At 37.7% G+C, this 144,179-nt stretch overlaps 2 protein-coding genes across 4 annotated transcripts; both read left to right on the plus strand.

The window, feature by feature from the left end:
- Positions 1-9,127: 9,127 nt before the first annotated feature.
- On the plus strand, positions 9,128-84,106 carry LOC110677691 (polyhomeotic-proximal chromatin protein). 3 transcript variants are annotated; one of them, XM_021848758.1, is made up of 6 exons: positions 9,128-9,784; positions 81,333-82,095; positions 82,213-82,524; positions 82,606-83,020; positions 83,084-83,576; positions 83,637-84,106. In XM_021848758.1, exons 1-6 carry the CDS (start codon positions 9,747-9,749, stop codon positions 83,812-83,814), a joined length of 2,199 nt encoding a protein of 732 aa, XP_021704450.1. In that variant the 5' UTR covers positions 9,128-9,746; the 3' UTR covers positions 83,815-84,106. The 3 variants fall into 3 exon arrangements, with proteins under 3 accessions (XP_021704450.1, XP_021704448.1, XP_021704451.1); XM_021848756.1 differs by lacking the exon at positions 9,128-9,784 and adding an exon at positions 46,525-46,994; XM_021848759.1 differs by lacking the exon at positions 9,128-9,784 and adding an exon at positions 46,531-46,994 and having other exon boundaries at positions 81,333-82,080.
- LOC23687653 (polyhomeotic-proximal chromatin protein) lies at positions 83,924-118,272 on the plus strand. Its single transcript, XM_021848755.1, has 4 exons — positions 83,924-84,264; positions 84,403-85,146; positions 109,980-110,765; positions 116,921-118,272. Exons 1-4 carry the CDS (start codon positions 84,168-84,170, stop codon positions 117,613-117,615), a joined length of 2,322 nt encoding a protein of 773 aa, XP_021704447.1. The 5' UTR covers positions 83,924-84,167; the 3' UTR covers positions 117,616-118,272.
- Positions 118,273-144,179: the final 25,907 nt, after the last annotated feature.

The raw sequence follows: 144,179 nt of genomic DNA on the forward strand, positions 1-144,179 counted from the left end.
GGGTTTTACCTTACTTAATGGAACTCATCCAGCTCATTCGATTCGTTTAAATATCATGAAAAAAAAAACTAACCTGTCCTTTTTTGTAGGATTTCAGAATAATTTTAAACATACATATTTGAGGAACTTTCATAAAGACTTTCCAATGAATTTATGCAATTTTAGTCGAAATCCATAAATGATTTCTATTAAATTGAACAGTTCAAGAACGAATTTCTTGGATTTCAGGAAAATTACTTTGAATAATTTCTTTGGGTATTGTGTTAGAAATTCTACAAACATGAACCATTATCAGAAATATGTCATGTTTTGTTTTATACGGCAAATCTTTACAATTATAATGAGTTTAAGCTAAATAGGTCCATGAATTTCTCAACACTTCAAGTTTCGATTAGGATAAATCAAGATATACCCACCCGTCTAATATAAGATTTGCCAAAAATCCAACTTTCTGATTATTTTTGGAAATTCAATTTTCATATTGATCAGTATTTCTTTAGGAAAAATATCCATTATGTGAGAAACTATGTTTACTCTGTTAGGGACTTCCTGAAACCTTATTATTTGAAAAAGGGCTGATTATGAAAATACCAGTCAGAGCTGAGTTTCTGCACCATCTACCGAAAATCTAGACATTACATATAAGTAGGGAGACTTACGGCTTCGGCACCATTCGACTATTATCGGCCACCAAATTTCAAACGCCGAATACACAGCATTTTTCTATCAAAACACATCAATGAAAACATTCAGATGATTCTATGTTCTGTCCGCTTCCTGCTGACGAGATTGACGAGGCTGAACATGCAATACCGCCAGAGATGTCATCAATTCAAATGAACACGCCTCAAAATACGACTGATTTGGAGCTGCCGAAGAGATTCACCAGCAGCTCTTATGGGAAAGTTGCCGAAGAGAATGAGGTTGCCGACAATAGTCACCAGGCCCGGATTTAGGAGGGTGCCGAGGGGCCAAATGCCTCGGGCCCCCCGATTGAGGGCCCCCCCGAGACTTGAAAAAAAAGTGAAAGATGAATTATTCTTTACATTAATGATCTTTAATTTAAAATGCCTCGGAGATATCGTTTTATGGTTAGCATTAAATTTCATACGATTTTCATCTGTATTTTTCAGTTTGATTGAAAATCCTTCTATTCGGCAATAAAAACCATCCAGGTTGGCGTTAGCGTAGATACGGTATACTTCGTAGATTGAATACTAGCAACATAAATGTTTTGTTTGATAATCTCATCGAGACTGCTTTCAGAAACGAGGCTGAAAAAAAAAACCTTGATCCAATGAAAACCCAACAAACATTTTTGCTGAATAACAGTTGAACAAATCACTCTATAGCATACTTCAATTGAATAAACTGTTGTTCAGCTACTTATGTTAGTTGGGAACATTCAAAAACTTTGAAAATCTTCTCGGGTTAATATAAAGCAAGTAACAGCCTTTTGGATTAAATTACAGTGCTCTATGTTCTGAAATGATCCTGTAAAATCGAAGATACTCGGTAATTCATACATTTCCTTGATTTTACTGTCAGAGTACTAAAACTACCAACTTATCAAACACATCGAAATTCTACCAGAAATTTGATGTTTCCATATTTTACTGTTACTCTTTTCCATTTGTGTCTGATTTTTAAATTTTGCATTATTATTTTCATGGTTTTGTTATATTTAAACAAAACCGTAAAGTTTAAAATTGCCCTTAGTTTTGACTGAAATCTACAGAATTTAAACACAAGTATATTTGAACCGATCCCTGAATTACTAGCCCCAGTGGATAAAATATCAAGGTTATTTTGCTATGGTCTTTGCAAAATTTCTGCTCGAGAGCTATTCTCAGAAACTATAGCACCATCTGCAGGTTGTCTAAGCGAGAAGAGTTTTTCCAAACTGTTGTCAATATCTCGAACAGTAATTATGAAGTAAGGAACTAAATCATGAGCCTTGGAGAAAGCTTATGTAGCTAGTTCTGGAAGCTGTTATTACACCGCGAGTGATGCTCATGTGTTTTTCTGAAAGCAATTGCTCTTTGTACTCAAAGACTTGTTTAATTTCTGATTGAAACAAAGCTTGATAATTGTTTGTTTTTTTTTAGCGTTCCGCAAAACAAATTGAGTATTTCAAAGATTATAGTTTAAACGAGTCACGATATGATCTTTTTTTTTCTAACAAAAAAGGTGAGAATCAGAAATTACCTCACGATATAATACCAAAGCTAACCGTTTCGCTTATTTCTTCAATAACAAATGACATTCAAGTACATTAAATTAAATTGAAAAAAATATTAGTTCATTTTTATTATTGTTATCCAAATCTCGATAATCATATTGTCTTGATTGGAAAAGGAATATTTTTAATTTGATTGAGAATGATTCAGTTGAAATTCAATCTTAACATCTATTGTGTAAGACGTTTCCAAAAGCATTTTTACAAGTCTGTCGGTGTGAATCGATATAGAATTGAGCAACGCATAAATGTAAACAGATGATCACTGAATTTCTCTTTTGATGTCCGAGAAAATAACAAAAGAAGCGCGGCGTCGGCTTAGACTGCCGAGAATACGTAAGTTCCCCTACCTTGTGATTGTATTAAATGGGCAAATTGAAGTGATTCTCATCGATAAGAAGTGTTGTTTTGAATTTCGCAAATTTCACTATAAATCATGTTTCATTATTTTGAAAGAAATATATATTTTTTTGAGACATAAATTATGAATTAGGACAGAAATGTGGTTTCACAACCAAATGAGATTTGTTCGAAATTTGTGACATTTATTGCATCAAGAATGTTCAAAACAATTTTGATTTAATGTATTTAGTGCATAAGAAAACAATATTTTTTGTCCAAACTATTTGGGAGCTAAATGATACTTTGCCTGCTGTAAAATTATTAATGGGGCAAAACATGATTCGACAACACCAAAAGTTGGCATATCTGGCTGTAGAAATTATCATGGTTCGATACAGTAGCTAGAATGAGAGTATCCTTGAAAATTCCTCTTTTTAAATTCTTGTAATTCAATGGAAATGCATTTCATCTGCATTATGATTTTTATGATTTCAGTATTAATATTTAATCATAAATTTATTATTTGACGAAATACATAAATTTAATGCAAATTTTATCATCATATTAATACTTGAAATTTTCCATTTCTATTTCCAGGTATGTCCAAATCTGGCTATTGATGATTGTTTTGAAAAGTATTAAAATTCCATGGATAGTTGCAGGTCAAGAATATTAGGTATGTTCTCAACTTATTTCCGGTATAGCCCTTACTCCGTGTTTTTACGTGGATTTCGGGGGTGGCCCATTAGTCATAAAGACAAGACGTTTCGCATAAGGACGTTTGACATAATGGTCGTTTCGCGTAAAGCAGTTTCATATAAGAACAGGTAGCATTTTCAAGAAGGCGCATAATTCTCTTTATGCCAAACGTCCATTATGCGAATCGTTTACCTATAAAATTATGCGAAACGTCCCATCCCCTGTTGCACTTGGTCATTCCACCCAGTTCGCTGAGCTCAACACCTTCTTCTTTTCGACTGGACTCGATATGAACAGGGTTGTTGTCCGGCATTCTTACGACATATCCTCAGCGTATCCTTCCATCTTTAGCTATCTTCAGGATACTGTATTCGCCGTAGAGTTGGACGTGCTTGTGATTCTTCATGCGCCTTCAGCAATAACTCAAGGTTTTTGTTTGGGAATGCAACTTCGTATTGCTACCAGACCTTTCTTCAAAACTCATGAATTGTTTCAAAAAGGTTACAGGGAAGTTTATAGGGATTCCTTCCGCCTCATATGACACCTTCGGAAATTCTTCTGCATATTTTTTAAGAAATTTTTCTTTCGAACTCGGTCAGAAGATAAACCCAGAATTCCGCTCAGCAATTATATACTTTTAGGAATAACTTTAGTATTTTTTGTCTTTGATTACTCAGTAAATTCAAAATATTTTTTTGGAAATTGTTTGAGATTTATCAATCACTTCATGAACTCTTTCAAGGATTTCTCAAGAAGTTCCAATTTCCCGAGAAATTGCGAAAGGAGTTTTTGAAAGTCATTTATTTTCAATAGTTTGGATATAATCATAGACATTTCAACAGAAGTACCATTTGAGCTTTAAGAAGTTTGCAGAGTACCTCCAACAAATAAAATTTGAGTAGCAATTCCTGCAGTATATTTTTTCGAGCATTCAAAAAAAAAAAAAAAAACAATTACGATTCATGCAGAAAGTTCTCTAGGCAGTTTTTTTGGAATTTTGTCAGATACTTGAACAACCATTGATGCAGCTCTTGTGAAAGTTCTTCGATAATTCTTGATGAGATTTTGGAATCTTTCAAGAGTCTCCTCCGAAAAATAATTTAAGAATCGATTCGTCCAAGAATTAATGCTGTAGTTTCCCTAGAAAAAAATCAATGATTTTTCTAAGGATTTCTCCAAATATTCAAACAGCAATCATTCAGCAGATGCATTAGAAATAGTTCAGCGATATTTCAAGACTTGATTTTATAACTCGTTCAGGGTTTTTCTAAAATTTATTTATGAATGCCCCTTTACAACACCAAAACTTCCTCGGTAGAATTCATAAGATTTTTCACAATATTGCTTATTGGTTTTCAAAAGATTATGTAAGCGAAAGATTATTCTTAGAAAAAAAAATCTGGATAGACCATTGGAGGAGTTTCTGCTACAATTTCCGAAGTATTTATAGTAGGAATGCCATAAGAAACTCCTGAATGATTTTTCAGAGCATTATTGGGAACATTAATTTAGAAATCTGAATATGAAACACTGGGAGAACTCTTTGAGTTCCAGATAATCTCAAAACTCTTTTGGGAATTTATTTTCACTATTTTGGAGAAGTTTCTAAAAAAATCTGTGAAGACATTCTTATATGATAAATATATGTAGAAATATTGACGGTCTGAAAAAAAACTAAGTTTTTCTTAAAGATATCTCTGAAAGAAATTTTGATAAATTTCTTTATGAGTTTCATTAAGAATCTCTAGAGAATTTTCTCAGGGAAGAGCTCGGTAAAAGATTTTTTTGTATAATCGATGGAAAATTGTTGGGACAGCCGCAGCAAAATTACCAAGAGTAATTTTGAGGAAATATATTGAGTAAATCCCAAGAAAAATGTTGAAAGAAATTTAAAAGAGATCCTTGAATCGATTCCTGGATTACATTGACAATATCCATGAATATTTTTTCAGAGGAATTTCGTATGTAATTCCTGAATGAAATTGAGAGGAATTATATGAAGCAATCTTTTTGAAAGTTGGATTAGCAATACATTGAACTATTAAAAAGAATATTAGGTGGAATTTTGAAAATCGTTGGAATAATTTACGGAGGAATGTCCTAATAAATGTTGGAATGGAACTCATGCTGGTATGAAGAGCATTTTTTTTTGATAAGTTACCTTGAGAAGTTTCTAGAAAAACTTCTTGAAGACTACAAATTATAGGAAATCAAAATCAAATCCTGGCAAAATCTCTAGTTGAATCCGTAGGCTATTTCCAGTGGAATTTCTGTCTGATTCTTTGGAGAAATACTTGCGAGATACCTGGAGAAGTTTGGGAGTCATTCCTATGAGAAATAAATGTGAAATCTATTTTTAGGAATAGGAATTAGATATTTTTTTTCAATCCTTAAGTCCCGTGGTTTGACTGCCGTTCAATGATATTTTTACCAATCGAATCTTCAGGCATTTTGCATTCCAGAATTTTTGACGTAGGACTACGTCTTATTTCTCTATACAGGAGTGAAATTGGAATTTCAAAACCAAGAGCGTTACGCTGGCATGAAATATTTTAAACGTTTATAGCTGGCTTGACGAAATTCCTTGATTGACACCTCAATCGAAAGACAAGGCATCAAAGGTTCATGTCGTTTACTTATTGAATCCCATATACCTATCCAAATAGTTTAATAACTGTTTTAGAAGAGAACGTTGATTTCAAGCAAACCTATAAATAGGGGTCCTAGGGAAAAGTTGACGTCATTTGCTTTTCCCTCTCAGCTTGGATCGCATCTCAGTAGGCAACATATCGGCTTGCTCTGACCGGGCGTGCTTCTCAGGCACAGACATCGATAGCGAAGGACCCCCGTTTGTCATGCTTCGCTCAAACCAAACTGACCGTCGACCGACCGAGAGAATATGCCGTCAAGAAGAAGAGAATGAGATGGCTGTGGCCGCCATCGCAGCCCTAAACGAACGGAACGGGTTCTCCCTGCAGGTGATCGAGGAATACATCGGCGGAAACCACAACTGCGATGTCGGCAAGATTGGCAAGAGTGGAATGAAATCCAAGTAGGAGGAGGAGAAAAAGAAGGCAGTTCCTAAGCAAAACCCCACCAAGTTTCAAATACCGCCACGATGAAGAAGAAGCCGCAAACCTTATCGAGCGAGGAGCATTTCAACATGTGCATAATGACGGCATAATGTGTCCGAACCTGCTCAGCTCCTCGCTACCTGTGTCACAGACCGGATTGTGAAATTGCTCAAGATTTCCAAATTGACTCGCCCTTCCAGAATTGGCCCTGAAGGAATCGGTGCGCTAACGCAAGATTTGTACGACATGGCTTAAGAAAATCAGCCAAACCCGTTGAAGCGTTGAAGTGTTGAAGCGCCCATAGTCATCGTCACCGCAAATCTCATCGGTTGAGGAGGATTTCAACCAGTGTGTGCCGTCAAAATGTGTCCGTGTTACTTGAATTCAACAATTGAATCGGCCCTAAAGAGTTATTTGTGTAATATTTCTTAATGTGTTTTTCACATACTTGCTATAATCTCTTAATTCATCTCGTAGCATAATATAATATCTGATTTAAGGACATAGGAGGTACACGTCTTCGTTGAATTCCGTTTCATTCTATTTTCGCTTTCGAGCTGGTAAGAACTCCGACGAACCTGCTCAGCTCATCGCTGCCTGTGCCACAGAGCTCTTGATCATCAAGCTGTTGCAATTCCATTGACCGGATTGGGAAACCGCTCAAGATTTCTAAACTGACTCGCGCTTCCAGAATTGGCCCTGAAGGAATCGGTTCGCTAATGCAAAATTTGTACGAGATGGCTTAAGAAAATCAGCCAAACCGCTTGTTCAAGCGCCCATCGTCATTTGGATCTTCTTCATCATCTTATAAGACTACAAGCCAGAAACGATTTTTTATAAGCATAAACCCAGTCGAATATCATTAGATAGTTTTTACACACCAATTTGTCGACTTTCTGTAGATAGGACATACAACGCCTTGCTTCCACTTCTCCGGTAGCTGTTACGTCTCCCAGATTCTGACTATCAGTCGACCTTTTCGGGCCCATGATGAATTCGGTTCGGATACCATCATTGACAGCGGTCTTGTTGTGCTTACGCTGTTGAATGGTATATCTAAATTCATCCATCGTGGGAGCTGATTGGTGTCCACTGTCCTCTGTGCTGACGTAGCCACCTCCTTTGTTGTCTTGATCCCCTGCGCAGGTGTTCTCTGTGCCATTCAGGTGTTCATCGTAGTGCTACTTCTATCTTTCGATCACATCGCGTCCGTCCGTCAAGATGCTTCCATCCTTACCCCTTCACATTTCAGCTCGCGACACGAAGCTTTTTCGGGATGTTCAGCTTCTGGTAGAATATCCGCTATTTTTGCGAACGTTCAGCAACTCCATCTTTTGAAATTCCACATTATCCAGGCGACGCTTTTCAAGCCGGAACAGACGAATTTGTTGTTTCCTCCTTAGTCTCCACCGTTTCACGTTTTGCAGCGTATCATGCTATCGCATTACAGCCCTCGTTGCATTCTTCTCCTCTAAAACCTCCTGACATTCCTGCGAACCAATAGTTCCTTGACCTTCGTTCCACGTATCCAAAAATGCTTCCGGCAGCTTTGTAATGACTGCTGTCCTCCAGCAGTCATCAAGAGGGTCCCCATCAAACTCGCCCTCAAACGGGAACGCTGCCTCAAGATGCTGCGCGTACGCATTGGCGACATCTGATGGTTCCAATCGTGCTAGAATGTACCATGGCGGGCTTCTGTACCGTGCATCGTTGACGACGGATAATTTTGGATGAAGTTTAGCAAACAAACATTCTTATTCCCAAAAGAGAATTTGTTTAAATTTTCATGTCACTTTTTGTGCCCAGTTTCATCGTTTCAATCCCACTGTGCCCACCGAAGTCTTCGTCGGCTTTTAGCGCAGCCCAAAGAAGAATCCCGCCAACTGTGCTCGTGCAGTGACAGTACAAAAGAAAAACCCATTCCCGATCTCGACAATCCGCACACATTCATTGAAATTTTCGATTGAAATCCGCGAATCGGACAGGCGACCATCGAATGGATGTTATCGATGAGCGGAGTCTGTCCTCTTTCGGTCATTCGTTTTATTATGCCCTTTTTTCGCTCGGAAACGAACGACGATCCACAGAAGTCGATTTTTCACCGTGTGGTAAGGGGGAGGGAGCGATAGGGGAAAACGCGACAAAGGTTGGCAACATGAAACATGCTTCTTCGGTTTCGGTCTGTTGGGCTGTCGGCGAAGTGGGCTGCGGATCCAAGAAGGCGGTAGCGTTGGAGGTGGAGGCGGTCGGTTGGTTGCCACCACGAGTGGGAAGAAGCAGAAGAGGAAGCAGTCGATGGGTCGATCGGAAAGGAAAGAGGGAAAGGAATGCTATTGAAATTTGTAGATGGTTTTTATGACCGTTTGGTTTTAGCTTTTTTTCTGAGGGATGTCTGTGTTTGTGAGACTGCGCCAGATGTGAAAACGGAGCATTCGTAAGTTTGTCCCTGTCTGGTTCGAGGGGCTTAAATGGGTTGCTGAGGTAAATAGGAGGGAGATTCCGTTTGAGGGAAAGAGATGTTTCTGGCTGGATGCCAATGGCGGTTGTTCGGGGTTTCCGAGGTAGGTAAAAATTGTGTCCAGTTTTGTTAAGGGGTAACGTTTGTCAGTGGTGGTGATTTTGAAGGCGCATGCTTGCTGTTAAGGTGGTAGTTTTACATTATATGCTGCTTATATAAAGCATGTCTATGACAACTTGAGACTGGGGTTGCCAGATGGTATTGGTGAAGTAGAGTGAGCTTGTATGCGATTATGATACGGACTAGGGTGGAAGGAGCGCGCAAGGCATCAAAGGTCCAAGGTAGCCCAAATGAGACAACGAGAACTTGAAATTTTAGTTCGTTTCAACAATTCCTGTCGGTTCGCACGAAATCCGCGCTCGGCTCGGCTACGCAAAGTGCTGTTGTGAAAATTTTGTGATTAAAATGGGTATTCTAATCTGCTAAGCGACTCCATCACGCCCCAGCATAGGATTATTGGGATAGTGGATACAAGTGCCTAGTCGATGGGAAGAGTGTTGTGAAGGGATTCACCGATTTGATGGAATATTGATCCAACATCCTTGGAGCAAGAATGCGAAGAGTGCAATTCTAGTGGAACTGTGAAAAAGCAATGGGAAATCGGTTTACCCCAAACCATCGGCAGTGTTCCTAGAAAGGATTGATCGCCCGCATCGACTACGACATAGTTGAATCTAAGAAGGAAGAGTTCTTGTGAGACTTGCACAGTTCGAAGGATAATCGATTACTTTGTGCCATACCGAGCTATACCGTATTTTACGGATTCCGGGTACGGATTGATTTGTTTTCTTCTGAATTAATCCGGTTGTGTTTTTGTGTGTCTTTATGTGTTACCTAATTTGCCATATGAGTTTATTGTTTACCATCTTTGAAAATGGAAAGACAGAGAGGTGCTAGGTTTTACACGAAAAGGTTTGTTTAGTTTTTCTGTTACTTTCCTTTAATTCAAATTTGTTTATTTCTCCATTATCACCAGTTTCGTTTCGTTCTGGGCTAGGGCCATGTGTCAACTGGACAGTGTTGCCAATCGTAGCATTAGATGAATTAGAATTTAGTTAATTGGGAATCACCTCTGGACATCGATTAGTGAATTTGGCAACACTGGTCGGTTCGTTCTCGCTCCGAAATGTGAGTGTATATGTGCATGCTGCTCTTATCATCCAAGTGATTCAATCATTTCTTTACTGCTTCATTCGTCTTTCGGCTGTTTTAACGATGGTGTCGTATTTTGAACAAGACTAGTCAAACCGGCCGCTATAAGAGCACCATGAATAATGGCTAGCGGCGTATGACATTCTGGTTAGAGCAGTAGCTATGCATGTGTCATCTCTTTCACTAACCAAACTGCACCATCGCTCAACATCTAAAAGACTCTTGAGAGCATTCACTGTGTATTACTCTGCATTCTTGCCTCGTACCCTGAACCCACTTTCCAAACTCATCGCGCCTTCCCATCACGATCGGGTTTATAAATAAGATGCCTCAACTACAGCTGCCCACTGCACGGTACCGATGCACACTGCATGAGCAACGCAAACCGGTTTTTTGCCATAAATTACAATACTTCAAGTCCGAAAAGAGGCACAGAAATTAGCACACCAAACACCGCACGACGGACCGAGCCCGAGTCAGTGGGTTGTCAGCGATGCCAAACTACGGTACGCTTCGCATGCAATATTCCAAATTGCACTCTGTTTACACTCCCTGCTGGCAACCGCGCGTTGAAACCGTCTAATTCCAATGCCGTCACTGCCAACTTCTCCATCTCCACCGCCACCTTTACTGCCCATCAGGCCGTTTGACAGAATAACAACAAAAACCGCCTCGTTCTCTCACCAACACCATGAACTGCCTGCCACGCTCTCTCACCTACACCAGGAGCCTGTATTCGCCTGCTTGGTTAGCTCACTCACTACAGTAGGTAGGCAGCCACTACTGGAAGAGTCGATGGTTTTGGGACTTTTCGTTTTGGCTGTTTTCTTCAGTTTGTTTTCGAGTTTGTCCCGTCGCCTCTCCGTTCCTACCGGTCTAGATCGTCTCTTGATGCGAAAGGTATAATGTTTGGAAACGGTACCGACGAGCATTTCCAATGCTGAGTTGGAGAACATTCACGCTGCTGTTGAACTGAACCGTCGAGACTTAGGTCCCGGGAATAGGATGAAGTGAACCATCATTGAAGGAGCGGAAGGTGGCAGCGAGGGATTAGGGAATTCGAAGGGTGGCTGTAAAGTTTTGTAGCTGTTGAGAAACGGCAAAAGTTTGCTGAATAATGGGTAAAATGTGATATTTTCTCTTTAGACTTAGGGAAGTTATGGATTGGGTTGGAGTTTGGCTTTTTCAAAATGAAACACGTTTAGTCTATAAGCAATGTCTCCATTGTGATCAAAACTGCTGAACAAGTGGCAACCGAATTAACTTAATTTTTAAACCTATCAATTATCGTTTCCCATTAAGTAATTATCACTTATATTTTACATTTTGTTTCACGCGTGAATAAAACGTCGGTTGGAATCTACATCTGAGTCAATATTGTATCACACCGACAAAACCATCGAGAAAAATTTGCCGACGGCAGTACGAATTTTAAACTCAGTCTTCAAATCTGAACTCGAATGGTAATGCAGCGTATGGTATTCGTTTGGACCTTCCTTAGCCGATTGGTTAGAGTCCGCGGCTACAAAGCAAAGTCATGCTGAAGGTGTCTGGGTTCGATTCCCGGTTGGTCCAGGATCTTTTCGCAATGAAAATTTCCTTTACTTCCCTGGTATCATCGTACCTGCCTTACGATGTATACGAATGAGAAAATTGCAACTTTGGCAAAGAAAGCACTCAGTTAATAACTGTGGAAGTGCTCATAAGAACGCTAAGCTAAGAAGCAGGCTCAGTCCCAGTGAGGACGTAATGTCAAGAAGAAGAAAAAGAAGTAGTATGGTATTCGAAACTAAGGATTCTCATCAAATTCTTCAAAAATATCTAGTAACAATAATGTTCCGTTAGCTTTTGTTGTATTTTTGCCAGTATAATACATAATTTGGACAGATATTGTTGTGGCTTATTTATGAAGTAAGTGGTATTCCAAAATGTGTAGATGTTTCTTTTTCTTTACTTAATACAATCATTGATTGAGAGATTGTTATCAACTTCCCAACTCGAAAATATTTTGAACTGTGTTTAAGAACCTTATTGTGTTATCGGTTTTGTAGCATTTTTGATTGCAATAGGCCTTTTCATGTGACAGCTTCTTGTATGCTTTTGTTTACGTATGCCGAAGAACTATGCATACACGGGACTGTCATTTCAATAGAGCGCTGCATATGACGAGCCTAACCTCACTTATTTGACAGCTGTTGGTCCTGTTGTTTACGTTTCGGACTTAGTCGTTTTTTCCATCATTTTTTCATCTTTGCATTTCTATCACCAGCATGCTGATGGTGACGATTTTCCACGGTAGGAAGATAGAATAATACGATCCGTGGGTATCTGCAGTGGATTTGACCTCTCCTCGCAGCAAACTTTCACGAAATTAAGAATGATTCGAAAAATGTACTAAGTCCAAACTGTAAACAACAGGACCAGTACCTGTCAAAATTGATGCGTGACGTCACAGTGCAGTGGAGTATAGAAGAACCTCGTGTAACTTTTCAAAAGGACCTATGTAACAAAAGGAGACTTTCTCCTTTCTCGCTTTTGTGAGGTTTTCTACCATAGATCGAAAGACAATGTCTTTGGCTAGCGTTTCATACAAAAAATGCGACAGAAAAGCGTAATGTGGCTCGGTTATGGATTGAACAGAAAATAAACAATGAGAGCCCTTTCAATAGGTAGGTCCTTTTGAAAAGTTACTGTCAATCAGTTTCCAAATCAGCTGATTTGAAACGTCTTGTGAAAAAGGTCTATTATCTACCTCCGTCCATTGCATCATACATATATTGTTTTCGTTTCTAGGTACAGTCAACTTTCGTTCGTTGCACTAAACTGGTAGTCCACTAAGTGAAAGACTTTCACTAAACGGGCTGAGTTTTCAGCTGTCAAAATCTCAAATACAATAGAAATTCAGGGCTACCAACATTGATAAATCGAGATATATGTCAAAAAGTGACGTTTGTCTTCGTTTTAATTGGGCTGTAGCCCACCTAACGGGAGCCTACCTGAAGATAGTGTAACGAACGATTCGACTGTACTGGGTCGGTAATCAACACGTAAACAAATAAAAGTCTAGCAAATTGTAGTTCGGTGTAATCTGAATCGGGTCGTGGTTGAAACTATGATTCAGAACGGATTGTGCCAGTTCCAACCTTGGTTCAAAAACGAATTCAACAATATAAATAAGCAAATGTCGTTCGATAGGCATTATTGACAGGTCTGTATATGACTTTGTTTACATTGGTGGTAGATCGGTGCATACACGGGGCTGTCATTTCCATAGAAAAGCTGTCAAAGTGCTTCGAGATCAGCTGATTTGAATCGTCTCTTGAAAAAGCCTATAATTAGAACGCATATGTCGAAGGGATGTCAAAGTGTGAACGTGCATTTCTAGAAATGTGTTAATGCTCTATGTAACAAAAGTTATAAACGCCGCTCCGTTGTATGAAGAGACAAAGTGACTTGGCCGATTTGTTCACCTTCGCTTAAGCTTTACCCATATTATTATATATTCGGGTACTAAGCGGGGGTGACAAAATTGGCCATTAACCATGAATCAAAACAAAATACTGATTGGGTCGATTGTTCTACTGCTACAAAAAGTCGTAGGTAATTGAATAAAACGATTTATCATTTTGTCATAAAATTCGTGTGAAATAATATAAACTGCCTAATTTTTTAACGTCTGCTGATTGTATGCAAATTTTAAGCGATGTACACGGCGAAAAAATGTTGAAAAGATGATTTATTTTAATACAGTTTTTAAAAACATGTTTTGATTTTTCTAATTTAATTTTCTCAAAACCGTATGAAAGTTACTTACGTCATTTAAAAGAGTAATCGAGAGTAATCGGAAATTCCTGAAATATATCATGAAAAAATGCTGCGTAAAATCATGAAAACAACTTCAGTTGCTCGATTAATTAAAGAAACATATCTGCAAAAAAAACTTGTAGAAAATCCTGAAGCTTCCATAATTTCCTACGCGTCACGGATTCTTCAGGAATTGCTTCAAAAAATCTCAATAAAAAGCTTAGAAAATCTTCCCTTGATTCATCCATTAGATCTTGAGATGAATGAATGATCTTGACTCATCTAGGGATCTTGCCAGTTGATTCGCTTTGAACAAATTTTCTGAAGGTGAATACCTTATGCGAGTTCCAAATTAACTTGATATCATCCTTGGAATCTTCTATATGGAGTATTTTCTTGAAATTTTTCCAGCATTGAGTCTAGGAAGAACTTTCAAGCAGATCCTTCCAAAGATTTCTCGAATATTTACTCTTATTCTTCAAATGCTGATAAAGGCAAATGATTTAGCAATTGTTTTAGTAATTCCTCTTCCATGTTCTTGAATAAATTTATCTAGAGATTTCGCTTCAGATTATTCATAAAATACTGCAGAACATTATCCTAGGCTATGTTTGATCGTATGTTATGAGGCTCTGGACTAAACTTTTAGAGGAAATTGTGGACAAACTCATGGATGAATTATTGAAAAAAAAAAAAAAAACTGGGGAAATCTCAGGAACAGTTTTTGGAGGTTTCCTTAGAAAAATTCTTGAAGGAATTCAGAGCCAAAATCTTTGAGCAATTCCTCGGAAGATAGGAATTTTTGGTTAAATTCTTTCAAAATTCTAGCGATTGTACCATGGGAAATATATGGTAGAATCAAGAGATAAATTCCTGGAGGACTACCTAGAGACTTTGTTTGAAGTATTCTTGGAGTCATATCTTGAAGGTAAACGGAACGAAAATCATGAAGGAACTATTAGGAAGATCCGTGAGAGAACAACAGGAAGAATTCCTGAAATTATGTTCAGCAAATAACGGCTATTATTTGTGATGAAATTTTGAAAATACACAATGACTGGCGTAATGTCACGAGGAATCCCTAACAAAATTTTAAGAAGTATTCTCAGAGAAAAGTTTGGTCGGATGTTTTGAAGAGAGTTTTTGAAAAAATCTCTTCAGGTATTTCCCAATTTTTGATTTTCTCTTATTTTTGATTGGCTGGGAAAATATTCAATGCATTTGGCGTAAATCTCAAATAAAAATAAGGCGAAACATTTATTTGATTTTTTTGAAGAATTTCACAACGTTATTCCTCGACAACTTCAGAAGCAATTTCTTCTAAACCTTCGGAGTTCATTAAGCAATTTGGTCTAAAATGTCAGATCATATTTTTCTCCATAGCTCCATAGTTGTGAAAAAAAATCTAAGGCATATCAAAATAATTATCTACAAATTTACAGATTACAGCATTAAAAAAAACTTGGGATTTGGTCAAGTTCTTTTTTTTAATTTGTGTTTTTTTTTGGAGGGGGCCAATTCTTATTTTCTTATTTAAAGAAGTAATGTCGATCGCAATAATCACAATTTTCACAGATTATTTATCCTTCTTTATCTACTCCAGTAAAAAATCCTTCAAATGTTCTTCCAAAGAACTCACAATGAATATCCTTTGTGATTTTTCAACGAACTTTCCAGGTATTCAACAATGTATTTTCAAGAAATTCCTCTGAGAATTCTCACGGGGATTTCTTCATGTATTTCCGTACTGCTTTACCAGTTTTCACTGAGTTCCTCAAGGGATTCCTACGGAAAACTATTTCCGGAATTAGTAGTTTTTGTTCAATATATTTTTCTTAAATTTTCTTTAGGCTTTCTGTGCTTACCTTAAAAACTATCAAAGGATCTCCACCGAGAATGCTTTAGAAATTCTTTTAAACATTTCTCCAGGAAAATTTTCTATTACTGAGGATTTATCCAATAAATTCTGGGATTGTCACCACAATTATCTTCAAGATTATCAAGCAAGGATTCTTTCCACAAATTCATCGAAGAGTTTACCAACAGTTTTTCCAACTTCAGCTTTGAGATTCTTGTAAAGTTTATCTTCAAATTTCTTCAACACATATTTCAGAAAATCTTCAAGGATTCCTTGAAAAATTCTCAGATTTCCTGCAAAAACAACATGATTTTTTTTTCAGGAGTTACTCTAAGGGTTCTTCTACAAGGATATTATCAGCAATTATGCAGGATTAAATTGGAAAAAATCTTAGAGATTTCTCAGAGAAGTACCCGCAAATCTATCTTCATTTTCATCGCAGATAATTCTCTATATGATTATTTAGTTTTCTCTAAAAACAATTTGATGATGCTTCCCGCAATCCTTTAAAACTCTTTCGGAAATAATATTTTAACATTTCATAAAATAACTACTTGAAATTATATTAAGAACTATATTAAGAAATTAGACTTTCCTATAAAGTTTCTAGCGGAATATGTTTAAAAGTTCATTCAAAAACACCTTCGTGGAAGTTACTCGAACTATTTGTTAAGGGATTTCTTCAGAGAATTATATTGTTATTTTCTTCGGGATGTGGTCCAGGATTCTACCGAAAAAAATACTATTGTTTTTCAAAGATTTTTTTTCTTCAAACAGCTAGTAATTCTCTAGCGGATTTTAAATTTCTTATTTCTTTTTCAACAAATTTATTAAAAAAAATGCAATTCATACTAGAACTTCTTAATTCTCCAGAGATTCTATCAGGTATTCTTTAAGGTTCTAGATATTACCATGTACAGGGTGATTACTAATTCCTGTCAGTAAAGTAAATGTTCGTAGATAAAAGATGTATGTATGAATTTTAATTTCCGGTGTACATCCTGTTTTGCACATCTATAAATTTTGTTTTGACAAAGTAAAGATTAAATCTTTTTTCATTTACCTTAGTTTTTAGTCATATGTGTTGTTTTAAAGGCATTGCACCTGGCACCCACGTTTTCCACAGATATGTATTTTTGACTAAACTTCGCTGAAAAAATTGCCTGATTGAAACAGCATGTTACCACAATCTTTTAGACTTACTAGGGAATAGAATGAGACTGATTATGGAAAATTTTAGCGAAAAAAGTATGTATTTTTTGGTTAAAATATATGCTTTTGAATAACGTGCGTGTTAACTGTAATGCTTCTGAAACAATACTTGTGGCTGGAAATTGAGGTAAAAAAATTAATTTGTTATCTATGTATGTTAAAGATGTTGTAGATGTCCTAAACTGGATATGCACTGGTAATTAAAATTCATTTAACCATTTTTTTCTATGATTACTTATTTTACTGACAGGATATAGTAATCACCCTGTGAATATTTCCTAATATTTATACAGGTATTCTTTAATAAATAACATTTAGTAATCTATTCTCTATCCATTACTAGTTCAAGAACTACTCCAGAAGTACCTTAATATATTTTTAGAGAAGTCTTTACAAATTACGAATCACTCCATATCCTTATATAATTTATATCAGATTTCTAGAGTAACACATACAGAAAAAGTTTTGAAAGATATTTTAAAGAAATTTTCGGATAATTTCAACTAAAATTTGAAAAAAAATTGCTTGATTGAATTTACAAGAATTTAAAGTCGAATTACTGAAATTAATTCAAATGAAAGTATTTGTATTGAACAGCTTAGAAAATATTTTGCATGAGTCTGAAGTTAAATGATATGGCGAACAGATTGGAGTGGAATCCATTTTTTTCCTACTTGCAGAAATTGCAAACAAACTTTTTGGAGGGAATATTTCTGATTATTGTTGTAGAACTATAAAAGTTTAACAAGAAAATATAGGCGGTATTTATAAGGGCATTACAAAAATATCTCATGTTAAAACTCGTAATGTAATATTTTACTGAATTTAAATCTTGAAGAAAAATATGAATTACTTTAAAAATTGGTTGAGGAATTCCAGATAGAACTTCACCAGGGCCTGATGGACTTTCGAGTATACAATTTATCAAAACTTCTAGAATTTACCTTTTATCTTTAGACTATTCAAAGTGTTGATTTTTGGAATATGAAGAGATTTTCAAACGTCATGCGAAAGAAAGGAAAACAACAAAGCAGGGAGAAACAACAGATACACAACGACACAGTAAAGAATAAGTGATTATATATAATCTTTTCGCTAGAGGTGAATGGTTTCCCAAATTTACCAAGAAGTTCCATCAGAATTTTCGTCAAGAATTATCCTTGAAATCTAGCGGAATTCCTTCCTAGACTTCAATGTACATTTTCTGTCTTCTTCTGTGTGTATTTTAATAAATCCCTTTGCCCTTCTCAGTTGCTCAATGTTTTTCCACAAATTTTGCTATTCTTATTTGGGAAGCAAAAGTATTACTGGAGTTTTTCAATTAAATTCATCTGAAGATTGATCTGACCGAAAAGTGTTTTACATTCTGAAAATAATTTTCGTAGATAATTCTTGTATAATCTGGGTATTTGAAGCAGAATTCCAAAATAGCATAGATACATTTCTGACGCAATTTACGATCTAGGGAAAGTGTACCAGTTATGGCCATAGTGGTTCCTTATTTGGCCATATGTGAAATTATGATAAATTTCACATTTTGAATCTTTTTGAATGTTCTAACATCAAGATATATCTTGAATCTTACTACTACAACAAACAAAAATTTTCAAATTTTGAAGACATTTAAGTAATTACGTATGCCGAAATAGGGAACCACTATGTCCATAACTGGTACACTTACCCTATTATGAAAATATTTCTGAACGTCTTTTTATGAACTTGGCAAATGAGTTTGTTATTTTTTTTTTTGGAAAACTTTTTGAAAAAATTTCGATTTCGTTGGTCTTTTTCACCACAGGTTAAATTAATCAGATTGAAATTTCTTGAACATATTTTTTATGAATTAGGCCTTAAATTTTAACAAAAAGTTCCCTCTCCTGTTCCTAAGCCAATGAATACATGAGGTCCTCAATTACTTCTTTCAATAAGTTTATTCTTTTGATATTTGCTGTCATAGTATCATTACAATTTAATCTATCTTTTGTTCATTTGCTATTCTTTAGAGCAATATGTTCATAAGTGTGGGACAAAATTTAGATTCTCGCTCCAGTCCACTTTTTGGATTGCATTTCGGTTCCATAACAACTGTGCAAAATTTCAGCTCGATCGGTGAAACTATATTTTAGCGCCAGCCGTTCAAAGTTTGTATGGGATTTACTATGGGAAAACTTACTTTTGCAAAGAAAAATCACCAGAGGGCGCCCATTGACTTCTATAAAAATTCTGAACACAGACCTTGATAGGTATTTTTACGATGAAGAATATTGCCGAAGACTGCTAAACAATCCGACACTTGTGAAAAAAATTATTTAATGAAAACCTATTGGCAAGGCGACGTTGATTAGCACGTAAAGGAATAACAATAATAACAAAATCGGGCAAAATTTACAAAAGTCTGTGCTTAATAACTTTTTTCACAAGTGTCGGATTGCTTTGCGGCCTTGGACAATGTTATTCATCGTAAAAATACCTATCTTGATTTTTATAGAGGTCAATGGGCGACCTCTGGCGATTTTTCTTTGCAAAAGTAAATTTTCCCATAGTAAATTCCATACAAACTTTGAACGGCTGGCGCTAAAATATAGTTTGACCAATCGAGCTGAAATTTTGCACAATTGTTATAGGACCAAAATGCAATCCAAAAAGTGGACTGGAGCGAGAATCTAAATTTTTCATATAACCGTTTCCCAGGCTAATGTTCATAGTTGTTGTTGGAGTTATGGCTTCTTTCGATCACGTGAGAGAATTTATTCTCTCTCATTACATTGATTTTTGATACTTCTCATATTATAAATTTTGAATTATTTGCTTGTTTCAGCAAAGGCTAATCTGAAACCCTCTTATCTCATGAATATTGTAAAAATGCGGCATTAAATTATCTATTATGAAAGCAGGTTTTTGAACTCATTCGGCTTAATGATCCATTCAGCCTAACATGTTTTGGCTTAACAAACTTAACATTCTTCGGCCTAATGATCCAACTCCTTGTGAAACATGCCTTACTAGGGCGGTTCAAAATTTAAAAATGTTTGAGAATCCAATCTTCAATATGTTCCTTACCATCCTTACCATAAAAATAGTGTTCGGTGAAATTTTCAGCTTTCTAGGTGGTGATTTAAAAGTGGCCCAAAGACAATCTAGGTTTATATGGAAATTTCTATGGAGAAATTTTTAAATATCTTCCAAACACGCTAGTACTGTAATGCAAGTACAAACTTGTTATCCCATAGTAAAAACTCATTCTTGAAACCATAATAAAGAAATTTGCTTAAGAGAAAAATTCAATCTGACGGATAGCAGAAGAGATATTCATGAGTTTGTTTGTTATTATTCAGCTCAATATGGGATTATACCTCTGCAAACATGTACAAAAATCCCAAACAAAATTAACTTAAAAGGGATTTGTTTCTTCAGCAACATCCTTCATAATGGTTTGAAGAATGAGTTTTCAATATAGGATGATTAGTTTCTACTTACATTACAGTACTAGCGTTAGTTAGTTAGTTATCTTTATTAGGGAGAACAGTACTAGCGTGTTTGGAGGAACATATCTCAAAATTTACCCATAATAATTTCCATATAAACCTACATTGTCTTTGGGCCACCTTTAAATCACCACCTAGAAAACTGATTATTTCACAGAACATTATTTTTGTAGTAAGGAGCATATGGGATATTGGATTTTCAAACATTTTGAAAATTTGAATCGCGCTAATGTCTTACTTGATTTAGCGCTGTTGAATTTTGTACAACACAATTTAACAAACCTCGGTCCTCATACGCAGCATCAGCGCGGTGCTTTTGTCAGTGGTCACCCGCTTGACGACTGGAAAGTTAAAAAAGGTTTGTTATTCTTTGCCAATCATTTGCAGTTTCTTTGACGCAGTAGCGTCACCGAGCCCCGAAATCATGGTAAATGTTTCTCATCGCAGTAGAAATTCAGTTTTTAACAAACTAAATTTTAGACAGGAAGGGAAAATCAGTTTTGGAGTTAAGCTGAATTGGTAATTTGTAGGGGCTCCTGTAGCAGAACATCGTGTCATCTTACATCCAGGGCCCTCTATAACTTGAGCCTGAGGAAGCCAGGAATTGATTTGGAAACATTTCTATTATGAGCTAAATTGTAAAGCAAGCTGGTCTCCAAGCCTTTTGAATGAATGCTCGTACTCCAAAGATTACGACTCGACTATTCCATATGTTTTCAGATTAATCATGGAAGAGCTTCAGGAATTATAGAGCTTTGTTCAGGAATACATTTAGAGACTTTTCCAGAGAGCCCTTCAGAGAATATTGTAAAGATTCCTTTAGTGATTCTCTCAGGAATGCAGTTTGAAAATCTATAAATGCTTTCTTAAGCTATGACTAAAGACATTTTTTCGCAATTTGCTACAGAAAATCGTTTACCTTTCCAACAATGAGATTACTTCGCTAATTATCCCACAAATTATTATATGACTTCTTAGGTAGCTTCTTTCAGCTTTACCGATTTCTTCAAGAACTATCATATCAGAGTAATAACTAGGGACTTATTCCATATTTCCTAAAAAAAATCGTGTTCAATTTCGTTTGAGAAACCAATCAGAAATTTCTTGAAAAGCCCTTTTTTCAGTATTACTTTGTGTCACTTCAAAATCACTCGTTCAGGAATTACTTCACAGATTATCACAGATTTTTTTTTTAATAAATTTTACCAATGATTATTCCACAAACTCTAATAGGAATCCTTCCAGACTCTTTTTTAAAAATTCAACAAGGGATTTCTCATACATCTCCCTAAAAATTTTGTGTTCTTCCGAACATTTCTTGAATAATTTTTGAAGTAAGTTCGCAGTGGAATCTTCAATTTTATAGTTCATTTAGGGTTTAACACCACAAAATGTTACAGTAATGCTTCCTGTTATTCCTTCAAGATTTCCACTCGAGATTTTATTAAGAAAATTCTATAGGAAATTATGGGTTTTGTTGGGTAAATTTTCCAAAAACAGAGTAGAGTAATAGTTATTCGGGACACTTATCTAAGACTTTCTCAAGAGTCTAGAAGATATCCAGAGACCTTTTAAAGACTTCTCTCTTGTAGGAATTTATCATTTATTTTACTAGAATCAGTGATATTTCTTTGATTTAGTTAAGGAATATCCATCGGTTTTTTTTAGGGATTCTTTCTAATTATTTCCAAACAATTTTTTTAGCATCTCCTTGGACACATTCTTAAGAAAATCCTGGGTGAATTCTTTGAGAACTTTTTTGGAACAATTTTGGAAGAACTTGTTGAAGAATTCCTAAAGAGAAGTTGGGAAAAATCTGTCAAGGTTGTATTTAAATAAATTTCTAGTTACAATATTAAATAAACTCTAAATTAAAATAAGAGGAAATCCAAAAAACTCTCCGAAGCAATCTCTAGTTTTTTTTTCTGAATTCTATGGAAAAATCGCTCGATGAGTGCCAAGAAAGATCACTTCTTTAAGATAAGAATCTTTGAAGAAATCCCTGGAGTAATTTTTGAGGGTATCTTTGGAACAAAATCCTGGATGAACTCTCCAAAGTATCTGTAACATAAATCTAGGTAGAATTCTTTGTGAAATTTGTGCAGGAAATGCTCAATGACCTCCTGAAGAAATCTTTGAATTAATAACTGAAGGAAACTTTAAATAAACACCTGAATTTCAGTCTCAGGAAATCATTTAAAGCATATAGTGATATTTGGCGCAATGTCACAAGAAATCCACACAGTAATTTTTAAAAAGACCCGCTGAGAGATAGCTGGTACGAATATCTGGGAAACCTCAATTGAAATGTGGTTCCTTATCAGTTTCTTTCTGATCACGTTTTTTAGGCATGATGTCTCTTAGCTCATACTAGTTCTGTTGACTAGTCACATGTCAATTGTATAATAGCCTAGCGCCCTTATATTAAAGGGACCCAGAATTTGACTCCGCACCGGGCCCCATAAGCCCTATCTACGCCACTGCTTTGACCCAATGCCATCCCAATGGAATGGGAATAGATTATTTATTATATTTAGAAGAACACATAAAATCAAATTACGGAAGTTGTTTGAAAATTTATCAGGAATTGAGAATATCTCTCACTTTTTGCTCTCTGCGACAATCATGATCCGCAACACATAATGAAAGTCTGTTTATCATCTTCTGCTACAGCTCTGATAAGATCGGATCGGAGGATAGCAGTGCATGATAAAATCCATCTAAACAAGTTCCAGAACTCGGAGCAGTATTGCTACAGGTTGTTCGGGAATTGTTTATCATGTCAGTAAAATAAAAAAAACCTATCCCCAATGGTAAATAAGCGAGAAAACGGGTTTTATTAACACTCTCGAGAGGATAACAGTGCATATCCCCTAGATCTAATCAGATCTGTAGCAGAAGATGATAAACAGCCTCTCATGATGTGCTGCGGATCATGATTGTTACAAAGAGCGGTAAGTGAGAGATACTATCAATTTACTTAAAAATCAATCCCTGAGTATTATCGATTGCTGCATCTTCTGCTTCATATTTTTTTTCTTAAGGTATAGATAAAATCTGAAATAACTTCTCTAAAGATTTATATGGTATTCTTCCAGGTATTAGTTTAAAAAATCTCAGAATTGAAAAGCTAATGCTGACCTTATTTCATTAAAAACATAATTACTAATTCCCCTCAATTGTGTCCACTAATACTCTAACTGAGTAGTAGGTATTTACACTTTTCTTACTCTACTAGTTCTATGTTGTTAGCAATTTCCCAACTCCCTTCCACATCCCATCCATCATCGAAACCTGGCAATTCTTCCCAGCAGTCAACCTCCTCCAACCTGAACAATCGAAACAGCTGTGACGCCGTGTGTAGAGAAAGCATCATCAGTCGAAATCGATCCTGTAAAGGACAACGAACCTGCACATTTTTCACTCGTCTACCTCTTCTCAACAAAGCTTATGTCCGTTGCGTCTCCTCACTTCCCCATCTTAGGGACCACCAAGTTCCAAATACCTAACTGCATACAAAAGAACGAAGCAAAGAGCCATCAATCCCAATTATTGTATTTTCATACAATCATGATCATCATCGTCATCATCGGAGCGGACGACAAGAGTTTTTTTTCCTCGTTTAGTCGGAGTGAGAGCTGAAAGTTGGGACGGAACGACCGAAAAAAAGGAAATTCTGTGCCAAAACGAATCCCACTGCATGTGATCTTTTCACGGCTAATACGAAATTCTCCGCTCCCGATGGTGTCGGCCCAGCAGCAGCAGCCATGGAAAGGACTTTCATCTAGAGAGAAAAACTTCGAAAAATATCCCTCGAAACAGGGGAGGGAAAGGAAGCCCAAAAACGCATCATTATTTGCCCAAACATTGTGCTGGAGAGGCTCCGGTTTTGCTCCGACGTCGACGTGTGCATATATGTTTGCTTTTTCGGTTTTGTTATCGGATGGGGGAGAGGTGTAGAATGCTTTACACGAATTTAGTAAATTCTGCACAACTTATTTTTCTACACTGTACGAATTTGAATTTTTCTGTTGGAATGTAGCATCAAAGTCCCAGAAAAATATGTTTTCGGGATGTTCAAATGTTCTTATATATAGATGTTAGAAAATATATGAATAAAGTATGGATAAACAATGTTTCCTTCTGTCCCAATGTGTCCAAGAAGTTCCAATGAATAATGAGATCTTAATATATAACGTTCCAAAAGTATGAAAATAAATCTGGATATTGTAGGTTTTCCAAATTGTTTTGGAGCTTAAAACCTTCATTCTACCAGACCAACAAGACTTTAAAGGTTTTTTTTTGCACGAATACAATGTCTTTCAATACCATTATCACATATTACAGCCAACCCTCCATAACTCGATATAGAAAGGACTATTGAGTTAGGAAGGTATCGAGTTACAGAACACAAGACCAGTGAAAAGTGATTCAAGGGATTAAACTTGATAGCGATATGCGAAATATCGAGTAAGGGAGAGTTAACTGTATAGCTCATATGAGGCGAAATATGATATTATAGGTTCTCTTAAATTGAATCAAAGCATGTCCAAGTAGATCCATTAGGTCTAAAGGCTAGTCGTCAAGTGTCTATAGTCAAAATAGTGTCAAATTGACCTGCATTCGGCCGCAGCCGTTATTGCCCTCTAATCCCTAAATGAACCTGCATTTCTCAGCAGCCGTTATTTCTTGTTATAATACTGAGAGCACCAGTACTTACACATTGAAGATGCTACTGATCTCGAGTAGCGTCTGTTCTGTTGTTCTGTATTCGCAGTAGCAACTGCGGGCGGGTAATCAGGCTTATTCTCAGCCTGGACCAGAGGCTACCTCGAACTGCTGCTCGGAAGATTTGTCCACGAGAAAGCCAAAAATACCACGAGACGCATTTTGCGCCATAGTCCCCCGACTAGAGGCTTGTAACAAAAATATAATAAAATTTTATCAGAATATGATATGCATATCATATTATGATATAATTTTGTTAGGCTCCGTTATCCAGAGAACATAATAAAACAGAAATATAACATAATGTGTTTTATTTCCTTTAAAGATATTTTTTGTTCATTTTTAACAACTTTATAACAAAATAAATAGAAAGTTATGCATTTCAATAATATACAATATTATCGTATATCGAACAGTATTATAATTTTGATACTTTGTATCTAACATTATAACTTGGTTTGATATGTTTTTGATAGAATTAAAACACATTTTGTTATGTTTATGTTACTATTCATACACTTTTTGTTATAATTTTAGTTATTTTAACAACATCCTGCATCAAGTTTGTAACAATCTATGTTCGAAAAAACCTTATATTATAATAACATATGCTGATATAATTTTGTTATGTACCCTCAGTCGGGCCCACACGGAATCCGTACCACCTCTGCTCGAGTATTGCGTTCGCATCGTATGACGAAAGCGCGATCAAAGTCCTGTTCAGGCTTGAACAGTTGCCGAGTCACCGCCGCCGTCGCCCGGTAGCAGCAGACGAAGCTGCATAACTTCATTTTTCTTTTTATGCTCGCTCTTTCTCTCGCCTGCTGCTCGCTTTTCCGCCCCCTCCACCTTCGGCTGATTTGGGAAAATGCTCCGTATAGGTACGGTGTTCGAGCCGAAGCGTGACTTGTAGCTAGTCAAACACCGAAACCCGAAGAAAGGTGGCGTTGAACACGGTACGGTGTGATGTGCGGAGCGAACTGCCACTCATCTTCGATTACGTATCAACCGTTTCAGCCAGCAGCGAGGGGGGAATCGCGTCGGGATTGCTTCTCGGTTGTCGGTCACCGTGAGCGAACGGTGCGCGGTGATTAATCACCTGACTGTATTGGTTCGGTTGATACCGCGCGCCGCATCGGATGCGGGGATTCTTGGTTGTCTTGGTCGCGCTCTCTCTGTCGTCGGTAACTATGGAGATGCGTCCATCCAGTTGGTTGAGTGGGGCGGTGGTAGAAGGCATTGTATCGCAGCAGCCCGGGTACGAAGTACAGGGCTGGTACCATTTTTTTAAGAGACTCGATCACTATTTGAATGCAAGTTTCTTAGAAGTCTCTTTTTTTCGATGGAAGGTGTCCAAAGTCTCTTTTTGGAACAAAATGATCAGTTAAAACACTATTTTTTTTCTTCTTGCAATGAAGCATGATGTAAAATTCTTAAGGTTTGGAAAATCTCCACTTTTATCGACTTTTATCAAAAATTTCCTAGATTCATAAAAAAGGCATCAGGAATGCTTCTAGTGATTTCTTTAGAGATTCCTGCTGGAATACTTTTAGGGACTTTCACTTCTAAAATACCTCAAGAGATTTTCTACAAATTCTCCCAAAATTTCGTCCACGAATTCCACTTCAGATTTTTCAAGGGATTTTTGAAGGAATTTCTCTAAAATTTGCTTCTGAAAATCTACAATGCAACTAACTCCAGTAATTTGCACAGTGGATACTCTGAAAATCTAAAGATTTTTCCATCAATTTCTCCAGTAGTTCCTCTAGCTAATTTTCCAAAGATTCCCTCAGGAGTTCGTTCAAGAAAATTCTCAAAAGATTTTTCCTGAGATTTTTCTTTAAATAAATTTGTTAATCATTTCTCTCTTATGACCAAGGCTGTTAAATGTCATGAATACCACGTGACTTTGACAATTGAATATTGTCAATTTCATTGTTCCCCGTGGAAAAAGTTATCGGAAAATGTTATTCCCCGTGACCTTTCTAAATAACTTATCGGTTGGCAATATTTGCTAAAACAATATTTCGCATGGGAAGGTGCTATCAGCATTTGAATTTTTGCAAAATTTTGACATTTAACAGCACTATCCAAGACTATGACTCAGAACTGGCAGCAGATCTCTTTTCAGAGACTTGGATAGTATTTAAATTCAACTTTCAAAAAAGTTATTTTATTTTTTGACGGAAGATCTCTATAGTCTGTTTTCAAATAAAAATGGTAATTTTTTCCTTGAGGTAAATTCTGCTCCAAAATATAAAAAGCTCTATAGAAATCTTCAGAGAAACTTACGCCAGTGGCGCAACCAAGGGGTGTTTTTGGGGGTCACCCAACCCCCCCCCCTTACCCCCCCTTAGAGCAGATAAATGTATAAGGATTGCTCAATATATTTTTAAAGATCAACACTGCACATTCTGCAAACACAGGAACAGTAAGTTGTATTAACATATTTATTTTTATAAGTTGTGGGTTTCGAATTCTTAGACCAACCAAGGTTTTATAAAAATGATTTTTTTTTCAACAGCTGATTAATGCAGCATCTGAAGTTTCAACGTTTCAATTAGCTCAGCATTTAGTCTAATTAGGGATTTTTCAATTTATAAACGGAGACGTCATCCTCACTGCAAATGCTTTAATAAATACCAGTAATGATTATTCACCTCCGACTGCATATTAATGCATTAAAAGATCATTCTCATCGTTGGAAAACTTACATGCGTTTTTAAGGACCGTTCGCCAGAGTGATTGAAAACTACCACGCTTATATGCACCCAAATGAAGACGTATGTGAAGAAAAAGCTCTAGATGAACTTTCGAACAAATCACGAAGGAACGAATTAAATTTTTATCAAAATATTTAAATCACATTTAAACTAGTTTTTCGTGTTTGGAAAGTTAAGTCTATACTCAACTCAAAAAGAGAGGAATATTCTTTGGAGTCCTATGCTTTTTTCCATCTACCACAAGCGCATTTTGGAAAAGTTTTGGGAAATTTCACCATGCGCAGCAGACTCCTACTATATTACGGTGTAGGTTCATATAAAAATGGTAAAATATACATAGATTTGTCAAATGTTAGCCTAAAAATAGGTTTACATTATTCAATTCTAAATTGCTTATCACCAAAAATCACATCACTAAAAAGTTTACAAGTTTACAAATACAAGTTTTTTTCAGGAGATGTATATTAAGAACTCTTTCAGCAATTCATCTATAAAATTGACCTGGAATTCATTTCAAATTCTCTCGATATATTTCCTCTTCTTCTCTAGGAATACCTTCAGAATTTCATACCAAAATTACTTCTGCAGTTTTTCCAAATATTTCTCGAGTATTTTTTTTCAAGTAGAACCTCCATGGACTCATTGTGCACAGCAGCAATTGATAAAGTACTTCTTACGATCATTCCTACATAAACTTCTTCTGATTTTCCGCCCGATGTTGTTCTTGGATTTCCTTCAGATCATTTACTGGATATTATCCAAGCATTCGATTGATTACTTTTTAGCAACTCATCTAGAGAATCCTACAATACATTCTAGAAGCTCACGATTTCTTAAGGATACCCTTTCCTGATATTCATCGCAGACTACTGTATGCTTTACTTAGATGTGTCTTCTTGATTTGCTAAATTTTGCTAGAACAATTTCTCAAAATATCCTCGACAATTCCTTGAAAAATTCCTTAATAAATTCTTCAAAAGCTAATTCCTTGAGAAATTTCTAAAGAAAAATTGGAGTGCTCGCTGAAAGAATATTACAGCCAAATCTCCATAACTTGATATTGAAAGGACCAAGACCATGTATCGAGTTATTGAACACAAAACCGGTGCAAATGCGATCCAAGGGACCTTAAAGGTAGCCATGAAATCCAACTTTTACAATGGTATTTTACTGCCGTTCTACGCATATTTGTACCGCGATCCATAAAGTTTACATATAATATGGGAAAGTAGGCATAGAACTAGAGATGGGCAAAACGGTTCATCTCTGTGAACGGATCCGACTCGAAACTCTCATATTAGTGAACCGGATCTTTTGAACGGTTCAGTCCCTATTGCGCGACATGCTTCGTACCTTTCGTATCTTTCGGTCTTTTATTATTTGTGCATTATCTCCTAGAAACTCACGATATTACTCGGCCGATTTCCCCTACCCGAACCAAAAGTTTGAATCAAAATGCGCTTTGCCATTCAAACGAGGACTTTTTTCTCTCTTTGTTTCATAAGCCTGTATGCAAGTGAGCGGAGCAAGTTAGTTGGTTAACTATGTACATATGCAGAGAGTACGAAGCTGCAGCAATTGTGTTTGCATGTATGCCGTGGCGCGCAAAGCAAGCGTGTCAAGCGTTATAGTAAAGCCGAGAGAGGAACGAAGCAATAGAATAGGGGGAAAAAATCGTTTTTTTTTTCGGGTCATTTTTTGTGTGATCCATGCTGGAGAATATGGTTCCTTTGGCAATTGCTAAAGCTTTTAGAATTCTCTATGAAAAATGTGGCAAAAATCATACGCTAGAGTGATAATCCAAAAAACCAGAAACACGCAAAAAGGAGGAAAGACTTCAAGTAACAGAAAACACCATTTATTCAAAGGTGCACCGAGAGTTTGTTATTTTTTAACAGATATCTGGATTTGACTTTTTGTTGAAAAAACTTTGATTTTTTTAATATGTTCATAAATACAGTTCGTGCTTATTGCATGAATGTCTCTACTATTCAACATTATTGGCACATTATTATGGATTACGGAAATGGAATAAAGTCGGTGAAAGTTTGGCAGGTTTTCTTTAATTGTTGTTGCCAATTGAATTGTAATCATGTTGAGAATCCTATGGCAGAGGTTGGTACGATGTTTAGTCCAAAATGGAATAGTAAGTACAAATAGCTTTCTTTCATGGTACAATAATTTTAAAGCATGTGCTCAAACTTTAATAACATTTGAATGCTGCAAATAAAGCGAAGATAAAAAAATACATGACTTAGAACTTTCCAAGTTTAGTTCGTCACAGTCCTTAGTGCCACTTTAAATTACATTACGGGAAAAACGCTGTAGAAAATTACCTAGTTGACCGATCCTTCTCAATGTCTCAGACAATAATAAAAAGGCTATTAGTAAGCTTTTGGAATTTTTATTTGATTCAGCATCAACACCATAACCGTATGCTCAAACCTTACGCTTAGCTCCACTTGTTAGGTTCTATGCAACAGCTGACTCCAGCTTCTTTTATACGGGAATCCACTGTTTCTTCATGTTGCCTGTTGCGTAAAGCCTGTTTTATACAGGGTGGGTGTACGGCTGTCAACTACAAACAAAGCTCGCCTAACAATCATCTCTCGGGCGGGCCGTCCCAAACAGCATCATCTCTCACACGGGGCGACCCAAACAGCACAGGTCGAATGCGGGCCATGCCAGACAGCAAATGCTGATGCATTTCAACATTCAAACAGCGGGATGCCTAGCAGCGTTGTGAGCCAAACGAATACACCCACAAAACATGTACGGTAGGCGAACCTCGTTGCGTATACCCCCCCTGGTTTTATACCCCAGTATTTTTCGATGGGTTTTAGTTCCGGTGGGGTGAGTTCAAGTCCATGGGTACGAAAGAGACCCCATTCGTATGGTACAACAATTAGAATAATGCGACAGAAGATCATTAAGCCGACGTAGAACCAGACACTTCTGTAGACACTCTTTGAGGTCGATCTCCCCGTTTACAGTTTCAGTAGTCACGTTAGGCGCATTCAGTTTGTCACATGAGCAGATCTCTGTCAAATCATGTGTTTATTGGTGTACTTTGGAAGTTTTTGCTTCTTTACTTCAGTTACTGACCGAAAACATTGAAATATAATAGAACATCAATATTGATCCGTTGACCGTTGACTGCACGATTCTGAGTTGTTTTCCGATGTTCCTATGAGAGATTTGAGGATATCTCAGGTTCTTGCACACAATCAATTTGTGACGTTGCTTTTCGGATGACGCCATATTTCAAATTTTCTAAAAACTGACAGTGATAAAATGACAGTGCAAACAATACACTCTAAACGATTTCGAACCAAACTTTGAAGTGTAAATACTCAGTGGATAATTTTCTTACAGCTTCTTTTCGTGATGAAATTTCTTGTGGGACACGTTTAATGGAAAAATTCATGTAAATATTCTTGGTGGAATCTCAGGAGTAATTTCTAGGGTTATATCTTCAGAAAATATCCAGATACTTGAAAAAAAAATGGTGGAATACCTTATCAAATCCGTAAAAGAATCATGAAAATGAACTGTTAAATAAGCTTTGTAGTAATATTTGAAGAAATTCCTGAAAAAAAAAACGATATAAAAACTGCAGTTTCTTAGCAGCAAAACTTGTGGTAGAGTCATGAATAATACCTGTCGTAGTTAAAAAAATCTTCAAAAGATCCTTAGAAAAATGTCTGGCTGGATTATCTGTAAAAAGCGCAAGGAAATTCTTATCTCCTGGTTCCTGTTTGCATATTTTCTCTTTTCTTGGTTTCTGGTTTCTTGGTACGGTCTGAGTTTAATCAAAGACGAAATAAAGACCTCCATGTTCCTTGCAGTTGCCTAAAACTTTAGGGCACGTAAGGTGATGGAGAAACATCTAGAATTGCCATGAAAAGTGTACTGCAATCTGTCATACTTGGGTACTATTTGCAGTTTCAAAGGGCCAAATGGTCGGTGTTTAGACAGACTGAACCAAGTGTTGTTTTAATGGTTTCAGGAAAATGTACCTGTACGTCGCATACGAAATGTTAAAATATTGGCATCATTCGCTGTAATAATGTACCGTAAATTCGGGTGAAATTGATCAGTAGGGTGAAATTGATCACTGTGTCACTCGATTTTATTTAATTCTAATGGAGCACAAATATCAATGTAACCCACAGTGAATGAACGTTGTTTGTCGTAAGTATGTCCAAATTGTGTGTTGTGAAGTTTTTTGCGTTCAAAAATGTTCATTTCTATGAAAATAATGTAACATTTCAAAATCTTGTACGGTGCAGTATTGACAAACATCAATAAACTTCTAGTTCTAGACAAGGATTTGGACATGGTATAATCCTGAAAGCTTGTTAGGATACCCGAGCAAAGTTGGGCAACAAAACGATAACAAGTTGTGTTATCCGATAACAAGCAATTGATAACATACTTTGTTATCATTTTGGTTGAATAAGCAGGCAACATAACAAACGTGATAACAAAACTTTATACTAAAGATATCATATAAATATCTCTTTGTGTTATCATTTGAAACACATTGATAACAAGTTTTGTTATCCAGCCAATTTACCTCATTGATAACTCATTATGTTATCAATTAGTTATAAATATCGAATTATGATAACAAACATTTGACGTCATTCACCCTCGGTGGCATTCTCGATCTGACAGCTTAAAATTCGTTGATAACTAGAGTCTTCGTATTGATAACAAAAAATAACAAAATGAAATCATGATGTAAATCTTGTTATCACTATGTTATGCGGTTGTTATTCGACTTTGCTCGGGTACTTAAGATACATCCCTAAACTAGATTTCATAACCAAAACTCGTACCAATTCATTGATTTGGTTAAAATAATTGAATTTCTGTTAGATATCAGGAAATTTCTTAGGAAATTGCATACATTTAGGTGTTTTCTGCGTTATTCTTGAAATTTAAACATGCATTATTTCTATATATATTGTATTGTTAAGAATTTGGCAAGCATATTCGGATTCAGGGAGTTCAAATTCATTATGTACAGTTATTTTGAAAACTAACAATAATCGCATTGATAAGTGATCAATTTCACCCCGAAATGAGATCTCCCGATTTTTTATTTTAGACATATTTTTTAGCACTAAAATTACATTTGTTAGAAAATGTCGGTACTTGAGTCAATGAGGCTCACCTTCATACTTGTTTTTCTGCATTCAGTTGTTTGGCGTTGTCAACATTATAGAAATCAGACAAGAAAAACCGTGAAAAGTGATCAATTTCACCCGAAATTACGGTAACTTATCTATTTGATGATACATCTGTTTCAAAACAGCATCAGAAAAATCAGAATTGATGGAGTCCTTAAAGTTTCTTTAGAACGCCAAAATATCATCTAGTCCGGTCTGTCTGAACACCGACCAAATGCAGTACTAGAAGTGGTACCCATTCTGAACCCGACTGCTACCCATAACTGCAGAACAGTCACATTCGTCATTTTTGACAGAATGGAGTTAATACCATGGAGAGTCATCAAATGATAAATACTTTCGATCTACTTACTAAAATCTGTGAGATTGTTCTAGAAAATTAGGTATTTTACCAGCTATGAAATTTCTATCAGAATTATTTTCTGACAATTCACCTGGTATGCGATATGAGTTGTACAAAATATCAGCCTCAAATAAGCATTTTTGAGTTCCTGTAGAAATTTTAGTTTCCTCCCATGGACCGATGCACGAGTTCACTATTTGACGTTTGAGCGGTGCCGTGTTATTTACGTGACCATGGGAACGAGTGAATTCGGCACCGCTCAAACGTCAAATTAATGAACTCGTGCATTGGTTCATACTGCCATAAAATGCACACTTAGTATGGACCTATGCAAGGGTTCACTATCTGACGTTTTAGCGGTGCCGTGTTATTTATGGGACTATGGACCAACGCACGAGTTCATGAATTTGACGTTTGAGCGGTGTCAAATTCACTCGTTGCCATGGTCACGTAAATAACACGGCACCGCTCAAACGTCAAATAGTGAACTCGTGCATCGGTCCATGGCAACCAGTGAATTCGGCACCGCTCAAACGTCAAATTAGTGAACACGTGCATTGGTCCATTCCATTTACTCAATGCCTACTTTTGTCGAATGTTACAAATATGCAGTTATGGGCAGTATATCTCTGGTTTGATTCCTGCTGGTCACATTGTCATGCATCAGGTCCATGACATTTCTTTATTTTTGAGATACTCAGTCGTTACCAGCCCTGGAGCTACGGTTGGTTGTAAAATAGGGGCCCAGCTCGTAAGTTGAGAAGATGCGATGCATCGTGACGGCGGGGTGCGGTGAACGACGGCGGCGGTGGATTACCAATGTAAATGAATGAAATTTATGCACCGAAGGCAAATGCGCGGCTGCTACCTCAACAGTCTGCGGTGATGGAGATGGGATGTTAGTGAGACTGTATGCGGGAGGGTACATAACCTATACGCACCCACTGCATCGTACGGCGAATCCAGCTTTCCCAACGGGGGTGGCGTTTCCCGACTGGGAATTACCACGTCCAACACTCACACTCTGTGGGTTCGGGTGACATATTATACGAGTGCACAGAGAGATATTGATAAATACTGTTCAGGGAGCGAAAGGCAATGTCGTTGGGCGCCATGTTGCTTTATTTTGTCTGACAGATGGTCTGGTTTGGAGGGTGTCTCATTTGCGGTGATGTGTCCCATGCGTCCCATGCAGTGGTTGGATGTTTACGTCTGAAAGGTTTGCGTGACACACTTCCAGAGCGAGAGAGAGAGTATATGGGCCAATGGTGTAAATCAGTTCATAAGTTGCGTGTGGGGCCCAAATAGCCGTAGCGGTAAACGTGTAGCTCTACAGGGATACCAAGCTGAAGGTCGCGGGTTCAAATTCCGCTGGTCGAGGATCTTTTTGTAAAGGAAATTTTCTCGACTTCTCAGGCCATAAAGTATCTTTGTACCTGCCACGCAATGTACACATGCGAAAATGGTCAATGGGCAAAGAAAGCTCTCAGTAATAACTAACTGTGGAAGTGCTCATAAGAACACTAAGCTGAGAAGCAGGCTCTTTCCGAGTTAGGTTAGTTACGCCAGAAAGAAGAAGACTTATTGTGCCTTGTATTATAAATCAATGCTGTTCCTATCTAGAACGGTTTGGTCTGTATTTAGGAACTTCTTTAGGGATAATGAATAGATTGAAATAGATTACAAAAAAGGATTTCTTCTGAGACTATTCAAAAGTTTCTTGAAAGATTTTTGAAGAAATACTTGATGGTGAGCATTTTAAGAGAAAACTAATGAAAATCCCTTTTGAAAAACTTCGGGGATCTGGCCAAAATTTGATCAATGATCTCCACTATAGGTCATCAAGGGTAATTTCCAAGGCATTCGACAATGAACCTGCTATAAATTTCTCAAATAAAGTTCTTTGATATGACAGGTACGAAGATATTATATACCCTGGGAAATCGAGAAAATTCCAAAACTCGAAAAGATCCTCGAGCGGTGGGATTCGAATCCACGATACTCAGCTCTGTCTTGCTGAAAAACTGTGCGTTTACCGCTACGGCATCATTACAGCGTATAAATGATGATACCACTCTCCCTAACTGTGATATGTACATTACACTTTTATCATATCTACATCTCGTCGTAAATCCTCGGGCTGGCGCTCACCCAAAGCGTCCGCCCCCGCCGCTTTGGTCGCCATTTATGCTTTCTTTCTGTTCGTGCAATCTCGTGGTAGCAATACTTACCAACCAACAATCATAATAATCTGCTCTTCACTCATACAAAGATGATAAGTCCTACACCATGCAACGGACCAACAAACAAGCAGTCGTCCTCGAGTTTATCGTCGGGCGCTTGGAGGAAGGAAACATGCTCGTCGGCTACCGTCCGACCGACCGACCGATCGAAAGCCGGTTCTGCGAAACCGGTTGCAGTTTCTGAAGCGAACCGCCGCACACAAGACACGACTTCGGCATTATTGTAGCGAAGATGCTTGGGGCGGGGGTGGAAGATCCGCGATTTACGCTCGGGATGGCTTTTCTTATGTTTATTCAATGTGCGATTATTATTTTTTTTTATTGTGCTGTCATTCGGTGGTCGTATTTTTTCCATAGGTTTTATCCTTCTTCCCACTTTTTCGCCGTTCGTAGAAATGGCGGGGAAGGTTAGGGTTGTTCGTATTTTAGTTCGTTGTAGTGGCGTGGTTTGCCGAGATAAATGTTGAGAATGCTGCAAAAGGAGGGAGTGATAATAGCTACAATAGCTGAAATGAAGAATTAGACAAATATGAGATAGCACAGACATAAGCTGATTCTCTTTTCTCATTTTATTTTAGTTGGGTTTTCGATCTCCGACTACCTATGAATGATTAATAGTGATGAGGAATGGTTTGAAAGCATATAATTTTGATGGGGCAGGAAGTTCTATTTTAAACATCAATCAATTTCGCATTTGATTAGATAATTTAGGAATAATTATTTAATTTATTATTTTTTTCTTTATCATCGTTTTCACTATTATCTATTTCTTGTTTTACATCATTGTACCGTGATAGTTTTTTTTTAATAAAAAAATATTTTGCTCATTACAGGTAATTACCACTACGACAGTCGAGAGAATCAGTATGTAACTTGGTAAGCAACTTCATCTGCATTTCTCGTGTGGCCTCACAAACGGTAGCAAAAAAGTCAAGCCCAACATTCTCCATGAAATATTACTTTCCACGCTTTCTTTTTCTTCTTAATTCTACCCAACTGGGACATAACAATTGTGAATTCAAAGTATTGTTAAAACTTTAGGTTCCTGACCTATTTTTACAATCAAATTTTCATGATCTTTTGGTTCTTTTTTTTTCATAATTTTTATCCGATTTCAATGATATCTTGACACAACATTATTCAAGTTTCGTGGTCTGTACTAAGAACCTCAGTCGGACGGTCGGTTTCTGATTAGTACGGATGTTTTATAAGGTCTGTCCGATGGTCATTCGATACATTTCCATAATTAGTTTACACAGTTTGTAACTGATTCATAAGCCATTAGAATAATCCAACTCTTTCAACTCATTAAAAACCATTCTGGCCATGTCCGGATTTCCTGGAACCTATTCCTAGGGCATCAGTTGGAGACCAAAATTTGATCAGATTTACAACAGGAGTGTTATACAATACATATTGAGTAATTGTATACAACCTAGGGCCATTTACAAGTACTTCTAGAATGTTCTGGAGCCGATTCTGGGACTCTCAAAATGGATATCAATCCGAAGATTGCTATCTATATCATGCGACACAGCAATGTTGAAGTTTTTCCACTTGGAGTATGATATGATGCTAATTCTTATAACCCTTTGCATCACATAATACTATCAGTGAAAAAAATGAAGATTGATATGTTATAATTGGATTGATGTCCTTTTACAGGGCCCCGGAATTGGCTCCAGGTTATCCCGAAGTACTTATAATTGACCCTTTGTTGCAAGAAATAAATCAATTTGAATCATATAGTTTTTGCGCAGTTTTGGATTGCCGAAGTGAACATTTTTGTTGCCGACAATAGTAATTGCATTGCCGATAAAAGAACAAGTGCCTCGTGACTTTGGTGAGGAAAAATAGAAGATTAAGAGAACAAAATAGTGTTTTATGTATAATAATTGATAAACGAAGAGTGCTCAAGTGTAGTTCAGGTGTCTCCTGCTAATTGTTGTGCTCTATTGTTGCGTAAAATTGCATTCTTAAAAGTTCAGCTGCTTAGGCTGCCGACAATACGTAAGTTCCCCTATACTCCTGTAAAAAATCTTGAAGATTGATGTATCGTATGATATGGTTTGCAATCATCGGGTTGATGTCCTTTTACAGGGTTCTGGAATCGGCTCTAGGATAACCCGGAAGTACATGTAGATAGCTCTATGTATCATACAATTGCTTAATATGCATTGTATAACACTTGTGAAATTTTCATAATTTAATAGTTTTGGGAACTTGAAATCAGAAGACACAGTGTGTTTGTTTGACAAATTGAGACATGAATTTGCGAAGAAATACGTGTTCCAGTGAGACTCGAACTCACGACTCCGTGTACGCTAGACCGGCGCTTTAACCAACTAAGCTACAGAACACCTTATGATTCTGCGGAATAGAAAGCCAAACTGAATCCGAGTACTAACTATGAACACATCTCTTTTCGCAAATCCATGTCTATTTCGGACTTAGATGCCAAACCCCCAACACACTCACGTTTGTATCTCCCGATCGCAAGTGAGAGCGAATTGTTTATGAATTTCACCCATAATTTATTCATCTTTACCACGCGTAATGAGTTAATTAATTTGATAATCATGTGGATTGGATTACCAAAAAGCTCAATATATGTGTTACTATAATTTAAATTCCTCTGTCAAAATCAATCATACGTACAGTCATACATTTTTAAGAACTGGTATCTATTATAGAATGAAGTATCATTTTATATCTGAGCGTTCGACTCAAGTTTACAATAATTCACATTGCCTTCAACTGAGTCTCCATTGAAATCAAACTCAATAGTAGAATTGGGTATTTTGTATCTTTTAGTTCCGCCCTTTCACAATACTAAAATCTACTTTTGATTCTCTTTATTGAAGATACTGCTCAGAGGGTTCCAATGCGTAAAACAGTACAGATAGTTCTTCATAAATATCTAGTTAAAACATTGACATTTTTCGACACACATTCGAACACAAATATCATCGTATATTTTTGAAGCACAGAAATCAACGTGAAAACTACTAGAGTAGTGTATGGTGGAATTATCCATGCAATCCTTGAAGGATTCCTGAAAGAATTTCTAGTGACAAAAAAAATGAACAATGTTGCAGAAGACCGGTGGTCTGAGACGGGGTTGGTGGTCTGATGGCTACCGCTTCTGCTTCATATGCAGAAGGTCATGGGTTCAATCCCAGGCCCGTCCCTTTCCTCGTACTTTGTAGTTGTATATCTCTCACTTGCTTCTATCTTCCATTCTAAATATATCACACTCAAACTATACGTTCATAGCAAACGCTAGAACCAGAGACGGACAAGAAACCGTTTCCCTAACGCTTCCTACTTCCACGCGCACGCCTTTCTTACGCCTGATACATAGGCAGTCTGCTAACCACAAAAGCAAACCCCTGCCATGCCTTTCCCCCAATCCATACACTCCCGCATGAACTGGCGTGGATGCAGTGGAATATACGGTCTACGTGGGAGTCAGTTCAATGCATCATCAATTCCTCCCCCTTCCCCTCATTGGTCTGCATTCTGACGTGGCAGGTGCCATTGTTGCCTAAAAATAGAAGATCACCAGCACTTATACACTGAGGATGCCTGTTAGTCCCAAGCAGTCATTCGGTTGGTTCCTTGTGTAAGTGCAGCTGATCTGGTGATACTGGAGTGCATCCACGGGCGGCCAATCAAGTTCAAGCTCAAGCTCAAGTAGCAAACCAGCCTTAAAACGATAAATTTGATTGCTCATCAGCCGAATTTGTTTATTTGTTCCAAGTAGGCCGAAGTTTTACCGCACGAAAACATAAATTTCGGTACGGGTGTCCTTTGGCAAACTGCTTAGAAGGAGACATCTGCGTGATAAAATGTTTCGACATGTTTGTTTTTTCGAAGAGTATCGCCCGAATGTTCTCATCAAGGCCTGATGTAATGTAATGCAATTATTATTAGAAACAAATAACAAACAAATTCCTGTGAATATTAACCACTATGTTCTAATGGAACAATAACATTAATCTCTTTATGTAACCACTATTGTCATAATTGGTACTAGAGCTATAAATGCTACTTTTACCCTATCTCAGTTAAACACACGCTTGTTCAGGGGTTGACATTTAAATTGGAAAAGTTGTGGGTTATGTGGGTGCATCTTCCTCTTTGCTCTATAAGACCTTTTGTTCAATAGATCGTTCCTAGATGTTCCTAGATCATGTTAAATCCCATATACAGTGGCGCCTTTGTTTTGATGCGGTGAGCACTGACAAAAACTACCTTCAATGATCCATTGCATGCTGATGCATGATTCATGAACGGTCCTAATTCTATGCATTATAAGTGGCTCGACATGAATAAAATAAAGTAGAATTTGTTTCATCATTGATCATAGAAGTATTCAGGTACCTACTTTACACTATCTAAAACGTCTTTTGATCCCTGTAGCCTAATTAATTACGCTTGTCACTTTCCAGAGATTCAATGACTATACTTCAAAAATATCACTTGCATCTCGCTTCGATGTTGAAAGCAGTGTTGCGAAAATCTCGAATTCTCATTTCTCATGCATGAGATTTTTCACGCTTGAGTTGTAACTCACCTCAACAATCAAAAAATCTTGCATGAGTTGTCTCATCCGTTTAGCTCATTGGCTTGTATTTCCACAGTTTTTGAACGCAAAGCACATATTCATTTTTTTTCTGCTAGAGATATAACTAACCTTTCTAATGTAAACAATAGGTTTTGACAGCTTTTCGATGGGTTTTTTGATTGAATCATTTTTGACGGTGTGAGAGTGAGCGAATGATTTTGAATCAAAATCTCATGCGTGAGTTTTGTGAAGCAGATCTCAAATGAGTTGGCTCTCTCGGGAGAACTCAATGATTGATATTTAAGTGTGAGTATACCAACACTGGTTGAAAGTTTTCCATTGGGTTTGAGGCTATGCTCAACTGATTTATCAGGAAGAATGTAGGTTAGCGCAATTGAAAATCTTTGGTTCATGAACTTCTTGAGTTAAATAACACCTCTTGAACTTTTGAACTCATTTAGATAAGGATCTTGAATCCCCTGAGTTGACGTCGTCTTGAATGTTTATAAATGTGTCCAAAAACATTTTAAATAACGTTCATACTTATGGACTCTTATGGGGTCCAGATAGTCATAGCGATAAACGCGCAGCTATCGAGCAAGACCAAGTTGAGGATTGTGGGTTCGAATCCCACTCGGGATGGAAATTTCTCCAATTCTCAGAGCATATAATTTCTTCGTACTTGCCACACGATATACACGGTTGTGCTACTTTTTCCCGAATTTCGGTTCTTCGAATGTAGTTTCCTCGAACGCCGGTCCACCGAATACCTTGTTTCGGCGATTAGCTCAATTCTCAGGAAAGTTTTCGACACTGATAATTGTTATAACATCATCCATTTTAGGGTGGCAAATAAACCGGTTATCTGATGAGCACCCTTCTTAATTTAATTGGTGGTTCTTTCGAGTTTCACCGTCCTCGGGATTTTAGCAATATGTATTCAATCGAGAATGACCAAATATCTCTTTCTTTTTTATTACTTACCGTTCTTTCTAGTTTTATACGTTCTAGTTTACTACCATGTCACTGAAGACTATTCCGATAATTTTTGAACTGCATCAGTTTTCGGGGAAACGGCTCATCCGGGGAAAAGTAGTGCAATCGATATACACACGCGCAAAAATGGTTAATTGGCAACGAAGGCTCTCAGTTAATATCTGTGGAAGTCTTTAGAACACTATGCTGATAAGCAGACTCTGTCCCAGTAGTGACGTTAATCTCAATCCATTCTAATGTTCGGCTTTAGAATATATTTGTGAACCTCATATTTCAAGATTTTTTTTTGGAATTACGTGGGACTATATAAGAATCGCATATTGGCGTATTGGCTGTATAAACACTCCAACACTTGTCACCCTGAATATGCAAATACCTAGTTCTGCATTCAATACCGCTTCACTGACAAGTTGTGCAACCACTTGCATACCCTCCGATCTGTTGCGTTCCCGTATTAGATAAATACCTACTGCGACCCTCTTCACGTGGAGTCTCCGCTTCATTTTTTTTTTCTATTTCGAAGCAAGCAACAGTGCGCTTCTCTGTGGAGTGTGGAACTTTCACTTCGCTGCTGAAGTAGGTACCTAGGTGGTAGGAAGAAACGAAGACCTTTCTCTTTTTGCCGTTCATTCAAAACCTCTGGTGGTAGGTTGGTAGGGTAAGGGGTCTAATTTTTTACCATGCGCGACTCGTCCGTTTGGTTGTGGAATCTTTATTTAAAATATGAACGTATTGATTAAAACATTCATAAATTGTTAAAATCTTTCAAAACTAAAACATTTTGAATGGCTTAGAAAGAAAACCCGTCACGGCGAAAAATATTGGTAAACAAAACCAAATTTTAATTTTTTAAACTAATTTTTGGGTTGAATTTTGCACAAACAAAATTTTAGTTTGACAAAGCTTTTTACGTTGATTGAAACAAACAAATTTCTTGATTAAAACTTTCACGACTTATGAGCACTTCCACAGTTATTAACTGAGAGATTTCTCTGCTGATTGACCATTTTTGCATGTGTATAATCGTGTAGTAGGTACGAAGATACTCTATGACCTGGGAATCGAGAAAATTTCCTTTACGAAAAGATCCTTGACCCTCAGCATGGTCATTCTGAATAGCTGCGCGTTTTCCGCTACGGCTATGTGGGCCCCAAAATACTTATACAATAAACTATTCGTTGAATAATATTCAAACACGTTTTTATAACAATAAACCTATGAAATTTTCATATGTAAGTAGTTGTACAAAATTACAAAAAAAAAAAAAACTTGGATCGAAATACGGCATAATGGGTTGAAAAAATAGTGAACAATACTGTTTTTTATTTAAATTTAATCCCTCTTACAGCATGAAGCTGTCGATCACAAAACAATTCGAATCGTGATATTTTTTTTTGTTTCTTGATATTTTTGCATTATTTTTTACAAGTTCTCAAAAAACTTCGTGGCTGTGCGGTTAATGTTACCAAGCATTTAGCCGCATCGTGTCAAGGAGTGTGGGTTCGATTCCCGCTTCAGTCCGGAAAATTTTTCGCCAAGAAAGTATTTCGACTGTGCCATTGGGTGTTGTATGCTAATCCGTTGTCTAATGTGGTGCTCTCTTCAAAGGGCAAATCGTGCACTAGAAGCATAAACGTGTCCGTGTCTTTTAACTAAAAACTAAAAATAAAATGTGGGTTCTGCAATTACATAGTTTTCCTGAAAAAAAAAACATATAATACGATTAAGTTTTTTCTGAGAAGTCTGAAAATTACTATTGTCCATTTAAAGTGGCTAGTTCTATACTATTCTAACCTAAAGAATTATATTTTTTTAAATTATTTGGTGTTTCCATGTAAACGACAAACATGTGTCAACTGTACCAATTGAAAATGAAAATGCGAAAATAAATCACATTCTCCACCGGTGCACATGGTTTCTTTTCGCAGTTTCATTATCAATGTGTGTATTTGACACAACATCAAAGTGTTTAGAACATTACAATATGATGTTTTCAAGATCTTTATACGGCCAGGGTGTTACCAGAAACATGAATGCTCATGCCTCCGAAACAGTTGCACCAAAGTGCTCATTTTTTCACGAAAAGCAAGGAACCGAACATTAGAGATGGGCAAAACGGCTTATTTTAGTAAACGGATCCGATCCGAATCATTCTTTTTAGTGAACCGGATCTTTTGGACGGTTCAGTGGCTCAGCGGGTCGCAAAGGAAGAACAGACAGAACCGAGCGAACGAAGAAAAGAGCGATTCAATCCCTGTTGCGCGTAGAGTTACATATTTCTCAGGACCATATAAATGTACTGACGAGCCTCCAACCAAACCGTCTGTCAGCTCTTCTGAATCCTAGTGCGCTAAAAGCGTGCGCTAGGTGATGTGCTCTCGGGAAGACTCGTCTCATGCGCTGCTCGGCGCTACGGCTCGCCATCGGTATCCAAGTTGTGAAACAACTGCTTAGTAACAAAGAGCCTCTACAACTATTTTCGCCTTATTATGAAGGTGTTTAGATGGCCTACATGATATGGTCGAAAACTCGCGATCCAAGAGTTACAATTTCGATCCTCGTTGAAAACTTTTGTTATCACTTCAATTATTGCGCTGACTTTTAAACAGCACATGTGACGGAGCGCATGAGACCGCAGTGAGAAACATCTCAAGAAAAATGAGGCGCACTAGAAAAGGTCTCACAATGTACAGCGCGCCCGTGTGCTTGTAAGCAATGAGGCTCCTGCACCTAAGGCTACAGCACGTGCACAGTAACTCTAGTTGCGCGACATGCGTCGTACCTTTCGTATCTTTCGCTCTCTTATTATTCGTACACTCTTTCCCAGAAACCCACAATACTCGGCCGATTTCAAAGAAGCAAAAAGAACGAGCGCTTTTTCTCTTTGACTTCATCTTTCATCTGTCTGTATGCAAGTGGGCGGGGTGAGTTTGTCTGTTTATGCTGCATGTGTTGTGTGGCGCGCAAAGAAAGGCACCTGTCAAACGTTATAATAAAACCGAGCAATGAACGAAGAAAAATAGGGGAAAAGAATCGGTTTGTTCTTTTTCTGGGTCTCTTTTTGTCTGATCCGTGCTGATCAAGTAAACTGACTCTCACCAAAAAAGAGCCACGGATCACTCATCCTTTTGAGAGGACGCAGCAGGCTTTGCCGTGAACAGTCTTGTTTTATTTTGTTCCGCGCGCCCTTTATTTCGTGCTTCCGTTTTCACGATTACCGGAAGAATTTCAGGTCGATTTATAGAAGAATCACAGAGAAATCACTAAAATATTATCAGGGAGATTTCTAAAGGAATTGTTGAAGGATTTTCTTAAATATCTAAAACAATCCCATGAGAATTCTAAATGGATTTTGAATGTTTTTAACATTGCTAGACATTCAGAAGTTTTCTTGAATGTTTTCCGAAATAATTCCGATGTCCAGAAGAACTTCAGAAAGATTTACGGAATAATTTCAAAAGGAATATCCGGAAGCATTCAAATGTAACTTTCAGAAGATTCTTAGAAAAAGAAATCAGTTATCAAAGAATCTAATTGTTATTTTCAATAGTCCCCGAGGGAAAAAAATCAAGAACACTTCCTTATGAATTTCCAGAAGAATACCAGAGTTTTTTTTTTAAAGAACCTTTAAAAAAATCCCAAGAACCACGAAGGAATTTCCGGAATCCTGATATTCGAAATTATCTCAGGCAAATTTCTTGAATAAATAAATCATGATTTCTGTAAGAATATAAGAAGGATTTCTTGAAGAGTGCTATGAGGATTTCCAAACAATTTCAGAGGAATTTTCAGATGAAATTTCCTGAAAAATATCGGAGGGATTTCCATATAGAAAGATTTCCAACAAATCCCCGAAAGACATCTGGAAGTTTTGTTAACAGGATTTTCGGAAGTATCCCACAGGGGTTTCTGGAAGAATTCCATTGGGATTTACAAAAGAACCCTAGAGGAACTTCCGAAAGAATCCCTAGAATTTGCGCGGAAGTAACTGAAGTAAAAGAATAGATTTTTTAATTATAGTATTTCCGATAGTATTCCAGATGAATCGGATTAATCTAAGACCTGTTTCTGGAAGAATCTCATAGGGATATGCGAACTCTAAAAGGATTTCCGTAATTACCCAAGAGGGATAATCCAATAGGAAGTACCAATGAGGTTTCAGAGCAATCAAAGAAATAACTACATCTAATTTCTCTAGTACCACAACTAATATACTAACATATTTGTAACATAGAGCATATATACGTCACTTGCATGAAAGTTATAAGACGAATGAGCAATGCTCAATACATATTTGCAAATTTCGGCGAGGTGAGTGATTTGTACGCCATCCGCTTTGGAGGCGGATCGACGGTATCGAAGTGGATTAAAAACAATTATAGGAGAGCTTGTGGAAAATAAGTATCGGCGCAGAATACATCAGACCGATTTACCATTGTTGCACACTTCTAAAAGCAATTTATTTTTATTAATAATATTTTTTGGAAATGAATCTGGCCATGGTGCACACAACCGCGCTACATTCGATGAATCCAATGCAATAAAATTGTTGGCACTATCGGTCAAAATCACTCACCAAAGCCATTTTGGTAAATGTAGCAACACAGCTCATGTCTAATCGGGTCGTTAAAATATTTAATGAATTTGTAAGCATTTTATGCATGTTTGAATTGTGACAAAATTTTCCGTTTTCATAAGACTTAACATTGATGCAAAAATGCTTTTCATATGATGGTGAATTTAGAATATCAGTTACCCGAAATATAGTGCTTCTACCCTAATTACCCAAACACCACTCTGTGCCAGAGACTTGAGATCGCGCGCTCCGTATGTTGTTATTACGAATGACGATCGAAAGAAATGATCGCTCTATGCTGTTGCTTGCATGAACAGCGTCAGCATGAGAGAGGGTCTTGGAGGTTCGCAGAGACCTAGAGCAAGGCACACTCTATAGCTAGGAAAACCTGGAGGGGTGCACGAGATCTCTTACCAAGTTTCGTAGACGTCGTTGTCCCACCACTACTTGCCTTCCTCCTCCACCAGTGCTCCGAAGAAGACAGTTAGGTTTGAGCTGGCTGGTCCGGTTTTCCGCCAACTTCGGATCAGTCTTCGGTCGGTCGACGTCCAGACGGAAAGAGGGAAGGTGCATCATGTGCGATCGCGCACTTCTTCGAACGGGAAAACCTGTTTTGGGGCCGCGGTGTAGCTAGCTGTTTACGTTTGTAGCTCCAAAGCAGCTGAACGAATAGCAGAAGTGTGCGTAACTCGTTTGTATGGATATTTTTGCATTAATTTGTCATTCTGCGGTACGGTCGCTTCCCCCACCTCTCGGGACGGCTTTCGGTGATCGATCATCATCCGGTGACCAATGATAACGCGTTGATCGGATCTACGGAAAGGGATTTGCCATCGTAGGTCGGAGCGGGACGGAATCTACGTTGGAGTGAGACGCGTTGATGTATTAAGTGGTTACTGTGTTTTATGTAATGCGGAGTGTCAGAAGATGAATCAACTGGAAATTGCTACTGGAATGATCGTTTGTTTTTGTCGAGTGTCAGTTTAAGCTGAAATTTATGTGTTCAAATAACATCAGCAATTGATGCAACGTGTGGGGAATTCCACTGTAGTGTCGTTTCGCAGCTATTTTTAATTGTGCCAACAAGCTGAATATGAGAAGTGGTGCAGTGTTTCGCGCACGTGACATTGAAGCTAACGTGGGGAATTGGCTGCGGGTGACGGCTGTAGCAGAAAAGGTGTCGTTAAATGAACGGGAGCAGCCCAATGGTGTACCTTGCGGTCATTTCACTCAGGTAATAGTTAGGTAATGTGTTGGGTTTTGATATGTTTAGTTACATCTAGCACAAGATCTTACTTTACCGATTGGTCATAGAAAATTGTCAAATCTATTACCGTTTTCTCTTCAGCTCAACCATAACTCACAGACTTGAAAGAGTGACTATTTTAAAAAATACTATTAAAATGTCTTCAGGGTGAACTACACTTTACATTGAAATGTTCTGAAAGTAATAGTTAGAATTATTGAAAATTTCTGAAATATAACTCATGTTTGGATTTATAGACGAAATAAATTTCGAGGTTTACAGATCATATAGATCTTCCAAATAATTTAAAATTCCGGTAATGCGAATTAGAATGGTTCATATCATTAGGAAGAAAACATCACATTAGTTGATTATCAAATATTACCATCAAATGACGTTTATTTTAAATTACAGAAATTAGAGTGCTTACCATTCTCAGTTGGAGTTTGGCTTAGTATCCATTTTGAAAGAGTTTATACATTTTATGCATAATAGCTTGAATAAGCTTTTAAAGTAAGGTTGGCGTGATCCTATCCTGCGCTCAATAGATTGAAAAAGGAAAATTTTATTAAATAAACGACATTATTATAAATTAGCTACATCGTGAGAAATTCTTTGGAGAAATCTAGAGATTTGCCGAAAATTTAGACATCTGTTAAAGATCTCACCAACAATCTTTCAGATTGTCTGTTGTGCATCTTGCTAGCAAAACTTGTTCTGCATTTACAAAAAAATAATTCTTGCATTCTCGAAAAAATCGTTTTAACATATCTCTAGCGAAACATCCAACAATTTCTGCATTATTTTATGTTTTTTATTGCTTTATTAAAGAGACTTTCAGCCCTGAGCTGGTTCGTCTCTTCGTCTAGGTATTCTTTTTAAAATTGCTTTCAAATGATTCAAAGAATTCCTACAATCAACATCCCAGTAATCCTTATGGGATTCTACTAGATCAACATCATCAACAATGCACCGCCGAATGAAATTAGCTTAGAGTTTTTCAAGAAATTGTTTTCGGAATTTCATCAGGATTTCCTATTAGGGGGAGATCCCCCAGTACCGGACAGCACCCAATACCGGACAAAGTCGAAACATTGAGAAATCATGGTCCAATCAAGATGGTGTATTAGTAGTAAAGGAAGCTATTATGGAGACTAATGTTTGCGTAGAATAACACATCCTTGAAATATGCATGCCTTTTTAAAAAAGTACAAAAGATTGAAATTTTCAAAAAAATTGACGTATCGCCTTAATTTTGAGCCTATTTAGTAATTATTTTGAATATGAAAAAATACTTTGGATCACGCAAGCATATTCGAACATAATCCTAATTTGATAGTATGAATGTATTTTTTACTATAATTGGACTAAATATGGACAAATTACAATTTTGTTTAAGCACCTCCTGTCCCCCAGTTTCGGACAGCCTGATTTGTTATATGATATCTTTGTAATTATTGCACGAGTGTCTCAAAATACATTCATTTTTCATGGATTCCGTCGATCATGGTATCAAACATGCAATAAAATTAAGAAAAATGAACATTCAGTACAACATCGTAAAATGTGCTATTTTTTATCATATAAGAAAGAGGTTTTTGATGGACATCTTGCAAACTATGATATACTCAAATTGTTCTTGTAAATGTTGCAAATGCAATGAACTGACAATTATATACTATTCCTAAAGTAAACACATTCAATGATGTTCAAATTTACAGGATTCGAGGCATTTCCAGATTGTGTCCGGTATTGGGTGCCACCTTTCAAGATCGATCAATATGGTACTAAAATACATCATCAAAATGCAATGTCAAAATTTATATTTATATTTTCAAATTTATTTTTGTACACTATAAAAATGATAATATTTATCATAAATGGGTAACACGAGCACATAAAACTAATATTTTTCGAATTATGAATTTAGTGGCTTAAGTGTCCGGTACTGGGGGATCTCCCCCTATATATTAAAAAATTCCACCAGGATGGTATTTCACCTGAAATCCTTTACGCATCTATTTTCAGAATCTTCATTGCATTACTATATCACCAAAAAATTTCCAAGAAGTGACGCTAAGGACCAGCACGATTTAAACAAGCAATTCATTACTTATTTTTAATTTCAGTTATTTACTTTATCGCTCCTTCGAAAATTCTCTTGATGCTTCAGAGTTAGTTTTGGAGAAATTAAGGTCACGAATTCACCAAAGGCGAAAAGTCAATCAAATATAGATGAACTATTTAACAAACTTTATTATCGATATATTCGTAATAATCAAAATATTCACCAGAATACTGTCCCAAATTTTTTTTTTTTCAAGATATCGTTTAATAATTCTTCAAGGGGTTGCACCAAGAATTTCTCCATAATTTCTTAAAGCAATTTCACCTGTGATAACTTCAGTTTTGTTCTCGAGGATCTCTTTAATAATTAAACCAGGAATTTTTACAAGATTACTTTTAAGCACACATCCAGAGATTTCTCCAGTAATTCATCGGGATAATCTTTCATGAGTTAATGCAGCGAATCCACTTCAGCGTTGTAAGGATTTTACCAAACCAATATTTCAATCTACTTGAAAATTGGTGTGTCAGAAGACTATATAGCATACAACGCTTCCTTCAATACTATACTATGTTCTGACTACGTTCTACATCACGTGATATAGCGAGATGATATCATCTGGATTTATTCTTAACTTTATCTGGAATTCTTTAGAACTTCTTGTGGGATTTTTTCAGATTCGTCTGGAATTCTATTGGATTCCACCCTTTGGACTGACTCTCTCTGGCAATGAAGAATTAGACTTCTGTAGGATTCTGTCAGAAATCTTCCGAAATGCTTCTTGAATATTTCCAGGATGCTAGCATGATCCTTACGGGATGTGGCCATGATTCTTCCGGGATGCTTCAGGATTTCTTTCAGTATGCTTTCTGAATCCTCGCAGGATGCCAGTATGATCCTTCCACGATCCTAGTAGAATCCTTACAGATCCTTTCCAATCCGTTCCAAGGTACTAGTAGAATATTTCCGAGATGCTAGCAGAATCCTTCTGGGATGCTAGCAGATTATTTCCAGGATAGCAGCCGAATTCTTCTTATCTGTTAGCAGAATCCTTTAGGCATGCTGGTAGAATCATTCCGGAATGCTAGCAAAATCTTGCCGGGATGTTTAAGGAATCCTTTGAGGATACTTCCGGAATGCTTCCAGAATCCTTCTTGAATGATTATTTTCGGGAAGCATACCAAAATTATTCTGGAAGCATCTCGGAATGATTCTCGAGGCATCTCGAAATGGTTCTGGAAGCTTCCCGGAATAATTCTAAAAGCATCCAGCAAGATTTCTGGAAACATCCTGTATGAATTTCAGAAGCATCTCAAAAGGATTCTTGAATTATCTTGGTACTATTATGGAATCATCCCGGAAGGATTCTGGAAGCATCCCGAAAGCATTCTGGAAGCATCCCGAAAGGATTCTAGAAGCATCCTGAAAAGGTTCTGGTTGTTCCCAGAAGGAGTTTAGAAGCATCCCGGAATGATGCTGGTAGCATCCAGGAAAAATTTTCAAGATATTATGGAATTTTAAAAGCATTTCGGAATAGTACATCTCAGAAAGATGTTATATATATTAGATGTAAATGATAATTTAATGTCTGCATATAACATCCCCATATAATTGGCTCTTTTGATAATAATTGAGCAATGTCTATAGCCAGAATTTGAAATCATACATGATTTGAAAGTTCGTAATCCATGCTTTAACTTTGCCAAATATTTCGGATCAGTATTTTCACTTCCAGAAAAACATAATCATTAGACTGATGCAAATTTTGAAGTTTTTGCTCCCCTATGCTTAAGGACATATCCCCATGAGTACCAAAATGGCTTCTAATATGGCACCTTACTTCCTCCTTCGCTTTCCGCTCCCTCCTCCCACACTTCTCCAAGTGTTTTGGAGAGCGATCACAAAAAATGATTATTTGAAGTTACTAACCTTATTGAAGAGCGGTGGTTTCTTAACTGAAAGCATTTATTTATTTATTTCGTCAAGCATAGGTAGACTACATACAATAATTACAATACTTTCTTACATGCTATGGAATAATTCTATTGTTCTTTAGTTGTGTTTTAAGCTGCTCTTTGAACATAGTAATGCCAATGAATTCGCAATGTACATTATACTGACGCATCATACGGTTTATTGGTCCGTTTTGAGCATAATGCGTTCTGCATGATTTTTCTGAAAATAATTTTCTTGTTCTTAAATGCCGAGAGATTGTGTAGAAGTTTAGTTGAGAAAGAAGTGCAGCAGAGTCTACACGGTTCGAAATATGTTTTTCACAAATCACCAGTTTTTGAAGGCAAATACGTAGTTATTGCTGTGATTTGTGTTGTAAAATACCACGCACTTCCGAATCACTTCTTCTTCACGCACCGAGATATTGTTTGCTGGCTTTTTGGTGCCCGTTCTAAAACTCACTTTTAATCGTATTTCTACACACCGTAGCAATTCAAAATTGTAATGCGATACTTGAAACACTTTGATTATTCACGCACGATGCTCCTGGGAGCAATAAATCACTTATATTAGTCAATTTGTGCTCGAAAACTGCACCGGAACGTGAATTCACTGAGCCAACATTGTTTATGATTCGGATGCGCCGCTCTCACTGATTGGAAGTGATCCCAGTTTTTATGTTTGCAATTAGAATGGTTTGAATATTCATACACTTGCTACAACCACGTATTTTACAATTTTATAATACTCAAAAGGTGTACAATGTCACAAGTGTTGCAAAACATTTTCATGCGTGAGAAAAACAATGTACGACGCAATTTAACAGCAAAAATGAATATAAGATATTATACAGTACAATTGACTGTAGAATTCTAATGCATACTGATGGCAACTTTCTCCGTCCGTGAGAAGCTAGAGAAGAGAGGAGAGAACTGCCAAACATAGTAAACAACACACGCATGGAGTGAAAAATGCTTATAATTTTGGTCAAAAAACATGTTTTCACTACCAAATAAAATAAATTGTGATTTTGAGTTTTTTGAAGTTGTTGATGAATTCATATCGACAATAATACCTTTGTATGGAACGTGTGCAAGTAACACTACCTACATAATTTTGTTGGTGGAGGTATACATGAAACATGATGTTTTATTTTTGACCGACGCACATAACATTGTGCTCCGCCTAGTTGGGTGGCTCGAGAGGGTACTTTAGCGGGTGGCTCGAGTGGGAGGCAACATTATGTTTACGTGCTCAATGTACCTTCAACGTGTCAATAATGATGAAAATGATCCTCCCAAAATTTGAAGTGATTCGGAAGAAATTTGACTATGCACACACCATTTGAAGTTTATATGGAGATTACTATGGAAAACGCCAATCTTTTGTGTTCAGCCCTCTATCTTTTCATCATAATATTTTATGGAAAAGTGAACAAACTCATCTCATGTGAAAGCTTTCCAGCTACAACTTTGCTGAAGACCACATTTTGATGAGACGTAAGGATAATTTGTTATTGTTGATAACAAAGTCTAAATCATGCTTAGATGATCATTCAATTACTTTCAGAGCAACACTGTTTTTTTTTGCTGTAAAACATAGTAGCCTGGATTACTTTGATCTATTCTTCCCGCCAGGAGCACCACTGTTGCCTGCCGAACAGTTGGTGAAGCATGCTACATGCAAACCAACTTTATGATGATAAATAACAATTTATCCTGACGTCCAATCAAAAAGTGGTCTCCGGCAAATTTTTAGGTGGGAAGTTTTCACATGAGATGAGTGTGTTCACTTTTCCATAAAATATTATGACGAAGAGATAGAGGGCTGAACACAAAAGATTGGCGTTTTCCATAGTAATCTCCATATAAACTTCAAATGACATGTGCACAGTCAAATTTCTTCCGAATCACTTCAAACTTTGGGAGGATGCAATTTACCATAATTAAATCGTTTAAGCATAGGGGAGCTAAAATTTCAAAATTTGCATCACTCTAATAATCATAGCCCTAATTCTTTACGACCGGAGGACATGCTACAGGAGTCACTCTTTCTCTATTAATATGTCATGAAAATCTTCAATTATTCACGCTGTGCGTCCACTAAGGACATCTTCAGGAATTTGTCAAGAAATGATTTCTTCGATTAGGTATTTAAGGCATAAACGAGCTCAATAGGCTGAATATTAAATGGTGTTAGGATCATCTAGACTTTTTGAGCGATCTGAGCTAATTAGTGAATTTTTAGTTGGCTTTCAGAAGAGCTCACTTCTATTTTTGGTTTTCAGATCGACTTATGCCAAGCTCGATTACATATCATTCCTACTATCTGAAAGCATTAAAGGAATTTCACTTAGAATAACAATCCAGATACAATAAATATTCTTATGAGAATCCTTAAAAATAATCGGGAATCCCTTTAAGGATTTCAAATTAAAGTCTTCAAATGTACGAACAGTGATTTCCCGGGGTTTTAAATAAATCAATCAAGGATTTTTGTTCAAGAACTTCTCAAAATGTCTTCAGAAGTCTCTAGGTTTCACGAAATTCCCATTTAAGAATTCCTTTGAGAAAATTGTCTATAAATTTTAGGGTAAGGTACACCGGGGCAAGTGGGACATAAAAAAACGATAGTTCAAGCAAATTGTTCAGAATAATTTTCAAATGTCAATATTATGCAAATCCAACAACACGGTCACATTTTGGCAACATATTTGCTGCTGTGTGCATGAATTTGATCGAATAATTTCGAAATTGTGAAAACCATAGAAGAAAGATATACAATGAGCCATTAGACGCAGTTGCCTCGCTAAACGAGGCAAGTGGGACACATCCAGTTTCGTGCGTAAAACCACATCAGTAAGTCAACCGTTGCAATAATAGGATTGATAAATCATAGATATTTTATTTTGAGTACATATTTGATGTACAGAACCATAAAATACGTAACGTTTCAGGAAGAAAACGTAAATGTAAGGTTATGTCACATCGCATTTAATTTTAACTGAAAATTCCTCACAAAAAGCGTAAAGAGGTATAAAACATGTTCATAATATATCATTTATAAGTTGTCAATCGAAATACAGCAAGTAAACTTTCAATAATGGAGAAATTTTTGAATATGTTCTGTTATTATTGTTATGCGTGGCGAAAATGGGATGGAATTGTTTTCCGCAACTACTGTATTTGGTAGAATAAGCAAATAAAGTTCAATAAAAATAGAAAAAAAAATCGATCATGATGTATTTTATACTTCATTTCTATCTTCGTTCAATTTTGAATTCGTATTTCAAAAACAAAAATTTAAAAAAAATATTTAGATTTTTTTTTCTTTTTCAGCAATTACGTAATATAAGATTGATTTTTTAGGATAAAAATCATTCGTTTGAATGTTTTAATGTTACTCTCTATGAAAATGTGTGAAACTTGTAGGAATAGTTTTAATTCTGGTGCTTGTTTTGATAGGTCCCACTTACTCCGGGTATTAAGCTATTTTGGGGTAAGTTAGACCATAGAAATTTTCATATGAAATGAAAACAAAATACCTGTTTATCGTAAGCAGCTTGTAAAATACTTATAGTTGTAACTTACCGATGGCAATTCGATTTACGACACAATTATTTTTTGCGAGCTAATACAGAACGTGAAACGTGTCACAATTCATCATGCAAATTGAAAATGGCGCTGAGCTGACAACTGTTACAAGGATACATTCCTTATCATTGTATTTTCAACTTTCTAGGGGGTATTCCCTAGAAAAACTTTTCCTAAACGAGCTATGACGGAAGGTCCCACTTACCCCGTATTCTCACTTGCCCCGGGGTTACTTGAAAAACTATCCAAGAGATTGCTCAAAGTGTTCAGTTTAGGTTTTCTTTTTTGGAGGATTATTTTAGAAATAAATTGAGGAATCAGACTTAAAGTTTTCCTCTAGATATTTTCCGAAATGATTTAGATCAGTGTTTCCCAACCTTTTTAAACTTTCGCCCCCTATATTTCAGAATCACTCTCCTGATAACAGAAGCGCAACCATAATTTTGTTCTAGGGGAGGGTTTTGCAAATTTTAAAATACTTCTCGAGAAATCAACAACTACAAAGAATTTAATTTGAAGAATTTAGAATGATTACAAAAAAAAAGTATGATTCTATTTAGAATTGTTCCTTAAATATATTTTCGAATTTTTCAATGAGAATGACTTCTAGAGTAATTTTTAAGCGCAGCAATTTGCAATTTGTATCTTGACGCAGTAGGTCGAAAGTAGATCAACATTGCAAAACTCAACTGCCGGTAGAAAATTATCACTTCTTAGAGAATTGGCAATCGAGAAAATCGTTTCTAAAGGTCAAAAATGAGTGCTTCTTTCATTGTGAAGAATTTATGTCCAAATATCTTACAATTTTCAATACGACCATTAAAATTTGTTTTTGGATTACTTTGTAATCCGATTGATTTACTATTAAAGTGGGACGCTAATACATCCATATTTCTAATGGAAAAATCCGTGTCACATTTTTTTCAAATTTTTTTGAACGAACACTTCATTTCCATGATTCACCCAAAATATAGAATATAATTCATAATCCACACCTCCAAAATCATGAAATCGCTGAAATTCCCAATGTGACTGAAATGCTTCTACAGAAAACCGAATAACCATTCGTAGATATTTCATTTCCGTAATCTTTAAAAATCAAGGAATTCTGAAGGTTGCAAAATGTTAAGGCAGTCAACTGTAAGAATTTTGATATTTCGGATGCTAGACCAATGAAAAGGTTCCAATATATCTGAAGGTTTGACAAACTGTTGACACAACGCCTTCAATTTGTTTGTTTTTTAAAGGCTAAAAAATTTTGTGTTTATCAGCTTGTTGTAGTAATAATTCGCAATTTATTTTATTTTTATCGAACTTCTTGTAGAGTTTTAGAATTAAACAAAACACAACTTAGGAGAGAATCTATGACAAAAGGTCGAAAGGACAAAAGGTTGAAGAACAAAAAAGAAGGGACAAAAGGTCGAAAATCTTTTTTCAAAGAAGGAAAAATTTCCCACCAAGCAAATCATTTTCGACCTTTTGTCCTTTCGACCTTTTGTCTTTCGACCTTTTGTCCATTCGACGTTTTGTCTTTCGACCTTTTGTCCATCAACCCTTAGGAGAATATAACCATGAAAACCACTGACTTTCCCAGTTTTAAAAAGAAACAAACTAAGTTACTGCTCTGTAGTTGTAAGATGTGAAGTGTTGAATTTCAAAAATATATTTGCAAGTCTTATAATTTTTTGGTTCTAGGGGTGGGGGGAGGGGTGTTTGACCCCCAAAACCCCCCCTTGGTTGCGTCACTGCCTGATATGTAACTTATATTTTTGTATTAACTAACCGCTACACTGTGTTTGTGATTCATGAGTGTAGCAAATCTTAATCAAATTAACAGTACTTTAAATGTCATCCAAATGTTAAATTTTTTTTATTTTAAATCATTTATGGTCGGTATTCAGACAGACCGAAACAGGAGATATTTTGGCCTTGTAAGGATAAGATAAGGCCTCCATAATTTCTGATCTTTTTGATGATTCAATACAGATGTTTCAAACAGTAGGCACAGTTTTTCAGAATAATAGTAGCTAAATGCAAATTTCATACAAAATGTGCAACTGTGGCATACTGTAGTTTTGTTTCCTTATGAACAATTGAGAGGACTTAATATGTGATTAATTTCATCAGCACAAGATTTTTAAAATTTCGAGGCATAATTGTGTCTTCTACAATTAGATGAAAGTTGTTTGGTTTGCCGCTTTATTGCGGCTTTCCATGATATTTTGAAACAAAAGTGACTATTTTTCAAGTAAAATTGTTAATAACTTTAAAATAAGATGAGATAGAAAATTGATGATCATTGGTCTTTGAGAAGAACAATGATTGTTGGCAACATTTTTTTCTTAAACCGTTTCGGAAAAAAAGTTATGAAGAAACAGGAGTATTTTATACAAAATGCTCTGTAACTCGAACTAACGTCCGTACAAAGTTGGTGTATGAGAAGAAAAACTTTCGATTATTATTATATACAACTTTGCTGAAGACAGCTACTCGATTTGAGTAAATATAGAAAAAAAAACATATTTTCGCACTGCACTGCTAGGTGGATGGATCACAAATATTTTCATATCAAAATAATGCTTATGAGCTACCCTCCAAATCTTCAGAAGACACCATCCTTCTAAAATCATGTTTAGACATCGAAATCTAAAAAACGCATGTTTTTCGGACTCTGAACTCTGACGGCGATTTTTCTAGGAATCACTGATTTAGATTGTAACAGACAGGCAAATCAGACTATCTGAACTTCATCAACCCACCACATTTCATAATCGCTAAAACAAGAGCTCTATATTCCCCGATTTTTACCAATTTCACCACGATCCAACATCAATCATTCGTTTTGGGATCCGCCCCATTACCGACAACCGTGCCAAACAGTAGCAACACACTAGTTTTCTGTATTAAGGTGAAATTGGAACTAGTATTAAACATCGCCAAGACTATCTTGGACCCCGCACTGGTTCACCTTAAACGCCGAAAATTTAAAGAGATTGTGTGAGACTGATCGACACACCGTTGTTGTCTGAACACCGTTCTGCTTTACGCATGGTCCGGTTCGGTGGTGGCGATGATGCGAGGAAGCCTCCAGGTAGAGCTTCGCACTCCACATTGTTTGCCAGTCAGTGGACGTCTGCTGGGCTGAGCCAAGACCTGGAGAGGTGATGGGGTCATAAATTTCCAACCGGGAGACTCTCTCCTCGCAGCACGACACAACTGGGTGCTGCTGGAGTTTTACTATACCTACACTACCCGCCAAAAGTATGGAATCGCGTTACTGAGTATTGCAACAATTTACTGAGCCCTAAATTTGTGATCTTTGTGATCGAAAATGTTTTGCGTCCGAAAAGTTGGTTTCACAGGTATGATGTATTCAGAGAAGTTTTTCGGGATGTACTCTTAAGAAAATGTCATTTGTATGATGAATTCCACTAGAAGTGAGATATAATTTCATTTTGTTAGGAATTGAAGATCATACAACAATGGTGTATTCGGCAAACTTAACTTAGCTTAGCTTAGCTTAGACTGACTACACATATCAATGGTTGGTATTCCGTGATTAACCGAAGTCAGTGAAAATGCACAAAGAATCAACTAGAAGTTCGGCTGGGATTAGCCATAATCTTCTTCAGTGTACATAATTCAGTGCCTCTATTTATACAAGGTCAATAACGGCGCCGGCCACGTCCTTGCAGTCAGGTGGGATTGAGGGAAGGAATGTTAGTGTGCAACCTTTGCTATTTGGAGACCGTGTTTGCCTCTGCAGCTCCACAAAGGTTACTGGGAGGGATGTTTGTCAATGAGGAGGATCGTTGGGTCACAGGATTCACTTTGATAAGCGATAAGACCATGATAAATAATTATTTGTGAGATATAAACATGCTTATATAATATTATATTTTCATTTGACATGAACAATATTTATGTAGAGAAAAATTATGCCGACACTTGAGGTGACGAACCTTTCAAAGTTTGTAGAATAAAGTGAACCTTTCGCAAGTCTACACTTGTAGTGTAAAACCATTCAAAGTTTTTTTTTAATTACAAAAATAAAGGTTAAAAGCAAAAGGAGTTTTGAAAAAAAAAAAAAAAAATTAGACATAAATAATTTATGAATCAGAGTTTATGTCGACACTCACAGTGACGAACCTTTCAAAAATTGTTGAAAAATCATATTTACGTCTCACCGTTGTAACGATTAAAGGTGCAGTTATGCATATTTTATAGATTAAATAGTAGCATGAAACGAGCTCACCAATTGATTCGTCATCCTTGAGCAGCAATAATCCACTTTCAGCTTCACTCGTTTGCTCGGCTATTCAAAAGCACTCAGAGAAAATAGGCGCGCGACCCGAGAGGGAAAACAACTGACGACTTCTCGGACTTTCTTGACGCACTGCCCAGGAGCAAGCGTTAAGGTCAAAGGATCAAACACTACTAACGGACCGTGCACTTTTTCACTACACTTCACGCGTCGGTAGTTAGACGCGCGACATGTTTGATCCTGCCCTCATCACCCGCCCCCACAGGAGCAAGCGTCAAGGTCGAAGGATCAAACACAACTCTACAACAATGGTGTATTCGGCAAACTTGTAGATAAACTAAATGAAAGTTTGCTGAACATACCTTAGCGTTATCTTTTGAATTTGAGGGACATGGCACATTTTTTGTGAACGATCCCCTAAAATTAGTTTTAGTGCAATTCTAACAAGTTCCGATCAATCAGGGAGTAGCAACCATGTACAAAATAATCTTTTCGGGGTGTTGAAATATTCAAAACAAGTGTTGCAATTCTCGATGAAGTGATTCCACTCTTTTGACCAGCAGTGTTCGAACATTGTTTAGAATCAGCTATATGGCCCTAATATTATGGTTATTCCATGTTATGGGGGAGTTCCTACGAGACGACGACGACGACGCTCGCTCGCTCGCTCGCACGCACGTTTTGCTATAAGGTCGTTTGTTGTCGAGTCGCCGCCGTTGTTGAGTATGCAAGTCATACTGGCAACAAAACGACACGACCCAGGAGAGCTTCAGAACTCACGAGGCCAGCAGAGGTATGATTTATGTTTGTGGCTTTATTTGCTTTTTCTTCGTTTCTCGCTGTCGTTGCTCTTTGCTACCAGGCTTATAGTCGAAAATTCGGCTTTCTATCTGCACTCACTCCGTTATAACCGTCAATGCGTTAGCGTGAGTTGTTGGTCGATGAGCGTGTCTTCTGGCTATGGTTTTTGTTTGTTTGGGCTTTTTTTGCGGCTGGATTTGTTGGCAAATAGTATTCGTAGTAGTTTTACTATGCACTGTGATGTCGAACGCTGATTCTGTGGCAAATGCGTACGATACCCAACTATAGGACTTTTTTTATGAGTGGTATTCAAAAAGAAAGGATTCTTAGAGAATCCTGAGAAGGATTATTAGCGAATCCTGAGAAGGATACTCTCAGAATCCTGAGATGGATTCTTTCAGAATCCTGAGAGGGATTTTCTCAGAAACCTGAGAGGGATTCTCTCAGAATTTTGAAAGAGATATTCTCTCAGAATTCTTAGAGATACTCTCAGAATCTTGAGAGGGATTCTCTTAGAATGCTCATAGGGATCATGAGAGAATCCTCAGAGGGATTCTTTCAGAATCCTCAGAGGGATTTTCTCAGAATCCTGAAAGGGATTCTCTCGGAATCCTGAAAGGGATTCTCTCGGAATCCTTAAAGGGATTCTCTCAGAATCCTCAGAGGGATTTTCTAAGAATCCTCAGAGCGAATCTTTCAGTATTCTGAAAGGGAATCTCTCAGAATCCTGAGAGGGATTCTCTCAGAATCCTGAGAGGAATTCTCTCAGAATCCTGAGAGGGATTCTTATAGAATTCTGACAGGGATTCTCTAAAAATCCTGACAGAGATTCTTAAAGAATCCTGGTAGGTATTCTCACAGAATCCTAACAGGGATTATCACAGAATCCTAACAGGGATTATCACAAAATCCTGAAAGCAGATTTTACCAACAACCAACAAAATTTCATCAATTTCAGATTTAAAGGAGCTTGAAGTTCAGTTTCGTACTCCATCCGAATCACTGCTGCATCCATACTGCGATGTCAGTGAAAGCAACCGGATTTGCCTCGAAGCATACAATTTCGTTGGAACGCAATGCTAATGGAGGGGGGCTGGATGTTGTTGATGACGGCCAGTTCCGGTCCACTCTGAACAGAGTGAAGGGAACGAGGGGTGAAATGCTCCTATGTGATAAAATTATAGAATGCATCAAAATTTCATGAAACAAAATCTTAACACACTTCCATTGCTTGCCTTTTCGATCAAATAAAATACGCGCGCATACAGCCTACATATTTGTACGTATAAGGCTTTTTAATGACATCTTATACCTGAATTTTTGCGCATATAAGCATCGCATAACGCAAAACGTTGTTTAGTTATACGTACATTCTGATTGTCTGACGAATAAGGCCAAAAATTTTAAGTGTTGGCACTCTGTGACGAGATTCAGATCTGTAGAACCGCAATAAAACCACAATTGGTACTTGGACTGTAGAAGGTCAATCCTAGAAAGCTCGTTGTAGCATTTCAAACAACTTTCCTCAAACAGTGGCAACGGTTTTGACCATTCTGTGTACCACCAGTCTGTGCAACAGCAGCAGTTGCTGGAAGGACACCCACAAAAAAGCCTCACGCATCATGGAGTATGAGGCATTGGAATTTTTTTTGCTGCGCTAAAATTCGCTGACTTGCATGCTCGAAGTGCGTGCTTTTGGGCAGCTGTGCTTTAATTTTTTATGCCCCTTTTATGGAGACATTTATACGGTTTAATTAAGTCATTTGTTGCGGAATTTCGCTCTAACGGGTATGGTGGGCGAGCAAATTACACACGCACCATTATGACGTTGGAATTTGCATGATAAAAGTAAATCGTAGATAGTGTACAGGTGTAATACTACCTCACATTTAACTTTTTAAAGGAAATATCTCTCATTCATATGGTACGACTTGGTCTTAAGATGCTCTTTCAACAAACTATCATGAAGCCAATTTTGAGCATATTCTTCAAAAACCATTGTATGCATAATCAGTTTAGAATCAAATCGAAAGTTTTCATTGAGTATTACTCTGTTCAATTGTACCATTTGTGTTTGATTTTTTTTCCTCGGCCCTTTATCCCAACAGAATTTTCGCGTTTATAACAGAAATCTGTATATCAGCAGTGCTTCATCAAGAAGAGAACGAACGAGAATGAATGAATGCATCAATGGATAAACATCTACGTATAGTATGCAAAAGTACCGAAAATCGGATCGAAACAAAACGAAACTGTAGACGTCACCATAACTGAAAGCAACCGTCTGTTTTGCGATGAGCAAGAATCGAACAACATTGCGAAAAATAAGACAGAATCTGTTCTTCTCTTGTTGCATGATTGGTTCAACTTTATGTAGAAGAGGGAGTTTGCCAAAAATACGGGGGAAGCCTGCCGGCAGTTATTATCAGACAGATACACAAGTATATCGATAACCTTTCCATTTATCTGTCTTAATCGGGCCAGACGTAATTGGTGCTGGGGTGGCTGTACAAAAAAAAATGCATGGTAACTGAAACTTCCATGCTGATGATGAATTCCAAAATGTCATATTTTTTTCTATGATTTCGTATTTCTCAGAATGCTGTGAGAATTCTTAGAGAATCCTTCTCTGGATTCTGTGGGGATCATTCTCAGGACTCTGTAAGAATACTTCTTAGTATTCTGTAAGAATCCTTCTCAGGAATTTGAGAGAAACCTTAAAACGATTCTGAGAGAATCCTTATCAGGATTCTGAGAGAACCCTTAACAGCGTTCTAAGAGAATCCTTCACAGGGTTATGAGAGAATCCTTCTCGGGATTAATCCTCAAGATGCTGAGGGAATCCTCCTCAGGATTCTGGAAGAATCCTTCTCAGAATTCTGAGAGAATCATCCCCAGGATTATATGAGAATCCTTCTCAGGATTCTGTGCAATTATTCTAAGGATTTTGTGAGAATTTGTCTCAAGATTCTGTGAGAATTTTTCTCAAGATTATTTGAGAATCCTTATCAGGATTCTGTGAGAATCCTTCTTAGGATTCTGTGAGAATCATACTCAGGATTATGTAAGAATCCTTCTCAGGATTCTGAAAGAATCTTTCTCAGGATTTTGAGAGAATCCTCTTCAAGATTCTGAGAGTCTCCTTTTCAGGATTCTGTGAGAATTCTTCTGAGGATTCTGTGAGAATCATTCTCATGATTCTGAGAGAATCCTCCTCAGGATTCTGAGAGAAGCCTCCTCAGGATTCTTTGAAAATCCTCCTCAGGATTCTGAGAGAATCCTCCTCAAGATTCTGAGAGAATCCTCCTCAGGATTCTGAGAGAATCCCCTTCAGGATTCTGAGAGAATCCTTCTCAGGACTCTTAGAGAATCCTTCTCAGGATTATGAAAGAATCTTTCTCAGGATTTTGATAGAATCCTCTTCAGGATTCTGTGAGAATTCTTCTGAGGATTCTGTGAGAATTAGGGTTTTGTGAGAATCATTCCCATGATTCTGAGAGAATCCTCCTCAGGATTCTGAGAGAATCCTCCTCAGGATTCTTTGAGAATCCTCCTCAGGATTGTGAGTGAATCCCCTTCAGGATTCTGAGAGAATCCTTCTTAAGATTCTGAGAGAATCCTTCTCCGTATTCTGAGCGAATCCTTTTCCGTATTCTGAGCGAATCCTTCTCCGGATTCTGAGAGAATCCTTCTCGATATTCTGTGAGAATTCTTCTCCAGATTCAGCAAGATCCTCTTTTGGGATTCGATGAGAATCATTTTCGTGTATTGTGAGAAACTCTTCTAGAATTTTGCGATAAATCATATCAGATTTGTAATTCTACTCGTGAGCAAGGATAGTAAAATTGGTCTTGATCTATGATGAAGCAATTTTATCACTGCGGTAGAACAACTTAGTGACACTCATCAAATTTTCAATTATTTTTTCAAATGAAAAGATTTGTTTTAAGTTTCTCTGACTCGTTTTCTCAAACCACTTATTAGCGTATAGATTCATCTGTGAAACACTCAGTCAAACCTCAATGCTGCAGCTGTGCCGTTAACCCTACGCCTCCGAAAAAGCAATACTCTGCAGATGTCCAGCTGTCCAGTGTCCAGTTCCGTCCAGTCCGGTTGTCTATTTCCTCACCGAGATGATTCGATCCCCACATTGGCAATAGCGTCCATTCTTGAAAACTCCGGACGAAAAAAACGCCCTCTCCCTAAACAGGAACAATGAGCATCAGTCCGAACGGAATTAAAAAGTGCCAAATGCCTGCAAGATAAATTTCGATAAACATCCAATCCAGCAGCAGGGACCCATACGAAGCTTGAGGGGTGAACGACCATAGTAAAAAAAAATCGTCACCCCTGGTCGAAGGACCAGGACCAGAACAGGATCCACTTCCACCAACCAACCGAGGCAGGATGCAGGAATACCCTGGTCGGTTACTTTGCGACGCATGCCACTCGGCTTGGTGCTCACCCACAGGTCAGAGGTTACAGGAAGAAAACTTGTCCAACTACCACCGAGCCGAAAGGCATTTCCCTTGCAGATGGCACACGACTAGAACCGACCGAGACTGGATCTTCTCTTACCCCTTTCCGTTCGGTGTCGCATGCTGGTTGCTTTCGCTAAAAGTTTCGATAAATTCCTGTAACGGGACTAGTTTTGCTTGAGTTTTTTTTTTTGTCAGTCGGTTTCCCGACCAGAATTTGATTTCAAATATTTGTTTAAATGATATCAAATATTGTTTTTTCTAACATATTTCTTTTTGTAATTTTATCGGTTCGGCAGTGTTAGCAGATAAAACGACTTTTAGTTGGAATCTTGTCAAAACACACAACAAAACGCAGCCTCTAAATTTTTAAAATATACGCCGAAACGTTGGAGACGTAGAAGCATTCAAATCATTAAAAAAAACTAAATAAGTTTTCGGCTTGATATAGAATATTATATGCTTATTTTTATACAAAGTTTTAATCTCATATTTTGTTGCTAATCCGATCAGAAAATTGTCATATTAAGTTGACATACGATGATATCACAACATCAAAATTAGTTCTCAATTAGTTCCCATCCCCTGCTCGGGTTGCCATCCGCTTAATCAAAGCTGCATCAGCGATGGCGTTTTTTTTTTGACGGTTGCCTTCCAAAAACGCATCTCCGGCCCCTGGTGGATTTGATTTCTAATGGCTTTTGGAAAGGGTTTGGGCGAGATAAGTAGGGGGTTGTAAATTGGGATAAATGCAGGAAATTTGTGTGCAGTGTCATTTAGACAGATGGATTCTGTTTCCTAAAACTGGAAATCTGTGTGTCTCGAGAACGCAATTTATGGAACAGTTTAGCATATTCTTGCCCTCCCAATCGATATTGTTTTTTTTTTTTTTTGCTTTCGAATTCTCGCTTCAAATTGCAAAGCAGTAAGCTTGAAACTTCAGTTCGATCACTTTTTTCCCTTTTGAGTCGTCTCGTCTCGTCGTCAAACTCATGCAATTCTTTTCTTTTTTCTGTCTCGGTCTCTGCCTTATCCTCGGGCTAGGTTTATTTGCACGGAATACAAAATGCGAAAAGAGCTTTGCAAGGCGAGACGCACTCGAAACAGTACACAAAAAAAAACGGAGAAAATAACATTTTCTCATCACTGGCAGCAGTCGCGTTTTTGGCTACTGTATTCGTGATGACGAGCTTGGCAGTTACTGTGGGAGGATTTGCATTCTCGAAGAAGTTCGGCTTTAAAACTGGGCCTGATTGGGGGGAACTTTCTTTTCAAGGAATCATATTATGAACATATTTTTTTTTTGGCAAAATTCGTTTACTGGACCAAAAGTGATTTTTGTCTTAGAAAATTCATTGGAGAAGTAAATTCTGCCATTTGTTATGAATAAACATTGAGAAAATGCGTTATATTGCTTAACTTTCGGATATTGATACAATTACATTCGAATTGAAATCAAGGAGATGATGAGAATGTTAATACAATAATTTTTATGACGTGAGTGATTAAAAGCAAAATGACGAGGTATTACAACCATGTTTTGCTGTGTATAAATGGTTTTCGTGGTTTTTTTTCTGAGATTGCGGGAAAAATCCAATACGATCGAACAATGATGACGTCAAAAGTACTCCAAAGATCTTGCCAATTGTGCCAAAAAACTATCAACAATTTCAAAAACAAAAATTTTCACAGAACCTGGAAACGATTAACAGCAAGAAGAATTCTTACCATTCTCCTCAGAGGAATTCTCACCGTGAGAAAGATTCCCACAGAATCCAGTTAACGATTCTGACAGAAAATTCAGAAAATTTTTACAGAATCCTGAGTATTCTCTCGGAATCTTGTAAAGGATTCTTAATGAGTCCTGAAAGCAATGTTCACAGTATCTCTCGCAAAACCTTAAAAAGATTCTTACAGAATTCTGAACAAGCTTCTTACATTATTGTGCGAAAAGTCTTACAGAATCCCGAGAAGAATGAACCCGAAAAAGGATTTTAACAGAATACTGAGAAATATTCTCACACAATCATGAGAGAAATTCTCACAGAATCCTGAGGAAGAATTTCACATAATCCAGAAAATATAATTCTTACAGAATCCTTTGGAAGATTCTCCCAGAACTCTGAAAGGAATTCTTACTGTATCCTGGGAGATGGTTTCAAAGAATCATTAGAAGCATCTTGAAAAATATTCTCGTAGCATCATGAGAACAATGTTTCAAAACCACGAACACAATGCTTAAAGAACCCCGAAAAGAAATCTCATAGAATTCAGGGTATGATTCTCTATTAATCATAAAAAGGGATTCTCATAGAATTCTGGAAAGGATCCTCGCAGAATTCTATGATGGATTCTCACAGAATCCTGAGAAGGATTTTCACAGAATCTTGAGAATGATTTTCACAGATTCCTGAGAAGGGTTCTCTCATAATCCTGAGAAGGATCTATCAGAATCGTAATAAGGATTCTCTCAGAAAACTGATAAAGATTCTTTCAGAATCCTGAGGAGGATTTTCTCAGAACCCTAAGAAGTATTCTCACAGAATCCTGAGAAGGATTCTCTCAGAGTCCTGAGTTGGATGCTCTCAGAATCCTGAGAAGAATTTTCATCAGAATCCTGGGAAGGATTCTCTCAGAATCCTGAGATAGGTGCTCTCATAATCCTGAGAGGGATCATGCACTCAGAATCCTGATAAGAATTCTCTTCGAATTCTGATAACGATTCTGTCAGAATCCTGAGAAGGATTCTTTCAGAATCGTAATAAGGATTCTCTCAGAATCCTGAGAAGAATTTTCTCAGAATTATGAGAAGGATTCTATCACAATCCTGATATGGATGCTCTCAGAATGCTAAGAAGGATTCTCTCAGAATGCTGAGGAGGATTCTCTCATAATCCTGAGAAAGATTTCCACAGAACCCTAAGGAGGGTTCTCACAGAATCCTGAGCTGGATTATTTCAGAATCCTGAGCTGGATGCTCTCAGAATCCTGAGAAGGATTCTCTCAGAATCCTGAGAAGGATTCTCACAGAATCCCGAGAAGGATTCTCTCAAAACCCTGAGATAGGCGCTCTCAGAATCCTGAGAGGGATTCTCTCAGAATCCTTTGAAGGTTCTCTCAGAATCCTGAGATAGGTGCTCTCAGAATCCCGAGCAGGTTTCTCTCAGAATCCTGAGCAGGATTCTTTCAGAATCCTGAGATGGATGCTCACAGAATGCTAAGAGGGATTCTCTCAGTATTCTAAGATGGGTTCTCTCATAATCCTGAGAAAGATTTCCTGATGGATCAATTGGATGCTCTCAGAATGCTAAGAGGGATTCTCTCAGTATTCTAAGAAGGATTCTCTCAGAATCCTGAGCTGGATGCTCTCAGAATGCTGAGAAGAATTTTCGTCAGAATCCTGAAACAGGTGCTCCCATAATCCTGAGAGGTATTCTCTCAGAATCCTTTGAAGTATTCTCTCAGAATTCTAAGAAGGATTCTCTCAGAATCTTGAGAAGGATTCTCTCAGAATTGTGAGAAGGATTCGCCAAGAATCCTGAGAAAGATTCTATCAGAATCCTTGAGATAGATGCTCTCAGAATGCTAAGAAGGATTCTCTCAAAACCGTGATAAGGATTCTCTCAGAATCATAAAAAGGATTCTGTCAGAATCCTGATAAAAATTCTCTCAGCTGGATGCTCTCAGAATCCTGATAAGGATCCTCTCCGAATACTAATAAGGATTCGCTCAGAATCCTGAGTTGGGTGCTCGGAATTCTTATTAAGATTCTGACGAAAATTCTTCTCAAGATTTTGAAGGAAGTTCTGAAGAGAAGCCTCCTTGCGATTCAGAAGAAGATGCTAATTATGATTCTGAAATGAATCCTTCGTAGGGTTTTATAGATTACTTACCTATATCATTTTTTTTTAAATTAATACTTTTCTGAATTTTCAGGGAAAACTTCCTTAAGATTCTGAAAGGATTTATTTTATTCTTTTTTTTGGAAACCCAAATTAATCAAAGGATTTTTTTCAATTTCTTTACGGTCACACCGAAAAAAAAATCACATTAAAATGATTGATGACACGATTCGGACTTAAGCCTAAGAAGATCGTTCTCGCTGTGACGTTTCCCATTTGTCTCTCGCACGGTCAAGGATTCTTGTCCTGCTATAGCTGCCTTTGAGCCCTGTCTCGGATGGTCAAGAAATCGGTGTATGTAGTACGGTAAAATAATGGTTGGTTGACAAAAAGGGCATAAATCAAACTTTTACGACGCCATGGCTTGAGGTTATCCATTTTTGCACTCATTCGCAAACGTGTGCTTCAAGGGCGTGTGATGTGCTTGAGAAATATGGCACACACTGGGAATCTGATGCCTGATAGTAGTGTGTGAATTTTCGAAAGTGAAAAATTTCATGTTAAAATCGAAAAAGACGATCTTCCGTGGCTTTTTCCGCTCGTTGATTCTGCTGTGTTATTGCGGGCCAGAGAGCTCTTCTCATTTAATTGTACGGTTTCATCATAGCCTATAATCACTATCCGATACTCTCTGCGTAGCGCACCATCGAATGCAATCATCGGCTTTTCTCAGACCCCTTTCGCGAAGTCTTACGGTGGAGAGGGTGGTGATGGTGTTGCTGGTGGTGTAGTTTCATCGTTGCTATCGCGCCGTCATCGCTCCTTGTTGTTGTTGGAGTCGCGTCATCGCCATGCTCTTTTTGTACGCCTTCGAAAAACCACTTCAGAGCAGGGCTGCCAGGTGATTTTTTCTGCATTAAAGTTTTCAATGGCAGCTTCACTCAGTGATCTCAATAAAGTCAAAATTTTGAGTTAAGCCAGAAAATCAAGCTCCCATGTTTAATCCCTGTATAAAGTTTAGATAATTTTTGAAATATTTGTCAAGCAAACCTTTTCTTTCCCACGACTTTGATGAAAATAAGCATTTAAAAAAAAAGTGTTGCATATGGGTAAAATTTTTCGAAATCGGTTTAAAATTATATGATAGTTTCTCAATAGGAAATAGATTGTCTATCAATAGTTTAACTATTGGAACAGTTAGTTGACTTTTGTATTTAACTGAGCAGTGTAATTCAATTCTAGTAACTATTGTGTAGTATTTATCTGATTCTGTTTGTCTCAAGTTCATCAAAAATCAGAAGAGCTCTGGAGCTACCATGGAAAAAAGAGGGCTAAAGATTCCGGTATGAAGCATCTCAAAAAGAAAAGTAGGAGGCACCGATGGAAACTATACATTTTGGATAAAGCTGATAGATTTTGCAAGGAAGCAGAAATTTTCAAAGACATTTGAAAATTTTCGAAAAATGTTGGAAATTAAAAAATAATATGATTTTCTGAAAAAAGTTGGAAGTGTTTGATATCTAGAATGAACAAATCATAACGAATTGCTATAAATATTTTCCAGGCAGGATTTTTCTTGGAATTTCTCCGAGAATTTTCACAGGTATTGTTTCATGATATCTCTAAAGAATTCTTCAAGGGTATATTTCAGAAATTTCTTGATAAATTAGTTCAAAAATTCCTTCACGGTAGCTTATGAACTCTTCTTCTCCTTTTTCTTGCTGTCATGTTGTCCCATTCGGAATAGAGCCTGCTTATCAGCTTACAATTTTTAACGGAGAGATTTCTTTGCCAATTGATCAATTTTGCATGTATATGTCGTGTGGTAGATTCAAATATACTGTAATGCCCTGAGAGGTCGAGAAAACTTCTTTTACGGATAGACGCTTGGTGGGATTAAAACTCACGATCCTCAGCTTGGTCTTGCTGAATAGCTGCGCGTTTACCGCTACGGTAATCTGGGCTTCTCTTCTAGACCCATACATGGTTCATTTAGGGAGACCCCCCGGTTTTTAATCGTTATTTTTGAGATTTCTTCAACCAAAGCTGTTACTACGATCTTCCTTCATAGATTCCTTCATAAATTCCTCACACTATTCCTTTAATTATCCATTCAAGGAATTCTCTGGTGATATTTCTTGAAATTTGTGTACAGTACAATACTTTCGAGGTATTCTTAAATGCAGGAATCCGGAAAAGCATTAAAAACACGATCAATTCAGAGGCTAAAACATCTACCACAAAATCTCTTCATGATTTTATCTAGAGAATTCCTTTTCTATTTTCTTCAATAAATTTCAGGGAATTACTCCATGCTATTCTAGTTTAGTCTAGTCCAGTCTACTAATACACAGCCAGTACATGAAGGAATCCTGGAAAATTATATAATCAACATACTTTTATCATTATTTATTGTCAACATTAACATTTGAAGTATATCTGTAATATGACACAAATATTAAATGGCCAAGCATACTGTGTAGAGTTGGGATTTTGAAATGATTTAAAAATCAAAAAGAAAAAACGATGACAATCCTACCAACCGTTTCAGATTTATAAGATATGCAAAATTGTTGAAAGTCTCTTCAAAATGGTTAGTATCTTTCCACTGTTGCTGACCTCTTTGCGATGGAACAAATGTGTATTTCCACCTTTTGCTGATTAGCCTAGGTTTAAGCGCCATTGCTCGTTCTCTGAAACGGATATAAGAGTAATTTTGCAGAACCCTCCCAATTACAAACTGTTGTGCTTCAAAAATCATCGCTCAATGTCCATGCCCTGGTTATTGACACATTGTATCGGAACAGACCACTCAAATACATCTGCCAAATCAATAGCCTTACAAGCGCGAGAAAAATTGAAGCAGACTTTTTTTTTTGAAACGTCCGTTCGCGGTCACCAGGATATTACTCCAAGCTTTTTATTAAAAAGTTATTTAGGGTTGCCTTCATGAACTTCTTCAGAGATTGCTTCAAAAACTGACCCGGAATACCTGAAGTAGTTTCTCCAGAGATTCATCTAGTAATTTTTATAGGAAACCATTCGCAGACAACCAGAAGTCGCAAAAGTATTTACGTAATCAAATGAAATGAATGAAATTATTTGATTGACGAATTGCCTCGCATAAAACGTTATTTTCTGAGTTCATCTGTGCATTTAGTTTCGTTCCGTATATACGTACAAAGTAAGTCGAATCAATCCGTAGCAGCTGTTAAATCGTCTTTGTTATCATAAATCAAGTCGCATAAGGTTACAGATTATTTCGCAAAAAAAAATGTGCACTCGCTTAAAATGTCATTTTCCATCATATAACATATCGCCTCCACTGTTGTGCGTATAAAGCAGGTTGGCGACATCTTATGCGTGAAACTTTGCACATATAAGCATCGCATGACGCAAAAGGTGATTTCGTTATATGTATATTTCGGTTGTCTAGGTTTTTTCACACATATTCCATACACTATTTCACTGGTTCATGAGCATGAGCATGAACATTGATGACCTTACAATTCGTAGCTGCTACTCCCCGATTGACCAGAATAATCGGAATTGCAAAAGCAACCGACGGAGCTTGAGGGTAGCTTACCATCTTCAGTGTATAATTTGAAGAATTCAAAATATTATAGTCAATAACGGCGCAGGGCATGTCCTTACGGTCATCGAAAAAGGGAAGGAATGTTAGTGTGACATCCATTGTTACTAATGACCGAGTATACCTCTGCATCTTCATGGCTGTCTCGGTAAGGCGTTTTTGTTAGTGGGAGGGATTTAGAAGCTACACAACCTGGATTCACCTTGGTAAGTGATGCGAAACGTGTAACCTCAATAAAAAAAATCTTTTTACATAGTGTACTTCTAAATGGAAATCCGAAAATTGGCACAGAGTTCTTGTAGGTCGAAAATTAGTGCTTTTCCCGCATTGTGAAGCGGGCCAGGTTTTTTTTGGAAATTGGAAAAAAAATGCTGCTGTGCATCCTCCTATGGATTCTGTAAAAATTTCTCCAATGATGTTGTAAGAATCGCTCGTTAGACGTTGTAAAAAATTTGCCCAGGTTACTGTTAAAATTGTGCTCATGTTCGTGATGGTGTTGCGACTGGGAGGACAATTTTAATTTTATGGCTTTCTCAGTCTTGTAAATTAAAACGGCTTGTTTGGCTAAGCCCGACGTTTCGGTCCCGTGTATTGGCCTTTTTCAAGGGATAAGCGGTCAACCGTCTCTCGTCACCTAATGTATATTTTTTTGGGAAAGATGGAGCTTCTTGTAGTGCCATTTAACATTGGGTGTTATTGTGCTCATGATTATTCCAGAATCTAGCCCAGGATTCTAAACAACTTGGAACTCTGTCAGATATTCGTTGACATTCTATCAGTATTTTACCTTTGAATTCATGCCATCAAATATCTTCAATCTTTGAAATGTCTTCCGCTTTACTGACATTTGAGTAAATTTTTCCAATGAAAGACATGTCTTCCAACCTGGCAGCACTGCTTTATAGCCGCGTTTCGGTCTTGAGCTGTCGTCGACGGCTCCCTGCCCTCCTGAAGCAGCCACCAGGCCCCATCGTTTGTTTCCACCTCTTCGGTCAACCGAACCGAACGCCGAGCGTGCGCGCTCATCTCGTCCCTCACGGCGGGGTTGGCTTATTATTGAATCGTTTAAATTGTTCTCCTCCAACCAACTCCTTGATGTGAGTGCAATAAAGGAAGCGAAGTGTGTAATAATAATAACACAACTCTCGAAGGAGTCGGTGGAAAAAGAACACTCAATAGTTTGGAAACTGGTTTTGTATTGGTTGGGATATCAAGTGCGTCTTCGAGGTCTGCTGCATGCAGTACTCAAAGCGCGCGTGTGTGAAGGCTAAGCTCTTGGCGGCTTGCCCTCATCCGAAAAAAAGGTGAAACAATCAAAAAGCCGAGGGTTTCCAGGAGAACACCTTGCTGACGAGGATGAGGTCGGGAAGCGAATAGGAGGGGGGATTGTATCTGACATCCTCTCTGCATGCACTGCAATCGGGGCGATCTTTACAAACCATTCAGCTCCGTAGAGGAAGCTGAAAAATGGAGCCCGCTTTGCAGTTGTTTTTGTCCATTTGTGGAACCGTGATCGTCTGCATTCGGCGCACATGAAATCCGGGTCCATTGTTTAGAGTTCCGACCGAGCTAAATGCTTCGTGTTGACGGCGATTAATTTTACACCCTTTCGGCTGCGGAAGGCATTTCCCGAAATTATAGCATGGCGACTTATCCGGTTACGATTACCCTTCGCATCCTAATTTGGAACATGGCTTCTAGTTCATAATTCATTAGCCTAGCCAGAAAGATGTTTCTGCTTTTCTGGTGGGATGCAATCATATTTCTGAAGACAAATCCACATTGCACACAGGAAGCAGCTGCTCTGTTGGTCGCTTTAGAAACTTGAGTATTATGTTATTATCTAGTATGGTGGTAGTATCAGAATAATGATAATATTGCTGAGTGCTGATTGAATGATGGTTATTGCTTCGCTACAATAAATTTACATTTTTTCGTGGAATGTTCCCAACATTTTTTTTCAAGGCATGTTTTCAACATTTTTTTCCAAGAAATATTCTCTACACAGAAACTGCGACACAAATTTTTACTGAATTACTTCAACGACTCAATGACTTCAAAGGACATGAGGGAGTCCTAATAGTTCGTTTCAATTGCAGCTAGAACATTACAATGTTTTTTCTGAATTTCATTCTGAGACACCATCAAAAAATTTCTAAAATCTGTTCGGGGATTTTCATAAGACATTCTTTCGTAATTTATGTCAGAACTTTACTGGGAATACCACAAAGGAATTCGCCAAGTCTAGGACTGTTAGTGTTCCAGTTCAAGAAAAATATACATATCTCTGACAATTTAGACAAAAATCTACTAAAAAATCATCCAAGTGTTCCCCCAAAACATGATTTTTAAATTATTATTTCAGGAATTTCTACAAAGAGTTCTTCATGATCTTATGGATCTGTCAGAAATGAATTTCGGAATTAAGTCTTAAATTTCTCTTAATGATTCGCTGAAAAACATTTGTTTTCCCTTATTGGGTATTGAAGTCCCTGCGACCAGTTGTTGGATTTATTTTGACACAAAACTACCTTTTGAGCTGTTGTTAGACATTGTTCCAAGAGTTCTTCCGGAAACTTGACCAGAATTCATAAAAAAAAAAATTTACACGCGGTTCCAGTAAAATGTCGTGGCTGTCCCTTATTTTTCGAAAATGTAAAATGTTATAAGTGCGTCATCGTAAAGTGCTCGTTTTGGTAAAAAAAAATCAGGTAAAAATTTGAAGTTCGTACGTGGACGCTAAGTGGTCCCCCAACGACCCTATAGGTATTAGATGTAGATCACCCCCGTGCGCCAAATCGAGCTCGCTGCTCTAGTGTACGCATCATGAGTACGAAAAGTCACTAGTGCTCACAGATCTGCCACAAACTATTCAAGAAGACCGTGACTTCTAAATGTTTTTCCCGAAATTGCGCCAGGAACATCTTGATCCATTTTTTCATTTTCTACCAAACATTCTGAATGTGTCTCGATTCGATTCTCGGTCAGTACAGGCTATTTTTCGTTATGTTTGTATACCTACTTGACATCCCTGGGCTCTCAGGTAATAACTGTTCCTGTAGAAACTTAATGACAAAAACAAGAAAATGAATAGAAATAATCACAAGAGATTAACGTTGAATATTTTTGTAGGAATTCAAGAATTCACTAGACGTCAAACTGCCAAGAGGTTTGGACATTCCTCATAAATTTTCAATGATTCCTGGATAAAATCCACGACCCATGATAAATTTCCTAAACGTTTCTCTAGAACAGGGTTTCCCAAACAGGGGTCCGCGGACCCTTAAGGGAGCTATTTATGAAAAAAAGTATCGGTTTTCTTGATAGCTGAATAAGTAAATTTGTCCTATAAAACAATATTAGCACAGATAACAGACGTTTAAGGCCGATTGTAAGAATGTGTAAGACCATTAACGGTAATTTCAAATGGCAACACAAGTAGCACCATCGTGGTGGCGCTATTACCGCTAAGTTACCATGACTATGAGATGGGAATATGAAATATTTCGAGATACTGATATTCACCACTGTTTGACGCAATACGCTGAGTGCCGGCGCTAGTTATTTCAACGTGTTTTAGTTTGAACAGTTACGCACGTTTTCCGAATATTTTTGTTCCAGCATAAACGTGTTATCTGTACTATTAGTAGCTAAGTTCAAATTTTTAAGAATGCATTTTTTTATAATTACGCCAGCGTTTGAATTTCGCCGATCGAACCAAATTAAGAGAGATTACGTGGCACATTGTAATCGAAGAGCCCTATGAATTTCGATATTCGCTCTCTCGTTTGGTACGTGGCGAGAGAGCGTTCAAGAGCAGTAACTACATAGGTATCGAGTCATTCGAGTGATTTATATTTTGCATTAAATCTTTAAGAACTTCAAAAATTATTATTGTTTTTTGGCTATATCGGTCATGCGACTCAAAGGTAAAGGGAGGCCTGTGTTGGTAGCAAAGCTCAAAGCTTTGAGCCAACCCTTTTCCAGTAGAGAAGCTAGGCAAAATACAGGAGGCTTTGATGCTTACTGACTTTAAAATAGCTTGCTCAATTTTCACCACCTAATTAAAAATTTCAATCTTGTCGCTCCCTTGCGACGCCTATGCACTTATTCTTTTCCATCATTTGCTTCTATAGACTCCCTTTACCTTTGAGTCGCATGACCGATATAGCCATAAAACAATAATAATTTAAAAACAATCACGGTTGAAACCTTCTCCTATATTTAAGAACTTCTATATTTTCTGGTCATGCAACCTTAAACAACTTAATTATAATCTATTGGATCATCGAACACCCCTTTCGTTGCAAACATAGCACAGAAAATGAAAAATATTCACCTCTGTATCTTGATCAGAATGATAATATGTCAGCGAATGTAACACGTGGTGACTAGGGATGCCAGGTGATTTTTTTAAATGTCTTGCAATATCACGGAAAAATGTCTACCATTGCCTTCCACTTGAAAATTTTCAATTATTAAGACAACTTCACTTAGTCTACCAAATAGAACCCATTTTTTCTATGATGAAGACAGCATCAATTTGGCATTAATTTCTAGGTTAAAAATTCCTTTTTAAAAGAGAAATTTGAGAAAATATAATTCTACAAAAAGATAAAGTTGCTGGGAAAACATCCGTATATTGTTAAAAAGTTATTTTTTCAGAAATTGTTGCAAAATTATTCAGGCAGTTTGAAAAAGTTTCTCCCTTGACTCCTAAAAAAATATCACAAGTGTTTCTTTAAGATTTTTTTTTCAGGAATGTCTTAAATAACTTAAAGAAAGTCGTCAAGAAAATCTTTGAAAATAATCGCAGGATTTTTTTTTAAATCCTTCTACAGATGATTCCCGATGTTTAGGGATTACTTCAGGCAAATCACCGAGAAAAATTTCAGATGTTATTTTACCAATAATTTCTTTAGAGATTTTTCCAAGCATTACTCCCGGAACACCTCTAGAAGATTTCAAACATTTTTCAAGTTTCTTCAAGAATTCCAAACCGAAAAAATTTAAAAATTCTAGCAAAGATTTACCATAGATTTTTTTTCAGTTCTTTTGATATTTTAATTATATTCTGCACCATTTGACCCAAAAAAATCTCCAGAGAATGTTGTTCATGAAGTTCTCTAGGATTTCTTATAGTAATTTCTCAAGGAAATTTGACAACTATGTTCAAAAAATCCAGCAAGATTTCAGCATTAATAAAAGCCCTGTGATAATTTTCCACATATCCCAACAAATTACTCTAGAAGTACATCTAATAGTTACTCCAATGTGTTCTTTGAAATACAAATAATGTACATTTCTCCACAATGATGCTCTAAGAATTCCACCAATAATGCATTAAGAAATTAGTTATTATAGTCTACCAGAAATTTTCTGAAACTTCACAGACTTTATTTCAAGAAATATTTTTTTTCAATTCTGAATTTATTGTTGAAGATTCTTCATAGATTACTTTTCTCTTCCAAAAAAATCCTCTGAATGTTCCTGATGCATTCAGTGATTGCTAGATAATATTTAATCCTATTAGGGATCCCTTCATATTTTTGAACTTCTTAAATTATCACACTAGCTTTTCCAAAATTTCTTCAAACAATTCTTTTAACAAATTCTCAAGTGATTCTAGTGCAATTTTATTTCAATTCGTCATGAATTACCTCATCATTTTGTTTAGTTTTTTTTTAAAGATTTCTATCCTCTTTCCTGTATATTTGTATTTCGATTCCTTTGATATCAGTCCCTACCGGCCTTGTTTTTATTTGAGGAAATGTCTACTTTTTTATTATTTTTTTCAAAGGTTTTAAAAACGAATTTCTTGAAGAGTTTGTTACGAAAATATATTATTATATTTTTTCTAGTGGGATTCATAAAGAAAACTTCTCTAATGGGCAAAAAATTAAACGATCTTTAGAATATTTCTCCAAAATTATTTGTAAAGGATTAATCGAACAATTCCTCAGAAGAAATCCTTGGGTAACACCTAGATAATCCAAAAAGCGACTTCTGGAAAAATGAAGACGTATCCAAAAAGTTTACAAATACTTGAAGAATGCTTACAAACTTTTTAGGAACTTTCCAAAAACGTTAAGTGTGATACACGAAGCAACTTTACGTGAACTCTTGGAAGAATCTTTGGAGGCATATCAAAGTACTGTTTTGAGTTTTTTAGAACACAATTCTCAGATAAATGCATGAACGAGTTTCTGAAGCAATTTCTTGACGAATCCTAGGAATATTTCTGAAAATGGTTATAGAAGAAATCTTTTTTCCTCTAATTCCTGGTGGAATTGAAATAATCTTGGTACTGATTGACGAATTAGAGATATGTTCTTGAATGAAGTATGTTTATTTTTATTATTGTGGTTTTCTGAATATCTTGGATATATTTGATAAATCATTTTTAAGATCTAATGATTTTTGAAAAAATAAATAAAAAAGTATTGAAGGGAAATTTTCAAAATACTAGAAACATTCCTCGGGATATCAATTTAATAATAGCGTAAAGCGTAGACATATTCTCGGACGGACTTTTAAGAAAATTCCTGCTTTTTATTCATCAAGAATTCTTGGATCGATTCACGACAGAATTCACATGAATAATTTTATAAAAAAAACATCTATGAAAATCACTATCAACAGTAAAATTCAGATGAATTTTGTAATTTAGTCTTTCAAGCTAAGAATGCTGTTCTGATCAAAAAAAGTAAACAATTTATGCGGAAGAAATGCCCAAGAAAATTTCTACAGTAAGCTCCATTTGATTTGACATTTATTTTCAACTGCGTACTGCGATCAAAGAAAAATGCTTTCCATGACAATTTCTTGCAAGAAATTTCCCACGCATCGTGATAGGCGTTTACTTTTCTGTTGAAGTGCATACTTCCCAATTTGATCTATTGGAGTTTTTCATGAAAAATCCATGGCCGTATTTTTGAAACATTCACCAAAGAAATTCTTGCAAAACTCAAAAGTAAAAACCTTTGAATAGTTCGAAAGTTTTTTTGAAGCAAATAAAGATAATATTGTCACCAACTTTTGATATTTTTTTTAGCTCAAAAGGAGGAATGTACCGTTTTTCTATTGGCTTATGATTCGATGTGTGTTTAAATCAGCCATAAAGTTCGATGGAATTGAATTTGAACTCGAAGAGATCTTCTTTTTTTATTGTTTGAGTAATACCAATATTTACTCTAGGGTTCTCTGCAAGAATTTTTCACAAGACTCTCTATAGATTCCTTAGGACATTTCTCTGAAATCTATAGTCAGATTTTTTTTTTCAAGAATGCCTTTTTATGATTTTTGTGAAGAATTTTTCTATGAATTTTAATAAGTATTAATTTACAAATTCTTTCAAAAACTTCTCTCAACAACAACTGCAGTAGAATTTCTGCGTAAATTGCACAAGGATTGATTCAATCAAATTATTTCTGAAGTATTTAAAAAAAAACTAAAAGGATTTATCTGGGAATTCTGTCGAAGTATTCTTGGTCGAATTTGAATGAATTTCTAAGAATTCATTCAAATATATTCCTGCAAATATTCTTTGAAGTATTGCCTAAAGATTTTTGGAATTCTGAAGGAAGCAATTTTGAAGAAATCCTTGTAATTTTGAAGTTTCAGATGAATATCTGAAATTAAACAAAGGAGTTTTTTTGTGGTAGAAGAGGAGGGATTACCAGGAAACTTCTTGAAGAGTTCCTGTAATTTACAAAAAAAAAAGTTTTATTTTTTTATCTGTGTTCTCTAAATGTTATTTGGGAGTTTGCACAACTTCTTATTAGCATTACGTCCTTACTGGGACAGAGCTTGCTTCTCAGCTTGGCTTTGCTTTGTAGCCGTGGACTCTAACCGAAAATTTCTCCAAATATTTCGTCAAAACTGCTCTAGGTGTATCGTCACTTATTCTTCAACAAGTTTTTTCGAGGTATCCGAAAAAAAAACTAAAATCCATTTGAAATTGTTGCGAAAATGTTTCCACGAATTCTCTATGAAATTGCAGATATTGTTCTACAAAATTGCAGATTCACTCCATGGGTCCTTCCAAAAACTCGTCTAGGAAGGTCTTTATAGCTCTTTCAGCAATTAGACTTTACAACTAGCGTCTCTGCCAGAAAAATAATATATTTTCCAAGGATTCCAATATTCAAAATTAGTGACTTTAATAAACTTTAATTTGAGAAGTATAATACTGTTAAGAACTGCAGTCTTCAAATATCAAGAATTCTTTTTAAATCTTCAATATTCTGTCAAGATGTCTCTTGTTACAGCATTTAAACTTTATCTACTCAAAGAGATTCAACATGTTCTGCTCGTAACTGTGCTTCTCAATCCTTATACTTTTTCAACTCGAATACAACTCCAATTTGCAATCATACCGCCTTCCTTCCCAATTTTATCGAGCCCATTCAAACCGAGAATCTCTCTCACACACACATCAATTGCATAATCAGGACGGAACTCCACTTACCACATTCTTCCCATCTAAATTCCTGCATGCTATCTCCCCGGAGGAGTCGTAAACGTGAATGAATGGTCCAATAATTAACGTATATACACCATCCACCCACCCATTCATTCTTCTCGATTACACACTTGATTCGATGATGGCTTTGATTCTGCTTTGCTGGAAGCGCAATCCCTTGTGGTGTGAGCGAGGAGGCATCTCGACACACATATATGCCCCTTCCATACATCGCCTTATCTCAGGCTCGTCTCCTCGTTCCATCCCAAAGTCAGAGGAAATTGAAAACTTATCCTTTTTAAAATATTCTTGGTATTCATCCATGGCTCAACCGCTCAACCAACACAAACACACCCGCGAAAATGTTGCCTGAAAATTTTGGAGATATCCTTCCGCTTGGGTTCTCGCACTTCGCATCGGTAGACTACCATTTTCCGAATTGATGCCGACAAAGATTCTAGTGTAGGAAAAGTTCCACCCTCGCGACAGCCTCCCCCACTAGCAGCACATTGGCACCCTCTATTAGAAGAGATGGAGTTACAGATTCCCAGTCCATGATGCGAATAATGCTCACATCAGGTACCCCCATCGCATCACAGGACGAGAGGACACCGTCATGTGTTTATGTACGCACCGAGGTCCCGTTAGGACGAATAAGCATTAAACGAACTTTTGGGGTGGAACGCAACGCAATGTTGCACATGTGCTGTTCCTTTGCCGAATACGCTCTTCTCCGTTCCCATCCGTTCGGAACTGGTTGGGGTGGATGGAAGTGGAAGTGCTCACGACGACGCGACAGGCGAACCAACGGCGGAGCGGACCAAGTGCAGTTGTGTTTGTATTCTGTCGTCCTGCTTGGTCTGAACGCCTGGTAGAAAGCCCATAAATCTTGACAGATCCATAAATCCTGAGTTGCACTCTCCTCTTTCAAGGTTGGTGGAAGATTTTTACTTTGGAGGGGATGGTTACAATATGTCCCTTGATAACAGCTTCTTGCCTGGTAGAAAATTTCGAGTCAAGCTCGTCCCTTGCCAAAGTTTGGAACCAATTAGTGAAGTGTGTCGTTTGCGATGTAAATTTTGGCTTCTCTTTCTGATATAGCCACTCCCAAGCCCGGGAGTAGGAGATCCTTTTATGTTGTGCAAATCTTACTTAAAGCGTAATGGAAATCTCTGTTTCTCCCTAATGGAATTGAATTCATTTCATTGCTATGGTGATAATCCACTTTCTCAGTGGTTTAACAGTTCTTATTTGCCTTTTTCCCATTTCAGAACGGAACATTATAATAACCTACAGAAACAAGAAGAAGAGAAGCTTAACATCAACAACAATAACAACATCCGTCAGCCTGTGCATCAACCGCTGCATCAAAACTCACCTCAGCAACAGCAGCATCTCCAGCAGGCTCAGCATCCTTTGAAGGACAACTCCAATATCCGCCAGAAGCAATCTAACGTTGTTAAGATCGACCTTCTGCGCAATCAGCAACCGGAAGCACAGCAAGGCGGCTCAAGACCAATCAAAACCGGAGCTCAGTCCCCGGCAGCTGCGTCTACAGCTCCTACTCAGCTATCACCTCACACAACAACCGGAGGAAGTCCTTCGACTGTTTCCCATCTCCGTTCGATTCGGCCGTTTCCTGCGTCGGCTAACGCGTCCACCAGTTCAACAGCCACTACCAACACCACTGCCACTGGTCCATCCAGCGCCGTCGCCGGTGATAGATCACTTAAGTGCCTGGAAACCCTCGCCCAAAAGGCCGGCATCACTTTCGACGAGAAGTACGACCTTCCGGCCCCGACCCTGGAGAAGTCACAGAGTCCGGCGCAGGTGGCACAGCAAACCTCGGTGCCCCTGCAGCTGTCCCAGGAGCAGCTTCAACAATTCCAACAGTTTCAGCAATTTCAGCAGGCCTTCAGCGGCGCTGCTACCATCCAAGTCAAGCAGGAATACAATCCGCCTCAACCCCAGCAGACGAATGCAACCGGTGGCCTCGAGCAGCAGCAACAACAGCAACAGGTGCAACAAATGCAGGTCATAGAGGCTACTGGGGGGACTCCTCAGCAGAGTCCTCACCATACGCAAAATGCTCAAACCCTGCAACAGCAGCAACACCAAACCACTACTATTAATACAATGTCCCCACTTCAGGCAATGGCTGCTGGTCAACAACTGTCCGCCACTGACTGGCCCCACGGGCGCGTTCAAGTGCTTCAACAACCCATCCAAAACCAGTATCTCCAACAGCTCTATGGTTCCCAACAACTCCTCCTACATCCCGGGATTGGCGGGCAGCAACAGATCCAGTTGATTGCAGCTCCCAAACCATTCCAAGGTGCCTCTCAGATGCTGACGACTGCCTCCGGGAAACAGGTCATTGGAACCGGCGCAGGTAATTTCAGTGGAGCCTACGCACTGCCAACAATCCCATCAAGTCAATCTCAGACGCTGTTGTTTAGTCCTGTAAGTATACCTAGTTCTAAGCTTAAGCATTTATTACTACGCCAACAATATCTTATCTAATCATTTAATGTTCTACCGTAGGATGTTCAGAAACAGCTCACAGTAGCAGCCGCTGCTGCCGGTGCTGGAGGGCCCAAAGTTCAGTTGCAAAAAATCGGCACCAGTATCTCAGCCGCAGGTCAGCAACAAAGCGTAACCACACTAACTCAACAACAGGCTGCAGCTGCCGGCCAGCAGTGCGTTCAAGTGTCACAGGCAGCCATGCCTACGGCACAGCTGTTGAGTCCGCTCCAGCAACAGGGAGCGCAACAGATGCAGTTCACCGCTCCCTGGATCCAGGGTATGGGTCAGTTCTGGACGGCAAATAACCTTCAGCCGCAAATCCTTGGTAATCCAATTATCTTCCGTGGTACGGCACCCGACGGAAGCAGCAATATGTTCATTCAGCAAAGCCCTCAGCAAGCTATCCAACAAGCTCCCACACAAACTCATAACCGTAAGTGCTATAGGGCCTTTCGTAGCTAGTTCAAAGAATTCATTCATATCCCTTAAATTACAGAAACTCTAACACTGCCGTGCACCATTGCACAACAGCCGCAGCAAACGCAGCAGCAGCAACAACAACAACAGCAACAGCAGCAGCAACAAAACCAACAACAACAACAGCAACAAAACCAACAGCAAGCACAAGCTGCACAGCAACAGCAACAACAGCAAAATGCCGCTGCCCAACAGCAAGCCAACGTGGTCAATCAATCGCCTAATGCCGCCCAAACGGCGATTCAGCAGAAGAACGCAGGCCATTTGGCGCCGAAGCAAGCTCAGCGACCGCAAATTCTACCGCAGGGAGCTTCGCCGATACGTCCATCGGCATCCACGCAAACGGTTCAGGCTCAGCAGAACCTGCTCGCCAAAGGCGGTAAAATGCGCACCAAACAGCAACCGGTGCGCCCTTCGGGCCCCGTCCAAATCAAGACGGCTGAGATCACCACTGCCCAGGCGAAAATCGGTCAACCACAGCAGATGCAACAGGTTGTCACCACCGGTGGAAAGTATGTCCTAGCTAATCTCAGACGTTGAATGTGATTTTTAACTGACGGTTTTTTTTCTAGAATGGTACTTATGAACACGACTGGACAAATCAACCAATCACCCGTACTCAACATCCAGTCCATGATGCCAGCAGATAAGCAACAGCAATTGCAATTGCAACAGCAGATCAAGACTGCTCAGCAGCAACAACAGCAACAGCAATTGCTGCAACAACAGGTAATGACACTGTTCGATTGAGCAAATGAACGTTTGTCTGATTATCATCATTTTAGGCAATCCAACAATTCCAACAGCAACAACAAGCTCTACAACAGCAGCAGCAGCAACAACAACAACAACAACAACAACAACAACAGCAGCAACAGAATCAACAGCAACATCAGCAAACCCAGCAGCAACAAATCCAGCAATTGCAACAGCAGTTCCTCCAGCAGTCCAATCAGCAATCTCAAGCTAATCAGATTGTTTCGGGTGCAAATCAGGCTCAACCAGGTCAACTGGTTCAAACAGCTTCGGGAACCCAACCGGGTAACATTTTGCAGCAGTTCGTCTTTCAGCAGCAGGGTCAACCGAATCAGTCCGGCATTTCAATGATCAACGTGACTTCCACCGACTCGATGCTTCATCATCAACAACAGCAACAGCAGCAGCATCAACAACAACACGCACAGGCTGTAGCCCAGAAAGGTACGACTCAAATGATTATCACCAATCAACTCCCGCAAGCAGCGGATCGCACAAGCGCCGCTCAATCTCAAACCCTACAAATCGAACGTACCATCCTTCCAGTAGTTTCGATAGCCGGCATGACAACCTCTCCCATAGTCGTTTCCAGCAACGGAACGACAATATCGCCCATTCATCATCCAGGCCAAACAGCTCAAACTGGTCCCAACGCCTCCAACCAACTTCCAACTGGAGCTCAGCAAGCTTCCCAAATCCTCGTATCAACGATTCCAACATCCGTACAACAGCACAACGCGCAAAACCCGATTGTTGCTATGACGTCCCTCTCAGCCACTCCCCTGGGGATGATGGCCAGCTCCGTCTCGGCCACTCCAGTTTCGTCCACTTCGGTGACAACGACTGCAGCCGGAATCAACCAACCACCGGTGGTTTCCGCCTCTATAACTACTACATCGAAGGATAGTGCCGAGAAGGCGGCCAGTGTTGCCATGCTTCAGCTGCAAACACTGTCCACCCCGCAAAAGCAGATCCAAAACCTGCAGATGCTGGAGAGTATGAATGCGGCCAATGCCGCGGCAGCCGCCGCTGCTGCTGCTGCAGCATCGGGAGGTTCTATGACTATGGCGGGATCTCCAAGTGCGGTTGCCAGTGCTGGCGCGGGTTCGACAACGTTGACGGTGACTATGCAGAAAACGTCGATGACACCGACCCAGTCGACGACCGGTGCAAACTTGTCCAACATGGGAACGCCGGGTTCAGGGGAGCAGATGAACAAGTCGCTGGGGCATCATACGCCTACGAAGACAACGAATGCCGTGGGTAGCACTGTCAGTGCGGACACTACTGCAAGGGATAAGAATATGATGGATTCCGTGGTGAAAGGTAAGTGGATTGATGAACTTTGAGCAGATTAATGATCTCAACAATATGAGGAACAACTTCATTAAGAATGAACGGTTAAAAACAGCACCAGTGCTGACAAGTTTCTTGTTGGGTAGTCTGATTTCTGCGTGTATATTTTCCATGGTTTTATTTTGAACATTTCCTCACATCGTTTTTGATACTTCGCGTTTTGGTACCCACTTTCTGGTTCTTGCCCCAAACTTGCTCATGATTCTCGAGAATACGGCTCATGTGTTGCTAGTGCTAGTTTCTGGCAATTAATTATATTGCGTTGAATTGTCGAATTTGATGACGTTTTTCCACTTTTCGACATTTTGTTGAATGTTAAACTCATCAGTTAGTGACAAAATCTAAAAAAAAAAACAACAAAATGTTTTTTAGACTTAAACAAACGAAAAACATTAAAAAATTGAGTAAACATGTGTTTTTGGCCTAAGCATAAGCGTTCGGCACTAAAATTGGGACAGGGCTTTAGGACCCTATTGGCCATTTTGGACACCCACCCACCTCTTAGTGACGCTTTTTGTATTGATAATCTACAATTTTCGTAGGAGCCGTAACAAATTTAAGACACCCACCCACCCCCTAAAGCGTTATGAAATTTGTGAATGGGCTCTAATTAATTAACCGTACTTTATAATTTACACAAAGTTAATTTTGGTTGCATATTAGGAATGATATTTACCTTCAAATATGAAAGAAGTTCAATTCAAGCTTGTTCCGATCTTTCTAGTTGTTGACAAGTTTACGTGTTAGTCTTTCGAGAATTATGTTTCGTTAATATCCTTAGTGTTCATCTTAATCAGCGGAAGAAATTCACTGAAACTATAAATATAGTGATTTTTGAAGTTTACTGTTCAATATTGGTTGCTTAGCTAACTTCTTTTCTACAAATCTTCAAGAATTCTTCCAGGGATTCCTCCAGAGATTCTTTTAGTAATATAACCATGGACCCCTGCAGAAGTTTCTCTTGCGATTCGTCCAGCAATTTTCCAAGAGATTCGTCCAAGAATTACTCCTGAGATTTCTCAAAGAAATTCTTCTACGAAACCTGGAACCATTCCGAATATCCAGAGATTTATTCGCAGATTGCTCGCCGAAGAGCATATGAATTGTTCTAGCGATTTTTCTAGAGACATACTTCCTTCAGTAATGTATTCATGAACTCTTCCAATTCATTCATTCCTCCAAGAATTCCTGTTTCTTCCAGTAATATCACTGCAAAAATTCCCCCACGATTTCACTTCAACAGATTCAAGTTTATGCAAAATGAACTCCTCCAAAAGTTTTTAAAGTAATTCTTCGAATCATTTCCACAAAGGTTTCTTTAAAAATTCGTCTACGGATTGTCTTAAGAATTACTCTAGAAATTTATCTAAAGATTATCAATATATGCATCAAAAATTTGCGCTCGTTGGTTTTCTCTCCTGATGCTGATTAGCGTTTCAGTCGATTTAGGCTGATTACGATTTAAGCTTCCTTGTCCAAAAAACATGTAAATGTGAATAGTACAGTGCGTTTTTGACACGATTTATGATCCTTTGGATACATCATATGCACACAATTACAAAAATATGTGTATGAAACCATATGTATGCCTGGAGCTAAGAAGATATGAATCATGAAAAAATATGGCATTTTCTATAAATGTGGTTGGAAATACCAAAGAAATAAATAATGCCACCGCAGCAAGAATTTGGTCCTATATAAATAACACATAGTAAAAATGCTCGTCTTCGCAACTCCTTCTGCGACTTGTGCAAGTTTTTATGCTAATTTTATCTAAAGACTATTTCAAGAGATTGCCAAAAATTCTTTTAGTTTTCATTATTTCTTCAAGTTATTACTTTAGATATTCCTCCGAGAGATCTTTCAAGGATTCCGAAAGAAGTTCCTTCTACATTTATCAATTTATTCATCCAGGTATTCTTCATATAGTTCCCCCAGAGGTTCTCGATATCTCTCCCTATGTCGATGATTGCTTCGGTCCTTTCATTCTGCATTCGATTTCTCTCTCCATATTTCGATAACCTCTTTTCTCGATATCTACATATCTCAATGTGTTCCTGTTGATTTTTTGTTCCCAATGTTCTCTCAATATGTCGATATGAACATTATCGAAGGTTACTAGACCAGATTTAAGATGAAGATGAATCGAAGCCAAACTTCAAATTTTCAAGAGCACGGATCTGGAGAACCAAACATCCGTTTAAGCTGAAAACATAATCGATTGGTCAGTCGCTGGTGGTGACCAATCGATCAAGTTTTCAGCATAACGGATGTTTGGTTCTCCAGATCTGTGCTCTTGAAAATTTGAAGTTTCGCTTCGATTCATGATTCAGAACAATTTATGAACTCGAAATGAAAATTGTTTGTTTATTATTTTCCTTGTAACGGAGTGATTTTCAATCTAGTGTTCAATAAATTAATGTTCCCTGTCTCGATCTCTCTCTATCTCGATAGTCCCTTCGATATCGAGATGTGAAGAGGCGACTGTGATTAAAAAAAAAAAAACATTACATCCCAGTTGAGGCAGAGCCCGCTTCTTAGATTAATTTTGTTTAATATATTATCAAGCATTTCTCCTAGAACCTCCTCCTAGAAGCTTTTTGGGAAAATTCGTGAGTTCAGAGATGCGCCGAATAACCATCAACATATTTTCTTCTTCTTTTCAGAAGAAATACGAAGAGGGTTGATGGATTTATCAAAAAAAAAAGTTGAAATAAGTTTTCTTAGCATTGAAATCACATCTTTTTCTCTTGAATATTTTAACAACCCCTGCATACTACATCAGAATCAATCTGCATCAGGGTTCCTGATATTCGCACCATGACATTGTTTGTTTTAAGGCTAAGTAGCCCGTCATTCGTTATGGCAACAATGATAACTTTTCAGCTTGCATTTCAAAGTGATAAAACTCAGTCTTGATAGTTTATATTGACTTGAAAAAGAATCACTGTACGCGCTTACATGCATAAAGTATGCTGATACTTTTTCAACTGTGTCAGTGCAAAACCAACTGATTTTCTTTCATTCGAATCCGACGCGAACAAATTTCAATGCCTTATTAAGCCAGAAATAAACTTTAATCCCAACCTGCTTTGAATTTTGGTAAATTATATTTTACTATATGTAAAAAATGTTAAAAACTAGAATTAAAACAAAATACCAGCAAGTTACGAGAAAATAATTTAGGAGCTTGATTGATTTTGGAGATCAATGTGTTTGTTTTTGTACGACGTATAAAAGGTTATTCTGACACTAGGTTTAACCCTTTGGGGCCGGCGCGGTCATATATGACCGCAGTACAAAAAAGGCTGTAAAAAAAGAACCAATGAACAAATGTATATACTGTCTTCGGCAAAGTTGTCCCAAATATACTCTTTTATCAGAGAAAAATATGAAGTATATGCCTTTATGACCTAATTGACAACCTAGAACATCCTGAACATCCTGAAGTTTGGAAAATTGAACTATAAGTACATACGAAGCGTGAAATGCTGTTTGTGAACATAAATGATGTTCAGGCTAGATAATACAGAATTACTCTTTTAACGAAAACACTATTTCACTTGCTTTGCTATGTCCTGGGATGTTCTAGGACGTCCAAACTGTCCTGAAGCACACTCTTTGAAATCTACAACCGTAACAGTAATTGTTTGGGTTAAAAGCAATAACATTACAAATTCAAATAGAATCTACCAACCTCTGAGAATCTCAAGAGCTATTTCAAGGAACGTTTGGGATATTCTAGGCCCTCCAAATTACCCTGGAGTTCAGAACTTCAGGTTTACACTTGTTCCAGTAGTTATTCTCGCTAAACTGAGTGATGTTATATAATCTACAATGTTTACTGAACCTTGTCACGGATCAAAAGGCTACTTCAAGAAACGTTTGAGGTATTCCAGGCCCTCCAAATTACCCTGGAAATCTGAATTTCATGTCTACATTTATTCCAGTAGTATTTCTTGTTAAACTGGGTGAAGTTATATAATCTACTATGTTCACTGAACTTTCGCACGTATCAATAGGATGTTTTAAAGAACGTTTGGAGTATTTCGGGTCCTCCAAATTACCCTGGAGTTCAGAACATCAGGGCTACACTTATTCCAGAAATTTATCTCGCTAAACTGAGTGAATTTATAAAATCTTTCCTGTTCACTAAACCTTCTCATGCATCAATAGGCTGTTTCAAGGAACGTTTGGGATATTATAGGTGCTCCAAATTACCCTGGAGTTCAGAACTTCAGGTCTACACTTATTCCAGTATTTTTTCTTGCTAAACTGAGTAAAGATATATAACTTACCAAGTTTACTGAACCTTGTCACGGATCAATAGGCTAATTCAAGAAACGTTTGGGGTATTCTAGGCCCTCCAAATGACCCTAGTGTTCGTAACTTCAGGTTTACATTTGTTTCAGTAATTTATTTCACTAAACTGAGTGAAGTTTTATAATCTAACATGCTCACTAAACCATCTCATGGATCAATAAGCTCTTTCAAGGAACGTTTGGGATATCCCAAGCCCTCCAAGTTACCCTGGAGTTCAGAACTTCAGGTCTGCACTTGTTCAAGTAATTTATCTCGCTAAACTGAGTGAAGTTATAAATTCTAACATGTTCACTGAATTTTCTCACGGATCAATTAGCTGTTTCATGGAAAGTTTGGGGTATTCCGAGCCACCCAGATTACCCCGAAATTCAGATCTACAATTGTTCTAGTAATTTTTCTTACTAAACGACGAAGTTATTTAATGTTCACTGAGCTTTCTCACGAATCAAAAAGATAATTCAAGGAACGTTTGGAGTATTCCAGGCCCTCCAAATTACCCTGGAGTTCAGAACTACAGGTCTTCCCTTGTTCCAGTAATTTTTCTTTCTAAACTGAGTGAAGTTATATAATCTACTATGTTACTGTACCTTCTCATGGATCAATATGCTGTTTCAAGGAACGATTGAGGCACTGCAGATCCTTCAAAATTTCCCCAGGACTTCAGAACTTTAGGTCTACTATTTTTCCAGTAATATTTCCTTCTAAACTGAGTGAAGTTATATCAGGTATCAGGTATCAGAAGGCCGGCTCCAAAGACACGTTCCCCACCAGTTGGGAGATTTGTGCCATCGCCATATTTGAGCCTATTTCATCATCTACCCGATGGGAGAGGAAAGGGAAGGGAAAGATGGGAGGAAATAGGAGTGGGGTCCCTTGAAGAGGGAAGATCGCATAAGCGAAATGAGAGCATGTAGCTCCATACCACAATGGGTTCGAACAGCGCCCTAAAAAGGGCACTGCAAAACGCATGAGCGTAAAGAGAGCCTATAGCTCATTACCACAGCGGGTTAAGAATAACAGAATGTCCTGAAGATTCAGGCTTCTGTATTCAGTTTCACTTAATAAGTGTTTACCAAGTAATTGGAATCGCATTTGCGCAAAAACTGGACAGTTACATATCAGATGATACGAAGTTCCATAATCGGAGTCACAACTATCACACACAAATGAGTCAGCACGCTGAATATTTGCCATGTGATAGTTGAGTCGGCAGTGGCCTGTCAACGCTCTGACCAAGAGACTGCAATTCTGCTTTGACAGATTTGTTAAATACTTCGCCGCCTTTGGAGATGGCTCAGTAATATACAATTTTGTTTGACGACACGACTCCAAACTATTCCAATATTGCTTGTGCTGAGTTGCCGCCCAAGAGTTTATCTGAAGCTTCACCCAGCACTTCGAAATTGGAATAGCCGGCTCAGGGCCAATGAAGTCATGCGATGCTCCATCGCGAGCTAGCTCATCAGCCAATTCATTTCCAGCGATGGAAGAATGGCCTGGTACCCATACAAGGTTTACAGAGTTGACTGAATTCAGTTCCTCAATTTGAGTTCGACATGCGATAACAAGCTTCGACCTTGAGTTGGCCGAAGCGAGAGCTTTTATAGCAGCCTGATTATCTGAACAGAAGTATATGACTTTACCCATTACGCGCTGATGAAGTGCTGATTGCACTCCACACATAAGAGCAAATATTTCCGCCTGAAAAACGGTGCAGTTTCTACCAAGTGAGTAAAACTGATTCAGCCTTAGCTCACGAGAATATACTCCTGCACCAGCTCTACCTTCAAGAAGGGAGCCATCAGTGTAACATACTATATTGTTTGATATACTTCTTTCCAAATAGCCAGACGTCCACTCTTCCCGTGAAGGGAATTGTGTGGTAAATGTCCTGTAAGGAAAGTTACAAGCAATTGTGAGATCACTTGGAGCAAGGACAATTTTGTCCCAATTCACCAAAAGTGGAAACAACGAAGTGTGTGTAGATCTACGATTCACTGGATTTTTCTCCAGTAGATCCAGTACCCATAAACGGTAAGAGCAAGAAAGTGCTTCTTGTTTAAGATATATGTGTAGTGGCGCAACGTCGAAAAGGGCCTCGAGCGCTGCTGTGGGAGTTGTAGAGAACGCACCAGACATCGCCATCAAGCACATCCTTTGGAGATGGCCCAATTTTGATTGGATTGTTCTCACTTCGCCCTTTTGCCACCACACAAGACATCCATATGCCAATATTGGTCGAACAACTGTTGTGTAAATCCATTTGATATATTTGGGTTTGAGGCCCCAAGTTTTACCAAAGGTTCGCCGGCATTGACCGAAGGCCATACAAGCTTTTTTGACTCTGAAATCAATGTGAGCTGTCCATAAAAGTTTGGAATCTAGAATGACTCCGACATACTTTACTTGATCAGTCACATTAATCTCAGTGCCAAAAAGACGTAAAGGTCGAATTCCATCGCGGTTTCGTCTTTCCGTAAAAAGAACAATAGATGTTTTATTCGGGTTAACCGAAAGGCCATATTGGCGACACCAACTCTCGACTACCTGAAGAGCACTTTGCATCAGGTCGAATAGGGTGCTTATGCACATACCAACTATCAGAGCTAGATAGTCGTCGGCAAATCCATAAGTTGGAAAACCGCAATTATTGAGTTGCCTCAATAGCGTATCTGCTACGAGATTCCACAAAAGTGGTGACAAGACTCCCCCTTGGGGGCATCCGCAAACACTCAATTTTCGAATCGCTGCTTCACGCAATGTCGAGAAGAGATGTCGGTTTTTGAGCATTTGATGAATCCAATTGGTAATCATTGTAGGTAGCCCATGGTTTCGTGCGGCTTCCAATATGGTATCGAAAGACACGTTATCAAAGGCACCCTCAATATCCAAGAAAACACCCAAGCACGATTGCTTCTGAGCGAATGCTTTCTCGATATCGTATACAACTTTGTGTAAAAGAGTCACAGTGGACTTTCCAGATTGGTAAGCATGTTGATTCACATGAAGAGGCATGTTTGCCAAATAAACATCACGGATGTGATGATCGATAATGCGTTCCAGACATTTCAGAAGAAAAGAGGTCAGACTGATTGGTCTAAAACTCTTCGCTTCCTCATACGACGCACGTCCTCCTTTTGGGATAAACTTTACAGTAATATCACGCCAGGATTTGGGAATGTACCCGGTAGCAAAACTGCTTACAAGTAGCTTTTTCAAAACATGTTTGATAGACTCAAATCCCTTTTGGAGCAGAACAGGATAAATCCCATCCGCTCCTGGAGATTTGAAAGGGGCAAAACTATTAAGTGCCCATTGAATCGATTCAGTAGTTACGATACTGCGAGCCGAGGCCAGAGACTCGTAACTACATGAAAAGACATTTGGTTCATCCGTAGATGCTATGTCCACACATCCGGGGAAGTGTGTATTGAATAAACATTCTAAAACTTCTTCATCGGAAGAAGTAAAGTCACCATTAGGTAAGCGAATTTCGTTCACTTGGAAATCCTTAGATTTTGCAAGAATTTTGTTCAGCCGACTGACTTCACTCAAACTGGAAACATTTGTACAAAGGTTTTTCCAGCCGGATCGTTCAGCAGAACGAAGAGCCTTCTTGTAAGCCTTGCGAGCTGACTTGAACGACTCTGATCCAGCTGAACGGCGTCTGTTCCAACTCCTTCTACATTGTTTCCTGAGTCTAGTCAGATCGGAATTCCACCATGGGGTCCCTCTTGTAGTCTTTACAGACCGCAGAGGACATGCTTCTTCAAAAGCTTCCATAATGTAGGATGTTGTAGTATCAACGGCATCATCCAGATCACTTGGATTTTCAATGGATTCTCCGTCCATTGAAATTTGGTCGCAACCAATTCAATGTAGAGTTCCCAGTTTGTTGACCGGGGATTCCTAAAACGCAAAGTCTGCGCAGTTACATTTGAATGTTCAAAGAAGATGTAGCGATGATCAGATAATGATTCCTCATCTGATACATGCCAATTCGTCAACTCGTGACTGATTCTATTCGAGCAGAACGTTATGTCTAACACTTCTTCTCTATTAGAAACCATGAAGGTTGGGCGATTGCCTATGTTAAGTAATCCAAGGTCTGTACTACTTAAGTATTCCATCAGACTGGAGCCTCTCAAATTGATATCCGAGCTGCTCCAGATGATGTGATGAGCATTGGCATCACTGCCCACAATCAGCGGAAGGCCTTTTGTTACGCAGTGTACGACAACTCGTTTGAAGTCATCCGTTGGGGATGGTTCATCATGTGGTAAATATACCGAACAATAGACGTACTTCCTGTTGAGGTCACCAACAGAAACATCGATTGTGACAGCACATACATCTCTGGTAGTTAACTCAGAAATGAGTGTAGCAACGATTGCTTTATTAACGAGCACGCATGCGCGGGGCATGGAGCGCGAGTTTGCCATTTCAAGCTTGCTAAAAGTAGCAAAAACTGGGTCCACAAGGTTACCTAGATAGAAGTTCCCTCTACGAAAGTAGGGTTCTTGAACTAGCGCCACTTGGGCTGCACCATTTTGCATAAGTCTGCAAAGATTGATCGTTGCTGTTCTTTTATGCTGAAGATTGATCTGAGCTAACCTAACCGTAGCCACTACCCAAACTAGGCAGGATTAGAGTGTCCATTTCCCGGCCATTTTGCTCGTCCCGGGATTCGGGACAAAAATCTATGCTTGTCCCGGGAAATCCCGGGATCCCGGGATGTATCAAATTTTCAATAAAACTTGCATTTCGGTTGAAATGGAAGTACAAATTTAACAATACGTTTTTTTAAATTTAATCAACAAATAATGTAACTTTTCAAAATATTATGTTAATTATAGCAAATCACATTCCAGATAAGACTTTCTTATTTTGATGAAGTAACCTAACAAAAATCAAAATTTAGCTTGACTAATTAAGGGTTTGCTATGTATTTTCCCAAATTCTCTATAACACTTATGAATGGAAGTATAACAAAGACTTAAGTCATAACTTTTAAGCAATTTGCTTCAAACATTTGAAAAGTCATAAAATCTTTAAAACAAAAGAAACGATTAAAGCACAGACAAACAGACGTCACACTCTCACTGCTGTCCATCAACCAACTTTTTACCGTTCGATTCGAATCCAGCTTTTTACGCTAGCCATGCTATAAAATCTTTGACAGAAGCTGACTATCACCACTGAACTGAAACTCGTAAATAAATCCTTAGTAACCCATTACTCGCTGAAATAATTTTCGTTGCTTTTCTGTCACTCACACTAAAATCTTATTCCGATTTGCATAGAAAATGCTTTAATCGCTTAATTATCATTCGCTTTTGTTTTTTTGTAGGTTTCATTTAGATTGTGGCGATGCATTAACCGAACTGCATTCGCGTGCATTCGAAAAGTCCGAACGGCCGTCTTCGAAATATCCGCCTCTTCAACCGGAATCTGATGGTACGCCCTCTCCAGATCAAGTGTGGTTGCAAAAACAACATCTTGAGAAGGTCGTTCGTGACATTCAACCCGGCGGCGCGCTCCATCATTTTCGCGATGAGGTGCGTTGGCCGCATGTCTCCCAAATTGCAGGCACTCAACAGACGTTCCAGTTTTCCCTCTGTGGACAGTTGAAACAGTTGGTTTAGATATGAAAACAAGGATAAAGAGAGAAGGAATGTTAGTGATTGTTACATGCTTTATTGCAGTATTGGCCTACATTGAAGTCATACAAAATTCGCTCTTTGGATTCCCACGATAACAATCCCTGAAACTAATGATAAACAACAACAAATGAATCCGAAAAAGCGATAAACCTTGATGTTTCAATGTAAGACAATCCATCTTTATTGCATGTGAGAAGTTCTTGGTGATATTCTCACAACGGCAATTCAGAATGGTTCGACTGATGTAGATAAAAGATCATTATGATAAAATTAACGCGACGACATGTTAGTAAGCTCAGAACGATTATTGTATTTGCAACTGTTTATTTAGATAGTTAAGCTAAGGGTCGGTAATTGTATATAACTTTTTAGATAAGCAGAAGTAAAGCGCGAACGCGAAGTAACGACCTTACATCCCATTTTCAAGTGCTCCCACAAGCACAACACTTCATTCTGGCACTTTAGAACGTCCATTTTGTAACTTGTTCACACAAGAAATCTGCCTCACCCGAGTTGGCAGAACGCGCCCATACCCCTTTGTGAACCAAAGGACAGGGCCAATAACGAAAAAGATTATTCAAACGAAATTTTCGTTTGATTGACAGAAAGAAAAATAATGAAATTTGACGGTTCGTCAAGGCATGCTGAGGATATATTTCCAAGTTTCAGTTCAGTGCTGATAGTCAGCATCTGTCAAATATTTTATAGCATATTGTTTTTATGGCGAGCGTAAAAAGCTGGATATATGGTAGGTGGACAATCGACCACCCGTAGCGCTCGCGTCGTTTTTGTTCGTGTTTGACGTTTACACACTACCGCCATCTGGTGGTCCATCGTCCACCTACAGTGTTTTTTGCATTGGGCGTACATGTTTTCGCGACTATGATTTTGATCGCGATTTGTTCTAAGTGTTACGTCTGTTTCTCTGTGATTAAAGATCATTAAAGGTATTGTAGATCATGCTAAAAGTTTATTACTGAAAATTATTAACTGAAGTTTACTGTCGTGGATTGCAAGTCAGTCCCATCTGCATTTTGGTCAAAATTCAGTTGATATCAGTTTTCATTATATCTTCTAATGATCTTTCAGCTTCACTAACGAGTAATCACTTTTTGTTCAGTAAAATTAGGAAAAAACACCAAGTCGAATTGTCCCATAATGAAAAGTAACCGCATGTCAGCCCCACTGCAGATTTTCGCATTTGTATGGAAAACGAGATTTAAAACTTCTCAGTCAATTTTCTCACTGCCTACTTTTTACAGATGGTACTGACATGCGATTTCCGGCACTTTAGGTGTACTTTCAAATTTGTTATCTCAGCATAGGCTTATAAAAACGGCTAACGTTGAAAAGAAAAGCTATTATACAAACAAAAATATGTGTTTCTTGCTAGGAAAATTGATCTTTTCATGAAAATAATTACTCGTGTATTATCCTTTTTGATTATGCTTTTCTACTTTATCAAATAAGGTTGATAGTGAGGGAAAATGTCATTGTTTTTCATTGGAATTTAGTGTTTTTCATCAAATTTTACGTACATTTCGGGAATCTCGGGATTCCCGGGATGTCAGACATAAAATCCCGGGAAACGGGAAATCCCGAAATTTGTCCAATCCCGGGATTTTTGGTCCCGGGATGTCCCGGGATGGACACTCTAGGCAGGATTAAGCTTTTTGCAATCTCAGCACGAAAAAGACCAGCAACGAAAAAACCAGATCGGTATCTATTTAAAGTCGCCAAAGGCGAAAGAGCACAGAATACACTGTGTAAAACGCATAATGCGAATCCATATAGGTGATAATTTAAATTAAATGTCAACATATTCATAATCCCACCCTTATTAAGCCTCAGGATAGAGACTGAAGAAGGGCAGCCGATTATCTCGGAGAAACACAAGGTCACCTGCACCATTGCTCCGGGTAGCACAGGAAGGACTCAATACTGTGGAGGTCGCCCTGGTACCCCACAGGCTCCGTTTGCGGTTAGGTTTTATTTAGACCCCCCTAACCATTCATTCTTAGGCACGGTACGCATCACACCATAAATTAGGGGTCACCTGTGAGGTGGACTTTTACCACCGGAACAGGCAGTCCGTAGTGTTAATTCTTAGCCAGTTGAAACAACCGCTACCGACACTACGCGGCTATCTAGGCTGCTCGGGAAAAGGAGGTTAATATTGATGATTAACTCCTGACGTGCCCAGAAGCCTGAATCTTCAGGACATTCTGTTATTCTTAACCCGCTGTGGTAATGAGCTATAGGCTCTCTTTACGCTCATGCGTTTTGCAGTGCCCTTTTTAGGGCGCTGTTCGAACCCATTGTGGTATGGAGCTACATGCTCTCATTTCGCTTATGCGATCTTCCCTCTTCAAGGGACCCCACTCCTATTTCCTCCCATCTTTCCCTTCCCTTTCCTCTCCCATCGGGTAGATGATGAAATAGGCTCAAATATGGCGATGGCACAAATCTCCCAACTGGTGGGGAACGTGTCTTTGGAGCCGGCCTTCTGATACCTGATACCTGATATAACTTCACTCAGTTTAGAAGGAAATATTACTGGAAAAATAGTAGACCTAAAGTTCTGAAGTCCTGGGGAAATTTTGAAGGATCTGCAGTGCCTCAATCGTTCCTTGAAACAGCATATTGATCCATGAGAAGGTACAGTAACATAGTAGATTATATAACTTCACTCAGTTTAGAAAGAAAAATTACTGGAACAAGGGAAGACCTGTAGTTCTGAACTCCAGGGTAATTTGGAGGGCCTGGAATACTCCAAACGTTCCTTGAATTATCTTTTTGATTCGTGAGAAAGCTCAGTGAACATTAAATAACTTCAAAATTTCCCCAGGACTTCAGAACTTTAGGTCTACTATTTTTCCAGTAATATTTCCTTCTAAACTGAGTGAAGTTATATAATCTACCATGTTCACTGAACCTTCTCACATACCAATAGGCTATTTCAAGGAACGTTGGTGATATTCCAGGCCCTCCAATTTACCCTGGAGTTCAGAACTTCAGGTCTACCCTTGTTCCAGTAACTTTTCTCGCTAAAATGATCAAAGTTTTCCCTTTGGGGCCGGCACGGTCATTTATGACTGCAGTCGAAATATGGCTGTATAAAAAGAACAAATGACTGTCTTCGGAAAAGTCCTTAATGTCCTACTTGGCAACCTAGAACATCCTGAACATGCAGAAGTCTGACAAATAGAATAATTAGTATAAAAGTAGCGTAAAATGCCTTTTGTAAATACAATTCGTACTTGGTAATACATACCTATTATGTCAAGAAAAACGCTGCTTCACATGCCTTTTCATGTCCTGGGATATTCTACGACGTTCAGACTATCCCGAAGCTCAATTCTCGAAATTTACAGCAGTAGTTGCTTGCGCTAGAAATGCGATGCCAGATTTCTTTGGAAATCATTCCGTAGACGAAAAGTGATAAGCGGGGGGAGAGATCCCTGGCATTGCAATTCCGTAGATTTCCGTTGCAAAAATCCGTAAATTACCGTAGAATAATGAGAATTTTCGTAGCTTTCTGTAGAAAATATACATTTTCCGTAGAATTATCTTACGGATCCGTAGAAAGTGCTCAATTCCGTAGATCTACGGAAATTTCCGTAGATCTGGCAACGCTGCAAATAATAATATTTTCAACTCAAACGGAATCTATTGACAATCTGAGAATCTAAAAGCTTTTCCAAACTATCCTGGAGCTCAGAACTTCAAATCTGCCCTTGTGGCAGTGTTTTTTTTCGCTAAATAGAATTCAGTTATATAATCTACCAGGTTATATAGGGCCCCCATAGCCGAAGCTGTAAAGACGCGGGTATTCATCATGACCATGCTGAGGGTTCCGGGTTCGATTCCCGGTCGGATGTACCATGAGCTTCTCAAGAGTGTTACGTCTGTTTGTCTGTGACAGTACAGTAGTGACGCCTCTACATGGATAGTCGTGTTGCACGATTGCAAAAAAGAAGTAGACCTCGATATTTGTATGACGATTACCGGATCTTTTCGTAAGGGAAAGAGTCTTGACTTCCTTGGGCACAGAGTATGGGCGCATGCCTGCCACACGATATATCCATGCAAAAAGGTCATTAGCTGAGAAAGATCTCAGGTAATAAATGTGGATGTGCTAAACTAACACTAAGCTGAGAAGCCAGCTTCCTCCCAGTGGGAACGATATGCCAAAAAAAAGAAGAAGATTCGTCGACAAACACATATATTCAAAACGTGTTTCTACTCGCTTACGCATTTAGACTCTACTGACGTTTTCACAAATTGTTCTCAAACAAAAGGTGATAAGCAGGGGGGTTGAAAATAGTATATTTTTACATGACATAATTTATTGATGCTTCCCAATAGATGTCGCTAATTATGACTGGAAACTTTGTCGAATACACCATGTTTCGGAAGTGCTTCGTTTCGTGGTTATTAATTTATTACCACTAAATCCTGACTCTCATCGCGTTGTAGATCTTATGTACTGAACATCCCGACAAGTTAGATAATCTAGAACATTCGAAATGATCTGATAATATTTGCTGAACACTCAGAAGGTTCAGAATATACGGTAGATTACAGTTCATCACCTTGTATGATGAACAAGGTTGTTATTACAAGCATAGACTTCAAGTTATGAACTCAAGAGCAGTTTGGAAGACCTAGTCCTCCCAAAAAAAAAAAAAATTGTCATCATTTCTTGTTATGTTTAGCATTTTGAGCACCAAAACTATTGAAAGGCGTTCAAAAAACTGTATAATAGTTCTTGGAAAAAATCAGGCCCCAAAGGGTTAAAGTTTAGATCTTCATTGTAAATCAACTCTCTCTTAGTCGATATTCAGTATCTCGATATTGAGTTATAGAGCCATTGTAAAAGTTGATTTTCATGGCTACCTCGATGGCCCCTTTAATATCGAGTTATGGAGAGTTGACTGTAAGTCGAATTTTCTTTTTATTGCTCATTGGTTGAGTGTTTGTTCTAAAATAGGTCAGTACATTATGCCTCATATGTGTTCTATATCCTAAGAAAAAGAATATACCAATGAGTCATACTACCGCGTGGAAAAAGTTGCATCACTTAAATGTGTCGAAATTTACATCGCAATTTAATGGCCTCTCCCACTAACATTCACAAAGCAACAAAAATGAACTTGACATTGGACGACTGTTTGCACCTAGCATCGTCTGAAGCCCACCGTTCTCCACATCGTCACTATTTTGGCCGAAGCCCCCCAAAAAAGAGAACTCGCAATCTCTAATTTTATTGATATTGATCGTTCTCTTTCTCGTCGCTTTTGTGCAACAAGTTCGCACAAAACGCCAGATACCAACCTACTACCATTCAATAATAAATAAACCGACACATTCATTCACCGATGCCTCCATAAAATCGATCAATCCCGCCGCTGACTGGGGCAGTAGGTTTGAATCACGGTAATTCACAGAACTTGGAAAGCCATGCGTCTCCATTTCCGCCGCCTTTGGTTTGCGATTCGTGGAATTGAATCACCCTTCTGGGGAAAGGTTTCCCTCCAATAGTTCGTTCACAGTAGGTCACATTATTCGATTTGATTCAAGCTTTAGAAAAAGCAGAACTTATGCTCGTTGTCCGTGTGACATGGGAAGATTACCATGATCCCACTTTTGGCACCGAAGGCTCTGAGTGGGGTTCTGAAAATTTCCTCCAGGTTTCTTAAATTGTTTCCATGTCACATGGACATCGAACATAAGCCTTGCTTTTTCTAAAGCTTCAATATTATTTAGATCATCTTTGTTAGAATTAATTCCATTTTTGATCTCTTTAGGTGACTTATAGTTATTTGAAAGGTCTCTCAAGGTGATCTTGAACAAACGTTCAGTTTTGTTGTCATAAGTAAAAAAAAAATTGCTTCTTCTTTTCATGATGTTTGAGGAGAAGTTCGCGATCTTTAAGAGTTTCCAGCAAAACGCAACAGTCTCCTTTCTTGGCGATTTGGAAGGAAATATTGATTCCCCTAATGGAGTTCAAGATGTCCTGCCTAAATCCTCCAAATTCGGAAAAACTGACTGATTGACGGTATTCTTCGTTTCCTTACTCGAATGAAAGAGCCTGGGCAAACATCTAATGGTAATATATAGAGGTGACCTTCCAAGACGGTGTCCAAGAAGAATTACCATCGTTAGCTTTCGCTAGCAGGACCAACAAATAAGGATCGGGTCTTTAAGTTGTTTTAAAAGCTACCGAGATCAGAAAGAATTTATGTACATACAGCACGGGGGTACGTTGCACTCTCAGTGACAGCTCGCTAATTCGCACCATTGGAGAGCAGGCTGTGCGCGTTTAGTCCTAATCTCGCTCTCCTGCTATTAGTCTTCTTCTCATTTGCACGCGCGCCCGAAGAGAGGATGGTGGCACCCGCATTATGTATAGATGAGGTATACCCACCAACTAAACCATCATCACACGCTTTGAGTACACCATCATCAGTAGGCTTTGCATTAGTAGTGTCCCTCGCCTACTGAGCACCGGACGGACCCAAGTGACGATCCTAATGTGTGCAAAAATTATCGCGTTTTGTTTTGGCGTTCATCAAGTTGCGAATATTGTGCATTCACCCGCGGCGGCGGCAACAAGAAGTTTAGCGCGCAGTTGAGTTACACACGTTGGACGCCGCGTGTTCTCTTCGAGTTACCTTACTCCCGTGGTCACCTTATCATTGGTTTAGTACCCGCTTCGCTAGCTTCGGTGATATTCTGCGACTTCTCCACATCGCATATCGCATGGTGGTGGTTGTCGTCGTCGGCGTCGTCGTCATTGTCCTCAGTGGCAAGCTAAGCACTTTTTTCGGTTTCGCGTGTCGTCGCTTCCATTTTCGTGCACTTTAGGCCTGTGTATACAAACGAACTTGCGAGGTAGGTTGTTGTTACGTTATTTACGCTATCGCTGTCGCGTCATTTGGTCCGATTTTTGGTTTATTTTGTGCGCGAAATGAAATGTATATTACAGGGGTTTCCCAATGGATGAGCGGGGAGTGAGAATGGGTTTTCTGTTTCGAAAGAAATTGTGAATTGTTGTAACAAACAATACCCTTTTACATTTTTAAGTCTAGGCTTTTGAGTTTAAAATTGGTCGATGTTCAGGCATACTGGGCCAAGTTTTTTTTAATGATTTCAGTGAAACGTACCCCATGCATTCTAATTAACAAAATATTTGCATATATTTTTTGTAATGGAGTAACTTATCTGTTTGATGAATCATCTGTATCAAAACCGCATAAAAAACAGAACTTATGGAGTTCTTAACTTAATTGCAACAAGTAATCTCTCAGAGACGAAAATTTTATTCCACCGGGAAAACCCGGGAATTTTAGATGGCCACTGGGAAAATAATCTTGAACGAATATTTTCAGATTCCAAATCACAAAGCCGTCGAAAATAAGTTTTAGAAAGTTGTTATGTTTGATATTATTGTTATTAAGCATTTGTATTACGATCAAATAACTTTCAAACGTTAATGATTTAATTTCTACTTTGCTACACGATTATAGTGTATAATAAGAATAATACAGTACTGACCCGATTTTGTCTGCCTATTTTGAATATATCAAAAAACTATCTTCGTCATGTTTTACCACGTTTACATTAATACTAATGATGATGTTCGATGTCATGCACGCTTGGGCGTATCCATATGGGGCAATGCCTCCTGCCCTCTGTGCGATAGAACAATTTTACTTCTGCGGGAATTATTGTTGTGCTTGAATTCTTCAAGGATTGTCTACAGCACTCATATTCATACAATAATTACGTAATGATAGGTTATGAAACTTATCGAGTCTACCAAACAATCAGGCTTTTTCAAAACATCTTGTCAGAAATTGTTCGAAGGTTTTATTAACAGCCCGCATTGGAGATATGCACAGCCGAGTAGTCGACAAACGAATTTCATAAGATTACTTATGAAATGCTTGGTTACTTTGCAACCTGACAATTATTGGTTAAAATTGAAAAATACAACCGAGTTCACGAAAAAGAAACTAGATTCATTCATGAATTCCTCCAAGAATTTCTCTTAATACTACTTTGAAAATTATTCTATGGAATCCTGAAACTATACTTGATGAAATGCCTGTTCTGAAGTAATTCTATAAAAATCTTCAAAATGCATCTGGATGGATTTCAAAATACTTTTTAGGATATTTTATATAGCAAACTCCAGTTGTAACATTTTATGAATTATACCTATAGGAATCCTAAGAAGACCTTCGAGGCACTTACTGATGCCACTTTGAAGAAACTTCTAGAAAAAAAAGGTATTTTCATGTTTTTTTTAGGAATTTCCGTGTCCTAAGAAAAATTCCAAGATAATTTACTGGTCATATAGAACTAGGATTCAGATTAAGCCAGAGCAAATTTGCTGATCAATGGGATCATCACGAATCGAATCTTCAGAATTTTTCAAATAAATAATTCTCTAAGACGTTAAATTGACCCGTTACTCAAGACGCGTTTAGGACCTTTCTTTGCTTATTGTGAAAAAGTAGGGTAGACATCCTGCATAGTTTTATGGTTCATGCAAAAAGGGTGCATAGGCAGTGTATAAAGATCGTTTCGGCGCGAAATTTGTGATTGAAATTGTGAGGGCCGCTCTTCTCCCCTCTGATAAAAACAAAAACCTGGCTACGCCCCCTTAAAAGTCTATTTAGGTTGTAAACGTGGTTCATAAGCAAATATCAATACGTCAAAATTTGAAAAACAGAAACGATTTTGACAGGTTCCCCATTTTGTCAACATAAAATTCATCGAGGGGCTGACAAAATCGGGTCCCTACTGTACTTCTCAAAAATGTTTCACTTTTCTCATTGATTAGAAATGTTTCAAAATAGATTTTTATTCTTACTGTCAGGGCTAACATTTTCTAAACTTTTCTCTAACTTATATGACTCGATGTTTTGAATCAGAGTTTCAAAACTTGCTTCATTTTTATGAAGAAATCACATCTAACGCTTAGTTTTTGAAATACTTCCATCTGGGGTGATAGGTGTAGCCAGGATATTTATTAAGCAGCCTCAAAAGTTCATTTACGAATTTTACGCAGAATGATCATTATACACAACATCTGTACCCTTTTTGCATGGAACGATAAACTATGATGATAATCCACATCCTTTTGCTTTCACAGTGAGCAAAGTGGAGTCTAAAACGAATGTTGGTTGAATATATTGGCCGAGCAACTGGTCCATTAAAGCCTTGTAAAATTCCGGATTGGAAAAGGTCTGGAAATTCGATGGGCAGCAGCCTAGTCAGTAATTGAAACAGGATATATGGATTTCATACAGCACCCAAGAAGTCTCTAAAACAGTTTCCCGCTTTATACCTCACTCTTGAATTTATCCAGGCATCTTGCAAGTATTCTTCCAATCAATCAGACAGAAAAATTTCCCAGGAATTAGTCTAGCGATTGCTGTAGACATTTTTCCAGGATTTGATTATAGTTTTCCCTATGAATCAAACAAAAATTCCAGTTTGCCCAATGAATCAGACAAAAAAACCCTAGTTTAGGATAACTTGCATTCTTCAAGTACAGTAAAACCTCCATGAGTCGATGTTACATTACTTGATATCGACTTATGGAACCATACTAGAAACGAAATTTCATGGTCAATACGAAAACAGCTTTTCAAAACATTTATGTCCCATGATTCGATATGTCCATTGGTCGATGGTCTCTTGAGATATCGACTCTAGGAGGTTTGACTGTAGTTGTTTCAGAGATTCTTTAGGATATTCTATTGATTTTATTTAGAGTGTCCATTTCCCGGCCATTTGACTTGTCCGGAATATCTCAGATAAATAATTAAACTACCTAATATTTTTGTTTAAATTGAAGGAAGATTTTAATTATACTGTTAAAAAAACTGTTTTTTAGACAAATATCTGTTGGAATTATAAAAAAAAATGCTCGGAGAAATTTCTGCACGAATTGTTAAAGAATCTTTTTATGTAATACTTGAATAAACCGCAAACTCCTACATAAATTCCAATTATCGGAGACATTCTCCAAAGTTATTTGAAAAAAAAAAACAAACTATTTAAGCTTAATTATTTTAGAAAATCTTTCAAGCAATTTGCTGGGGAATTATGTATATGGCAAAGCAATGATGGGAGATATTCCTAGTGAAATTTGTGATTGAATTCTTGAAAAATTTAGGGATCCTTTGCAGTTTCTGGGGGAATTACATAGAATGATCATAAAAAAATGAGTTTGATGCAAATTCTGTGAATAAGAGCAGAAGAAACATTAGTAGAAGTTTTGGGAGAATCTATAAAAGAGTTCTCAGAGGTACGTTTGGATTTTATCAATAAATTGTAGACAAATTTTCGAAAACAGGATGTTTAGAAGGATTCTTGAATTAGTTTATTGAGTTATTCGTGACGCGACATTCCTGACTCTAGGATTATCTGCTGACTGAGGAGGAGGAAATGCATTGAAAAGTTTCCTAATAATATACAGAAGAATTACAGAAGATGCTTTCTTGAGCGAATAGTTCGAGGAATCCCTATAAACTTCTCAGTAAATTCTTTATTAGAACTCTTGAAACAGTTCATGAAGCTTTTTTTGTGTGTTTAGAATAAAGTTCTAAAGAATTATCTATTCTAAAGATGCATTCTCAAACCATACCTTAAGGTATTGCTGACGACTCGTTGGAGAAATTTGGGGTACTACGAGGAACCATTTATGGATTTTTTTAAAATCTGGATTCTGGAATTTCTGGAATCGAAAAAAACATCTAGAAGAACCCCAGGATAAATTCTTGGGGAATGTATTGACATATTGTTCGAAAATTTTCTTAATGAGTTCGCTTCAAGATAACATGGCACACACTTAGATTAAATTACTAGGGTCGTTAAAATTTTACTGGGTTTCGGTAGTTCAAAAACCCAGTTATTTTTACCGAACAGATTGAGTGTGCAGATCCAAAATTTTGAGCTCCATCGCAGATTTTTGACAGATTACTCATGAGATATTTAGCGGACTGTTGATAAACATCGTTGAATGATTTCTGACAAGATCTTGGGTATAAGTATTATTGTTTGATGAAGTCCAACATTTTTTAAAAGTAATTAATCGAGACGCAATTGTTTTATAAATATGAATACTGAAGACAATTTTCGAGAAATTCTAGCATAAGTTTAATTTCGGTGGCGAACATTTTTACGTTGGCCAAGAAGCGACGATACAACGTCAAATTTTCTGAATGATATCTGGAAGGATCTTTGACAGAAGCCTGGTTTTGAGTAATACTATAACAATTATTCCAAAAGTGACGCAGGTTTTTGTAATATGAATGCTTAAAAATAGTTGGACAATTCATATAGTATGCTAGATTTAAAAAAAAAGTAAGAGGTTGTTTCCGAGATACAACCGCCATGTTGACGTTGGATAACGTTAGCTTCATCTATTTCCTGGCTTAAGACCGGCACAAACTTATGGAAGATTTCTACTGATAAAAATCCAATCAATTTTCATATTATTTGTTGCATGTCAATTCTGACCTATTGTGGACATTGTGTGTTAGCACAGAAAATCTGTGGTGTAAGTTTGGTTCGGTTAACACTTCAACACCGATAGACTCGGTCGATGGAAGAATAAGCATGAGCGGTAACTCTTGCTTCCCAAACAAATATTTCGGTCGAACGTTAGGTCCACGCATGATCCACTAAGATTATTGGTTGCTTTAGTAGTTTACGAATCCAGTTTGAGGTTGAGGTACTTCTCCATGAAGTCCGCGAGCTCCATGTTCTCCTCTTTGCTCAAATCGATGTTAAAGTTCCTTTTGATACTGGAAGAAGTTCCGCACCATGAAGAACTTTTTCTGCTTCGTAGTGGTATCCGGGCAAATCTGCGATTCCAGAGCTCGGCCGTCATGGTCCTGCAGGAAGCGAATGGCCTATCTGATCGGTTTGTTTAAGATTACCAACATGTGCGCGATCCACGCCAAGCATATCAGCATCATACCGAAGGACATCCAGCTGACTCGTCGTATCAGTGGAGAACGCGCTTAAATTGAATTGAAGCACAATTTCAAACAAAACGGGTCATTCGAAGTAAAAGAGTTACAACCAGAGACACTTCATCTATAACTATTAATTGATTAATTAATTTATTTATTGATCAATTATAATTTTGGTTGATTAGTTTTCTAGTTAGCTGTTGCTGGTTAGTTTTAGCTCTTTGTTTGACAAATTAATACTCTGATCGCTCTAGCATGCATTTGCATGTAGGTAGCGACGACGACAACGGAATTATTCAAAGTAAGTAAAGTTTGTAAGGATGCTTAAAATATATCCCCGAGCACGATTTCATCTTCTAAACTGGTACCAATTAGCTCATACGGTTGATATAATTAAATTTCTGTTATATATCAGGTTTTTCCTTAAGAAATTGCCTACATCTAGGCGTTATATCACAATTCCTGAAATTAACTATTCATTATTTCTTTACATATTGCATTATTAAGCATTTTGCAAGCATATTCGAATTCAGGGAGCTCATATTCATTATGTAGAGTCGTTTTTAAAAATAACAATAATCGCATTGACAAGTGATCAATTTCGCCCCGAAATGGGATTCCCCGATTTTCTATTTAAGGGATGATTTTTAGCACTAAAACCACATTTGTTATAAAATTTTGGCACATGAGCCAAAGAGGCTGACCGTCGTACTTGTATTCAGTTGTTTGGCAATTTCAACATGATTGAAAACAGACAAGAAAAACCATGAAAAATGATCAATTATCACTAAATTACGGCACATGTAAACTCCAAAACGTCAAAACCTTATAACAGCAAGAAAAATGTGCTTTTCTATTAAAAATAAGACATGCCTCGATATTTACCAATTGTTCAATAGTTTAGTCATGAAAATCAATAGTTTTCATTATTTGAGTAGATTCGTAGAAAGATTTGCAATCGATTGGTGCAAGAATCTTGAAAATTTATGCGGGCGTTAGTAAGTTATTAACAGTCAAAATCTAACCACTTTTCGTGACGCGAGCGATTTTTCGTTTTTCGAAATTGTACCCCAGTATGTTGCCGTAAGACGTTATCCAACGTCAAAAAAAAACGAGTTGAATTTATTTTTTTCTGTCGGCCAGGGGAGGCAACAGCCCTCTCCCTTACCACCTCTGGCTACGCCTTGACCCATGATTTAGGGCAGAGGTTTTCAGTCTATTTGGCTCGTGGAGCATTTTTTAAAATATTTTTTGCGCCGAGCCCCTGGTCTTCATCATCACTGCTTTGGAAAATTGGATTTTTAACACGCTTAAATCGACCCTACAGGTCGGGACAAATAAGAAATTTTATTTTTGTCACACCGCCCTCCCGTCCTCAAATTTGTCAAAAAGTCAGAAGGGCTAAACAAATGAAAAGCATGATTTCCAGTGTTGGTTTTCTTTATTTTATCAGATTGTTGTTATGAAAAATCAAATCATGAATACTTCAATATGATCGATGCATCGATAATCATAACATCGCGATGTTATGAAAAATAAGTGACGTACTCATTGATCGAAACATATCGGTTTGACGGGTATATATATGACAAAAACATGGTTTTACACCATATGAGAATCAAAAATGGTAAATTGACCGGAATTTCCATTTTATTGTTAATTGTCCCCCTTCCTCGACACATTGTGGATAGTTTTGCATGGTTGATGACAAAAGTAAATTTTAAGAACTGTTCAAGCCTATTTCCTACGAAAATCGTGTAGTAAGATCTTTTATTATTTTGAATTTTTATCCTACTTAATCTAAAAACTTGTTTGTTTTATTCCTAGCGAGATCTCTAATAGTTGCCTGATAAGGTTTTCAGGTAAAATTTTAAAGAATTTCTTGCGAGAACCTTGGTTAATGCATATAACGATCTTAAAATTTTGAGAAATTCTTGACATGATATGATGTTCAGTGGGTTACTAATTTAATACTTTATAAAGTTCCGACGCCAATATCTGGACAAACATTTGAAAAGGGCCCAAGAGGTCTTGAGCCTTTTTTTTAGAAACGTTGCTGTTGAGCCCTTCTTAGCCCGCCCACGCAAACTAACACCACTATCAGAAAGATTAGCGTTAGCTCTTCCTGATAGTGGTATTGGTGAGCGTGATCGAGATGAATTGGGCTCAACAGCGTCTTGCAAAGCCAATGTTTACCAATGTCGATGTGCCCTTTTGAAATGTTTGTCCAGATATGTTTAATCTGGCTTGAAAAGACGCTTATAAATTTTTACAACTTCCAAAACTAAGATCTGAGAGCTTTTTTTGCTGCGATTTTGTCATGTTTTTGGGAGTGCACGTAAAACACTTTTTTTGACCCAATGCAACGAAACGCAAGAAGCAATGTTAAAGTAAAAACATTTTCTCCAATCCACAAAAATACAATCTTTCTTACAATCGCTGTGTTTGAGAACCCCTCATTTGGTACATAAGTGGCTACGTATTAACAATGATCGCCAAAATTTGCGCGTCATCCGTAGTGAGTGTGACGAGTGCCGTCAAAAGGGGTTTTGGCCTTTACCAAAACCAACCAACACTGCGCAAAGATCATGATCGAAAAGTGTCTTTTTTGGCGAACGCTCGTTGCGCACCTAATTTGCGTGAGTCGCTCCAGGGTCATTAATTTACGATCTTTTTCCGCTAGCTCTCTTCCGAGCCTCGCGCCCACCAAACCCAGGTGAAACCTAGATGATTTAGGTGCGCACGCTACCTCCCATCCTCGCGGTCTGATCAAGCAGGTTTTAACAATGTATCACCTCTTTTTCCTCTTTGCTTGCAGATTCGGTTCAAAACACAGCTGCCGCTGCGGATAGCGCATCCGATGCGCAATTAAACGGCCCGACGCCGATGGACACCTCGTCGCCTGCACCTTTGACGACGACTACGACGACAACATCGACAACCGCTGCGGCATCAGTGGCAACTCCGACACAAGCCGCTACAGCATCATCCCCAGCGTCTGTATCCATCCCTCCGTCGGCAGGAACAACAGCATCAGCAGCATCAACCGGGCAGCAGCAGCCAGCTGTCGCCTCGTCAGACGAGCCGGCAGGTGCAGTTAGTACGACTACAACCGCGCCGCAAACAACGACAACTACCAGCGCTTCTTCGTTCACCACAACGACGACCAGTTCGTTTGGGGCGTCCACTACCACAACCATTGCGAACACCGCTGCCGCCGCCGCCACAGCAGCATCGGTAACCAGTGTCGCTCCAGTGACCGCACCGGCTCCAGTCACGGTCAGTGCTAATGGATTACTGTCGGCAGCAGCAACGCCCCCGACTAATACGGCTACGGTGGCCGGCGCAAATCCGACATCCCACAACACAACAAACCCACCGCCCCCTACCACCCCTGGGGGTAACACCGGAACCGGTGGTGCTACCGGGCTGCCACCCCAGAGCAAAACGGGAACCACCGACAAGGGTGGCCTGCCGAAGGCGATGATCAAACCGAACGTCCTGACGCACGTCATCGAGGGATTCGTGATACTGGAGGCGAACGAACCGTTCCCGAACCACTGGCAGCGCGGACCCGAGTGGGACTCCAGCGACGAACCTCCGAGTAAGTACTCGATCAGTGATTGTTGTTTTTGCTATGCAAATTAAGCGTTTTGCGCAGCACTCGAAGCATGCGCGTGTAGGAAATGAGTGTGATTTTTCGATGTTGTAAGCAGAGTTATGGAGTAGAACGTAAACAGGGATTTTATCGTGGCGGTATAATTTTTTACGTTTTAATTTATGTTTGTGGACCAACTAATAAGGAAACGTACTTATGAGGATAAAGTGATATACTATAAGATCACTTTGATTCATCCTTCCATAATTTACCTAGAATCGATTTAGAGAAGTTTAATTCAGATTCAAAGAAATAAAACCAGCTACCTAATCATTTAATTTTGTGGATATCATGAAACGGGGCAAATAGGAACTCTCTCCGACATATTTGAATGTGTACACTAGTGTCCCACACGGTTATATGAAAAATTTAGATTCTCGCTCCAGTCCACTTTTTGGATTGGATTTAGGTCCCATAACAACTGTGCAATATTTTAGCTCGATCGGAGAAACTATATTTTAGCGCCAGCCGTTCAAAGTTTGTATGGGATTTACTATGGGAAAACTTACTTTTGCAAAGAAAAATCGCCAGAGGTCGCCCATTGACCTTTATATAAAAACCTAAACAAGAAACGATAGGTGTTTGTACGATGAAGAATATTGCCGAAGACCGCGAAAAAAGTGCCGAAGACTTGTGAAAAAAGTTATTCAATGAAAACCTATTGACAAGGCGTTGTTGATTAACACGTAAAGGAATAACAATAATAATAAAATCAGGCAAAATTTCCGAATAGTCTATGCCTAATAACTTTTTTTCGCAAGCATCGGATTGCTTTGCGGTCTTCGGCAATGTTGTTCATTGTAAAAATACCTATCGAAATCTGTGTTCAGAATTTTTATAGAGATCAATGGGAGACCTCTGGCGATTTTTCTTTGCAAAAGTAAGTTTTCCCATAGTAAATCCCATACAAACTTTGAACGGCTGGTGCTAAAATATAGTTTCTCCTATTGAGCTGAAATTTTGCACAGTTCTTATGGGTGCTAAATGCAATCCAAAAAGTGGACTGGAGCGAGAATCTAAATTTTTCATATAACCGTATCCCAGACTAGTGTACACGGTTCGATGTAGATATTTTATTAGTCTCAAATTTGGGTGGCGTCTTCCTTTGCTGATCAAATATATCAAACAAAAATTTATGAAAATGTTGTGTGTTCCTAAACATCCCGCGGTGGGGCGAATAGGAACGCTTTTCAGTAAATATCAATACTTTTTTACATTTTAATGGAAAAATTTACACTTTTACAAGTGCATCTTGAAGAAATATTGAATACTTAATGACGAAATAAATAAAATTATTAAAAACATTTTGAATTTTTGATCATGTTAGCAATCGGCAAAAATCGCGGATGTTTCAAGCTGTCAAGAATTGTTGCGATTTCAATATTTTCTTCTTAATATTTTTCATAATTTTTAATTTGAAAATAGTTTATGGATACTCTGTTGCTATTGAACTATGCAATGTATAAAAAATATATACCAATAAGTTGATGAAGTTTATCATTGCATAATAGCAACATTTCTAACTGTAGGTCGCTTTGTTTCTATTCGACCCACGTTTCTATTCACCCCGTTTCTAGGAAATCAACAAATTGAAGACAACATTAGTCCGAAAAAAAAACGTTTTATTCTATTCCTATATGAAATTTTCTTTAATCTGAATAAGTAGCGATAGACCATTTACCGACACCCTTCAATTGTTAATTATTTAAAAAGATTTTCAGGCAGTTTTGGTCACACCCTGTCTTTACTTGTTTAATGTTATGCTTCGGGTGACATTAAATCTGACATTATAAAAAATCTTCAAAATCACAATGCTATCCATAGAAAAGATAGCAATTGCAAGATTGCGCTGCCATTATTTAACTTAGTTGCTAGTATTTTTTTCATTATTAGCCTTCTTAGTTTCATTAGTCATTATACGTCATGTACCTAAATTATCGTTTGACTATTTCGTAAACAGCAAAACATAAATTGTAATAAAACGTCATTTTAGATGCACACTTACATACAACAACAAAAAACATCAGGGATTGAATCCTGAGAAAATTGAGAGAATCTTTCACGCATCGCTCTCTGTAACTATCATAACATGCTGCACATTATGAGAGACTGTTTATCGTATACTGCTACAAGTTTGATCAGATTGGGGGGATAGTAGTGCATGATAAAACCCCTCTAAACATGCTCCAAGCCTGGGGGACACTTTTGTTATTGGAAGTTCGTGGATTGTTTATCGTGCCAGTAAAGAAAAACACCTACCCCCAACGGTAAACAAGCGAGAAAAATGGATTTTATCATCGCTCTCTCGTTGGGGCTCTCGCTCGCTGCTTCCATTTATCAGACTTGTTACACCTTGCGATACAATGACGATCGTGGACCGCAACAGATGGGATGTTTTTCTTTGCTTGCTTTGATCGTGCTTCATTCTCAAATGAGAGCGAATTCTGCAACGCCTGAAAAACATACAAAATTTGAACTACGATCCAAGCGAGTGAGAGCCACGAGCATTACTTCTCGTTGGTCTCACCACTTTTTTTTTTTTTTTTTGGGATTTGAACCACTGCGACCATTAATTGATCTATTGGCATCCGTATTACCGTAACGGCGTGGAGAGGATAGAGTCAGTGCAACGTCGCTTCATCCGTTATGCTCTCCGTCGACTTCCATGGCGAGACCCGTTCCGGTTGCCTAGCTACCAAAGTAGGTGTCAACTCATTCAACTGGAATCACTGCAGACCCGTAGAGACGTCAATAGAGCGATGGTAGTGGCTGACTTGCTTTCAGGAAGAATAGACTGTCCTGCGCTCCTGGAATCTATCAATGCGAGTGCTCACTCCAGGACGTTGCGTAACAATGCTATGTTGAGGTTACCATTGCGACGAACTAACTATGGCCAAAACAGTGCTATGGTCGGTCTTCAACGCGTGTTCAATAGGGTTGCTGAAGGGTTTGATTTTCACCTGTCCCGTCAAGTAATACGTCGTAACTATGTAGAAATTTTATCCCGACTCTCTGTGTGAATATTTGTTACTTTCATTTGTTTTATTTTTTGACATTTTGTTGCCTTGTTTTGTTAAGTTTGAACTTAGTATTTTACTGTATTTTCTAGTTTACAACATCATTGGGGCTTACTGTCTGTTGGTGTATAAATAAATAAATAAATAAATAAATAAATATTGTGGTAGTCTCACCACTTAGAGGAAGAATTGATAATTTTGAAACAAGTTGTGTTTTGTTAGTCGATGAGTTTGCTGGCATTTACATGAAATGAAATGAACGACATTTACATTTGAAGCGGAATAATGTAGAAAATTGGACGTGATCAAATGAAATTACGATCAAATATTGGTACATAAGCTGATATTTACGTCGGCCAATATTTTTTTTTTGTATTGTAGATACAACGTGCAGGTGCTGCTTTTGGGTTTTCGACGCTGAAAACGCTATTGAAAAACTATTGTCCACTGGGGGTAAAATGGACACTTTGATCAGGGGAAAATCGACACTTTCCTTTGCTTATAATTTAACCGATCTTGCTCTTATTGGTCTCGTATTTTATTGATACACTTAGAGTTTCGACAGTATTTAATATTCAATAATTATTACACTATTTTGTGTTGTTAAAATAAAATTGTGATTGTCACATCTAATCATTTGCTACAATTTTATCCCCATTAACTTTCCATGAAGACAAGCCAATTATATGTATCCACCCCTACTTTATTGAATAAATTGATAAATGTTTGTTGCGCAATCTTAGCATTTATTTGGTGGATCTCTTTCCTCTAGTCAATGGTTTACATAATATGTGTATAACCCCTTGGAGAAAGGGGTTGTAGAAGTCGAAAGTCATGTCTGAAGCATTATTTTCAATATTCCATGCGATGTTGATGTTTACAACGTTTAAATTTTACCCAAAGTGCATGTGTTGGTTTTACCCCAACAGGGTGTCGATCTAACCCGCACTCTCAATTGTTTGCACCAACAAAGATGAATTACTTACTTGATTAAAATGACGATGTAATCTAAGTATTGAATCGAGCGATCGCAAGGGTTGATAGATTCATAATCAATATGTGATTCTGCAACGATTCTAAGTTAATTTACATTAATTATATATTTTATCCAAATTGGTCTGTAACCTCACATATTTCTTTATTCTACTTGGGGGCTATCCATTAACCACGTGATCCTTTTCATGTATTTCAAGCACCTCTCCCCCCTTCGTGTGGTCTATTTTTCTTGCAAAAAAAAAATGAAATTTATGTAGACAGTAGTCACAGGCATTGACCATTTGACTTTCTTCCTATCACGAGGTCATTTATGGGGTCAAAGGGGGGTCCCCTTGACCCCATAAATGACCTCGAGGTAGGAAAAAAATCCAAGTCAAATTGTCCCATAAAGAAAAGTAACCGCATCAGTGCTATAAACATTCGACACTTTGCGCGACGGTCGTTTCGTTGCCATGGTCACCAGTCACGGTACAAGCTTTAGAATGAACGTCAACAAACACAAACAAGTGTCAATTGAATATCGTCTGATACGATGACATTTGCATAAATCATAATTTTGCATAGAATTCAGACATCGGATCATAAACAACATGAATAGTTTGATCTTGGCTGTTATTTCGAAGGTGACACACATACAGTACAAGCAGAACAGAAACAAACAAAACCATAACGTTTCCTAGCGATGCTATCATGGTCAGTGGCATTCAATTGACATTTTTCTTTTCGACATTCGTTTGATCGCTCGTGTTGAGAATTTTTAAGGGAAGCGCTGACGAATATCAGCGAAACGTGTCGACTACCGTGATTGCTTACAACACTGAACCGCATCCCACTACTGATATCCGCAGCTTGTTACACAAAAATGAAGCATGATTTGGCCATCTTTATATTTTTTTAGAGTGAAAAGCAAATTGGGAAAATTTTATTAGGATTCAAACATGTTTGTCTTTTGGGACTACTTGTAAATTTGTATGGAAAATGAGTTGGTAAGCTTCTCAGTCCATTTTATCAAGGCCTACTTTTTACAGATGGGACTGACTTACGATTCCCTGCAGTTCAGAAGCTATTATGCGACTATTTCACAGGTCCTTCAGGAATTTCTGCTCAGATTTCTCGAGGAAAAGCTTAAAGAATTCTTCAAGTAACTTTTTTAAAGTTTTTTTTTCTGGCATATTTTTGGGACTCCTCCAGCCTTCCATAAATTCCTAAGATGATTCTTCCACCAATTTTCCCAGAAATTCATCCAGTCGTGTTTAAGAGATGCTTGGACGAATATGCTCTAGAAAATCATTGAGCACTTCAACGCTTCTTCCTCAAACAAGGCTATCTCAGGATTTACTCCAGATATTTTTGACTGATTCTTTCACCGATTTCCTTAGTTATTACTATAGGAGGTCTTCCAAAGATTCCTACATGAGCCCTTTGTGGATTTTCACGGAAGAAAAAAATCTGTATGTCACAGTTTTTGAAGAGTTTCGTTTAGATAAATTTCCTGGTAGATCTACGAGAATTCCTCCGATTTTTTTGGTTATCCTTACATGCATTTCAAAATAAATCCATCCTCTATTACACTCAGCAATTGCTCCAAAAACCCATGTAAAGAATTTTCGAGGAAATATATTAAATATTCCTCCAGGAATTCCTTAATAAATTCAGAAATAACTCGGTATGAACTTCTCTTGCATTTTTTTCAAGGATTACTCCTGCAGTTCATATTTTCTAGGGATTTCTTTTTATTTTTCAGTTATCTGAGCAATTTGTCTAAATAATCCTTTAAGATTTCCTTAAGTTGAAGATGAATCGAAGCCAAACTTCAAATTTTCCAGAGCATGGATCTGGAGAACCAAACACCCGTTTAAGCTGAAAACTCAATCGATTGGTCACTAGCTTGGTGTCAAGCTCATTTTACTTAAGTAAGATACTTTATAGAACTTCGCATTCAATAGCACTGATTTTCCGATAAAGTCGTATTGTTTTTTTTTCAGATGTTAGTGTTCAACTATAGACAACCATATCAATATTCCCATATTTGTTGTTAATGATCTACACTTAACTAATCAACACTTCTTCATTTCCCATCTTTTCCAGAAAAACGCGCCATCACCGATTCCACCTCGCCCATTTCCCCGAACAACGGGCAACAGGTCCCATCCTCCCAACCAAACCTCGCCGGTGCCGAAATGGGCAACTGCGAAATTTGCGGCAAACCGGAGCACCGCAGCAAGATGAAGCGCAAGCGGTTCTGCAGCGTCGACTGTGCCCGGGCAGCCAAGCAAAACTCCACGGACCAAGTTACGTCTCCATCTCACAATGGTAGTGCACACGAAGCCCATCCGACCAGCACCGGAAACGGATTGGACCATTCCTCGTCCGTTACGACCACCGTCAATCCGGTGGCACCCTCCAACATCAAACTGGAGCGAATGGATTCGATGGATCAGTCCACGTCGCATCATCCGGCGCAGTTTGCGGCGGCCACGCCTATGGAAACGGGAACGGCAACGATTCCGGTGATTCCCGCCATCACACCCGAGGAGAGCCCGGTCATTGTCAAGTGGTCGGTTCAGGAAGTGTGCGATTTCATCAAGAACCTCCCCGGTTGTAGCGACTATGCGGAAGATTTCGCCATCCACGAAATCGATGGCCAAGCGCTGCTGCTACTGAAGGAGAACCATCTGGTCAACACGATGGGCATGAAGCTGGGACCGGCACTGAAGATCGTTGCCAAAATCCACTCCATGATCGCGAGTGTTACTGCCGAAGGACAGCAACAGCAATCCTAAAGAAGCTGAGTTTTTCTCCAGGAGAAATGTGATTTGAAATCCACCCTCATCCCCCAGACGCGGTTCGCGGTTCATTGTTTCACAAGAGACTTCTTTATTTAGTTTTATTCATCCTCAACTGTATATGTTAGACTCTGTAAATAGTTATTCGTTGTTTACAATTAAGTATCTGATCTATCCGATTCACAATATGGTATTACAATTGACCCCATTAATTAGTTTTCTTCGGTGAACTACAAGTTTGTCGTTTACTACAATAATTTATTTTATAATAATTTAGAAAAATCTCATTTTAGTGTATAAACTTATGTTCGTATAATATATGAAAATTCTTAACAATGTCATTAAAAAGTGTACATACATAGATTCTTATACTTTTCCAGATTAGTTCGTCAAGTAGTAGCTCAGTAGAAGTAAAAAAAGAATCAAAACACTGTTTCCTTAAACTGAATCCACATAAACGGAAAGCTCTTTCAAAATCAGTAAGATGACTTCTACGCAAAACTTTTGCCAAATTTTTGATAACGAATGATGAGATGAATAATGCTTTACCGAAGCAATCGCATTGTAACATAACAAGGAATTCAATAATAGAATTACGAATAATTGATCCTACTCTAACTAGTATCACACGTGAAAATAAAACTTTTAAATTCATTTATGTTCGTCATGTTTTAATTCCGAAACAAGCATTAGCATTGACAAGAGATGCAAGAAACTCAGTTTAGTTTTATGTTGGGGCTGCTTCTTTCTGGTCTGTTGCCAAAGCCAGAAATTTACAATCAAGGGCCTATCAAGTCATCCCCAAGCACTTAACGTTTCAAGCTGGTGATGGTGTTGCGAGACTGGCAAAGCTTATAAGTCGTTGAACAGTTCCATATTAGTACTATATATCCCATGTGGGGAAATATAGGACTCCGTGTGTATCGGACAGACAGGTTTTATGTATCCTACAATAGTTGAGAACTATCCTGGCCGCATGTTTACAAAAGCAAGGGAGTAAAAAGGAACGACATATTGAACCCATATCTATGAAAAATTCAGATAACTTTAGAACCTTACATAAGTGTTACAGGATATTACAGAATGTTGAAGGGAAGAGCGAGACTCGTTCATTTAAAAACTAGATTAAACAACATTTAGGAATTATGAATCTTGTCCAATTTCTCACTGGGCTGCCTACAACCTTCGGTTAGTGATAAGTTTATTTATTGAGGGATTGTCCATTTGTCAGGGGAAACATTTCATGGAAATTCATACACATTTGCAAAATTTATTGAAGATGGAACGTGAAAGACGTAAGAGAATTCTGCACACTTATGTTAAAACCCAAACATAGTCTGAATGATCGCAAATATTCATTTACAAGTAGATGTTTTCCAGTTATGGAAAAAACATAGGTTTTCATCAATGGAGTAACTATAAACGGCCAAGTTTACAAAAAAAATATTTTTAAAATATGTGTTTTTCTTTCATTTAATTGCACAAAGGTCCCGTGAACTTCTGACTCAACTTAGGCCGCTGTCATTACAGTCGCGATATCATAGAACTGAAGGTATTAGCAGAATAATTCTGATCTCAACTGTAAGGCCGTCTTCAATGTCGTGTACTAGTACACGAGTCTAAACACGCGTATCTGGCAAAGATTCTACCCTACACACTTAGAACAAATTACCGACTTCGGTAATTCGTTTACCGAAATCTCAACAGCTGAGCGGTCGGTAATTGATTCGGTAAACGAAAAAATTACCGAAACGTCTGTAAACTGGAGTAGGAGCGGCAGCTGTCAAATTTACTGACTAATCGGTAACATTCACCGAAAAAGGTGTGTGGTTTGTAATACGTTTTACCGAAAAACTGTATTTTCATTATCAAATATTACCAAGAGATTTTTTTTTTCCAATCTGGTTCTACATGCTCATTTAGAATGAAAAACATGAAAGTATCAAGGTTTCTATTTTATTTTCGTATCTCTCTTGATGTCACTGATCAAAAATTCGCTTATTCCGCCTCTCAGGTTCCATAACCGCTCAGTTGGTTGCTTGTCGTTGATTCTGTTGATGCTCCCGTAGCAATCCAGAACTAAAACCACCCATCTGCTTACCACCTGAAACATAATGTTGTGTTTATGTGAAGAAGGAGACTGATTTTATTTCTCTTACCTTACCTGACTACATGGCCGCTTGTGTTTTGCACATTATTTTCTTCGTAAATGACGTACAAACACCATCAGCATTCGAATTATTATGAAACAGACACATTTTCCTTAAACACAAGAGCTCGCAAGAGTAATATGGCGGATTTGACATTTCTTTCTGCCAGTTTACCGAACTCGGTAATCAACGAGTATATTCACCGAACGTCAGTAAATAATTTCACCGACTTTGGTGATTTAGCTGATTTACAGACTGATCGGTAAAATATATCACCGTGTTCGTTAAACGTGTTAGAAATCGCTGACGTAGCGGTAATTAATTCACAGATGTCGGTAATCGGGCTAGGAAATACCGATTAATCTGTAAATTTCTTGATCACCGATTTATTCCGGTAATTTATTTTACCGAACACTGATGGTCTGTTTAAGTGTGTATTACCCCGAATCTCATTACCTCGATTGCCATTAATCCGTACACCATTACCCCGGATTCCAAATCCCCGAACGACCCATCATCCCGAATTTCAATATCATTGGTAAATGTCATCAATATAATCATTTCAAGATAATTGTAAATTCGGGGAAATCGCATTCGGGGTGATGGAATTCGATGAATTGTCCACTAATTACTTCTGTAAGAGTATGATCTGTATTCCATGTAGTTCTTGAACAACCTTGAAAAATAGTTGTGCAATAACCTTGATAGGACACACCGCGTAGCAAAAATAAAATTTTTGCGTGTCTCAAGGATCAAATTATGTGTCTCTAGTAGATTTCGGGTCGCAGATTCTGATTCCGTTTCAGAAATTTTGCAGCACGTCACATTTTTTAGCAACAGGTCGCCAAAGTTGTATAACACACTTGTCTCATTGATATTTACATGAAATTTAAGGTATGATTTATCAAACTTTTTTGTGATCTAATCCACCAAGCATGCAAAACAGGACTTAAACTTTCATTTCAGGTATAATTTGTTTTAAATTGCACGATTAAATTTAGATTAAACATACTTGCAGTCAACATACTAAATTCTTCGTTTCTCTTATAATGACAAAATACAAAACTTTTCGAAACCATCAAAAAATAACTTTTGAGCATAGAAAGTATTATAAACTTTATAAATATATATTGTTATATACATTAAGTTTTAATTCTGTGGTAAATTTAGCAATTAGATTGCCATACCAGCTGGCTGGAATAGTCAAATTTGACATTTTTATATCTCGAAAACCAAATGTGCTAAGATATTTTTTTAAAAAACGGCAATGTGTTCAGCAACCGCGAACAGCGGTATTTTGGTGCTTGAGACAACGTGTTCCGCAGTGATACAATCCAAGGAATGAGTGCGTTTGGTCATAATCTTCCGGAAAATCACTCGTTACGATTGTGGTTCTAGAGGCCTATACTCAAAAGAGTTCTTATACACGGTCTCTGCACTCAAAACTTGACAGGATATATTTTCAAGAGGGTACCGTTTTGACTCATATTCCGAACACTTAAGGCAAACAGGGACTTCAAATGTATCTGATTGGCATAAATTAGCTGATATTTGTGTAAGTTTTAATTTCTTCGCAAAGTCTACCTGTTAGCTGTTGGGTGTACCAATAATAATGTTGATTTTAATAGTTTTAGTATTGTTTTTACTTAAAAGTATGGAACAACATTTTGATTCAAATGCCGAACACTGTGTTCATTCTGTCTCATATTCCGAACACCTTGATTCAAATTCCGAACAGCATGAATAAATCGTATTCAAATGAATAATTTGGCAAATAAAATAAACTGAGCTTGTTCTACTGGTCTCAAACTAGAGAATCAACACTACTCCTGCGGTATAAATTATATTGGAGACGTTAAAATTGAATTGCAGTTGACTGCCATTTCCTTGTTATTTGGTGACATATTTCAGCGAAACATTTCAACCAAATCGCCATACAAAAACTGAGTGTTCGGAATATGAGTCTGTTCGGAATTTGAGACAAAACGGTATATGGGCATCAATGTCGTTCATAAACCATCTGGAGATCACTGGTTATGCTTGTGGATCTTAGGGGCAGCTGTAATTCAAGAAGTTATTGTGGCTGATGAACTGAAAACTCAGAACTTATTTATAAGATCCTATTTAGATAGATTGTGCTATTTTTCCCGATGCCTGAATGCCATTTCCCCAATAGGTGTTCTGTGTTATTAGACAACACTATCATCCTAATTTGGTAAAACAAATCTAAAATTTTATTAACATTTTGTTAACAACATATTACATTTCATTTGCCGTAGCAGTTCAGATTTTTCACAGGTTAGGGTACCCGTCCTATTATGGAGGACTTAAGCACGGTGTTGAAATTTAAATCGTATTTCAGTGTCTAAAATTTAAATATTGTAGTATTTTGAATTTTGAACTGTTAAAACTATCCTTTATCTGGAGTATAGTAAAGTAAAAAAGCAAATTTTTGAATCAAACATACATTTTTTTAACATAAATCTGAAGCTCTTCCTCTGTCCTATTATTGCGGTATTTCGTCCTATTATTGCGGTAGTGCCGTCCTATTATTGCGGTATACCAAAAATCATAGATTTTATTACATTCAATATACATTCAATGCCACACAATGTTCTAGCATTGAAATTATGCTCCCTCCATGTCCATCCATGCACGGTACTGTCAGTTTGTGTGACTTTGGATGTATCTAAAAAGAAAACTAATTAATTACTTTATGTCACGATTTGGAAACAAATCAACATAATCGAAGGATTTTCTGCTGGTTTCGTCTCCTTTTCCGTCGTAGCTGGACAATGTTAACGCAAATAGACAAGGTTCTTCCATCTAAGGCCACTAGTCGCAATATAAGAAATGATTTTTTGACTTAAATATAACCACAATTTTGGTGCTTTTAAAAATATTTTTCGCTGGTTTTCACCAATCCAATGCAATTTCAAAAAATTGCTTCCTTGCAATCATCTTGTATTTAAGTTTTTCAACGAATTTTTGCCATGTTTTCCGATTTTCAATCAGTTTACGTGATTTTTCGGTAAGACACAGTGTTTATTTGCAATATATTTGTAAAAAAAGGGCAACTACAGAGTAAATATAAACAGATATCTTTTGTTTGACCAAATAAATGTATGAATGACAAAAAATTATGTTACAAAATAGTACCCTAATAATATAATTAATGTTTCCAGCAATTACATTTAAAATGAGTATTAAAATATCGGATGTTTGAATGTGATTTACAGATACCGCAATAATATGCAAACAGCTATTTTCATTGCCCTATTATTGCGGTATATGCTTTTTCTCAAAAATATAGAACTTTTATTCAAAATTCCATATCTATCATGTGACTACATCCATACTGAACTGATATACCCACTGCATATATTTGTTTTGGTTCTTAACTTAAAAATTCACGCTTATGAAAACCCGTCCGTAAATAGAAGGACTGGTTAAAAATATAGGCTTTTATTGATGCATCATTTAAAACTGTTCTTCCATCGATCAAAATCGTTTAATTTTCAAAGCATTTATCTGGCACAGCTTGGGAACACTATAAGCTTTCATCATCATCAATAATATCCATAGAAAATAGAGTTTTCGATTAATAATGAGTGTTTAATTCTAATACCGCAATAATAGGGAATACCGCAATAATGAGCAAATTACCCTAGTTGATTTCACCTGCTTATAAGAGAAAAAAAAAGTTTTTAATATACTTAACCTAACTTAACCTAAACATATAACGCATTAATCGTGGCAATAGAAGATTGTAACGATTTTTGCCTGAAATTATTGATTATTTTATTTGACATTTGTTCCAATGTTTCAACATTGGATATTCTATGTAACTCATTGGTACTATACCAGGGAGGAAGCCTCAGAATCATTTTCAAAATTTTATTTTGAATTCTCTGCAGAGCTTTCTTCCTGGTATTACAACAGCTAGTCCATATTGGCACAGCATACAACATGGCTGGCCTGAAAATTTGTTTGAATATCAAAAGCTTGTTCTTAAGACAAAGTTTTAATTTTCTATTAATAAGGGGATAGAGACATTTTACATATTTATTACATTTGGCTTGAACGCCCTCAATGTGATTTTTGAAAGTTAAATTCTTATCTAGCATGAGCCCTAGATACTTAACTTCGTCTGACCAATTTATTGGAACCCCCCTCATCGTGACAACATGTCTACTTGAAGGTTTCAAATAAAGAGCTTTTGGTTTATGTGGGAATATTATTAGTTGAGTTTTGGAAGCATTAGGAGAAATCTTCCATTTTTGCAAGTATGAAGAAAAAATATCCAAACTTTTTTGCAATCGACTACAGATGACACGCAGGCTTCGTCCTTTGGCGGAGAGGCCTGTGTCATCCGCACACAAAGATTTTTGACATCCCTGAGGTAACTCAGGTAAGTCAGATGTGAAAATATTGTATAATATTGGTCCCAAAATGCTGCCTTGGGGAACACCAGCTCTTACAGGAAGTCTTTCAGATCTGGAGTTCTGATAATTAACCTGAAGTGTACGATTTGACAGATAACTTTGAATTATTCTAACAATGTATGTTGGAAAATTAAAGTTTTTCAATTTTACAATCAAACCTTCATGCCAAACACTGTCGAATGCTTTTTCTATGTCTAGAAGAGCAAGACCAGTAGAGTAGCCTTCAAATTTGTTGGAACGGATCAAATTTGTTACACGTAAAAGTTGATGAGTGGTCGAATGTCCATGGCGGAATCCGAACTGTTCATTGGCAAAAATTGAATTTTCGTTGATGTGGGCCATCATTCTGTTCAAAATAACCTTTTCAAAAAGTTTACTGATGGAGGAAAGCAAACTGATTGGACGATAGCTAGAAGCTTCTGCAGGATTTTTGTCTGGTTTTAAAATTGGAACAACCTTAGCATTTTTCCATTTGTCAGGAAAATATGCTAATTGAAAACATTTGTTAAATATATCAACTAAAAATGATAAGCTACTTTCTGGAAGTTTCTTGATGAGGATGTAGAAAATTCCATCATCGCCAGGAGCTTTCATATTTTTGAATTTTTTAATAATAGTTCTCACTTCTTCCAAATCAGTCTCCCAGGCATTTTCGAAAACATTCTGTTGATTGAGAATATTTTCGAAGTCCTGAATAACTTGATTTTCAATTGGACTAGTAAGTCCTAAATTAAAATTGTGCGCACTTTCAAACTGCATAGCAAGTTTTTGAGCTTTTTCGCAATTAGTTAGTAATAATTTGTTTTCCTCTTTCAATGCCGGTATTGGCTTCTGAGGTTTTTTCAAGATTTTAGATAATTTCCAAAAGGGCTTAGAGCCAGGGTCCAATTGAGAAATTTTATTTTCAAAATTTTTGTTTCTTAATTGTGAAAATCGTTTTTTGATTTCTTTCTGCAAATCCTGCCATATAATTTTCATAGCAGGATCGCGAGTGCGTTGAAATTGCCTTCTCCTCACGTTTTTGAGACGGATCAAGAGTTTAAGATCATCGTCTATAATCACGGATTCAAATTTTACTTCACATTTTGGAATTGCAATGCTCCTGGCTTCAACAATGGAATTTGTTAAAGTTTCAAGAGCATTGTCAATATCAAGTTTAGTTTCTAAGGAAATGTTAACATCAAGATTAGAGTCAACATACGTTTCATATAAATTCCAGTCGGCTCGTAAATAATTGAAAGTGGAGCTGATAGGATCGCTTCATGGGATATTTGAAATGTAACAGGGACATGATCAGAATCAAAATCAGCATGAGTAATCAGTTGGCTACAAAGATGACTAGAGTCGGTTAAGACCAAGTCAATCGTAGATGGATTTCTAGAAGAGGAAAAACATGTAGGGCTATCAGGGTATTGAATTGAGAAATATCCTGAAGAGCACTCATCATCGTTGGAATTACTTTGAGAATTATTCCATGACCGATGTTTGGCATTAAAGTCACCAATGACAAAAATTTTTGACTTATTGCGAGTCAATTTTCGCAAGTCAGTTTGGAGCATATTAACTTGCTGTCTAGATCATTGAAAAGGCAAATGGGCAGCTATGAAAGTATATTTACCAAACTGTGTTTCAATAGAAACACCTAAAGTTTCAAAAACTTTAGTTTCAAATGACGAAAACAGTTGATGTTTTATACGCCTATGAATGATGATTGCAACTCCCCCACATGCTCCATCAAGTCGATCATTACGATAAACAAAAAAGTTAGGATCTTTTATTAGTTTGGATCCAGGTTTTAAATAAGTTTCGGTAATAACTGCTGTATGCACGTTATTAGCTGTAAGAAAATTAAACAGCTCGTCCTCTTTACCATTCAGAGAACGAGCATTCCAATTTTAAATTTTTGAATTATTATTTGGATCCATTAGAAAAACGTAATCCAATCACAATTTGATTTGTAAATTTTACACCTACTTGGACTGCTTCAGTCATAGTGGTGGCTTTGAACATTAGAAAATAATTCATCATGTTTATTTTTGCTTCCACGCTGCGACGAAACTGTTTGTGGTGTATTTTAAAACGATATTTTTCAGCATTCAACAGATTTTTCGGACACTTCGTTATAATTGAGGTGAGTAAAAGGATATTAAATATTTTATCCATGGACTAACAGAATTAGTTGCAGTCCAGCGCAGTCAGTGTCCACTGCTTTCTTGTTGTGCTCAGTGCATCATATGTGGAAACAGAAAATATGGCAATCCTCACATCACATCCGTCTCATCAACATATTATGCTGGATCCTGAAACATGTCATCAATTTACATGAAAGCATTACTAATAAAAAGGCCTTTGGCTAACTTTGTCTTGGTTGTTCTTTTTCTCTAAAAATGCGTTTCCGAGTAACGAAAATCGGTGCAATCGTATCTACAGTTCTTCGGTAAAGGATTACCGACAAATCGGTAGTTTTGACAACTAGGATCTAAATGCGAGTTACCGAAAGGTCCGTAATCTATTCGTTTACCGAACTGATAATCGATTGTTCAGCTGTTGAGATTTCGGTAAATGGATTATTAAAATTTGAATCTTATTACGGGAAAACGGCATTTGGGACCATTTTACCCTTCCAATAAGTAAAAGGTACGAAAATCATAAAGAATAAAGAAACTGCTTGCGATAGGTAGACATAACAATACAAGTCTATGGTGATACGGTTCAAAAAGGTCAATAATAGGGTAAAGGTCGTATTTTGGACCCCCTAAGGAAGTGATTTTAGTTATTTGTTCCAACTAATTTATTGCACAGCGTTATCAAGTCAAAGAACATGCCAAAATGTAAAGAAAAACTTCCATTACGAGATAAAAATGCCCATAAAGTCATGTAGGATCCAAAAAACGTCGAAAATAATTGCATTGTGAAGCACTGTTTTTCATTAATTTAGACACACCAATACACTTTGGACCCTCAAAGTATATATTTTGGACATCCGGCATTTTTTTATCGTTTGGCGACAAAATACACGACACTGGTTGTATAAGATGCTTGCCCATAGTCTAATCAATCGATTGACAGTGGAAAACCGAAGAAATTTTACGCTTTTGGTTCAGAAATTTGACAAATGTTTTTGTTTACGTTTGAAAAAAATTCAGACAGCTTCAATTTCTGTTTGTAACGTATTGTAACGGTTGCATGGATGACCTGATTAAATTAAATTAATTTCAGATAAAGTAAACACAAGTGCAGAATAGTCCTATCTTTCCAAATGACATGCGAATTGTGTTGGTCTTTCGATTCAAACAGGGAAATTTGCAGCAAAATAGGGGTCCAAAATATATTGGTTACTCTAATCTTTAGTGACAGGGTGCTGAACGATAAACCTTGAAAAAAGGGTTCAACAATACATATTCCCAAAAAAATCTAAGGACAGTGAAACTCGAAAGAACCGTCAATCAGATAAAGAAGGGATCAAAGTTCACCACCTTGTAGTGAAAAAAGTGACAATTATTAGCGCTGAGAACATTTCGGTGAACTGGGCTATTCGGAGAAACGGAGTTTTCGGACATCTGGCATTCAGGAAACCGACATCCGGAGAAAAGTAGCACAACCAATTGTATATTACCATTGCTAACAATGCATTGAAAGGTCTCTCGATATGATTGTAGTTCTGGTGACCTATATTACTATATGATCAAGTAACTAAATAGCACTTCAACTCCCCTTGCGTGCTAATTTGGAGCCGACATGCCATATTAGAAGTATAATAGCCCTATAAGCCCAAATGGCGAATTAGCGTGCAAGTGATTATTTGGGTATTGTGGAAGGATCGTTGTACTAAAATCTTGTTAAAGTATAACTATGTGAGTCCATATTTCCGTATTAAACTTGTTTATAATCCTTCGAATGATCACTGGCTGTGCTTGTAGATCTGAAGGCCTGTAGTCAAAAAAGTTCTCGTATAACCTTAAACGGTCGTGGAACTCAAGACTTGATAAAATATATTTTCATTGACCTATATGTGTATAAGTATAGTTCATAAGCCTTTAAGCGATCATTGGTTACGCTTGAAGATCTGAAGACATGTCTTACACGGAGTTTATGTATAACCTAGAACACGAAGGCAAATCAGCGTAATAGAGCTGACATAGCTTTTCACAAACATTGCCAAACAAGTCTCATGTTTAGTCTTTTTGATATAAATCTATAAAGTTTCATACAAAACTGAATTTCATTTACGTTACCCAAATTCCTTTTAGGCAATTATTCCATTTACGTAAATAGAGTATAGGGAGCCGGATCCTATTTTTGGCACTTTTGATTCACTTTGGCAGGTCATATTTGGCCACAATAAGCGTCGTACTAATACGCTTCTTATTGCAAAGTTTCAGACAATTCGGCCGAGAAAAATCCCCCATGCAGTGTTGCCACATTTATATCTGTACCGTAGGCTCAAGAATCTTTTTTATCTCTACCAGAGATTCCGAAAATCTGTACCCAAAATCTGTACCCCACACACAATATTAATTGTTGAAAGAAACTTTGATCCTAATTTATTTGGAAATTTAACACCGTTTTTATTGAAATAATTTCACTATTCAAATATTAAATTCAATGGAAATAGTATCTTTCAATAATATTTTCGTGGAAATTAGTTTCTAATTTTAGGCATCTTTTAAATTTTGTGTTACAAAAATCGCCAATTCCAAAAACCTGTACCAATCTGTACTTTTCGGTGAAAATCTGTAATCTGTACTGTACAGAAGCTGTACCAAAAACTATTCGAAAATCTGTACCTTTCCAGATAAATCTGTACTTGTGGCAACACTGCCCCCATGCCAAAGTGAATCTTGGAAGTGCCCAAGTGGTTCTGCACCCTACTTATATTTCTTCCTTGAAACCTGATACAATTTTCGACAAGCTATAAATTGTTGTACAATTTATGGGACACAAAAACCGACAACTGTTAAAGAACTTTTGTGTTTGGTCCAAATTATGCATAAATCTTGTACAACTGCTCATAATATGTTTCTAACTAACATGCAGCCAGGAAAATTGCATTGAACTGAAGCTTTGTGTGAAGTATTTTAAGTGTGCATTTTGAGTGTGGTTTCCTACGAGACAAGCAAACACACAACGGTTAGCACCCGTGGAAAAGATTGTGTTCAATTTGAACAACCTAAATCTTCGAGTCCGCACCCCTAAGATTATTACAATACACGAATTCCCCTCTAGAACTATCCATTTTTATATGCTAATGCATACTGACAAGTTTTATTGCGAAAAATTGTTCAGCGTGTATACGAAATGCATTTTTTTTTCCAAAATGTGTATTCGAGGCAACCCAGCTTGTCGCAAGTTCACTTGAATGTTCTTTTTTTAATAAGTGGGCCAAGAACAAGCGCCACAAATCCATAACTTGGGAAGCCCGGGATTAGCATATATCATTTCATTCGAAGCTGAAAACTAGGGAAATCTGTTAGTGGAATCCGATTTTGCTCTAACACCATACATTATATCCAATGCTGGAAGTTGAATGTGTAACACACACGAAGTTTTCAAGAAAATCACAACAAATCGATATAGACATTCAAGAATCGATCCATAATTTTAAACACACGGATCAAACGTGTGGATTTTTATCAGTGTAGACGACATCACAGATATTTCGATATATTCTTCTTCTTGGCATTACGTCCCAACTGGGACAGAGCCTTCTCCTCAGTGTTCAATTAGCTCTTCCCCAGTTATTAACTGAGAGTTTTCTTTGCCAAAGTTTACATTTTTGTCTTCGTATATCGTGTGGCAGTGGGGGCCCACATAGCCGTAGCGGTAAACGCGCAGCTATTCAGCAAGACCAAGCTGAGGGTCGTGGGTTCGAATCCCACCGGTCGAGGATCTTTTCGGGTTGGAAATTTTCTCGACTTCCCAGGGCATAGAGTATCATCGTACCTGCCACACGATATACACATGCAAAAATGGTCATTGGCATAGTAAGCTCTCAGTTAATAACTGTGGAAGTGCTCATAAGAACACTAAGCTGAGAAGCAGGCTCTGTCCCAGTGGGGACGGAACGCCAGAAAAGAAGAAGAAGATATCGTGTGGCAGGTACGACGTTATTCTATGCTCAGGGAAGTCAAAGAAATTTCCATTACAAAAAGATCTAGGTGCGACCGGGATACCTTCAGCATGGTTTTGCTTGGCAGCTGTGGATTTTACCACTAGGCTAAGAAAGGCGATAATTTATATGGCATTATAGCTCTCTTCACAAATATGGGAATGATCAAATTTTCCCCATTGATCAACACACCCTGAATTACGGTATTTAAATGTAATTTGAAAGTTATTTCTATCATTGTTCCATTCGTCTTTTTCTTGATTGGCAGATTTAATTGAGCGTAAAAGTTGAACTCTATGGTTGAATGACGTCGTAATGTCTCGTTCTTTCGCACAAAATACTGTTTCGTATTGACTCGTGTCGCCCTCTGTCTGATGTAGTGGATTATGCCATCTGCTGAAAGTAGTTGATTTTTTCATTTCAAATTCAGCTCTCGATGCTTTACTTTCTGTTTCCCATGAACTCTGCTCTGTTTGCAAACACTCGTGATATAACTTTAGACTTCAAAGAAATTCTGTTGCAAAATCCACCTACCAACCATCGTCGTAATGCACTTACTTTTTACCACCGCAAACACCTCATCTCCCCTCCGATGTTGGATTCCTCCCAAAGTCCACTGTTTAAGATGTGACGAATAGTCGAGACTCATCATCATCATCACCGCCATTATCGCCGTTTACTGTTCCGGAATGGTTTAACCTGCAGAAGTTGATGAACGACGTTACATCGCATCGTCAACGGCTAAAACTACTCACCCTTTGGTGCAACCGTCCGACCGAAGCATACAGGAGTAATTCGGGACAATCATGACCATTTTTGTTCTAATGTTAATGGTCTTCTTATGACCTAATATGAACTATAAAAAGGTTGAAGCTTAACTAGGATTTTTTGATTCTTTATTAGTATCATTCATTAATGTTTGAATGATGATTGCAACTCCCCCACATGCTCCATCCAGTCGATCATTACGACAAACAAATTTCAGTAATTACTGCTATATGTATGTTGTTAGCTGTTAGAAAATTAAACAGTTCGTCCCTTGTACCATTCAAAGCAGGGACGAAAATACTCAATCTACTCTCGCCTACATTGATACTTGCTGAGTAGAATCTTCGTTGATTTTTATTTGTTTTTATCCTCACCTTGACAACACAGCACAGATTGGCAAAGCGCTTGCGCAAGATTGTCAGTTTCCTTTTAACCTGCTGCTACTCAACCGCTTTTTGATAATCAGAAACAAAAAATGATATTCATTCTAACCAGCTTGACTTTATTACATTCCGCTTCGGGAAGTTGTAATTTTTGCACGAGGCACATTAAAAACGCGTCAATATAATCCATTCCGTGCATCGGATCCTTCATTATCCGTATAGCAGCATATTTTTTAAATAATTTGATCCTCATTGATAATCAATTTTCTAAAATTGATACTCTTCTGCTTCTGAGAATGAAAAACACCAACGACATACGGGCATCGTTGTTTGTTTTGCCCATCTACTTTTGTGCCATCTTCATTGGTACAATCATATTGGTGGTGGTACGGTTACTTTGATGGTGGCATAAATTCAGTGAATTGAGTATAGTGAGCATGATTTTTTTCGTCCCTGATTCAAAGTATGAGAATTTCAATAAAATAAAAAAAAAATGACTGATTCAGCCATTGTGGTGGTTTTAAACATTGCATTAAGCATTTGATTTAATTGTTGATGATTTCCCGTTAGGATTTTCGGTAGATGGCAGAATTAAAGTTACCTTTTCCGGGTTTTTTTTTTATTTGATTTGAAACAATAAGAATAGTTACTCGTAGGAAGAAAAGGGAAGGAGTTTTAATTACCTGATGCAATATCGGCGTACGATTTAGCTTGGGTAAATCCTTTCGAAATTGAAAGATTCGAACGGCTACCCGACGGAAGAAAAAGCAATGTGAATTATAATTTACCTGCTGAGTATGATAATTAAGCAGTTGATCTGTTACTGAAAAATGAGAATTGTTCTTCTGCCTGAGGAATTCCAGCGTCGAAAAATGTTACCGTTCATCTGCCTGGTACAAACTTACACTTTGAAAAATTGAAAACTTACAAACTTTGAACAAACTTACAGTTTTGTCGTCATAAGTAAAAAAAAATGTGCTTCTTCTCTTCAAGATGTTTGAGAAGAAGTCCGCAATCTTTAAGAGTTTCCGGCAGGGATGCCAGGTTGGAAGACATGTCTTCCATTGGAAGACATTTGAGTAGTGTGGAAGACATTTGGAAGACGGAAGATTTTTGGAAGACTTTTCAGAATTTGTGAAGACATTTGGAAGACAATTTTAAATTATTGGCATTTTTACAATTCCTAGATTAAAAAAAAACATGTGAGTTGGAAAATACAGAATCGTCTATATAAGATTTTTGCACGCCTTACTCCATCTTCAGCTATCCCTCTCCGAATTCCATTGAAAATATTCCATTGATTTATTTGGATATTGATCTTAGAATTCAGTCAAGGATTCTTCCAGAGTTTCTTCTATAAACTCTTACAGAGATTTGGAAAAACATTCTAGTAATGCATTTAAATATTATTCCAGAGATTAATCAAAGGTATTCAGGGATTCCTACAATGTTTTTTTTATTTCTAAAATCTGTTTCAGTGATTCTCGTGTATTTATTTTACGAATTCATAAAAAATATACAGATTTTTATATGATTTTTCCTGAGATTGCTACAATCTTTGCTTCTGAAATTATCCCAGAGACTTTCGGGATATCTGTCAAGGTTTTTTCCACTGGTTTCTCCGGAAACTTCTTCAGAATTCCTTCTACAATTGTTTGATAATTAAGTAGATGAAAAAATCGAACTTAGTACTATACCATTTAATTCCACTAGAGTTTGTATCCTTTGACAGATACGCGTATTTCGACCTCAACTGTAAGGCCGTCTTCAGTGTACTAGACTCGACTTAATAATATTTCAAAAAATATCTGCAAAAAAATATCCTTAATAAATTTCAATGACATTATTTCAGATTTGTTTAAGAATACTCTTAGGTATGTTTCAAAGGAGTGGAGTATTCTAGAAACTTTGGGCTGAAACTAATTGAAGCAATTTTTAGTGAAAAACCCGCAGAAATCTTTTTGCAAGTTCTTAAAACTGTCTGGAGAAATTTTTGAAAGTTTCTTTTTTTTTAAGAATCTGTACATCATTTCTTTATCGATTTTGTAAAATATCATGGAAGTATCATCTTGCTAGAAAGCCTTACCAAAATACTCGGATAAATAGCTCAATGGAATACAGAGAATTTGGGAACGAGATGCTTGGGAACGAATCCTAGAGTACATAGCTGATATTCACATGGGAAGTCCTAGATAAATCCTAAACAACCAGAAGTGAAGGTGTAATAAAAAGTACTTTGAAATTGAAATTTTATTCCATGAAGTTTATTGCTGATTGAAAACACACATCTTGGGTAATGCAAAAATAAACAAGTGTGCTAATTAGAAGTGTCTTAATTTTTTGAACATTCTCTTCAACATGCATTTTAACAGAATAATTTGACTATGCAACAGTTCTTGGAGATTTCTTGTAGTTCACCAAAATAATAATTCATATTCCAAAGATTTCTCTAAAAATAACTATTTCAAAATCTAAACAAGATTTTTTTTTTCAAAAACATGAGTTTTTCTAAAAGTTGAAATATAATCTTCAATTATTCATTCTAGAGTTCCACTAGTCATTACTTTGAACATTTCACTAGAGATTCTTAAAACAATTCTTTGGGCATTCCGTCCTGGAATACTATCCATATTTCCACTATGGAATGTTTAGGATTACTTCCAAAGACTTTTCAGAATAAAAAAGCTATACCGTATTAAAATTTGACTTACACTGCACCGAGAATTTCCAGTGAAATAAAGGCAAGTATTCGTTCACAAATCCGTCCAGAGATAGCACTGGCGATACCTCCATGAATTCTCATAGAAGTTTCTTCAGATTTGTTTGTCTGGAATTCTTCCAATTTCCAACAAATTGTTCCAGCAAATTATGGAGTTTTCTATGAAATTCTACCCAGATTTTAAACAATTAGGGGAAGAGCACCAATTTTCGACCCATTCATACAATTTTGGCTTTATTTGAAAGTCCGGAAATCGGCACAGATTTCTTATAGGTTATTATATATTAACCATTTATCTGGAGTTTCTGTGATGAAAATTTCACTAGATAAAAAACCAGATCTTCATAGATTTTTCAAGAGACTTCTACTAAAACCGTTTCTAGAAATTTTTAGGTTGTTTTTCATTTGTTTTTTGCAGAGGAAAAAGATGCTCAAATACTGGTAATTTTTTGTGTATTTGTCTCGAAACTTTCCATGAAGTGTTCTTTCATTCTCGGAAGAGAGTAGTCCTTAGAAAAATGTCTGGTGAAAATCTTTGAGAATCTCTAACGATTTTATTGGATCATGGTATTCCTGAAAAACAAAACCCCTGAAGATAGAAAAAAGACAGAAAATTCAATGAAATTCCTGCTCTGATTCCCATCAAACTCTTTTTAAAATCCGTAGAAGATTTATTGGGAGATTTTAAAATGAAATATAGTTAAGTTATCATGCGCAAATTATCCAAGTAGGGTACAGAGCTACTTGGGCACTTCCATGATTCACTTTGACATGGGGGTTTTTATCGGCCGACTTGTCTGAAACTTCCCCATAAGAAGCACTTCAATGCTATGCATCGCGTTTAAGACAATTGTGGCCGTATATGAGCTCAGAAGCTTTCAAAAAACCCCACTGCCGAAGTGAATCAAAAGTGCCAAAAATAGGATCCGGCTACCTAATCCTTGAAATCTTGAGAAAAAAAACAATGAAAAATATCAAGAAATATTGAAGCCTTCAAAAAATCTGAAGAAATTTTAAGAGTAATTCATAACCTCCGGACTCAAAGGTAAAGGGAGCCTATAGCAGATTTTTGCAAATAATGGAAATGACTAGGTGGATAGGCGTCGCAAGAGAGCGACAATATTGAAATTTTATTAGGTGGTGAAAATTGAGTAAGCCATTTTAAAGTCAGTAAGCATCGAAGCGTTCTGTGTTCTACTAAGCTTCTCTAATGGAGTAAGATTGGCTTAAAGCTTTGATCTTTGCTACCAACACAGGCCTGAGCATTTTTACCTGGAATTTCTCCGGAGATTTCCTCCAGGAATTCCTCCGGGGAATTCTTACAGGAATTCTTAAGAGAATTTCATCCAGAGACTTCCTCAGGGGATCTCTTCCAGGAATTCCTTCGGAGATATCCAGCTAGAACTCCCCAGTGGATTTTCAATAGCATTTTCTCCTAGAACTTCGTCCAAGATTACCTCTGATTCTGAGGATTTTTTCCATGAATTTCTACGGGGTTTTCCCTCAAGAACTCCTCTGGGAATTTCCTCAAGGAATTTCTTCGGGGATTTTCTCCAGAGATTCATCCGGAGATTTTTTCCTAGCATTCGTCCAGGGATTTCCCCCCCCCAAAAAACCTTTGTAGATTTTCTTCAAAAATTCCTCCGGGGATTCAGTTTAGAATTTTTTTTCAAAGATTTCCTCCAGCAATTTATACATCCTGGGATTTTGTTTAGGGCTTCCTTTGAGGATTTCGTCAAGAATATTTTTTTCAGAGCGTTTCTCCGGAGATTTCTTCCAAGAATTCCTCCAAAGATCTCCTCCAGAAATTAACCCCCTAGGGATTTCCTCCAGGAATTCCTCCGAGAATTCCTTTCAGAGATTTCCTCCAGGAATGCCACGGGGGAAATCTCCCAAGAACTCCTCTAGAAAAAGAAATTCCTCCGGAGATTTTTTCCGGGGATTTCGTCCAGTAATTCTTCCGGCGATTTCCTCCAAGGATTCCCCCGGATATTTCCTCCAGATTTTCCTGTTGAGATCACGTCCAGGAATTCCTCCGAGAATTATCTCCAGGATTTCCTCCAGTTATTCCTCTGGAGATTTCAAGGATTCTTCCGGGGATTTCTTTAAGAATTCCTCCGGAGATTTTTGTCATGAATTCCAAAAGCATTTCATCAGAATATTTTCTCCAAAAATTCCCTCAAGGTTTTTTCTTTCAGAGAATTTATCCGGAAATTTCCTCTGGGGATTTGCACCATCGGAGATGTCTTCAGAATTTCTTCGTAGTTCCTTCAGATTTTTTTTTTCAGAATACTTGCCGGAAATTCCTTCGGAGGTCCATCTGTAATTTCTTCAAAGTTTGTCCGAAAATTCAATAAGTATACTACGGGAATTCCTTTGGAGCTTTACCGAGAACTCCCACGGGTTTTTCCATGAATTTTCATAGAATTATTTCAGTGTTCCTTCAGAAATTCATCGGATTTTCTCCAGGGTATTCTCCAGAGTTCCTCCGGGATTTTATCCATAGTTCCTTAAGGAATTTCTTCGGAGTTTCTCTTGAAATTATTCCTCAGTGCCTCCTCCTTTGGAGACCCTCCATAAATTTCTTCAGAGTTCCTCATGGAATTTTTTCGGAGTTCTTCATTGAATTTTTCTGAAGTTCCTCCGGGAGTTGCTTCAAATTTCATGAGGGAATTCTGTTGGAGTTCCATCGGGAATTTCTTCGGATTTTCTCCTAGATATTTTTTCGGAATTCTACAGGAATTATTCCGAGTTCCTCTAGTTCTTTGAAAATCCTCCGCAGTTTCACTACGAACTATCCTGAAGTTACTTCAGAAAATTTTCTACATTTCCTCCGGGTAATCCTCCAGAGTTCCTCAAAAAAAAAAAAATTCAAGAGTTTCTTTGTGGATTGCTCTAGACGGTAATTCCTGCGGAGTTTCTCCAGGATTTTGTTTAAAGTTCCTCTCTGTGGATTTCATTATGAAAATCTTCCAGGAATTCCTTAGGGAATTTTTAGGAGAATTTATGCGGGCATTTCCTCCAGGAATTTCTCCGGAGATTTGCACCAGGAATTTCTCCGGAGATTTTTTTTCCAGAAATTCCTACCAAGATTTCTTCCGGCGATGTCCACCAAGATCTGCTCCGGGAATGTTCTCCAGGAATTCTTCAGGGGATTTCCAATTAAAATTCCTTCGGGGATTTTGTTCAGCAATTCATTAATAAATTTCTTCGGAGATTATTTCTAAAAATTCCTTCTGAGATTCTTGCAGAAGATTTATCCCGAGATTTCCTCCAGTTATTTTTCTGGGGATTTGCATAAGGAATTTCTCCGGGGATTCTCTCCAGGGACTTCCTCAAGAGATAGCATCTAGGAATTCCTTCGGGTATATAGCCCTATACTGCCCATAACTGCATATCAGTCACATTCGACATTTTTGACAATTTCGAGTTAATACCGTGGAGAGTCATCAAATGATGTATACTTTCGACCAACTTATTAAAATCTGTGATTTTGTTCTAGAGAATTCGAAAAAAATACCAAGTTGTTTTGTCACATTGGTAATTGTAACCGCATAACAGTCACATTGAGATTATGCATGAGCCTTGTGATGTAGTAGCAAAGAAATTTATATCAGAATTATTTTCTGACTGTTCACCCAATATACAACATGAGCTGTACCAATTTTCAGCCGCAAATAAGCACTTTTGAGTTCCTGGTAATTTTTTGAAATTTTAGTTTCTTCCCATACTGCCATAAAATGCAGACTTGGTGTTCCATTTACTCAATGCCTACTTTTGTCGAATGTTACAAATATGCAGTTATGGGCAGTATAGCTCATCAATGGATTTTCAATAGCATTTTCTCCGGGGATCAAGTCCAGGAATTCTATCGGAGATTTCAAAGATTTCTCCAGAGATATCCCCAAGAACTCCTCCGGTGACTTTCTCCAGCATATCTTCAGGGGCTTTTATTAAGAAATTCCTTCAGCATTTCCTCCAGAAATTCTTCCGCTGATTTCCTCCGGGAATTTCAAAGATTTATTCGAAGATATCACCCAAGAACTCCTCCGGGTATTTTATCCATGAATTCCTCAGGAGAATTCCAATAGCAATACCCCCTGGGATTTCGTTCAGAACTCCGCCTGGAATTTTTTTGGAGCTCCGCTGCGATTGCCTCGAAATTCTTCCGGGAATTTATCCAGCTACTCCTTTAAAATTCCTTAGGAGCTCCACCGGAAATTCCTAACAAGTTCCTTCCAAAATTAAACTGGAGTTCCTCCAGGAATTCCACCATACTTCAATCAGGAATTTCTCTGTTAGTTGCTCCAATAATCCCACTGGCAGCTCCACCAAGAATTCTACCGAAGTTCGTGCTGGTATTCCGCTAGGTGTTTCTACTGGAATACTTCTAGGAATTTTCCAGAATCTCCCCGGGAGTTCTTCCATAAATTTCTCTAGAAGATACTCCAAAAATTTTTGAGGCTTCCGTTCCCTTGTTATCGGGAGTTCCATCAAGAATTCCTAAGTTCGTCTCCTAGGTCATAGTTCATCCGGAAACGATAAGTTCCACCAGGAGTTCCAATATACAAAACGTCAATAATTTCTAAGTCCGGCTGAAATTTCAGGATGATTGAATTACCACGGGCTGAAAGCCTCGTTAATAAAGACAATAATAGGATGAATGAACTTTGCCAGGTACTCCTTTGTAATTTTCGCGATATATTTAATGCGCATTGCTTCGCTGGTTACGTTAATTTCTACGGAAATTCCTCCAGGGATTCAGCTTGAATTTTGCTTTTTCAAGCATCAACAACATGTTTGTTTTTGATCACGTTTGAAATTGATCAGAAAATACAACACCGGTGCATCCGCGAGCGGTTTGTTTTATTTTTACTGGTCCAAATAATTTTGACATATTTGGAGTAAATTTGGACCAAAAAATTGATTACCGTTTATGCTGCCCTTGAGTTACCATGATAATTGAAAAGTTTAAAGTGGAAGACATTGGAAGACATTTTTCCGTGCAATTGGAAGACATTGAAAAAAATCACCTGGCATCCCTGGTTTCCGGCAAAACTCGACAGTCTCCTTTCTTTGCGATTTGGAAGGAAACCTTGATTCTCCTAATGAAGTTCGAGATCTCCTGCCTAAATCCCCCAAATACGGAACAACTGACCACGATAGGCGGCACTCTTTGGGCTGGGGACTGCTTCGATTTGAAGTTCGGAAAACCACCTCGTTATTTGTAGTATGGGCGAAAGGTGTAGTAAAGTAAATGACAAAAGCATGTTTCACTTGTGTACTACATGTAGCAAGACTACTAGGGTCGGTGTTCCCTTAGTGGACAGTCCCCTATAGAGCTTAGTGACATTTGAACACACGTAGACTAGCATACGCTCGTCATACACAGTTTGTTTTTGTTTTCCTCAAAGAAACTTGCACACGCTTTCCAGACACATCAAAATGCATATGGAAATATTACCCAATTTGAAAAATTCATACCCGGATTCTGGGTGTTTTTCGAGACTGAGTGCATATTGTTTTCCTCTAAGGTTCACAACTACATCTACACTGGGGCACCCATACTATTGGGCGTGATAACCACTATAGTCGCACTAGTGGCTTTTTACGGCCGTTTTGCTATAAATCGTTTCAAAATATTTTTTGACATGAAGGTCAGGAGCTATTTATCTAAGTACCATTGATACACAGCTTGATTTTGTTCAAAAAATGATCGATATAATTAGTTTTGCTTAAATTTTGAGCTTCCTTGCGCCTATAGTAAACCTATTGTACCTATAGTAGCACTACTGAGAGAAACTATTTTTTATTATATGAAATAATTGATGAATTAAGAACTTTTTTTACATCAAACGAAAGCTTTTGATCCACACTTTGTAGAAAAAATATAAAAGTTTTGTAAAAATCAATTTTTGATTAGTATTTTGCCAACGCTGTGATGCTAGTGCTACTATAGGAACAAAAATTAAAAATAGTGCTACTATAGGCACATGTATTCCTATAGTGGCTCAAGCGATAATAAATACAAACATATGAGTTTTCGTAGTTTTCATATTTTTCCCGTAAAACCAAGATAAAAAGCTTTCAGATGATGTAAAAATAATGACGCTAGCGTTATTTTTCGATTTTATACGAATGTTTGTTCTTAGCTATGCGGCTATTGGTACATCGACCCTACACCGTATTTTATTCTTCCATTCGTCCATTGCCACCTCCATCGACAATACTATGAGCTATAAATGTCTGAAACAAATTAGCGGAATCAAAAATCCAAATTTTTACAATTTGAAATTATGGTTTTGAATTAGTTACTCCACTGTGCCACGGACCACGATCCGAACGGGTAATGAATATAGATACGACTTCACAGCGATTTGTAAGGTAGCTAGCACTAACTACGACTCCTCTAATCAAGAGCTTCTCTTCGGTTTGTTTCCCCGGTGCCCCACGAGGAACCTAGCTGAGCTGAATGGGAAGGCGGTGGGAATTGTTCAACCACGCGTAACGTGAACTCGAAGCAAATGGAAACGTCCAACGTATGAACGAACGGTTTGTTGCGCTGCCGGTATGAAGATGTTCAATTTTCGCAACGATCATTGGGTGACATTCCCTGGAATGAAAAAAACTTGGGAACGCATGCTGCCAAGAAATAATCTTAACCTCGAAGACCATTAATCAAATCTGGGAGTATAAATAATTGCACAGCATGCTGCTTTTACGAGAGTTCACATATCATAATTGTAATTGTGGTGTTGGGGAAACCATTGGCCATTTGTATCAACTGGTTGGGACCTAGGTATGGGATATCCGTGAAAAAATGGCAACGATTTCTTCCACGCCCAGGACAGGAGAATGGAGAGGAATCTTGGGTTTCCCATAGACTTTTGCTTTCGATCTCGTGGGAGACCATTCCAGGGATGGTGTTCATTTGGCGAGGTGTTTGACCGCGTACAATTCTTGATTCTGATTCAGTGAAGTGTAAAAGCTCACAGAAGCCATTGTACAATGATGGCCATGTGAATATCAATGGCTAGTCTGGGAAAGTCATGGTGATGTTCTTCTAGGTTCTCAACATTACAGTTTTTATTTTCTACTATAGAACAGAAAGGGTAAACAAGAGTTCTTTTTCAATATTAAAGCTCAAAGCAAACTTCCAAAATAATAAAAAAGCAAAATAATCATAAATGATATAGTTCCAATGCAAACTCATTTAACATAATCAGATCAGTTGTTTCCGAATGCTTCATGTATAATGATGTCGGCCAAAACAAAGTTAAGTTTTAAGTTGTGTACTCATAAGCTGTGATCCTGAAATCCTAACAATATATTTGCTATATTCTGCTTCCATTTAAACCCCTGCAATCATCGGAATTCAACGTTCTCAGTTCTTAGATAAGCTTTTGGAAAAGGTTAGTAACCCTGAAAAATCTCCGCATTTATTCATAAATAATCACAAAATCTGTCTACAATCCAATCTCTCAGGAAAATATAAATAAGAATTAAACAGAGCATTCCCAGTTATCGTCACACTAACTCTACCTTGATGGCTACAGTGCCACGTGTTAGTTACTCTTTTATATACAAGCTAAAAATGTTGCCCCAATTTGCCCCAAATGAACGGGGCCCAGATAGTCGTAGCGGTAAACGCGCAGCTTTTCAGCATGACCATGCTGAGGGTCGTGGGTTCGAATCCCGCTGGTCGAGGATCTTTTCGTAAGGGAAATTTTTTCGATTCCCTGTGCATAGAGTATCTTTGTACCTGCCACACGATATACACATGCAAAAATGGTCAATCGGCAAAGAAAGCTCTCAGTTAATAACTGTGGAAGTGCTCATAAGAACACTAATCTGAGAAGCAGGCACTGTCCCAGTTGGGACGTAACGCCAGAAAGAAGAAGAAGAAGAAAAAGTTAGTGGAAGGTGGAATAGTCGATTTTTCAACATAAAATATCATATAACTCCGAAAATATAAGAGGTAATTTTTTAATGTCTTCTTTAGAAATGCGTATTTTATCGAATCGAACAACTTTGTAGATTATAAGATAAAAACTCAAGATATAACGAAAAACTAGTTTTTAGGGATCGTTCACAAAAATGACCCATATATCTTAAAATTCAATAGATAGAGCTAAAGTGCATTCAGCAAATTTTCATGTAGTGAAATTATCTACAACTTTGCCGAAGACACCATTGGTGTATCTCCACTTTTACAAAAAAGTGAAAATCTATCTCACTGCTAGGTGGATTCATCACTTTCTTAAGAAGGGCTTCAACATCTCGAACAACTTCTCTGCAGAAACCATGCCTCTAAAACCAACGTTTCTGGTGCAAAACATTTTCGATCACGAATTCAGGCCCTTGGAAGCACTGTGCACTGCTTTCCTTGATTACAACATATGTTCTGTAAATGTTTAATAATTAAAATTATCCTGCTTTTAACATCGTGATTTTTTTAAATACGCCATTTTTCAGGGCTAAGTAACAATTGTCAGGTCTTCTAGGCAATGATATATTCGTTTTGGCAAATGCTGATATTGCCTAAGATAGGATATCTTGATATCAAACGTCATACTTCCCATTTTCAGTAAAAACTAGATTTATGAATTCTAAGAGAGAGCCTATACTACATAACATCAGCTCTATTCTGAAGGTAGTATAAAGCACATTGAATAATGTTAGTAATATATTTGCCTAAAAACGGAAGTCATCAAATAGTAGTAATAATAATATTAATAATAAAGGAAGAATGTCATTCCACGTTTAGCTTTTGACGAGAACGGTCGTGTTGGAAAAGCAGTGTTCGATTGTGGTATAGAAAGTGAAGCCTTTTGTTTCCTCCGTCGAGTGATCGGTAAACAAAGCTAAGTACCATTGTTTCTTTCCTATCGAGAATTTGTAGCGTGTGTGAGCCAGTGACCGCAAGTCCGTTGCGGCTATGGAGACGGACATAAAAGATCCTCCTGACTTGACAAATCCAGAACATTCACCGAGAGCCAGAGCATACCCTGTTACAGCTAAGCCTCCATATGTAGTGTTCTTCCAGCAAATCGAAAAACCATTAGAGATCACAACAATCTCCAATGACCTCCATAAGTATTACCGCTCTATACAGCAGACTCGTAAAATTACCATGAGGAAAATTCGGGTAGTCGTGTCAGAACGTAACGACGCCAACGACATAGTAAAGAATCGCTTATTCAAGCAGTATAGAGTGTACATCCCTAGCGAAGAAGTTGAGATACACGGTGTTATCTCCGATTCCACCTTGAGCGGCCAGTACCTATTAGAAAATGGAGTCGGAAAGTTCAGAAATCCCAATGCTCCATCGGTGAATGTTCTGGAGGTCAACCAACTAGTCGTCCCTCGCAAAGAAGGTGAAGATGTCGTATATGATCCGAGTTACTCTTTTCGCATTACTTTTGAAGGAACGGCCCTTCCAGATTTTGTTGAAATCGATCACGTGTTAATTCCCGTTAGATTATATGTTCCTAAAGTGTTGATGTGTACGAATTGCAAACGATATAGTCACTCGGCTAAAATGTGCGATAACAAAGCACGTTGTGGCAAATGTGCTGAAATTCATGACGAATCAACGTGCTCTTTCGTGTCTCCTTTGTGCATTCGGTGCAATGCGGAGCATGATCCATCCCCGAAAAGTTGCCCCTCTTATCAAGACCACGTTAACATGACCCGGCGAAAATTATTGGAAAAGTCCAGACTTTCATTCGCTGAACTGCTTTCCACCGCGGATCAAGAAACAGTTGTCTTAGACAATCTGTTTTCTCCACTTGCAGACCTTCCAGCCGATGATCTCGATGATGACGAGAATGGCAACTGCAGCTACACCTACGTCTATCCAAAACGAAAGAAAAAGACCGCTAATATCAAAAGAAGATCCGAAAACATGCCTCCCCAAAACCAAGCTCCTCAGATCGCGTTAACATCAGATCAGTTAACCTCACAACAGTCGTCTCCAAACACGTC

Source organism: Aedes aegypti, chromosome 3 (assembly GCF_002204515.2).
Source record: "Aedes aegypti strain LVP_AGWG chromosome 3, AaegL5.0 Primary Assembly, whole genome shotgun sequence".
NCBI classification, from domain to species: Eukaryota; Metazoa; Arthropoda; class Insecta; order Diptera; family Culicidae; genus Aedes; species Aedes aegypti.

What these genes read in the sequence shown, in the direction of transcription:
- LOC110677691 (XM_021848756.1), top strand. Translation starts at nt 46,948, where the DNA reads ATGAACGGGAGCAGCCCAATGGTGTACCTTGCGGTCATTTCACTCAG. An exon ending in AACAGGTGCAACAAATGCAG is followed by an intron (nt 82,096 to 82,212) that starts GTCATAGAGGCT and finishes TCCCCACTTCAG; the next exon opens with GCAATGGCTGCTGGTCAACA. An exon ending in TCCCACACAAACTCATAACC is followed by an intron (nt 83,021 to 83,083) that starts GTAAGTGCTATA and finishes CTTAAATTACAG; the next exon opens with AAACTCTAACACTGCCGTGC.
- LOC23687653 (XM_021848755.1), top strand. Translation starts at nt 84,168, where the DNA reads ATGATCAACGTGACTTCCACCGACTCGATGCTTCATCATCAACAACAG. An exon ending in GATGGATTCCGTGGTGAAAG is followed by an intron (nt 85,147 to 109,979) that starts GTAAGTGGATTG and finishes CTTTGCTTGCAG; the next exon opens with ATTCGGTTCAAAACACAGCT. An exon ending in CTCCAGCGACGAACCTCCGA is followed by an intron (nt 110,766 to 116,920) that starts GTAAGTACTCGA and finishes CATCTTTTCCAG; the next exon opens with AAAAACGCGCCATCACCGAT.